Raw genomic sequence first — 109,392 nt, forward strand, 5'->3', positions numbered from 1 at the left:
CATTTGCAAGGCCCTTGAAACTGTTGGCTCAAGCAAGTGCTCCTTATGTTAGCTGCTGTTCCTATTTGCACAGTATACTTAGACACAAGTGAAGCTATTAGATAGCAAGATACTCTAGGTTTATGGCTACTGTCTAGACTGTAGACCAAACCTAAGTTAATTCTGTTGAAAATTGAATTGTTCATTCTGAAGACACGGTCCAGATTTCAGGGTCTCCTCCAAGGAGCTGAATCCAATATAAGAGCACAAGAGTCCTTATTGCAAGCTCAAGCCTGGACTCAAGACCGACACTGACACAGCAGGTCTGAATTGAGAGGCCTGACTTCCTGTTGTACACGGTTTCTATAGGGTTAGCTCACAGGGTTGATGTATTATTAATTGATTGGCTAGTGCTAGGGGATATGTGCCGAGCTGCAGGGCAGCTGAAGGGCACCTGGCCAGGGTATCTCAATGGTAATCACAGGATGTTTCGATGGTTATTTTATCCTGGGGCCTCAAATCACTGGGATGTAGGCTGTAACTTATTACTTTCTTTGAAACTGCTATCTCTGCTGGTTTAGAGTTAGTTCAGAGTGACCTTCCGGTGGGGCCTGCTAAAAAATACCTTTTTGCTGAAGTTCATACAACTTCAGTATTAACTTAGGCTTCCCAGTGGTACACTGACACAGCCTCTGCTTAGCAAGTGCTGGGTCTTAGGTTTGATCCCCAGCACCAGGCACACATACACACACAAATACTTCTTGGAAATGTCCTTTTCAGACAACCTTCCCATAAGTATCACGTTTAGACTCCTACTGGCCTTTGGTAAAGTCATGATTGGCATTTACTAACATCTGACCAAATCTGAGCCCCAGTACCTGACACCTATAATCCTGGCTACTTAGTATGTGGAGCTGAGAGGATCAAGGTTCAAAGCCAATCAAGGCAGGGAAATCCATCAGACTTTTTCTGCAGTAAACCACATAAAAAAAATCAAAAGTAGACCTGTGCTTAAGTGATAGAGCATCAGCCTTGCACAAAATAGCTAAGCAACAGCACACAATCTGTGAGTTCAAACCCAGTATCATCACACACACACACACACACACACACACACACACACACACACACACACACACACATACTCTCGCACACAGGCACCACAAACCACCAGTTTATTCACACAATATTGCATAGAATGCATGCAATTGATAGAATAAGATTTGATTCATGTGCTAATTCCAAGAACTAGACATACTTTGATTACTGTGCTGTTAACACAGTCTTCTTATGTTACTTCTCTCCCATGGTCTTGCCTGTCTGGCCAGCTGCAAAGAGCCAAAGTTGGCAGTTGGAATGGGAGCTCCTGTCACAGGTATTGGGGTTGGAGAGAGGCCAAAGTCAGAGGAGCTGGATAGCAGGAGGACTAGTGGTAGGCAATTATAGTAGTGAGGAGTGTTGTGCTTTATTTAATTTTTGTTATGTTTTGGGGTGTGTGTGTGTGTGTGTGTGTGTGTGTGTGTGTGTGTGTGTTTGTATTTGCCTGTGAGACTGTCCTGGGACTTGAACTCAGGGCGCGGGCATTAAACTTATACTTTTTTTGGTTCAAGTTTTGTTCTTTGTGCCTAGAGCCACAAATCCACTTGTAGATTTTTGGTTGTTTCTTGGAGATAAGAGTCTCACTGACACAGTACCAGCTTTCAATCACAGTCCTCATATCTCAGCCTCCTGAGTAGCTAGGATTAGTGACAAGAGACACAACGACCTGGCTGTCTGAAGTTTTAACAAGGACTACCTCGTGTAGTTTTCCTCAGAAAGACTACAATGTGGCAACGGGGAAATCCATATTGGACATTTGGAAACTGAGGCTCAGAGGAGGGAAGTTCCAACCCAGGGGGCACTGCCACATAGGCACTCACAGCTTTGCTTCTCTGAAGTCCTGTCTCTGTGGCTTCCTGACCAGGCTCTTGATTGAGCTATGGGTTTCTGTTGCTGCACACCCTCTTGTGGGGTGTCCCCTGAACACTGAGGACACTGGGGTGGGATCATCCTCTGGGATGTTCCTCATGAGCCCCACTCTGTGTGCAATGTCAGCCAAGGCCACCACCTTCTTCATGCCAGAAGTACCTACTCCCACGTGCAGTAGCCAAAATGTACTGTCTAGAAGCCCCCCTGCTTCTGCAGTCAGGGCAGTCCGCTGCCCTGGCATTGGGTGAACACCACACATTAGCCTACCTTCCTGGGGTGGCCACACAACAGCCCAGGGGAGAAAGAGGTGCTCTCCCTTCTACTCATCCATGCTACACTGACAATATTTGCTCTCCCAGGTGCCAGGGATCAATAATCCTAACTACACAGGGGGCTGAGATCTGAGGATTGTGTTTGGAAGCTGATTCAGGTAGAAACACCAGTCCACGAGACTTATATGTCATCAACCACAAAAAACCACATTTAGAACTGTGGCACAAGTACTAAAGCACACTCCCCTTGAAAGATAAAGCAAAAGAACAATGCCAAAGGCCCGAGTTCAAGCCTCAGTATTAGCAAAAGCATAAATAGGGAGAGAGCAAGACAAGTACTATGTGTCTTGCCTATAATCCTAGTTACTTTTGCAACTTAACACCTTTGTATCTCAGCTTTATAAAAGCAATAAAAATTTTTATAAATGCTCTCTAAAAGGATGATGGAGAGGAGGGTAGTGACAGGAGGCAGAGGTCAGCTGTGTGTGGGTCTGGCAGATCCCTGTGCGGTGCTCAGGTGCTGTGTTTTCTTTGCCCAAAGTAGAGGGGGACCCCCTTAGCATAGGGCAAAATGGTAGGTATTGAAGGTCTGTCTTTGGAAGATTCTAGAGACACTGCAGGGAGCATGTGTGTGATTCTTGGGATTGGATGTGGTGGCTGCTGTCCCTCTCTGTTCCAGAGCCTGTGGGCCAATAAGTGTCCTAGCCTCCATGTGGTCTCAGTTGTCCCCAGTGCCACTCAGTCACAAACTCTAAATCCAAGTGAACAGGGAACAGATTTACTAGATCCAAAGCAGATCTTGGTATGTAAGATGCAACCTTGTAGATGTTTTTGCCAGGCTTTGTGAATTCACGGAATGGCCTCCTATCTGGATCTGAACTCTTCTGTGCTGCATTCTTTTACAATCACCTTTGGGCACCAGGAGGAAATAAAGACTCCCTGAGAAGCATCCTGTGTGGAAACAACAGCCTTAAGATGCGTCTTAGCAGCTGAAAACCAATGGCCCAAATCTCAGGAGATAATTTGGTCCCTGTTTTGTTCCTGTAATCAAGTGATAACAACTTCTCTGGAATTCTTCTAGGGACAATGTCTGAGCTCACTAGTGGTCAACCAGGCCACCGTGGGATTTGGGACTATTTTTTGTATGCAAGCTCTTCTCCCTGCCTTCCCCTAAGCCTCTCTATTTAACCTAAAATCCATATCTGTACCTCTGAAGACAGCTGAAGAAGTAGTGCTATCTTCCTAAGCCTGCTATAAACTAAATATCCTTTATCCACACTTCACCATATCACTTTATTTGGCTTCTCTAGGAGAGTGGCTGGACCTATTGTGCGTAGGGCGCCTTGATTTGATGGCTGGAGTCTAAAGTCCCAGGTTCAGGTACAATAATGGTGCAGACAGTTTCAGACTGGGTTTCTGATTTCAAACCTGGGCCCATATGGTTCTTCCTTTCATTAATCCAGAAGATAACAAGGGGGGCCGGGAGTTTGGCCTAGTGGTTAAAGTGCTTGCCTTGCATGCATGAAGACCCTGGTTCGATTCTTCGGTACCACATACATTAAAAAAAGCCAGAAGTAGTGCTGAGGCTCAAGTGGTAGAGCTCTAGCCTTGAGAAAGTCCAAGGACAGTGCTCAGGCCCTGAGCTCAAGCCCAGGACTGGCAAAAAAAAAAAGAAGATAACAAGGACTTTCAATTAGTCCAGCACAAGATGGCTCACGCCTGTAATTTAGCTACACAGGAAGCTGAGATGTGAGAATCAAGATCCAGAGCCAGCCTGGGCAATCAAATCCAAGAGAACCTTATCTCCAGTCTTCCAGGAAAAAAGACAGAAGTGGAGCTTTGGCTTATCAGTTTTCTGCTTCAAGTAGAAATAGTTAAGGGAGAGCATAAGGCTTTGCTTAAAACCCTAATACGAACACACACAGTCATGAACATATGCACATATGGAGGCACACACACACACACACACACAGACATACACACACACATACCACACACAAAGATTTCATGAAAAATAATAGCAAACTGATCACCAGGAAAAAGAGACAAGAGGCTGTTTTTTTTTTCCTTTCCTCTTTCTCTCTCTTTTTTTTTCTCGTATGTCAGCATGCTTGACCTCAAGGCCTGGGCCCTCTGTCTAAGCTTTTCATTCAAGGCAGGCATCCCACCACTTTGAGTCATAATGCTACTTCCAATTTTCCAGTCTTTAATTGGATGTTAGAAACTGAAAGGCTTTCCAGCTTGAGCAGACTTGGAACTGCAGTCCTCAGTCTCCTGTGCAGCTGAGATAACAGGCGTGAACTACTGGCCTCTCACATTTTTTATTCCCCTTTCTTTTCATCCGGTGTTCTCATTCTATATCCTTGGAAGAATGGGGGGAGGAATGGTGGGAGAAATGCAGCAGTGGTATTCTCTGGATATTATATTGAAAATAATCTCTAAAACTTGTAGGTGGGAGCTGGGCACCAGTGGTTCTAAACTATAATCCTGGCTTCTCAGGAGGCTGAGATCTGAGGATCAGGATTCAAAGCCATCACTGGCAAGAAAGTCTGTGAACTCTTATCTCCAATAACAACTCAGGAAATTTGGAAGTGATGCTGTGGCTCAAGTGTAGAATACTAGCCTTGAGCACAGAGAGGCTCAGGGACAAAGCTCAGACCCTGAGGGCAAGCCTCAGGACTGGCAAAAACCAAAAACTTGTGGGTGGGGATAGAGGAAAAAACTGGGAGATAGTGAGGAAATGGATGCCACTGTTTCAACATCAATATACACATGACCTGACTCTTGACATAATCCCTCTGCATATCATCTTTGTATAATCAGTAAGAAAAATGAAAGAAAGTAAATTGAATTTAAAAAATTTATAGCTGTTCAATTGCCTATAACGTGTAGCTTTATGACCTCTCTGCATTCCCTCCCCCATCACCCAGCTTCCTTCAGTAGAAGTGGATTTTCTTTTCCCTTCCCCCTCCAGAGCTTTAAAATCTGCCAGAATCCTTGGGCCCCATTGTTTCTAGTCCAAGTCTCTGTCTCCTGAGAGGCCTGGGTCTGGCTAGCTCAGAGATACCTGTGCTCACAAATGGCTCTGGGCCAGAGCACCCAGAGTTCCCTGGGCCAACCTATTCTTGTTTATTAACCCAGGGAAGCTGTGTTTAATGTTTGCCGTTATGGTCTTGTGGTCTAGGTCTCTCCTAGGCCCTGGATTGGAGGAGGGCTCTCTGAGCACCAAGCAACAGGGCAAAGTTGGGAGCAACTGAAGCTAAGAAATAATGGGTAAGGTACCATCTTCTCAACACCATACCCTAAAGCTACTACAAGCAAACTGGACTACTAGTGGCTGAGCAGTAAAGGAAGGAACCCAGAAACAACAGTAAGGTAGATATTACAGGCAATTAAAAGGCTGTTTTGTATTCTATTTTATTTTTTGCCCAAGGCCTGGTATTTGAACTCAGGGCCTCATGTTCTCCCTTACCTATTTACACTCAAGGCTGGCACTCTACACCCTGACCCACAGCAATTTCCTGCTTTGTTTCTGGTCAATTGGATATCAGAGTCTCAGAGGCTTTTTTGCTTGGCCTGCCTCAAATTGCAATCCCAGTCTTCAGCCTACTGAGTAGCTACGACTACAGGCACGAGCAACCATCTTCTGATGATTTTCTGTTTTTGTTTCTGTTTTTTTATGGGCCTTTCTCTTGAGAAGGGGACATAATTCACCAACAGTTTATTGATTTAATATAGCTTAGCAGAATTAACCCAGTTCCTGTATTCTAGTCCTAACTTGCCTAATTTTAGCCTGCCTATCCAGTGCACATGCTGGACCCACCACTCTGACATCTCTTAGTTTCTAAGTCAAACAGGGCCTGCCAATCAGTTGGTAGATGCAGTTCCCAGTCCTGTCATGGTGTGAGCTCTGGGGCCCCAGCAGTCCTCATCAGTCCTCGCGGCTCAAGAGTAGCTCCAGTAGAGCAAAGATCCTCAAATCACAGTCTTGGTTAAGGCCAGAAGAATTGCTGACCCTCATTTTTGGTCTTTTGGTTATATTGGGCATTGGCTATTCCTCTCTGGCCCAAACTCCTTCTTGTTTATTTTGCTTGGTTAGGGCCCAGAAAAGTCTCTTTTCAATTAGTTGTGCCCAGGGGTGTGCTGGGTTCTTACCTTTTCTCCTATGGCAAAGTGTCTGGTTCTTAGCCATTTGCAATTACTCTATTCCATGTACCTGGATGCTGGCCATATCCATCATTACTGCCACATGCCCTGTTCTAGTGGGTTTATCTCTTATGGCTATATGCCTTTAGATACAAGTTGGTTTAACAATATACTTCTAGAAGTAGTTTAGCTATATTTCATCCCATTGTTTTTCATTCTAATCATATTCATTATATTAGTATTTTCATATCATATTCATCTAGTATTTTCATATTATCTTCATTATTCTAGTATTTTCCCATCCTATTCATTATGTTAGTATTTTCACATTATTACCCCCTGTTCTACCTTCATATCTTTATGGTCAAAACAGCCTTGAACGCAAGGCCTGTACCCTGTTCCTGAGCTTTTTCGAACAAGGCTTGTGCTGTACTACTTTCTGTCACAGCACCACTTACTGTTTTCTGATGGGTAATCGGAGAGATGAGTTTTTATTGACATAATTGCCAAGATTGACTTGGAATTCTAGTGCTCAGATCTCAGCTTTTCAAGAAGCAAGGATTGCAGGTGCATTTGCTGCCTGTTTATTAATTGTAATCTTCAGACATCCAAGCCTATACATCTGGTATTTTAGCCTTTTTTAGGGGAAATCTAGGACTCACCTGGGGGCATGAGTGAGCACATGGTGATGGCCAAAATCGGGACAGGAGTCCAAGGTGACCAGAGGGGTCCAGCCAGGTTAGTAGTCAGGCACAGACAAATTGGTCCTCTATGCAGAGGAGGTGCCATGCTTCCTGGGCCACATGTTCTGGACATCTGAGACATCACAGGAATCCAGCATGCTCCTGGCCACTGTGTGTGTGTGTGTGTGTGTGTGTGTGTGTGTGTGTGTGTGTGTGTGTGTGTGATTATTGGTCCTTAAACTCAGGGCCTGTGACCTAGTCTTTGGAGAAAAATTAAGAAAGATGAGGAAGGAAAGCAGGCAAGCCGGAGCTCAGGTGGTAGAGCAGTACCCTGGCTACCACCACCACCACTCCGGGGCCAGGGCCAGGGGGACCCATGTGGGGTCTGTGGCTCACATAGGACAAGGAAGGTCATAGGCCTGAGGGGCCCTGAGGAACTGAACTTTGCCTGGTCCTACCTTGTGTAGAAGGGAGCAGCGTGACAGGGAAGACAGGGCATCCTCCCAAAGCTCCCAAGCGCATCCACTACCCAGAAAGCAGAGCAAGGAGGTTTCCAGTCAAGGAACCCAAGGCCTCATCTCCCACCCTGCCCTGTGCTGAGTGGGTGTGCCCCAGAGCGTAGAATCAGTAAGGCCCAACATGTAGTTTGGAATGAACAGATAGGTCTTTCCCAATGCAGAGTAAGTTCTGTTGGTCGGCACCCCAAATCACCATACGGCAGGAATTCCCAAATTGTTCAATTGCAATGAGATATTGTGCATGGATATATGATGGTAAGAAGCAGTGCTATGGGCTGAGGCAGAGATGTGTGGTAAAGACCACCCAGCATACACAGGCCCTGGTATGTCCTCAGCACTGCCAAAAATGGAACTATGTAACCCCTCTATACATTACCCGATGATAAAAATGAAAATAAAACGGAACTAAAAAACCAAAGGCAAACTGTATGTTAATTTCGGCACTTACTATTTTGTTAAGTATATTTGAAGTTACTGAACATGTTCATTCATGTGTTCTTCCATCCATCCATCCCACATAACCATTCCTCCACCTATCCTTCCATGTCACTCAACCATTCATCCATCTCTCCAACATCCATCTTTCTACACATTCGTTTGTCAAAGACATGTCACAAATACATAAGAGATAATAAGAGCTACCCAGGTAGATGCAGAAAAGGGAACAATCTGTGTTATTTAACATGATAGCCACCAGACACAGATATCTGTGTCATAGTACATTTCAATTGCTTCAGATGCGATCAAATGAAAAGTTACCAGTAGCCACATTCCTAAAACCCAAAGTCACATGAGACTTCTAGGGTGTACAGTACAGAACATTTCTGCTGTCACAGAAGGTCACCTAAAAACTGGACAAAATACGAACTTATTCAATTTAGACTACTGGAAATAATCTCAAAAATTATCTAATAGTTACATTACTATCGCCAGTAACCCTTCTATTAATTACAATAAAAAATAACCGTCACTAAGTCCCAAATGATGTTCTAAAGAACCATTAGTAAAATTGTATTATTACGTGATGTTTAAGGTAGTTTCCTCTAAATATCAGATTGTCATATTACAGACTCATTCAGACTGTTGAAAATCAAATGAATATTATACTTGTATGCATTTTTCAAAATGGTAATTCTCCACTTGTTCAAATCAGTTGAATTTACTGAGCTAGGGAATAGTGGGAACATGAGTGGAAATGGTGGTTGTCTTGATAATTGCATCGCTAAAATAGTAGACCTGAGTGAGAAAACTGTATTTGAAAAGTAAAAGTCTGTCATATGGTTCTGGAGGCTGCAGAGTCACAGCCCAAGACTGTGTATCCAATGAGGACAGATGCATATCCCACGTGGGTAGTGGATAGAGAGGCAGTGAGGAAGGGAAGGAACCCAACTTATATTTTTAGGAGGAACTCATTCTTAAGGTCCTTCAGCTGTAGCACTGGCATTTGCTCATTCTTTAAAGGACCAGCTGCCTAGGGTAGTTTACCAATTTATGCCTAGCATATGTGGACTCAAATGTGTTCAGAAAAGGGCTTGGCATTGAGGTAGAAATACACGAAGACACGACAGGAAACTACCTGTTATTCACACATACTGCAGGCGAGTGATAACCTTACAAAACAGAGGACATCAGAAAGGTTTTCTGTAAGCAGAGGAGAATTAACGCTCAATAAACCCTGTCCTGAAATAGCTAATAATTTATAAAACCAAGAGAAAGGGGTCCGGAAGTTTGGCCTAGTGGTAGAGTGCTTGCCCGCCACGCACCAAGACCTGGGTTTGATTCATAGGTACCACATACATAGTAAAAGCCAGAAGTGGTATTGTGGCTTAAGTGGTGGAGAGACGGCCTTGAGAAAGCCATCATGTTCAAGCCCCATGACTGGCAAAACACAAAAACAAAAACAAAAAACAAAACAGCAAAGCCAAACAAAATAAACAAACACAAATCCTAAGAGTAGGAATCAATTTGTTTATAAGTGACTAAAATGTTTCAAAAATTAGAGCTAAAAGGAGCAAATTATGTAGTACTCATATAAATGATATAAATCATAGAGAAGGTTGATAAGAATTACTAATGTTACCCATGTGTTAACCTCCTGTGTCTTATCTGAGTAGTCCTAACTGTAAGTGATACATTTTCCTTTGACATTGGGGTGAACTTAATAAAAGAAAGAAATCACATGCTGATAGACCTGGATGCCAGTAGCTCATAGGTATAATCCTAGATACACAGGAGACTCAGAGGTTTAGGGTTCATAGCTACCCGAGACAGGTAAATACTTAACCAGTAAAAAGCAAGAAAGTGGAGGCTAAAGTGTAGTGATACAAAACCAGTCCTAATCAAATGCCAAGCATTTGAGCCTCAGATTCTAGCCTTACTATACACAGACACACACATACAGACATTACCAGATTCCCCACACTACTAAGCCTAATTAGCTTTATATCATATTCATACTGTATATGCTATATGTACTGGGCTTCATTGGATTGCCTCCATTTTGATGAAGCTCTGTATTAAGTGTAAAATAAATGTATGCCATCATCAATTAAAATGAGATACCCAAATCACTACACTTCTAGTAGGAGAGATAAAATTTAAAAAGCCAAAACCACATGGGATCACCAAGGAATAGAGCAATTGGAACATCATACATCACTTTGGATGTAATGTTGGGAAAATCTGACATTTTCATAAAATTAGCATTTATGTGTTATGAGCTAGTAATGATTTTCCAGAATATTTCCCTGAGAAAATGCAAGTATTATTCTAAACCAAGACTTCTATGGAATGTGTAGCCCAGGCTCAGTGGCTCACACCTCTAATTCTAGCTACTCAGGAGGCTGGAATTGAGAGTATCTCTGTCCAGGGCCAGACCAAGCCAAGTGCTTGCAAGCCCTCATCTCAACAATTAATAGCTGGGCACGGTGACTCATGCCTGTCATCCCAGTTCTGGAAGAAGCCAAAGTAGGGGGCTAGAGGTCCAGGATGGCCTGGTATAAAGGAAGGACCTATCTGAAAAATAACCAAAGCTAGTCAGAAGTATGTTTCAACTGGTTAAAAATTAATCAACCCTAAACCTTCCCTGGCAAGCACAAGCCTCTGAGTTCACTCACTCTAAGCATACCAAAACGAAGACACAACCGTAAACAGGAAAAAGAGAGAATATCTGTAACAGTTGTAAGTTTCACAGCCCAAAAGTACAAACACACCTGATGTCAATGAATAGAATGAATGAATAAAATGTAATGAGGTACTATTCCAAAAGACAAAAAGAATACAAAGGGTTCATGTAATAGTTTAAATGTATTTTTTTCAGAATGAAAGAAGTTTCATATGGAACAGTGCTTTGTGCATTGTTACATTTATATGAAGTTCTAGAAAAAGGAATAAAACTAAACTATGGTAGGAAAGAGTAAGTATAGCTCAGTTATGGTGAAGCTTATCTGTCAGCAGCTCCTAGGAGGATGAGACAGAAGGATCTGGAATTCAAGGCCAACCAGGCTATCCCTCAGACCTGGTCTCAAAAGAAAAAAGATGAAACAGAGAGTAGGGGAGGGGAAGAGGAAGGAAGGTGAACAGGAGGGAAGGAAAGAAGAAAGAGAGGTAGTGAGACATGGAGGAAGGAAGGAAGGAAGGAAGCAAGTTAGTTGGGTATGTTGGCACATTCTTTTAATCTCAGCCCCTTTTGAGGTAGATGGATTGTGAAGAAAATGCTAATATTTACCTCATTGAGGAATTAAAAAACAAAAGTACAGAAAAAGTATTCAATCTACATGAATGAAAATAATGATACTTTCAAAACTGAATATAATTCAAAGAATGGAGAGTTGGTATGAGAGCAGAAATGGAATTAAAGTGTGCATGTCTGATGCTCAATTTATCTCTATTTTATTTTCTTTGAACAGTAGGTAGACAAATGAAATTGGGAAGAGCATTCCCAAAAGATCATCCTGAACTTCAGAAAAGTTTTCTAAGCCAGGCAGAGTGGCTCATGGCTGGAATACTAGCTAGTCAGGAGGCTGAGATCTGAGGATCTGGTTCAAAGCCAGCCTGGGACAAAAGGACCTAAGACTCTATCTCAAATTACCTTCTAGATAAGGGGAAGTGAGGCTTGGCCCAAGGGTAGGGCAGTAGCCTTGAGCTGAAGAGCTCAGGGGCAGTGCCCAAGCCAACTTCAAGCCCCATGACCCACAATGAAAAACAAAAAGAAGAAAATAAATTTTTTTAATGAGGAAATGTTAGAATTTCTAAATTTTTGCAGAAAGCATGTATTTTAAAATCTAATATATTATATATATATTGTTCTATCGTTCACTGAAACTTCAGTTGTATTTTGTACTTTATTTTCTACTGCTACATGTATTTAATTGCACCAGTTATTTTAAGACAGGGTTTTGGTTTTTGCCCAAGGTGTATGTGGACAATGACTCTCCTATTTCATACTCTGCCACAGATGATAGGAGCATGGCGCCATGGCTGGATTTCTCATGGACAATGCCCAGGGCCTGAGTTCAAGTCTCAGCACTGGCACACATGCACAAGTATTAGGACAATATAAATATGTGATAGGCAGTCAGTAGTGTATTGGAATGGGCTGGGTAAATCTGTGAAAGCTTTTTAGTGCTTGATAAATGTCTTACTAGGTCAACACATGGTGTTCCAATGCTAGATGTTTTGAGTCCATTTTCCACTCATGAAACAAAAACCTGAGAATGAACGTCTAAATCAAGAGAGGTTTAAGCAGGGCATTATTGGCTCTGACTTGTAATTCTAGCTGCCCAGAAGGCTGAAATCTGAGGATTGCAGTGCAAATTGAACTTGGTTTGCAAAGGGTATGAAGCTCTTATCTTCAGTTAACAAGAAGATGGAAAGAACCAAAAAGAACAGAAATCCTGGGCAAGTTTGAGAGATCAGTGCTGCAGCTTCAAGAGCTATTTCGTTGCAACCAGCTGGTTTTCACCCATCTTCTTCCAGATGGTTTACCAGAGTTCGGCTGGCTCTTGCTCCACTGACCTTCCCTCAGAGCTCAGTGAGGATGCCCCTACCAGCTGGGCTGGCAGCCTGCAGGTGGACTGCAGTCCATCCAAGCCCCGCCCGCGGCCCCACCCACCCGCGCTTAGACCCGCCCCTCCTGCCCTGAGGACCATGGGAGCTGCTTGCCTGGAATCCCTGTGGAAAGCACAGTTGGAGGCCAACGGACAGGGGCTCTTGGTAGACCTACTGGAGTTTGTCGTACATTGACTTTACCTTAAAATAGTACTGCAGTTATAATTTAGATGTTTATTTATATATAGTTTACTTATCATTAAGAAGTTGTTCGTTTATTTCGTGGGGAGTGGGTCCTGAACTGGGGTGGGGAAAGGTCTGGGTTTCTTGCTCACGGTTAGTGCTATACCATTTGAGCCACACTACTTAGGGCTTTCTGGTGGTAAATTGGAGATAAGAGTCTCCTGGACTTCCATGTCTAGGTTGGCTCCAAACGGTCATCCTGAGATCTCAGCCTGCTGAGTAGCTACGGTGAAAGATGTTTGACACTAACAACCAACTAAAAGTTTTCTTAATAATGGTATTGTCATTTTCTATATATTCCAGTTTCATTCAAATAATAACTTACAAAAATTTGTTAGGACTTACAGAGAATATTGATTTGGCAATTGTAAGTTAACTTGATGAAGAGGTCACCACTGAAATTTATATATCACCTTTTTCTCTCATAAAAGTTTAAAATTTCTGGATAAGATGAAAATTTAGGGCTGGGAGTTTGGCCTAGTGGTAGAGTGCTTGCCTAGCATGCAGGAAGACCGGGTTCAATTCCACGGTACCACATACATAGAAAAAACCCGGAAGTGGTACTCAGGCTCAAGTGGTAGAGCTTTAGCCTTGAGAAAGTCCAAGAACAGTGCTCAGACCCTCAGCTCAAGCCCAGGAATGGCAAAAAAAATTAAGATGAAAATTTATCCAAGTTTTCAAGATAGTCAAGTCTTGTTTGTTACACTTTTAGGTACAGAATATTAGCATTTGCAACTAAGCTGTGTCCTTGGGCACCTCATTCTTGTAATTCTAGCTAGTCAGTAGACTAAGAGCTGAGGATGTTGGTTTGAAGCCAGGCCACGCAGGAACGTCCATAGTTAATCAGTAAAAAGTGAAAAGTGGAGGAGAGTGGTTCAAATGGTAGAGCACAACCTTTAAGTTAAAAGCTACAAGGCAGCACTTAGAGACTGAGGTTGTGTCTGTGCCAGTACATTCCCCAAAAAGGCCACCATAAAATACAAATTGTATGGCATCTGCTTATTATAGGAATGTCATACTCATGATCCTTCTGCCTCCAGAGTAGCTGAGATTAAAAGCATGTACCATCATACTCCGTATCTCCTTCTTGTTGTTCCTTCCTTCCATTTACTGTGCTTCTTCTTTTAGGACAAGGTCTGAGACAAGGAGAGCCTAGTTGGCCTTGAATTCCAGATCTTTCTGTCTCAGCCCTCTGGGAGCTGTTATTACACATAAGCTTCACCATAGCTGACATATTACTGTTTCCTACCATAGTATAGTTTTTCTAATTTTTTAGATACACTGCAAAAACGTAACATTTCATGTAAAATTTGTTTCGTTCTGAGATACTTACATTTATTACATAAGCACTCTGCATTATTTTCTTGGTTTTTATTTTTTTCCTTGTTACACTTAGTGAAGTTTGAACTCAGAGGCTTGTGCTTGCCAGGTAGTTTGGGGTTGATTTTATTTTAACCATTGAGCCATACCCCTTGTTAGCTTTGTGCTTGTGATTGTCTGAATAGGGCCTTCCTTTATCCCAGGCCATTCTGGACCTCTATCCCCCTATGTAAACTTCTCACAGAACTGGGATGACAGCATGAATCACCACGTCCAGCTTTTTATTGTTGAGATGAGGGATTGTGAGTACTTGGCTTAGTCTGGTCCTGGAAAATGATATTAATTCCAGTATCCTGAGTCGCTAGAATTAGAGGTGTGAGCCACTGTGCCTGGGCTACACCTTCTATGGACGTCTTTATTCAGATGCATTTATTTTTCTCAGGGAGATAGCTGGGATATAAGTGCTATCTCATAAAACATAAATGTAAATTTTATGAAAATGTCAGATTTTTTCCCCAACATTGTATCCAAAATAATGTAGAAGTGTTAAAATTGCTCTGTATCCTTGATGATCCCATGTGTTTTGGGCTTCTTAAATTTAATTTCTCAGGCTAAAAGTGTAGTGGTTTGGGCCTTTCATTTTAATTGTTGATGATGTACATTTATTCTACACTTCCTCCGGGGCTTCATCAAAATTCAAGTCATATGAAGCCCTGTATATATAGTAATTATATTATGAATATTACATGGAGCTATTGGGTTAGTAGTTTGGTCATAAAATCTGAAACCAAAAAGTATGAAATAGTCACAACTGGTCAATCCAGAGAACAGAATGCTTTCCTAGGTAGTAGCAGGGAATTAGTCTGTCCAAAAGATTGTAAATGATATAGTATTTGAATTAAGGATTACTCCTTGACTAAAGAATGTAGTTTCATCATGTACATAGTGTGTATGAAGCCTTTGCCTTCAGGTCTCAGCGTCAGAGCCAAAAAGAAAAATAGCATTTTTATTCCAATAATACGTTTACATTGCCATTTTTTCCACAGGTGCAGATGGTGCACAACATGCCCTTGGCACCAGAGATGTAATCACACCATCTAATATATTTATGAACATTACTGGAACTATGATACTGAGGTAAAAAGCTCAGTCTAGTTGTTTTTTTTCTGTGTTGATCTTTTGCTCAATGGCAAGACATATGTATAAAGATTTTCTTTGAGCTAGGCACCAGGGACTCATGCCTGAAATCCTAGCTACTCAGGAAACTGAGATCTGAGGACCAGATTGAAGCCAGTAGTAGCAGCAAAGAATCAGAAGTGGAGCTATGACTCAAGTGGTAGAACATTAGCCTTGAATGAAAAACGGGAAAGGGTAACATTTAGACCCTATTTTTAAGCACTAGTACTGTGTTAGAAAACAAAAGCAGGCAAGTTTGCATTTCAATGTAATCTGCTTTTTCGCCTTTCTTAAGTAAGCAGATTTAAAAAATAGAAAAGTGTTATTAGTGAAGAGACTAATTCTCAGCAGTGCTATTAATTGAAACAAAAGGAAAGATCATGAGAAAGAACATGTCTAGGAATGTAGGGTTCTGTACTTTCTTCAGCAATAGATATTTGAATACCCTAAGTAAAAAGACTGTGATTAACTCAACATACTTGAGACTAGTTTTAAAGACTCTGGGTTAGAAATATCAAGTATTTATGTTTTCTTTTAATTGTTACACAGCATTTCACAGAAAAATTCTGAAGCAATGAATAGTGATGAATATAAAGATAAAAACTAGTCATAGAAACTGTCACCATACAAAAAGTTTCAAAATTATCTCCTAGACTTCCATAACCGGTTAGATTGCTGATGTCTTTGAATATTAATATGTTCAGATAATTCCCCCTTGAATACAAGTACCTATGTGTAGATATGATTATACAATCTATCATCTGTAAGTCTGTCTTTTCTATCTGTCATTTATGTACTTCCTGGTATTAGCATTGGGGCTTGAACTCAGGACTTGTCCTCCTGTTTTGCTTTTATTCCCAATCAATTCCTGGTTGAACTATGCACCCTAGCTATCACTCTGTGTGTCAGGAAGTTGTGACTGGACATAGGTGTTTGGATTCCTGGTCAATGGCTCTACATCTTAAAAAGACATACTGGCCATACAAGTCGTGTATCAGCCCCTGTATTCATGATCTTTCATGTCATATACATGTTTCTCACATTTTCCTGTCCCATTCCTGCTAAGAGAGGAAGTTCAAGCATCTTGTCAGAATGTGATCCCCACATCTCCCACTGGCTCATTGTTCATCCCATTATTCTGCAGACTCCTTGCTTAGTTCTTTTGAAGAAGTGTGCTGCTCAGTCCTCTGAGGCTGAAGAGCTAAGGATACAAACTCCAGTGAAGGCACGAGGGCAAGGTAAGTAGTCCAATTTACTTCTAAAAAGTCATTTAACGGAAATTTTTCAACAGATTTACTGTTATGTTAACTGGTCAATCAAAATGATAGCTAATAAAAGAAAGCTTAGAAGTAGATCCACAGAACAATTAAAGTAATACCCTGCATTTGCCTTTATCATTACAGGTCAAAAGTGACCTTGTGAATTGATCATTTTTTAAGTCATCAAGCTCTCTGAATAGGATCCACTCCTGCCCCTGGCCCTACTGTTTACTTTTTTTTTTGCCAGTGCTGGGCTTGAGCTCATGGCCTAAGCACCGTCCTTGGATTTTCTCAAGGCTAGAACTGTACCACTTGAGTCTCAGCACCATTTCTGGCTTTGATCTATGTATGTGTTACTGAGGAATCGAACCAGCTAGGCAAGGTAGGCAAGCACTCTACCACTATGCCAAACTCCTCGCCCCCCTACTGTTTCTTTTTATCCTGTTGCTTCAATTGCACCCAATAAATTAGCCACCAAAATGGTTCCATGCACTTATCTTGGGTAAGCTTTTGTATATATTCAAGTGATGAAGATCTTGGTCACTGAAGTAATTCCTGCTAGGCCCGGTAGCATGGCCTAGTGGTAGCCTTGTTGCCTCACTTGCATGATATCTTGGGTTCGATTCCTCAGGACCCCATGCACAAAAAAGGCTGGAAGTACTGCTGTGGCTCAAGTGGTATTGTTCTAGCCTTGAGAAAGCCAATGGTCAGAGTTCAGGCCCGGAATTCAAGTCCCAGGACTGGCAAAAAAAAAAAAAGAATTTAGCTCTTGGTTACTTTGAGTACTTGAGGATTTGCACTTTTGCTTCTTTAAGGATCAAATTTTCTTTTGCTCTGAATACCATGATTTATCTGATTTTAGTAGGTGAGACTGATAAAAGATAATGGTTTTCTTGGCAGGACATGACTCAGTCTAATGTAGCAGAAGGGCAAGACATGTGTGAGAGAACATAACCTTTTGTGTGTTCATTATTTACATTGTATCTTCTCCTATAAGGGGTCTTTGTATTTTCAATAATACAGCCAAAGGAATTTATCTCGCAGGTTACTCTAAACAATCAGTGGGACAAAGCATTAAGTGCTCTATAATTCATTTCATAAGTATGAATATTGGGACACTCCTTAGAAATGTCAATATCTTATATTCAATATGATACTTAGAGTTATACTCTAAATGGATGATTATGATTTATGCTTCTGATAATAAATATGCCTCATGTAGCTGGGCACGGTGTCTCATGCCTATAATCCTACCTAGTCAGGAGGCTGAGATCTGAGGATCAAGGTTCAAAGCCAGCCCTGGCCCTAATGTCCATAAGACACTTATCTCCAATTAACCACCAGACAACTGGAAGTGGTGTTGTGGTTCAAGGGGTAGGGCAGTAGCCTTGAGCTGAGGAGCTCAAGGAAACACCCAGGCCCAGAATTCAGGTCCTATAACCAACAAAAATAAAATAAATAAATAAATATGGCTCATGTGATAAAAGTTTAAATCCCAATCGAAGACTAAGCATTCTGAATTATGAATCCTATTTTGTTACTAACTCTTAGCTTCTTTTTGAAGAGAGAGAATTCTCAGAGGCTTCAAATTCATAATTTCATATTAAAATCATTAGTGCCAAAGATTTGGGCAGAAATATATCGTGTGCTGTGCTGTGAACTTCAGTATGTGGATTGAGCGAGTGAAGAATCTGACATAATCTAACTAGTTGTGTCTGAGAGGTGTTTGAGAAGGTGTTTAATATCATAAAAAAACAGAATATTTCATTTTAATGAATTGGATCAGAAAATAAAATCAAATGTTTGTTTATTGGCTAATTTAAATATAGCTCAGCATAGATTCACATCGGATACACAAATAAAAGAACCAATATGCACGATAACCAAATGGAAGAAAGCCAGGAACCCATATATACAATAGGAACTTAGAATCATGGCTTCATGCCATGTTAAAATTGTGTTATATATTCAAAACTGAATCAGTTTCCTTTTCTCAATATTAACCTATGGAGACACCATCGGTGAACAAACTATGCATGTTTGCATTGTATTGACATGGTGGACAAGGTATCTGTCAGCAAAGAATTTTAGCTCTAGCACCCCTTCCAATGAAGATGTTGAGAAAGATTTAAATTTCCTTTGTTCCTGAGATGGAAGCCAGAAGGAGGAAAAGTCCCTATTCAGACAACGGATTTCCTAATGAGACCTTGATCCTCCATGGAAAGAAAGCTGAGAGACAAGTGAATCTCTAGGAGGATCATCATCCATGGAGATGAGCAGAGCATGCCTAGGTTCATCATTTTACCCTGACAGTCAGGGGTTGAGCAGTTGTCAGCTAGAAAGATACCCATTATCCTGGTGTTTACGTTGTAATCAATTGGAAAGAAATTTTGCCAAAAGCCCAAGACTCATTTTTCACAATTAAGAAATAACTGTTCTTATGCCAGACTCAAAGGAACATAGGCTCAATGGTTTTCCTCATTTGTCATAATCAGTAGAAACCTTGGGCTCCCCTAGCAGAGATTTACAACAGAACAAACCGAGATCCATAAGGCCATATAGTATGATACTAAATGAAAGGACCTCCTGGATATAGAAACAAAAGGCATATAATGAGTGATTGATGTCCTTAACGTGCTATGTTATCTCTCATCCCTTTTGCTGTTCCAGGCTTATCTCATAGTGTTACAGTTTTTCACCTTGTTGTCTGATATATTGTACATATGCTTATTTGGTCATTTGAAATAGAGTAGGGAAGGGGGAAAACAAGATGAGGGGCGGGGTGGGGGGGGAGGGAAATGGGAACCAAGACATGAGAAAGGGTATCAATGTTTGTGAAGTAATGCACCTTCTATCTGGTGAATATAATGTAACATTTCTAATAATTACAATAAAAATATATGGAAAAAAAAGAAATAGCTCTTCTTACCAGATACTTCTCCTTTAGATAATCAAGAACCTGGGATTTGGTAGGTCCATGTTCAAAGCCAACCCATCACGAAAATCTGGGAGACTCCCTGTTCACAATAAGTAGCATTAAAGGAGGCAGGCAGTGTGCCTTATGAGATGAGGTCGAAGCCAGACATGGTGTAGAAAGTTGAGCAAGACTTAAGAGAAGCCCTGAGTTTAAAAGTTGACATGGTCAGAATCTGAAATCTAGAGAGAGAGAGAGAGAGAGAGAGAGAGAGAGAGAGAGAGAGAGAGAGAGAGAGAGAGAGAGAGAGAGAGAGAAGAGAGAGAGAGAGAGAGACAGTGAGCACACAAGCAGCAAGTAATTGTCCTTTTAATTTCTTTAAGCTTATTATACCTTTTTTCTTCCTAAGGGAAAGTTTACATTGTGGTAAAACTTTCAGTATTCAAAATTAACACACTGACTAAAATTCCATTGAGTTTTCTTGTCAGTGAAAGCTTTTTCTTAATGCATAGATCAATATGCTCTTGTGTCCTTGTGCATCTAGGAAAATACGATTTCTTTTTCCATTGCTGTTGATCCTAGGCCTTTAATTGAGGGCCTGGGCACTGAGATGTTTTTCTTTTTTTCTTCTTTCTTTTTTTCTGTGCCAGTTCCAAGGCTTGTACTCATACCTGGGGCCCCGAACTCAGGCCCCAGGACTAGCAAAAAACAAAAAAAGCAAGAAAGAAAGAGGCATTGTTCTTGCGTTTTCACAGGCTAGTTCTCTACCACTTAAGGCACAGCACCACTTTCAGCTTTTTCTATGTACGTGAAACCTAGGAATTGAACCCAGGGTTTCGTGCACGCTGGGCAAACACTCTACCACTAGGCCATGCTTCCGGCCCACTGAGGTGTTTTTGCTCTTGGTTACCACTCACCCATTTGAGCCACAGCTCCACTACTGAATATTTGAAGGTTTATTAGAGATAAGACTGTTAGACTTTGATTCCTAAGCAGATTTCAAATATGGATTCTGAGATCTCAGCCTCCTGAGAAATTAAGATTACACATGCGGGCCAGTAGAGCCGAGCTGACCATTACTTTTTTTTTTTTTTACTTAATTCAGTATTACGATCTTTCTTATGATACAAATATCATCTTTTGATACATAAGCAAATTCTCTCCTGGAAAGTGTTTCTGTATTCTATTACTATCCTAGTGAAAATATTAGTACTTTAAAAAATATGTATTTGATACCCCATCCTCCAAAGCTTATGGGATATGCAAGGTTGCTTTCTGTGTTATTGAGTTAATTGCTTGCTGAAATATTCTCACCAGCCATACTTCTGTATATCTGTAAGGTTTTTCTATAGTCACATGCTTCAATGACATGAAAAATGACCTGACAACAACCATGGCCGCAACAACAGTGCCTTCACACGAAAATCACAAGAAAAGAGCTCAGTGATAAAGACACTGAAAACAACAAAGTTAATTTTTATGAATTCAAACATTTTTACTTAATTAATTTTGAATACTAATTAAGGAATAGCCATGAATTATAGCTGAAATAGAATCTTTACATCTTTATCTTATGCATTTGCTTTTTACTTTTTCCTTTAAGAAGAAGAAAGAACTCCAGGTCTGGTAATGAATAATTATCTCATTTGTATATTTGATGTATGGGATTGAATGTATTTTCTGAAATACATATACATTTTCAAATACTGTTATTTAAGTTATAGATCACACACCAAATAAATGGAGCAGATGATTCTAATGTCTTCTCTCAGTTGTCTGAATTGGTCTCAGAAGAGTCTGCCTTGCCTCATTATGAGCATTTCACCATGTAAAATACCACTGAATACCTCTAAGGTTTTTTGTCTTCCCCCAGTCCTAGGGCTTGAACTGAGACTCAAGCTGTGTCCCTGAGCCTTCTTTGCTCAAAGATAGGGATCTACCCCTTGAGGCACAGCCCATAGCTGTCTTTCTCTGAGTATTTTACAGGAGATGAGAGTCTTATGGACTTTCCTGCAGCAGCACCCTTGTCCTCTGTGCTCTCCCATTCTCACTGAGGGTCATACCGCTTCCACCTACAATACTGCAAGAACCATAGGTGCCTTTCACATTCACAACAACTCCAGAGACCATGGTCAGTTTTGTAAATGCTAATCCCATATTTAGTTCACACCAGGTCTTTTCAAGCAATGGTTCTCATGGCCACAATGTTATAGCTCTCACTTCTCTAGATTTCTCATATATCTTCTCATATCCTCAAAGGGGGATTCTTGTAGCAGAGCTTTCAGTATTCTCAAGGTTTTTTAGGTGTTACTGATGCATGATGAACTATAAATGGCATAAAATTTACAATTTAGTGCTTTCACCTATGTATTCTGTGTATGTTGAATCATGGCTGATAAAGGAGTGAACACACATCAGTCACAAAAGTCTCTTCCTGCTCATTTATGTGGCTTTCTTGTGAACTTTCCAAAAGCCAGGCATGGTAACCCATTTTTGTAATCTCAGTGTCTGTGGCTAAGTCCAGATTTGAAGTTCCAGACCAGCTGGGACTACATAGTGGGAACCAGTGTCAAAAATTAGCAGGCATGGGCAGGAGTGGAAGAAAGGAAAGATACAAGGAAGGGAAGTTCCAAAAGCTTTGTAACTTCTCATTGCCTTTAGCCATTAATTGAAGCTTCCTTTCTGTTTTCACAAGCACACTGTAGTGTAGGATTTGTTGTGAGTTTTAGCATTCTAGTTTGTCCATACCTTGAATGCACATTGGTGTCCTTTTACTATATCACTGAAGACTGCTGATGTTTGCTGTCCTGGAAGGGGTGATTTGTGATTGTGTATATTCATTGGAGATCTGCCTTTCCATACTTTGCATCTACAAGAGTTCAGATTACCATAAGTCTAATAACTTTCTTTTTGGAGTGGATACTTTCTGGCATTAATATGATCAGTGTGTGTGTGTGTGTGTGTGTGTGTGTGTGTGTGTGTGTGTGTGTGTGTGTGTATAGATGTGTGTAGTAAGGCTTGAAATCCAATACACAAATCTTGCTTGTTTTTTACTTATGGCCGGCTCTGTTCCACTTGAGCCTCCACTTTCTGGGTTTTGGATGACCCATTGAAGATAAATGTCTCCTATATTTACCTGCCCGTGGTAGCTATGAACCAACATCCTCTGAGCCTCCTGAGTAAACAGGATTATAAGAGATCAACTACTGACATCCATATCTATTGGCATGTGACTTTGATCTTTATTCACTTATAAGAAATGTCAGAGGAAATCAAATGACTTATCATTAGGATTACTCTGAGAAAACACTGATGTTTAACACATGGGTTAACATTCGCTATGCTCATCAACCTCCTGTATGACTTCAATCTTTTATATCTGTAATGTGCAATTAGATTTCTTGAGCCCTGTTTTTGGCAATAATTAGGTCACTTACAAAAAAGTTGGTTCTTCCTCTCTTGGTTTTATAAATTGTAGGATATTTCAGGACAGGATTTGTTGAGGGTTAATTTTGCCCTGCTGAAGCAAGGCATTTCTGATGTCCTCTGTTCTGTAAAGACATCACTTCCTGGCAGTGTGTGAACAATAGGTAGTTTCCTGTCATCTCTTCATGTGTTTTATTCCTCAATGTCAGGCCCCTTTCTGAACACACGTGATCCACTGCTCTGTCACATATGCAAGGGGGTCCTGTGTAGCTCTCCTGGATTCCCCTCATACCTCTCTGTACTCTCCAGTGTGCTGTCATGTGACAGTCAAGCTCCTAGCTTCCTTCAGCCTGTTTTCCTCACCATTGCATCTTGGGAACTTGGAGTATGCCCCACCTAGCTTTCTTCTTTTTGTGCCTTGGTCTGTACCCTCTCACAGAAGGCCCTAGGCACTGGGAACATTTTCTTTACTGTCTCTCAAGGACACCAGTCTTTAATAGTTTAGCAGTGCATTCACTGACTTCATTCTCTCAAATATGTTGTCTTCAAAGTGCTTTAGTGTGGTTTGCTTGAATCTTTTTGGATTGGCTTCATACAGAAACAAAGCTCAGTTCAGCTTACTGCACCTTAGGTAGAAACAGACTGCCATGAAGCATCAGTAAATATTGTAGATTGATTGGATAAATATCAGCTCACAGTCTCTCCTCCTGTTTCCTTTTTTAGGAAAGCTAGTTTCTTCTGGAAATTACTTCTGTGCTTAGTGAAGGTCAATTCCTAGTGCAAGGAGAAAATGCATCTTATTCCAACATTTAGTAAAATGACAGTGATCATTTTACTGCCTTTCCACTGCCCTAGGCTCTAAGCTAACCTAGAACAGGGATGTAACTCATTTACCTGCAAAGCTTCATGCAGTGGTTTCATGGGATAGAGTCTCTTTATGCACTTGGACAGAGAGTGAATGAGAAAATGTGGATACATGTGTTCCTTTATGGTTAAAAAACTGAGATAGCTTTTTTCCTGTTTTATTTCAGGTTGTCTGTTTCACCCAGAATGCACTGCATTCATGTAATGATTTTCACAATTTTAAAAAAAGACAGTGTAAAATACATATGAGAATATGTTTGGAAAATATGTTGAGATACGGATAAAAAGAGCACTAAAATAGCAAAGAATGTGTTATCAAGGTTACAATGTGAAGAAGAGCAGGAAGGAGAATTTTGTCATTTTGAGGTATATGCCAGTCTGTATGGAAATTCTTCAACAGCATTTAGATATATACATACAACTTCATAGCTTTGACTCCCCTCTCCGTTGCTTAAAGGTGTGTTTTTGTTGTGTGGACAGTTTGGGACAAGTTATTTTACCAATGATACATGTAATAATTAAAGGCAAATTTCTTAACTCACAATTATAATGACTTCCTAAAACTAGAATATCCTGAGATCTCATTGTAAGGCAAAATTTTTGAATATAGTATTTGTTGATGCTGCTAGAAATATTTTGTTCTTTTTTTTGCCAGTCCTGGGCTTGAGCTCAGGGCCTGCGCACTGTCCTTGGACTTTCTCAAGGCTAGAGCTCTACCCCTTGGGCCTCAGCACCACTTCTGGCTTTTTTCTATGTATGTGGTACCAAGGAATTGAATCCGGGTCTTCATGCATGCTAGGCAAGCACTTTAACCACTAGGCCAAACTCCTGGCCCCTAGAAATATTTTGTATGTGATAATTTTATATGTTCCTATTCACTTACTTTCAATAACTATTTCTATGTATAGGATTGTAAAATTTAACATGAGTAGCTAACAAAGTTTTTGATCAGTTCCTCCAAAATACTGATAAAAAGTTTCTGTGCATTCACAATTCCTCAGCATTCAGCCATGTTGTCATACTTTTCCATTATTGCTGACAGTAAATGCATGCAAAGGCATTTTTCATTTATTCTTTTGTCCTGGTCCTCAGAAATTCAAGTTCCAAATTACATAAGTTTTAATGGCATTGTAAAAGTACATTGTGTATCAGTGTTGCATCACTTGGATACACTCACCACTGTAGGCCATCTGGACTGTTCCCATAACTGGGCTATTATGAATATTACAGAAATGAACATAGAGACACAACTGTATTTACAGTGTTCTGGCTTGTGTTTTTCTGCATAGATGCCCTGGAATGATATGGCTAGGTCACAGTTAAGGGATTTTTTGAGGAACCTCTAGACTGCTGTCCAAAGTGGTTGTATTAGTTTACAGTGAAATAGGATTCCTTTTCCCTCAAATCCCCACAGCATTTGTTGTTCTAATTCCTAATGTTGGGCAATGTAATTGGAATAAGATGGAATCTCAGAGACATTTTGATTTGCATTTCCTTTATGGCTAGGGACGGTGGATTGCACATCCTCTGTTTCTTTGTCATTCTTACCTCTTCCTCTGAGAAGTGTCTGCTCACTGTTTCTCATTCATTCACATAACTTGGAAAAGAAAGGAATGGTACAGACAACAGCTGCACTGCTATGACTTTGAAAATAGTTTCGTGGTCCCTACATATCTTTATACACATGTGTATTTATATGCAGATATCTAACTTTTGATGGAAGACTTCACAAGTATGGTTCATTTTTGTTTTGTTTTATTCATGGACCTTGAACTCGTGGCCTGGGCGTTGTCTCAGTTCATCAGCTCAAGGATAGTACTCTATTGCTTTGAACCTCAGCATCAGTTTAAGTTTTCTGATGGTTTACTGGAGAAAAGAGTCTCTGAGATTTCTTTTCTGGGTTGCCTTGAACTGTGATCCTCAGAGCTTAGGCTCCTGAGTAGAAAAGAGTGCAGTCATGAGCCATCAGTGCCCGGCTGTTCATTTTCGTCTGTGCTAAATGATTAAACTATACACAGTCAAGGACCATGTGAATTCATAGACTTAGTTTTTCATTGATGTTAGCAATAGTGCACCTAATACCAACTTTACATACTGTAAATGCAAAGGATATTTCCTGCTTTTGTCTAGAAATGAAGTTTCTTCTAGCAAAAGTTAAAATGTAAACTCTCCAAAACAAAGCTTTTATGCAAGATTGAGATATATTACTTTCCTAGCTAACCTAATTCAGTGTTCATTGTGCTTTTGTTGTTTCATATATTTTGCATTTCATGTGCTAATAGGAGTTCAATATGATATAACATCTAAATTTCTTCTTCTAAGTCTTCTCTATTTCTTGTTTGCTCTAGTGTTGGCTGTCTGTTCTGCCGCTCTGATGGATAAAAGCATCTGCAGGTGGAATGCAGGACTCCATCCAAAGTGATGCTTAGTATTTCAAGCTGCAGAGTCCTGGGTTATGAGGGATTGACGCAAGGTCAAATAGCTCTTCCTCATCTGAAATCTTTGTCATACCCTGGGACTTATTGTGAGTGGCATACACAGACTGTGATCATCTGACTAAGCATTGTGGTTGCAAGTACTTGACCTCACAACGGAAAATGTCTTTGACTTTGTCTACTATTTCTGTTTCATTTCAAAATTGAACATAATTGCATCCCTGAGCAAAATATGGACAGGCTTTCGAGTATACTATGTATTGTTATACTCCAGAATGGCTTAACACTCAGAGGACAAGTACATGGATATGCCAGGTGTTTGGCTAGGAAGTTCAAGTATGATAATATTTGTTAGTATATTGTCATCATTTTCAACATTGCAAATACATAAAACGTTAATTTGGACAATATCAGAGAAATCACACTTTTTGTCTACAGTGCTGTGTATTGAAAGCATGGCCTTGTGCATGCTAGGCATGTGGTCTGCCAGTTGAGCTACATCTCCAGCTTATGTTTCCCCTCTACCACTTCACTCTGGTGATGAGATAGGAATACAGAGCCTTGAACTTTCCAGTTAAGTTTCAAAATTGAACACGAGAACATAGTGATACCAATATTCTGTCTTGTATACTGGTATTGTCACAATATTCTAAAGCACTCACATGACAAGGAGATAAACTCAGCAGGTGCTTACATCCAGACAGGCACTGAGGATATTACTCCTTTGAGACCCGTATCCCCCAGTGCTGTGATGTAAATTGTTAGTTCAGAGGCTCTTACTTGGTGATTATTTGTTCTTGTACTGTAGAAAAGGCATACAACCCCTCGAATTGGGTTTCATACACAGGTGGTTTGATGAGGATTTTTTAAGAATTCTCTTCTCTGCTCAGTAGAAGAAGAACTGCATCTCCTCACTGGTGTCTCAGTCATTCACCCAACTTGTCAAAGGGCAGAATGGCACAGACAAAAGTGCACTGCTGTGACCTTCAAACTAGCTCCTCACAAACTTGGTGCTTGTTTTCAGTACATCTTTATACACATTCTATCTATATTCAGGTATCTGAACATTTTTGGCTGACCCATCTGATTGTATGTGTACTCTGCTCCTTATTATCAGCACTGAATTGTTGAATTCTACACAGTCAAATACTATGTGAATTTCTACACCTACTTGTCCTTCCCAAATACCTATAATTCACCAAAAACTGACTCTACAAGGCTGTATTTCCTACCTTTTCCTAGAAATGTTTTCTTGTTCCATTTAAGTGTTCACCTCTGCTAAACAAATCTTTTATGAAAGGATGACCAAGAGTCCATGCCTTATGAATATACACCAGTGTTCCCTGTGGTTTTGTGGGTTATTTTCTAGTTCACTTGCTATGTGGGATACAAAGCTCATTTATCATCTACATCTCTGCTTCCATGGCGCTTCTGTTCCTCCCTGCTGGCACCACTGTTGGCTATCTGTCCAGCCTATCTGATTGATAAAGGATCTGCAGAACTCCCATCCAATCTGGTGGTGGGCCTTTCAATATAACAGAGGTGTGGATTACAGAAAACTGATTCAGGCTCTATTAGCTACTCTGTATGTGAAGTCTGTTTCCATTCCCTTCAGTAATAGTGAGCTGCATACATGCACTCTGGCCATCTGCATTTGACCTTGTAGCTCTTCCTACTTGACTTCCAAAGAGAAGAGGAGAAATTGTCTTTCCACATAGTCTACTTTTGCTGATTTTCAAAACGCAATGTAAGGATGTACTATTACTGATAGCCTGTCATGTGTACTGTTTAACACTCATGTGAAAACTACATGCACTCACTTAGCATTGATAGCCGGCCATGACTGGACAGCTTACCATTTTGGTCGTTGACACCTTCACTGTGAAGGCATATGAGTCTGACACAGATCAGATTTGAAGACTTTATAGAATTCAGCTGTGAATCCATCTGGCCCTGGGTTTTTCTTAGGTGGAAGGTCTTTTATTGCCATTTCTATTTCAGTGCTTGAAATAGGCCTGTTTAGTTGGGTTACTTCTTGGTTCAGTGTGGGTATGTTAATATTGGCTAGGAATTCATCCATTTCTTCTAGATTCTCAAATTTGTTGGTGTAAAGGTTTGAGAAGTATTCCCTCATATTACTCTGGATCTTGATAATTTCTGTTGTGATATTACCATTTTCGTCTCTGATTTTGTTTATTTCGGTATGCTTCCTCCTCCTCCTCCTCCTTCTTCTTCTTTTTTTTTTGCCAGTCCTGGGCATGAGCTTAGGGCCTGAGCACTGTCCTTGCACTTTCTCAAGGCTAGAGCTCTACCACTTGAGCCTCAGCACCACTTCCAGCTTTTTTTCTGTGTATGTGGTTCTGAGGAATTGAACCTGGGTCTTGCATGCTAGGCAAGCACTCTACCACAGGCCAAACTCCTTGTCCCTCCCTTCTTTGTTGGTAAGAGTTGCTATGTCAATTTTGTTAATTCTTTCAAAGAAACAATACCTTGATTTGTTGATTCTTTCTATAGTTTTTTTTGGATTCCAAATCATTTAATTCTGCTTTGAGTTTAATAATTTGCTTCCTTCTACTGGGATTAGGGTTGGTTTGTTGCTCTTTTTACAGGAGCTTAAGGTGAGACATTAAATTGTTGGTTTGTGATTTTTCCAGTTTGTTATTGTAAGCACTCAGAGCTATAAATTTTTCTCTGAGTACTGCCTATGCCGTGTCCCAAAGGAGCTGGTGTTTTGTGGTATTTCATAAACTGTTGGATTTCTGTTCTGATCTCCTCAATGACCCATTGGAGTTTCAACAATGTGTTGTTCAATATCCATGTGTTACAGAGTTTTCGTTGGTGGAGATGTGTGTTCAGTTCCAATTTGATGCATTGTGGTCTCAGAGAGTGCAGGGAATGATTTCAGTGTTTCTGAATCTGTCCAGGTTTGTTTTATGGCCTAAAATGTGGTCTGTTTTGGAAAATGTTCCATGTGCTGCTGAGAAAAACATATATTGTGTTGTTGCTGGGTGGAATAATCTGCAGATGTCTGTTAGATCTAGTTGGTCTATATAGTTGTTCAATTATAAGGTTTCTCTGTTGAGTTTTTGCCTTATTGATTTGTCCAAAGGTGAGAGTGGTGTGTTAAAGTCACGAACAATCACTGTGTTTCGATGTATGTATGGTTTCAGTGAAAGTAAAGTTTGCTTGATGAAGTTCAGAGCTCCTGGATTCGGTGTGTAGATATTTACGATGCTTATGTCCTCCTGGAGGAAAGATCCCTTTAGTAGTATGTAGTAACCTTCTTTGTCTTTTCTCACTAATTTTAGGTTGAAATCTATTTTATCTGATATGAGGCTGGCAACTCCAACCTGTTTATGGGGGCCGTTAGCTTGATAGAGCTTATTCCAACCTCTCATTTTCAAAAGGTGTTTGTTTTTTGGGGTAAGATATGTCTCTTGTAGACAGCAGAATGATGGATCTTGCTTTTTGATCCAACTAGACATACTACGCCATTTATTGGAGAGTTAAGTAGATTGACATTGAGAGTTAGGATTGAGAGATAATAATTAGTTCCTATCATTTTTAAAAGATTTCATTAGGGTCTGTGTCTTGACAGTTCTTGTGGTACTTAGATGATATGATATTTAGGTGCCATTTTTTCTCTGTATTGCATTTGTGTTGGTTTTCCATGTGTAGAACATCTTTGAGAATTTTCTGTAATGTTGGTTTGGTTGCTACATAATGTTGCAGCTTTTCCCTGGAATGGAATGTTTTTACTGTTCCCTCAGTTATGAATGAGAGCTTTGCTGGGTACAGTATTCCTGATTGGTAGTTATTTGACTTAAGGGCATGACATATATGCTTCCGATCTCTTCTTGCTTGCATGGTCTCTGCTGAGAAATCTGGGGTTATTCTGATTGGTTTGCCTTTATAGGTGATTGATCCCTTCTCCCTGGCTGCCTTTAGGATCCTTTCTTTGGTCTCTATTGATCCAGTTCAAATTATAATACGGCTGTGAGGTGTTCTTTTCTGGTCAGGTTTGGTTGGGGTTTTAAAGTTTCTTGTATCTGGATGGACCTGCCCATCTGGATATTTGGGAAATTCTCTGAGATGATTCCCTGAAGTATATTTCCAATACCATTGACCTCTTTCTCCAGGCCCTCCTCAATACCAATACTCAAATACACTACCTGCTTATCAACTTAGGTCAGTTATCCTTACGCTATACCTTTTCGTCATTACTATAATAATCTTATGCTACTTCATTAGTCCTTTTGTACCTCCCCTGTTCTCTCTCATACTATTTTTCTATCTCTGGTCCTCTGTTCATCTTTCAACTCTTATAATGCATGGATCTACATTTGATGTTGTTGAGTAATACTGTATATCTAGGTGTTCAATTATACTCTAGGTCCAGAAGAACTTAAATACAATAGAGATTGGATTGAGAGGCTTATTGTTTTGGTCATAAATTGCTTATCAGTGGTTGTATTAGACTGGTCTGTAAGTGCACAAAAAGAGAGTGATAATACCAATCAAAAATTGTGAACATCTAGTGTCTGCCAGCTAAAGAAGCCTAGGTTGGTTATATCTGAAAAAATATAATGTTGTTCTGTATTAATCTTGCTCCCATTTTCAAATGGGCAGAAGAAGAAACTCAAGAAAAATGTCAAATCAAGGAATAACAACCCCCACCCAATATAAACAGACAATGGAACAGTCACTGTCAAACCTGGAGGAGAGTCTTCCAAGTCCTATACACATGCAATTGATATACGTCATTAATGAAAAGTGTGAAAATATAAAGAAAAAGCTAAGGGAGGAAGCCATACCTAAACAAGAGAAAACCATAAACAAGGTGATATATGAAAAAGGGGAAGACATAAAGGAGGCCATAATAAAGGTTTTTCAAAGAAAAATGGATGAATTCATAGAATCCACAAACAAAAAGGTGACTGAACTCCAGGAAATGTCCAAAGAGAATAAAGCTACTGAGCTAACCACTCAAATGGAAATCAAAGAGTTAAAGAAATCCATATATGATCTGAAAGAAGTGATGCAAGGCATCAAAACCGAGCAATTAGAAGCAAGGGAGATAAAGAATAAAGTAGATAGCTTTGATAGCAGGTTAGACAATGCAGACGAGAGAATATGCGGGACTGAAGAAAATTTAGTTGTTATAGAGAAAGAACAGAAAATGAGTCAATCCAAATCTAGGAAATATGAGAGAGTGCTTCAGAAGGTCCAAGATACAATTAGGAACTCTAATTTAAGGCTAATTGGTATTGTCCTTCCATTATGCAGCACTTACATTGGATGGAGTAAATGACAGTCGTCATAATTTGAGAGTTTTCTTAACTGGCATTTCCCAGTTAAACACATTCTTCACTATTTCAAAGTAGCCAACATAGCGACTCTGTAAAGCAACAAAAGCCTTTATTTTAGTGGGGATGACAGATGTAAATTCAGTATCCTAATCTCTTTCTCTATTTTTTAGCTTGTTAACAGCATTAAGAAATGAAGGCAACATTTAGAATGAGTCAGTACATTATCAACATTCTTATGTATTTTCCTCATTGTGGCTAATTACATACCATGGAAAAAGAGACCAGCTGAGGTTTGCAGACAGTAACATGGAAAGAACAAGCCCTTGCTTCTAGGCTTGCTTATGACCATGAGAACAGTGAAGGTGCTGAAACAGCGATGACACAATCTGTTGTCATGCACTAGAGAAAGGACTGTGGTTTGGGAGATAGTTCCTCATCAGGAGGAATGACATCTCCACATAGCTGCACTAGATGATGCTGTACCATTAGTGAGGGGTCCTCTACAGAGAAGAGATTCTTTATCTGCTTTTTTCTCCAACATGGTTTTTTTGTTGTTGTTGTTGTTGTTTTTTTTGTTGGTTTTTTTTTGGTAAGGGAACCTTTCAATACAGTTTGGCTCCCAGCAAGTTGCTCAAAAAGGATTTCTTAGAATTCTCTTTGAGAAACTCCAGATGTCTGGTGATGAACCAACTGAGAAGAGCTGATAAAGTGAACTGCCACATTTCCAATTAGCAAAAGCACTTGTACTGCATGAGAGAGGCTGATGTCTGTAATCCAGGCTACTCAGGAGTCAGAAGCTGAGAGGAATGAAGAATAATGCCAGCCAGGGCTGAAAACTTTGAGATAATCCATTTCTATATACTTAGCCAGAAGTTGAGCTAGAGATGTAGCCCACCTGGTAAAGTGCCACTTATGAAGAGGTCAAGCCTATTGAGCAACAGGCCACTGAGTTTAAGCCCCAGGATGGGCAAACAATGAAAGGGCAATAGCGAGAAAGATGCCTGAAAATGCAATAGGGCAATGACAGATGCAATTGGGCAGTGCTGTACCACTTCACATCTCCCACTCAGGCTGTTTTGGTTCTTAGTTAGAGCTAAGAAGGAAAGGATTTCCTGCCAAGGCTGGCTTTGAAACACCATTCTCAAATTGCAGCCCGTATCTAGAAATACAGACGGGTGCCAGTCTTCAATGTCAGGTAGATGTTTTGTAGTTGTTGGATTTTTTTTTAGAGTGCATATGTTGGGTGTCATGCCAAACTGCTTGTGAGATAAAAGGATCTGATGAATAGCATTTCCTTCAAAGTAATCCTGGTTGAGGAAAGAAGAGTAGGAAGGGTGACCCAGGGTTTGAGAAGAGTGGGGAAGGAATAAACAAAGCATGACTGTAGGAAGGGCTGAACCATTCACTGTATGGTTCCATCTTTGTGTGTTAGAGTTTGGATACGAAATGTGCATTTAAAATGCTCATAGTTGGAAGGCTTGATCCCCAATATACCAGCAGTGTTCAGAGGTGGGCATTGCGAAGTAATTATATTATGAGGCTTTTGACTTTATCCACAGAATCATTCATTGAGTGCTTCCTAAATTTAAAGCATTAGTAGGAGGTGGGGAAAATGTTAGGAGTTGGGGCCTCATGAAACCAAAGAAGTCACTGACCCTTCCTTCTCCTCAGCTTCCTGGGCACCTTGAGGTGAGCAGTCTTCCCCACAATACCCGCCTCCTTGACATGATTTTTCCGTGACAGTGCAGGCCCAAAGAAATGGGATCACATGGCCATGATGTAAAGCCTGAAACTGTGAGGCCAAATTAATCTTTCCCCACTTGAAGTTCTTTGGTAAAGTATTTTTTTATACTTATCAACACTCCAATCCGATATAATTGGGATTTTTCATATTTTCATAATAAAGTATTATCAGAGGAAAATAGGACAACAGTAGATAGTTTAAAGAACGTTAAGAACATGGAATGAGAGTAAGTATATGATAATGTCTGCTGGAACAATATTCGTAAAATTCTTATTTTCCCCGGTCATTCTGTTTTCTTCTGTGTGTCTTTATCTCTCATTCTTGGTCTTAGGATCTCTCATTCTTTCTCTTCTCTGAACTCCTCTTTCCCCTACACAGGGGTCATTACGAAACCATACTGGCAATGTTTTATAGACCTTGAATTGCTCATTGCCTTAGTGAAAGTTGCTGAACAATCCAATCCCTCCTTCTAGGGAAATCTATGGCTAGTAGATCATCTACCAGCCAGAGATCATCTTCAGGCATCAGAAAACCTCAGATATTTGACCTTCCTTTTGGGAAGGGCACTCAATCCAAAGCTGTCGGGAATAAAGAATACGAAATGGAATGTGTGATGCTCTGATGAGAACCAAGCCAATAGCCTATGAGGCTACAGATGTGGGCCTCCAAAGATCAGGAAATGGTTAGGAGTCACAAGTCCTCTGCCATCATTGATTGTTAAAGAAGGGTTACAGATGCGACCAGGCTAAATGTGCCACTAACATCTCCCCGTAAATAACTTTTTGTGAAAAGAGAAAACTTACTTGGGAAGGAGTTTCTAGTCTTTGAAATTTATTGCTGAAACTCTTACCAGTTCTTTGTTCTCCAAAGTAATTCAGGCTATCCTACAGAAAAGGGGTTAATTAAATCACAGTGCATATCTGGCCTGGAACTTTCTTAGTTCTCAGATTTTCAAGTAGCTAAGATTACAGGCATGCCTCCACAATGCCCACCTTTCCTAGGTTCTCCTAACAGCTGTCTAGATTTTTTTATGGTGGTGTGATTTTCTTTTTTTAATTTTTATTGTAATTAATAAAAGGGTGACATGATATTTGTCAGATAGAAGGTGCATTGATTCACATATATTGATACCCTTTCACATGTCTTGGTACCCATCACCCTCCCCCCACCTACCACCCACCCCCGTCTTGGTTTTCCCCCCTTCCCTATCAAATTTCAAATAACCAAATACAAATAAATTCAATATATCAGATAACAAAGTGAGATACTGTAACAATATGAGATACCCAAGAGACAACAAAGGAGATGAAAGATAACATAGTACATTAAGGACAACAATCATTCATTATATGGCTTTTGTTTCAGTATCCTGGAGGTCCTTTCAATTAGCTTCATACTTTATGGCCTTATATATCAAGGTTTTGCTCTATTGCAGATCTCTGCTAGTAGAGCCCAAGGTTTCTACTGGTTATGACAAATGAGGGAAACCATTGAGCCTAAGTTCCTTTGAGTTTGGCTTACTTCACTTAATATGATTTTTTCTAAGTCTTTCCATTTCCTAACAAATGGGTCGATGTCACTTTTTCTGACAGCAGCATAGAATTCCATTGTGTACAAATACCACATCTTGTTGATCCATTCATAAACTGAGGGACACCTAGGTTGGTTCCATATCTTGCTAAGGTGAATAATGCTGCAATGAACATTGCTGTGCTAGTGGATTTAGTATGCCCTAGATTTTGGATGGTTGGGTAAATGCCAAGTAGTGGAATTGCTGTGTCAGAGGGGAGTTCTATGTTTATCCTTTTGAGGCACTGCCATACTGCTTTCCATACTGGTTGAACAAGTTTGCACTCCCACCAACAGTGTAGTAGTGATCCCTCCTGGCCACATCCCCTCCAGCATCTGTTAGTATTCGTTTTTCCTGATCCTGGCCATTCTAATTGGAGTGAGGTGGAATCTTAGAGTTGTTTTGATTTCCATTTCTTCTATGACCAGAAATGTTGAGCATTTCTTCATGTGTCTATAGGCCATTTTTGTTTCTTTGTCAGAGAAGACTCTAAGTCTTTGGCCCATTTTTTAATGGGATGGTTGTTACTTTTAGTTTTGGAGTGATTCAATTTTTTGAGTTGTTGATATATTTTAGATATGAGGCCCTTGTCCTTTGTTGGGTTGGTGAAGATCTTCTCCCACTCTGTAGGCTTCCTATTTAATTTACTAGCTATGTCCGTTGCCATACAATAGCTCTGCAGTTTGACGCAGTCCCACTTATCCAGTCTTTCTCTGATTTGTTGTGATTCTTGGTCCTTATTAAGAAAGTTTCGACCTGTGCCAAGGAGGCCTAGTGTATCTCCTAATGTATAGAGGGGTTACAGTTAGATTTTTTAAGGTAATGGGTATATTATTTCTCAAACTGTGATACCCCTTCTCATGATTTTGTCCCCCTTTCACTGTCCCCTGCTTTCCCAATCGTGATTTTTAGGTACATTTTTATTGCATTTCATTGTCAGAATAAACTTTAATGACGTTTTCAGGGACTGAGCATTTAGACAGCACCATTAACCTCTGCTTAGTTGTACCTATGTAGTATGATAGAATAAGCAGTCTAGAAGATCAAATAATCACTCTGTTAGAAGGTTAAAGGTAAAGAATATGAAGCATGAGCTGATTTTAGATTACTTGGGATGAAAAAGTCTTTAAGGACAAGAATCTGTCCCTAAAGTCCTTCTTGTCTTTTTGGCTCTTTGGTCCACTGGTCTGCTGCGTTCCTCTCCGGGAACTTTGTGCTGGTGATGTTAAAAATCCTTTTAGAACAATGGAAAGGCGATAATAATTCCTAAGAGAAAATTTAAACTTCGTTCCTGACGTTCATATCAGTAGCCATACACCTCTGACACATATCTCATTTCTTCCAGGCGAACGGTCTTATGACCCCAGGTATTTTCATCACCGAGTGCATAGAATTAAGATCGATGATCACAATGTCTCCACTCTTGAGTAAGTCTGATGCAACACTGATGGTCAGAAAAGCACCAAATTCACTGGGCTTGAAATTTGGGAATGAATTTTAATTAACTAAAAATCTTTGTTAAAGCAGAGAGATGGTTTCATTCTCTAAAGAAGTCATTGCCTGGTTATCCAAGGATCCTCACAACATCATCGTAATTCACTGCAAAGTTGGAAAAGGTAATGATTCTTTCCTTTCTGTCTCCTTTGTAAAAAGATAGTTGAAAATAAATATTGAAGGACTGTAGGAAGATACCTACTGCTATTCCTCAGGTAAGGAATTCCTATAGATTCATCACTGCTAACATATTAAGATTGTGTTTAAAGGATGAAAGAAGCAAAGAATAGTACAAGGAAAATAGAGAAGGGGAGGGAAGAACAAATGAAAAATCCTGGCTAGGAATCCTAATACTATGTTAAAGAGAAGTGGAGAGATTGGGCATCCTTGTCTCCTTCCTGAATTTAGTGAAAATGGCTTTAGCTTTCCACCACTAAGTATAATGTTAGCTGTGGGTTTGTCATACACAGCCTGTATTATATTCAGGATTGTTCCATAGATTCCTAGTTTCTCCAGAGCTTTCAGCATAAAGGGGTGTTACATCTTGTCAAATTTCTTTTCTGCATCTGTTGAGATAATCATGTGATTCTTGTCCTTGCTCCTGTTGATGTGTTGAATCTTATTGACTTCTATCTATTGAACCAGCTTTGCAACCCTGTGATGAATACTGTTTGGTCATAGTGTATAATTTTTTTCATAGTGTATAATTTTTTGAGGAGTTGCTGAAGATGGTTGGCCAGTATTTGTTGAGCAGTTTTGCATCAATATTCATCAAAGAGATGAGTCTATAGTTCTCTTTCTTTGATGAGTCCCTATCTGGTTTTGGTTATGGTAGCTTTGTAGAATGAGTTTGGTAGAAGAGTGTTCACTTTCAATTTCATTGAAGAGCTTGAGAAGTATTGGTGTGGGCTCTCCTCTGATGGCCTCATAGGATTTAGCTGTGAATTTATCTGGCCCTGGACTTTCCTTGGATGGGAGGTCTTTTATTGCCATTTATATTTCAGGACTTGAAATAGGTCTGTTTAGATGGATTAGTTCTTCTTGGTTCTGCTTGGTTGTTATGTTAGTATTGGCTAGAAATTCATCCATCTCTTCTAGATCCTCAAATTTGTTAGCATAGAGTTGGAAACGTATTCCTTTATGATGTTCTGTATCTTGGTAATTTCTGCTGTGATATTTCCATACCTGTCCATGTTTTTGGGGGGGAGTGTGGGGAAGGGATGCGCTCTCTTCTTCTTTTTTTTGGTAAGGTTTTCTAAGGACCTATTCTTTTTTTTCAAAGAACCAACTCCTTGTTTTGATGATTCTTCCCATGGTTTTTTTGGACTCCAATTTATTTAATTCTGCTTTGACTTCAATAATTTGCTTCTTTCTACTGGAATTTGGATTTGTTCTTTTTTTCCATATATTTTTATTGCAATTGTGATTAATACAAGTGTTACATTATATTCACCAGATAGAAGGTGCATTACTCCACAAACATTGATACCCTTTCTCGTGTCTTGGTCTCCATTTCCCTTCGCACTCCCACCAGTCATGTTGTTCTTTATCTAAGAGCTTAATGTGAACCATTAAATCATTAGTTTGCGATTTTTCCAATTTGTTAATGTAGGCACTCAGAGCTATAAATTTTCCTCTGAGTACTCCCTTTGCTCTGTCCCAAAGGTACTGGTAGTTTATGTGCTCCTTTTTGTAAATTTCCATACACTGTTGAATTTCTGTTCTGAAATCCATGACACAGTCATGATTCAACAATGTGTTTTTCAATCTCCATGAGTTACAAGGCTTTCTTTGGTGGAGATTGGTGTTCAGTTCCAATTTGATGCCCTTGTGGTCTGAGAGAATGCAGGGAATAATTTCAGTGTTTCTGAATCTGCACAGGTGTGCTTTATGCCCTAAAATATTTTCTATTTATAAAAATTTCCAGGTGTTGCTGAAAAATTGTATATTCTCTTGTCTGTTAAATCTAGTGGGTCTATATTGTTTGCAATTCAGATGATTATCTAGTTTTCTGTGAAGAAGCATTTTGCTTTCATGTAATGTCATGTATTTATTGTTTTACTTTACTGCCTGTATTTTTGTACTTCTATTCACAAATTATTTGCCCAAAGAAGTGTTACAACAGTTCCATTTTGTTTTGTTGATTTTGGGAGGTTTTTTTGGATTCTTAATTCATTTGATTCTGCTTTAATTTTAATAATTTGTTTCCTTCTACTAGATTTTGCAGGTTTAGTACTCTTTTTCCAGCATCTTAAGTTGTACCATTAAATTGTTGGTTTAAGATTTTTCCATAGTAGACCATATGAACACACACACACACACACACACACACACACACACACACACACACAAAGCTCACCACATCCAAAATCACAAACAAGATATTCTATAAAATGAGAAGTTACCTTGTAACTTATGAGACCTATAAAACTTACAAGTAAATCCACAATTCGTGTTTTGAAGAAGACACTCCATACTGATTTCTGTAGTGGATATACTAATTTCAAACCCAAACAACAGGGTCTGGACTTTGGCCTAGTGGAGGAGTGCTTGCCTAGCATGCATGGAGACTCGGGTTTGATTTCTTGGTACCACTACTTAGAAAAAGCCAGAAGTGGTGCTGAGGCTCAAGTGGTAGAATTCTAGCCTTGAGAAAACTCCAGGGACAGTCCTCCGGCCCTGAGCTTAAGCCCAGGAATGGCAAAAAAAAAAAAAAACCCAACCAACAGTATGCTAATATAGTTCATTCTCATCTTTCTGCTCCGTCTTTCCAGCCTTTGCTGTTGTTTTCTTATGACTTCCATTCTGTCTTGGTCTGATGAAATCAGCGTGGATTCTATTTGTATTTTCTTTATGATTAAAGAAGTTGAACATTTATGTATCAATTAGCCATTTGCATATCTTCTGAGAGCTAGGCCTCAACATGAATTACTTCTCACTTGGCATTTAAAATACTTTGTGTTTGACTATATGAAAGCTTCACCCAGGCATATACTCACATATACTCACGATGAGATCCATCCTCACTGGGGAGGCAACGTCCTCAGTCCAAAATCTGTGACTCAAATTGGCAAGCTGGAAAATGCAAAGGCTAAGGAACTGGTTACTAAGCTGGGTTATGTGTGCAATATTGATTTCTCTGTACATGAAGATAATAAAACTGTTCTTCTTCCAGTTGAAAAAATGTTTAAAGAATAGATGAAATTGTGTCCTTTTCAGGTGAAAGGATATGATAAAAATTAGATTATAAGGATGAATAGAGAAAGAGAAAAGAACATATTTTCAAACTTAAATTTTGTAGGACAAAACTAAGATATAAGTGGAAGGTATCAGAAGAGATTTAGAGGATGAGTGATTTGAAGCAGGAAGAAGTCAAGGATTTGCTATAATTGTCAAACTATTTGCTACAAAACACTATCACACACACACACACACACACACACACAGGCAGAGGCAAAGAGAGAGGGAGAAGAGAGAAAAGCAGGCATGCAAGCTGAGGTAGAAAGTAAGCAAGAACACTACAGCAAAATACTTAGAATTATATAATCTGAGGAATAGGAATATGCGTATTCATTATGCTGTCTCTCTACATTCTTATGTTTGCAAATGTTCACAATCAATTCAAATAATACAATTACATAGGGACTACAAGTCTAGTTGGTAATGTGGGTTCCTGCTTGCATTTGCACTCAGCACCTGGCACGTGCTTGGCCAGCATTCTCCCACTTCAGGTATATGCTCAGTTCTGTTTTGCTTCAATGCTTTTTGTAGATAAAGTATATTACATTTTCCTGTGCTGGTATCAGTCTGAAACCCTCTTCTATGTCTCCCACACAATGAGGGTTGCAGTTGTGAAGCACTGGCCCACCTTGCTCATTGAGCATGGGGTCCAGCTTATTTTGCCTAAGCTGGTTGGAATCATAACCATCCTGATCTTCCCACCCGGGAATCTGGAATTATACATGAGGACGAGAGTGCATGGCCCTATTTATTCTTTTTGTTACATTAATGAAAAATAAAGTCTTAATATTTCTCAATTGGAAATTTTGAGACAGCAACACTTCAGAAGAAACAGTACCAATACCAAATGAGTATTTGTGAGTGTATTTTTACACTGGAAGAAAGATTTCTTGAACTCATTTCTGCTGTGTTCTAGGATGAACAGGAACAATGATATCTATTCTACTTCTTGCCACTGGCACATTTTTAACCGCAAAGGTAGGAAAATGGTTTTGATACTTAGTCTTTTATATGTATTGAATTTACTAGTTCTGAAGCATTCATGGTAAAATATTAAGGAAATGCTTAGCTCATGGTGATTAAGTGAAAGTGAAAGCCTGGATTAATGCAGCCTTGTTTAATGTGCAGTTATTTACTGGACTTGTATCCTTGTAACCTTGTTCTGGGCCAAGCCTATACTGACAGCACTGTGACACAAGTGCGAGGGAATGCCCAAATTCAGAATTACTAAGAAGAACAACATTTTAAGGTATATTTTTTACCATCTGTAAGTAGTTGCAATTCAAAACGCAGTTTGAGAATTCAGTGCATTGTGAGTAAGGTCACGCATTCATCATTCTCCTCCCTCTATCTCAACCCAGTACTTCCTTCCTACCATTTCTTTGATGTTGTAGGATATACACATGACTTTGTAATTCCGTATTTAAGAAATAAGAATCAACATTTTCTAAAAAGCTGTATCCTCATTAACTGACTTATGTAATTGTAGCCTCTCTGTACAACACCTTTATAATGAGTTTCAAAAAATATTTTTTATTGTAATTAATAGGAGGGTTACATTACTTTCACCAGATGGAAGGTGCATTACTTCACATATATTGATACCCTATCTCAAGTCTTGGTCCCCATTTCCCTCCCCCCACTCCCACCCTCATCTTGTTTTTGCCCCTTTCCTATCCAATTTCAAATAACCAAATACGCATATATACAATATATCAGATAACAAAGTGAAATACTGTAAAAATATGAGATAACCGAGAGACAGCAAAAGAAATGGGAGATAACATAGTACATTAAGGACAACAATCACTCATTTTAAGGGTTTTATTTCTATTTCCTAGACAACCTTTCATTTAGCGACATACTGTATGACCTTATGTATCTAGGTTTTGCTCTATTGCAAATATCTGCTGGGAGAGCCCAATGTTTCTACTGATTGTGACAAATGGGGGAAACCATTGAGCATATGTTCCTTTGAGTCTGACTTACTTCACTTAATATGATTTTTTCTAAGTCTTTCCATTTCCTTCCAGATGGAGAGATGTCATTCTTTCTGACAGCAACATACAATTCCATTGTGTAAAAATACCGCATCTTGTTGATCCACTCATCAATTGAAGGGTATCAGAGTTGGTTCCATATCTTTGCTATGGTAAATAGTGCTGCAATGAACATCATTGTGCTAGTGGCTTTAGTATGTCCTTGTTTCTGGACAGTTGGGTAAATGCCAAGTAGTGGAATTGCTGGGTCATAGGGGAACTCTATGTTTAGTCTTTTGAGGAGCTGCCATGCTGCTTTCCATACTGGTTGAACGAGTTTTCACTCCCTCCAAGTGTGTAATAGTCGTCCCTCCTGGCCACATCACCTCCAGCATCTGAATATATATATATATATATATATATATATATATATATATAAGAAATTAGGCACAATAAAAATGTGTGATGGAAAAATATAGTCTTTTCAATAATTGGTATCAGGACTTCCATATGTAGAAAATTAAAATTGGATCCTTGTTTATCACCATGCACCAATATCAACTCAAATGAATTTAAAGATCTCAAAGTCAGGCCTGAAACATTGAAACTATTGCAAGTTGGAGTAGGAGAAATAATAGAACTGATAGGCATAGGCAGGAACTTTTTAGAAATAGTGGCAAGGCCACAGAAAGTAGGAGAGACTTGACAAATGTGATTATATCAAAATAAAAATTTTCTGCACAGAAAAGAACTTAGGTGCTAAACTAAAAAGACAGCCAACAGACTGGTAGATCTTTACCAACAATACATCTGACAAAGTCCTAATATCCAAAATATACAAGAAGCTCAAAAATTAACATCTCCCCAAAACTAATGAGCTAATCAATAATTTGGCAAAGGAGCTAGAAAGACCTTTCAAAAAATAATAAAATAATTTTTAAAAGAATCAAAGGAAATGTGGGCATTGGAGACTCGTGCCTGTAATCGTAGGTACTTAAAAAGCTAGGAACTAAGAAAGTTCATAAGTAGCTCTGTCCAAAGAGGACAGATAAGCACTGTGATTGTATTAACCCCTTTTCTGTAGGACAGCCTGAATGACTTTGGAGAACGAAAAACTGATACGAGTTTCAGCAATAAAATTCAAGGAGTGGAAATGCCTGCCCAAGTAAGTTTCTCTTGTCATAAAAAGTTATTTATGGGGAGATGTTAGTGGCACATTTAGCCTGGTCGCATCTGTAACCCTTCTTTAACAATCAATGATGGCAGAGGACTTGTGACTCCTAACCATTTCCTGATGTTTAGAGGCCCACATCTGTAGCCTCATAGGCTAATTGGCTTGGTTCTCATCAGAGCATCACACATTCCATTTTGTATTCTTTATTCCCTACAGCTTCTGGAATTGAGTCCCCTCCCCAAAAGGAAGGTCAAATATCTGAGGTTTTCTGATGCCTGAACATGATCTCTGGCTAGTAGATGATCTACTAGCCATTGATTTCTCTAGAAAGAGAGATTGGATCTTTCACCAGTTTTTGCTAAGGCAATGAGCAATTCAATGTCTTTAGAACACTGCCAGGATGGTTTGCTGGTGAGCCCAGTGTAGGGGAAAAAAGAGTTAAGAGAAGAGAAAGAATGAGAGATCCTCAGACCAAGAATGAGAGATAAAGGCACACAGAGATAGTGGGAGTATTAAAGAAAAAAAACAAAATGAACTGGGAAAATAAGTATTTTACGAATCTTGTTCCAGCAGACATTATCATATACTTTCTCTAATTTCATATTCTTAACATTTTTTAAACTATCTACTGTTGTCCTATTTTCCTCTGATAATACTTTACTACGAGAATATGAAAAATCCCAATTATATTGGATTCGAGTGTTGGTCACTATAAAAAAAATACCTGACCAAAGAACTTAAAGTGGGGAAAGATTCATTTGGGCTCACAGTTTCAGACTTTACTTTATGGCCACTTGATCCCATTGCTTTGGACCTACACTGACACTGAACAATCATGTCAAGGAGGCGGGTACTGTGGAGAAGGATTGCTCACCTCAAGGTTCCCAGGAAGCTGAGGAGAAGGAAGGGTTAGCGACATGATCCATCCTTCCAGTGACTTCTTTCATTTCATGAGGCCCCAACTCCCAACATTTTCCTCACCTCATACTAATGCTTTAAATTTAGGAAGCACTCAATGAATGAATCTGTGGATAAAGTCAAAAGCCTCATAATATAATTACTTCCCAATGCCCACTTCTGAACACTGCTGGTATATTGGGGATCAAGCCTTTCACCTATGAGCCTTTTAAGTGCACATTTCGTATCCAAACTCTAACACACAAAGATGGAACCGTACAGTGTATTCTGCAATCACCAGCCCAACCTACAGTAATGCTTTGTTTATTCCTTCCCCACTCTTCTCAAACCCTGGGTCACCCTTCCTACTCTTCTTTCCTCAACCAGGATTACTTTGAAGGAAATGCTATTCATCAGATCCTTTTATCTCACAAGCAGTTTGGCATGACACCCAACATATGCACTCTAAAAAAAAAAATCCAACAATTTCAAAACATCTACCTGACACTGAAGACTGGCACCTGTCTGTATTTCTAGATACTGGCTGCGATTTGAGAATGGTGTTTCAAAGCCAGCCCTGGCAGGAAATCCTTTCCTTCTTAGCTCTAACTAAGAACCAAAACAGACTGAGTTGGAGATGTGAAGTGGTACAGCACTGCCCTATTGCATCTTTCATTGCCCTATTGCATTTTCAGGCATCTTTCTCGCTATTGCCCTTTCATTGTTTGCCCATCCTGGGGCTTAAACTCAGTGGCCTGGTGCTCAATAGGCTTGAACTCTTCATAAGTGGCCCTTTACCAGGTGAGCTAGATCTCTAGCTCAACTTCTGGCTAAGTATATAGAGATGGATTATCTCAAAGTTTTCAGCCCTGGCTGGCATTATTCTTCATTCCTCTCAGCTTCTGCCTCCTGAGTAGCCTGGATTACAGACATCAGCCACTCGCATGCAGTACAAGTGCTTTTGCTAATTGTAAATGTGGCAGTTCACTTTATCAGCTCTTCTCAGTTGGTTCATCACCAGACATCTGGAGTTTCTCAAAGAGAATTCTAAGAAATCCTTTTTGAGCAACTTGCTGGGAGCCAAAGAGTATTGAAAGGTTCCCTTACCAAAAAAAAACAAACAAACAAACAAAACCATGTTGGAGAAAAAGGCAGATAAAGAATCTCTTCTCTGTAGAGGACCCCTCACTAATGGTACAGAATCATCTAGTGCAGCTATGTGGAGATGTCATTCCTCCTGATGAGGAACTATCTCCCAAACCACAGTACTTTCTCCATGACAACAGATTCTGTCATCGCTGTTTCAGCACCTTCACTGTTCTCATGGTCATAAGCAAGCCTAGAAACAAGGGCCTGTACTTTCCATGTTACTGTCTGCAAGTCTCAGGTGGGCTCATTTTCCATGGTAGGTAACTAGTCACATGGAGGCAGATAAATAAGAATGTTGATAATGTACTGACTCATTCTAAATGTTGTCTTCATTTCTTCCTGCTGTTAACAAGCTGAAAAAGGGAAAGAGATTAGGATACTGACTGTACTGTTAGGGTACGTGATCAAAGGAATGAGTCTGACACAAAAGCAGAAGTTGGAAGTTAAGTTAAACAGAGTTTTATTCCGCTCCTAGCATCGAGATTCATACTGACCAGTCAGGGACGCCTCTAAAATGTGAGAGAGCAACCCCGCCTAATCTTACAAGCTCCTTTTATAGGCCCCAGCCATGTGGTTGGGCTGGCCATACACAGGTGGCCAATGGAATTCAGCATGGTTGATTGATGGCTGGGGCAACTACTGACACCTTTGCTGTTTGAAGTGACCTCTCATCTTAGTGGGCTTCTGGTGCACTGCTCTGAGGACAAAGGAAAGGGAGGGAATTCCCTGGCAGGCCACGGGGGGTGGGGTGGGGAGGAATTCTGGTAACTTCACCTGGTTTAACTGCTCATGTAATCTGAGCTGTTACAGGGATTCTGCAGCCCTGGCCTTAGGTCAAGTCCTCCTTTGTCATAAAGATGGGAAATGCCTATAGGGGATGGATTTTGGGGAAGAAACAGGTCCCATCATTTACATCTGGCATTCCCACTAAAGTGGAGGCTTTTGTTGCTTTACAGAGTCGCTATGTCGGCTACTTTGACATAGTGAAGAATGTGTTGAACTGGGAAATGCCAGTTAAGAAAACTTTCAAAATTAGGAAGATTGTCATTTACTCCATCCAAGGTAAGTGCTTTAAAAAGGAAGGAGAAGACAAGAGGATGTGCGCCCCACTATTTGGGAGGGTTTTGCTTATGTTACGCAAATAATCCTATATCACAGCTAAGTGTCAATGCATGTGACCTTCTCCCTCTTGAGCTGCCATGTCAACTCTCCTTAGATGCCTCTCTTATTCCCTTACCCATTTCCACTTGAGGGGAATGTTCTACCCCTTGCCTTCTGTTCTTGATGTTCTTGTCTCAACCTAGGATAGATTTTTTTCCATAGGAGATGAGAAGATTCAAGAACCCAGTAGAGTCCTTCTTTCTCAGACTCATTTCTCCTTCATGGTTCATCTCAGCATTGCTGGCCCTGCTTCATTTTCTTGGCCAGTCCTTCCAGCGGCCCTTTCTTCTCAGAACTATAGTCTTTCTTTTCTCTCTTTCCTCCTCCTCTAAGCATCTCCTCACTATCTTCTCCATCAGGATGCCTTATTTTATTTGTTGCCACCTTTGGCCAGGTCATATGCAAGCATTCAGCTGGGGTTGTGAGCAGAAAAGACAAATAAGTGCTTAGATTTAAAAAAAAACAACTGCAATGCAGGGGTTCTCAAGGCTCTTTACCTAAAAGCCTCCTTACTGAGAAGGCTGACATGTGGAGGACCACAGTTCGAAGACAACCAGGACACTGAGTCTCCAATTGCAACCAAAAATGCAAAATGGGGGGATGCCTCAAGTGATAGGGTGTCAGCTAGACAAGCTGAGCAGGCTCAAGACCCAGACTTCAAACTCTGCTACTTGCAAATACAAAAGTTGGACTCTGTTGCAGGCCAGGTTTAGGTAGTACAGACAAGGTTCCTAGAAGGCAGCACTTGGACTCCCCTGACTGCCCTTGTTTGACACTCACACCTGAATCTCCATGGACATAGAACAGGTTTGGAGAACTTGTTCTTCTACTAGACTCCTCTAGAAACTGCCAAGTTGGTGCTGTTTCCAAGAAATCAGATTGTCTAGTTTAGACTTCCCAATATTGCTGGAAAGACTGGCACAGACCACCCAGTTCTCCAAAGTTTTCCCCTGGGTTCTCCATCTCAGTCTTCCCACAACTGGGACTACAGGCTTGGGCCGCTCTACTCTTTTCCTAGATGAAGTCTCTCTTTATCCAGGCTGGCCTAGAAAAATAGTGAAAGAGGTTATTTATTTAGAAACCTAAACACGTAGAAGAAGGTGAGACAGAGAATTTTCACTTCATTTTGTCTGCATTTTGTCGGTGGGTGCATGGGGGGATCATGGGTTTCCAGCCCAACCTGTGAGTGGTACCTGAACTCTTCAGCTCAAGGCTACGACCCTACCCCTGTTCCTGGGTGTTTTCCCTAAGCTCTGCAGTACCCTTGAGCCAAGCCCCACTTCCTGTTTTCTGGAGGTTAGATGGAGATAAGAGTCTCAGGTCCTTTTGTGCCCAGGCTGGCTTTGAACCTTGATCCTCAGATCTCAGACACTGAGGAGCTATGGTTACTATGGAAGCCACTGAGCCCAGCTTTGTCTGTGTTTTTCAAGGATGAAATTCCTTTGTGTGATGTAAATTGTTTAAATGTGAGGAAAATAAAGGCTTAGCACATTGTACTTGTGAATTTCAGTGGCTTATTGTTAGAGGATATCAGTAGAAAGCAGTTGGACAACTGGAACAAGGGAAGGAGAGTGCAGCAAAAGCCATGTTTCCATCAGAAATCTTCCTGATGATAGTGTTTGATCCATGAAATTAAGAGACACCAAAACAAGGCAAGATGAAAACCCAATCAGACATGCTTCATGTTAATGTGAAATAGGCAAGGTTGAAAGGAAAACCTTCATTGTGGTCTCTGAAACCAGATCTTGGAGGAAAGGCTAAAGGAAGGGGGGCCATTTGAACTGAGGAAAAGGTCACACACCCTGGGGTCACGTTGGTTATCCTAGCTACTTAGGAGGCTGAGAACTGAGGATTGTGGTTTGAAGCCAACCCAGATAGAAAACACTTATCCCCAATTAATTATAAATATTCCAAAGTGAAAGAGTGTCCCATCCAGTGGGACATCAACTAGGGCCAAGAACCTAGAGGGAGGAATGAAAGGGACAGGAGACATGAAGAAGGCAGCAAGACAAGCATCCTGATCAAGCTGCCAATTTTATTTTTCACACAAGGGTTTATATGCCTCTTCAGGAGAGGGATTGGGGTATAGGAACTGCTTGGGGGAGGGGGTCCGGTAGTAGGATGTTTGCTTGGGGTAGAGGCCAGGTAGTAGGATGTTTGCATATCAAAGCAAGCAGGCATGTGTTGCTTAGTGACCTACTTACAAGATGCAAGCACATTCTTACAGTAAGAATTCAGGGAGGGGGAGAATGTCCTCGATCTCCTCCTGTCATCTTGAAATAAGTGAGGGGCAAGGATTTAGGCAATATCTGAATTATGGTAGGCATTAACCTGAGAGGGGGGACAGAGGCCATGATTCCTAGAATGGAGGCCATGTTGAGCAAGAAGCAAGACCCACTGGCTCATGTATCTGTCTCTCTGCTGAGGCCAAGTATCTTTTTGCGGGGGAATGGTTTTCATAGATGCCAACCTCCATGCTATTGGGCGTGTCCCTCAGGAGACCCCGAGACTGAGGGCTGTTTAGGCCATCTCCTCGCAGTCTTAGCTGCATCTCATGCAAATGCTTACACCTGTCAACGGTAGATGCATATCCCTCGGGTGGGGATTACGGTTCCTCTGGGGGCCCCATAGTCCTCATAGCCATTTAGCCTCTCCCTCATCTAGGCTGTTCAGCACTGGATGGAAAATTCACCCATCCAGAGTCACCATAATGGCTGGAACCAACTAAGGGACTTTGAGTTTAGCACAGAATGTCCCATCACCAAGAGCTTTTGGTTCCAGTCCTCTCAGGAAACGGCTGTGGGGTGGTGGTAGAATCAGGCAGAACAGAATATGTGGCAGCAATTTCATCTCTCAGTAACTCCAATGGAATGTCACACCTCCTGCTGGGTTGCCTGCAAATTTCTGCACAAATTGGTTAAAGAAGCTAAACCTAAGGCCTGACTTCGGTGAATTCTCCCAATGATTCCCTGGTTGCTTTTCCTGAGCACACTCATTTTGTCAGGCTGACAACCCATTAGTTTTTTTTTAACCTTTTCTTTTTTTTAAAAAAAGAATTTATTAACGTTGATTTTTACATCATCTTTTAAATGACAAGATTAACATACAAGTGTTCAAGGAGGCAATCTCTATTTACAATCATTGGGACTTAGTATTTAGAACTTAATCACAATGAAGCTAAGGCTTGGATGTCATAGAAACACCTTAATTTATGAAATAAAACATTATGTCTATAGAGTCATAGGTTTTTATGTCTATATAGTTACGTTTATATTTCCATTACCATGACCATAGCTTTGGATATGCAGTTATTGAGTCCTCGCTCTTGTACTCTTTGGATTTAATAGCCACCTATTAAGGATACCATGCGCCTTTTGATCATTAGGTCTTGACTTGTCTCACTCAACATGATTCGCTCTAGATTCATCCACTTCCCTGTGAATGTCATTAAACCCATTAGTTTTTAAGACATATAAGGTTGAGAATCCAAAATAATACCAGGGTGACAACTTTTAGTAACCAGATTAAACAAGGATAGGATTCTCTTAAACAGGCACAGAAGACTTGAAGCCATTCCCCACGAGTGCAGTCTCCACTCTTGCACATTTGTTACTATTTTTCCATGCCTCTAATTATCCTGTCTTAATTTTTTAAAAAAATGACTTTTTGATCCCTTCATCTAAAGGGGATTAATGGGTGGAGATTCAGCTTCTGTAATTTCTTCACGCTGACTCAGGGGTGTTGTCTCTATCCTAGCTAGGGACCCTAAAACCAAGAGGCAACCAAGAGGTTGCCAAGATTTCATATCAGGAGTGATATTTTACTTCAAATCGGAGATCATATAAAACATTTAACAACTGCACAAACTTTTTCTTTGGCTACAACAGTGTAGCTTACTTAGCACCCATTTGGAAAGGCATTTTCCTGATTGTCTGGGGAACTTAATCCCTGTGACTCTATGCTTCAGTTGCCAGATCTAAACAGATGAACAGGGACACAAGCCTCAGATCCACAACTTTCCTCAATTTATGGCTGGTGTCAAATCAAAATTTGCTCAGTTAGAACTTTAAACTACCCACTATCACAGATGATTGACAAGTTCCTGCCCAGTTATGAAAGGCATGGGCATTAGTAAAACATGCTTACAAACTAGTCTATGACCTCTCAGCTCTGATTAAATATTGAGTGGCCAAGCACAAGTGACTCTAGGATCTGATACCATCTCTGCCATCCAAGCAGAGGCTTTCTGCATCTGGATGCTTTATTTCTTTTGTCCCAGTGGTGTCCCTCCACACAGGGATGAACATCCCATTGGCATTTCACTTTGTTGGTTGCTGGGCTTGAACTTGTGGCCTGGTCACTGTCCCTCAACTCTCCAGCTCAAGGCTAGCACTCGGCCACTTTGTGCTCTAAAGCAACTTTGCCCCAGCATTCTGCTGGCAGATTAGACACCACAGTCTCACAGGAACATTGCTTTGCCCTGGCTGGCTCGAAACTGCAGCTTTCAGATCAATGAGTCCTACTAAAGGCCCCATTACTCCAATTAAAGCAACAAGGTGGTCAACACAGAAATAGTCTCTAAGGATGATCTTACCTGGAACCTGGTAAGAGCCAAAGTTACATCTGAATAAGGATTGCTGTCCTTCTCCATGGACCAGCTAGAAATTGCTATAAGGAGACTTTAAAAGAGCAGGCTAAATAGCAATTAAGCAATCATTTTGGTAGTCCTAATTTTCCTTTTTTTCTTTCTCTCTATTGAGACAAACATTTAGGACAACTTCACTTTCAAATTTTGTTCAGAAACCAATTTCCAATGTTCTTTAAAACTTTCACTGATATTTGTTGAAACAATTAACACTTTAGCCTTTATTTGCATTTGAAAAATCTTTAAGGGCCCAAGAAATCACCCTTTGCCTCTAAGCCTCCTTTTAGAAGAGTAATTTTTTTTTGCAGTCTAGATTATTGCCTCGAACTCCAACAACAGTTTAAACTCAAATAAGTGTTCCTTAATGCAAGAACTACAAACATTCTTAGTACACCAAAAGTCTAAGTCTGGACTTAGTTTCCTTCTTTTTCTAAAATACGTCTAATGGCAATCCAGTAATATGAAACCAAATTATAAACTTCTAAACATTCCTTTAAAAACTCTTTTCCCTAATTTAATACATTTTAGGGGCTGGTTAAGAAACACTAATCACATCACCTCTGACATTGATAATCAAATTCTGATACAGCTCTATGCATTACAATATCAGATTTTTAAATGCAGATTTCATTTAGAAAATACTTTTTCTACTTTAGAAAAATACTTTTTACCAGTTCCTCATTAAAACAATGCAATAATCCTTTGAGACATTGTAAAACATTCAGACCTAATAATTTTCTTGAAGTTTAGACTTAGATTTACCCAATTGCCTTTGTGTTTCAAATATGAGCTCATCCATTGTGTTATACAGGATGCTGACAGTTTAACCTTGAACATGTTCGTTCATACCTATTCACACACACGTTCATACTCAAAGATCTTAAAAACACACAAAATTAATATCGGGCACACATTTTCCGGAAGTTTAGTGACAAGAGATTTTTTGCTAATCTTATTCTTGTGTGTGACAACCAAGTTTTAAAACAAAGCTTTTTAACAAAGCAACTAGCTGAAATTTATTTTTTCAGAGCTAGTTCCTGATATTACATAATACCTTTTACAGATGAAAGTTTGGTGGGAGTCTTAAACTTAGGAGAACTAAGACTGAAGTTTGTGTCCTGCCACCAACTGTCTCCAGACTGTCACTTCAGCAGGTTGTGGGAAAAAGGAAACTAGAGGAAGTCTGCAGCTGCTTTGTCTGGCCTCTACTCACCTCACCTGCAGCCGACTTGGAGGGGCCATACCAGGCCCGAGTGGGGCCAAAACTTTTACTTCCCAGAAATATTCAAATAGATAACAAGTACACACAGAAAATCCATAGGATCCATATTTAGAACTGGTACCAAATTTAAAGACAAAACTGGACAAGGAAAAATATCCAAGGAAAAATATGTAACACGAACAAGACAGAGAAGCAGAGACTTTTAATAGATTCCTAAACATTTGATGGCATGCATGGTCTTAAACTACCAGAGTGATGGAAAGACGGTGGGGCCCTGAAATCGGGAATTCAGAGGGCGCACCTCCCCTATGGAAATTTCCATTCCTCGGTAGCTGGCCGGCAGAGGCCATCCTAACCTACTCTCAAACAGAACCAGACATTGACTTACAACAGAAAATGAGGCTCAATCGGATACATTTAACACAACAACATGAACTCAGATGAACATTCTCACCAAACAACTTATTTAGACATGTCTTGCCAGTGAGACTCTCAGGCATGCCCTGTTACAAGAAATCCAGAAGGTGGTCAAGGCGTCCCTTGACCACCCAGGCCTTAGAGAGCTTGCTGCGTCCAACTTTTTGGCCTACCATGCACTTTTCAGACAGACATACAGGGTGGTCAGCTGAATCTTATTTACCTTCGGAGGCCTTTGCTTTAAACCTAGGCATCTTTTCCAAAAATGGTTGTTAAAGGAAAACCACTGTTTCTAGAAAAATGCAATATTTTATCTCAATAGCGTAAGTATACAAATTATTAGGAATTGATGAAAGACTTGGGAGCCCTGGTTGGGTGGCTCCCATGGGTGTATTTACTGCAGGGAGATCATGAAGAAACTTGTATTTGAAACTTGTATTTGCCTGATTCTTATTAATTTTAGTAGCTCCAATTGTTTTTCCCACCAATAGGCCACTGCTCCCCATGCGATAAGACTGTGGTGGCCACTAGAATTGGGGGAGCAGTTCTATGCTAATTTTTCATAACTAATGCAGTCATCATAGAATGTCACAACATCTGTATTTCGTCTCTCCTTAAAGATTATGGGGCAGGTCCTCTTTAAGAGCCACAAATGAATGGCTCTGGCCAGGACAGGGGGCGTGCCAATTGCTAAGATGCAGCTAAGCCAGCTAGCCCAGGAGCTGGGGACTGCAGCAGTTTTTAGGAGCTGGGAACTTAAGGCCTGAGAGGCAGGCGATTGTAGCTCCTCAGGGACAGGGTATTTTAGGTGGACTTTTGTCTGGCCTGAAACAGGGTGGTCGGCCGACTCTTACTTAGCTCCGGAGGCCTTTGCTTTAAACCTGGTTGTCTTTTCCAAAAAAGGTTGTTCCTCAGTATTGAATGAGTATCTATAGACATAAATTCCCAATGGGTACTTAGTGGTATAGACGCAATTTCCCAAAGGGTGCTTAGTGGGTTACATCTGTCTGCCAGATAACATTCAAAAAATGCCTTTAAATATTTCCTTTTAACCCGGTTCCTTGTGTTTTGAGGGCCTCTTTTAAACCTGAGATGAACAATTCCTGTGATAATGATGCCTGTCCCATGGCCAGTCACTTACCTTGTGCTGTCTTCACTCCTCAGCGTTGACCGAAACTGATGTTGCAGATGGGTAGCTCCGAGCCGGTCACACAATCACTTGGATCCAAGTTTTCCTGGAAGACAGCGTTCCTCAGCCTCGAGGGCTCCCAGGCCCCACATTGGGCGCCATTTGTCCCTTCCAGCGGGACGTCAACTAGGGCCCAAGAACCTAGAGGGAGGAATGAAAGGGACAGGAAACACGAAGAAGGCAGCAAGACAAGCATCCTGATCAAGCTGCAAATTTTTTTTTCACACAAGGGTTTATATGCCTCTTCAGGAAAGGCAGGAGGGGATTGGGGTATAGGAACTGCTCAGGGGAGGGGGTCCGGTAGTAGGATGTTTGCTTGGGGTACAGGCCAGGTGGTAGGATGTTTGCATATCAGCGAAAGCACACATTTGTTGCTTAGTGACCTAATTACAAGATGTGGGCACATTCTTACAGTAAGAATTCAGGGAGGGGTAGAATGTCCCCGACAAAAGAGCTCTAGTTCTGGGTGGGTAAGAAAAAGAGTCTGAGTGTTCAAGTCCTACCTAAGTGAAGTGAGGTCCAGAGAGACAATATATGTAGGTATTCTCTAATATGTCTAAGCTAATTTATAAATAGAAAAGTAAAGACATATGAGGTTGTGTACTAGATTACACAAATGTATTAAAGGAAGGAAGATATTTCTATGAGAGAACTCAAATGGTTTATTTCTTTAGAAAAATGAACTCACAGTCCACTAAAACAAATACCAGGAAACTGGTACTTGAAAAGCATGGTATTTGCAAAGAGGAGGAATTTAGATTAATGTGGAGAGAATAGGGGAAACAGCCATAATATTTCACAACATATATCCTATGAACCTATGGAAATGGAGAAGATAGGTTGGGGGTTGATATATCCATCAAGATACATTGTACTTATAAACTGATTGTTTAATGTAAATCTATTTGTGTAACCACTTAAAGATACTAAAAGTATAAGTTAAAATGGCATAGAACTATTGTTCTCAAATGTACACAATCTGGATTGTTTGGGTATACCTGACCAATATTATCCTTGATATTGATTTAAACATTTGACTTAGAGAAAATTAAATTTAGATTATTATTATAGAATTCTAAAGGTAGCATTTCATAAGCAAGAAATTCTGGAAGCTCCTAATTTTTTTTTCCTGGAATGGTGATGTAGTAAGAATTTATCTTGTAGAAGGTTAAGATATAATGATTTTTCTCTTTCTCTGTAATATTGTGAACTGCTTTAGGAGCCAGAAACCATTTGTAAAGGACAAATTCTATGCAAGATCAAATGATTAACTAAACCCACAACCTTAGCTGGCCAATATTTTCTCTCTTTATTCTCCATTGAGTTAACTGGCAAGACATTTTGCTCTGTACTCTAACAAACATACAAGTTTTCTTTTTCACTTTTATGCAGGAGTAGGAGAAGGTAATGGAGCAGACCTGAAAATTGAAATAATAATGCAGCACAAGACTGTATTTACTTGTACTCGCCAAACCTGCACGGTGAGCCAAAGCTCATAAATGAGAATTCTCATGTTTGTTTCAAAGCTCCCAGTCAAGCGGCATGATGGTCTTCCCCAAAGTAACACTCACCAAAAGAGACAGCTCTTGCCCTCTGTCACCATTCCAGTTGGCATTGCTTAGTTCAGATGCAAAGCAGAGCCTTGTTCCAAACAGTTTCTGAAAGATATTGTCAAACTGGGCTTCAGTTTAGTGCTGCTTCGAATTCACTTGTGCCCACAAATGCTAAGAATGTCCCCAGGAAATACTCGAGGCTTTAAATGCATACATCATATCAGTATTTGCCATATGATCTTCCTTTTGATCATTTTGATCATTTATTACAAAGCTCTGATTCTCAAATGCAGTGTTTTTGAAGGTCACCTTGGCACTTGTGGAAGTGGAAAGTCATAGGTTCAAAGAGTGATGCAGAATCTGTTCACTCAGCAATGGGCTCATTGACTGTCATTGAGATGTTTTGTTGGATGTCACCTTGAGAGCAGTAGAGACAGCATATGGACTGAGGAGATGCCTCTTTACCCACAGCCATTTCTGAAATGTTCAAGAAATTCTCAAGACTGTACACCTTTTCTGGGAGAAACTGGCTAATTTCCTTTTTAACCCCAAAGGATCTTTTAGAATGATTCCCAGGTTCCTGTTGTAACTTCTGTACATGCACACAAGTGTAGTGTGTGTTCCTCTGTGTGTGCTTTTTGTGAGACTTTGTGCTCAAGACTTGTGCTCTAGTATTTGACCCGCTACTTAATTTCTGGTTTTCAGATACTTAACTGGAAATAAAAATCTATAGACTCTATCCTAGGCTGGCTTTGAATCATGATCCTCAGATCCCTAGCTACTCAGGCTCCTAAGCAACTGGCATTGCAAACATGAGCCACTGGTGTCTGGTTCCATAGGAACTGTTAAAAATGCAGTTTGTTTGTGGTTGGCTTCAGGTAGTGGAGACTATTCACCCAAAACCATTCGTGTTTCCTTCTTTTGTTACCTGTAGGTGTACTCTGTTTTTGGTTATGTTTACCAGTTATCCTTCCATCAACTAGAATGTGTTTCTTCGGGCCCTGAGCAGATATGAAGGAGCCCCGCTGGGGGAAGACACCCCATCTGCCACAAATGCATTTGCCACCACTCATCCCTTTACTCCTGACTGATCAGGGAAGCTTTTCCTATGCTTGGTCAATGCAGGCAGCATTCTCCAACATGGGCTTTACAATTTGGAATTGCTGTTGATTATTTGCCTAGTCCCTAAACTCATTTAAATCAGCAGCCCTTGCTGAGTAAGCCTTTGAAATGTCTCTTCTCTCATTTTTAATTCCCACTACTGCTGCTTAGTCCATAGACTTACTTGCTTGTTTCTGGGTTTATAAAATAGTCTGAATAAAGCAACCTGCAGACTATTGCAAAATGTATCCTAAAATACTGCTCTCACTGTGAGCAGAAGGCACAGTGTGCCTTGGTTAGAGCCAGTAACCATCTCCTCCTCCTCAAATTCTTATCTATGAAATTGGAGTATATCTCAAGTGTTGTGAGGTTTAGGTAATATATTTGAATTTAATCTATGTTATCAAATCAGTGTAAAAAGTGATCATTTTGAAACCACTTTGTCACATAGGACATTGCTCCCATTAATTCTTAGCCCATGTTCATTCTTATTTTTCTGGATTTAAGCTCTGAAGATATAACAACCCTAGTGTAGCCAAGCTATTTCCATCAATATCTGGACCTACAAACTCCCATTAGAGAAGACTGACTCATCTCTCTGGCTCTTGGAATAAAATTCTCAATTTCATTGATATTTTTGCGGGTTTCTCTTCTCAGGCCTATATTATACCTCCTTTATTAAAATCCTCCAATGACCAACTGAAATTCTACTTTCTAGAAGATGCTTTCTTATTCAAACTTTCTGCTGTATACTGCCCTCCCATGTTACACACTTGCACACTTCCTTATAAAGCTTGAAAACAATATATTATTTTCATATTGTTCTGTATGTAGAAAACTTCCTGAAAACTTGAAAATCATGTGAGAGTCTTCTGTGGGTATGTTTCTTTATTTTTTTTATTTTTTATATTATACATATACATATATATATATATATTTTTTCATGTGTATACACAGATAGTTTTCTCTCTGTAAAGTATTAAAAAATTGATCAACTTTCAATCTATAAAAAATACCTACTCTACATGATAGAAAAATCTCTCCAAGTTTACATTGATTTACACCCAAGGCTTTCCCCAAAATGTACAATACAAGGCGACATCTTAAACTGTAGTGTAGAAGGTGGGCCAGGGAAGGTGGAGGGGATGGAGGGCAGCATGTGTGGGCACAAGCACACATACACTCACACTCGTGTGCACACTCATGCTCGCTTGCACACACGGCACACAGTGGACAGACAGTCTTTGCAGCGGGATTCCAGCCCAACAGAGGGCACTGAGAGGCTGCTAGCCAGTGCCCTGGCCCAGGCAGGCTGAGCCGCTAGTGGGTGGCACCACTCTGTGGTAGTGCAGGTGTGGGGTGGTAAGGGCGCCTCTGCTCCTGGTCTGTGCACAGTCTCCCAGCCTGTCTTCCAGAGACCTGGACTCTAGCCTGAGATGTGTGAACTTCCCTCAGGGCAGTGATCTGGGGACAACAGAGTCTAGGTGACCAAAGAAAGTCACATCTCTGCAAAGAAGCAGCACCTGTAGCTAGAGGCAGAGGAGTTGGTATGTCTGCCCATCCGGGAAGTGAGTTCTGTGTATCATCTCAAGTCCTGTGCTCAGAGCAAAGGCTCCTGATGGTCTCCCGGCCTAGGCCCCAGCGGGAGGGGCAGAACCTGAGGGTACAGAGCGAGGTTCATACCACTGGAGTGCCTGCATGGCTTTGGGGCCCTGGTCCACTGAAGGCCACCTGGTGACAGCCCGAGCAGCTCCCAGCCCAACCTCACATGGACCAGCCTCACCTGCTGTCCTGCACACACCGTCGCATCTCATGTGAGGGTCCAGGGCTCACACACCAGACATGGGTGGCACCTGTCAGGACGCCTGAGTAGAAAGCTGCAGACTCTTCCCGTAGGGCTGCACGGCAGGAAGAGGGTCTGCCATAAAGGAGGCACAGGGTAGCTCACCCCAGCCTGAGAGACTGTCCCCCATGTCTACACACAGGTTTAAGAGCCCATCAACTGTGGAAAAGACACAGGTGATTGTTGGCTAGGTGACGGGGTGAGGGGCTCTGGCTCCCCAAAGGTCAAAGCCAATAGCAGGCCTACCTTCACTCCTTGACTGCTATGTGGGCTTCCCTTCCTGCATTCTCGCTGCCCTCTACCTTCTGTAGCAAATCTTCACCTGCCCATCCCCTCCATGTGAGGGCCCTGTGTACCCCAGGCTTAGCTGGCTATGGGACCTGGTGGCCTTCGTGACGTGAGGTGAGGCAGGGCCACTCCAGTGTACTCATGGAGTCCTGGACCAGCCTAGGGCATTGCTGTCTACTTGACCTCCAGGATGGATGGGTTGGTCTCCATGATGGCCACAATGATCCTGTCAATGTAGTCCTGCAGGCGGAAGTTGATCTCTTCCTGCTTCTAGATTGCTTCCATGAGCTCATCTCGGGAGACTGAGCTGATCTCTGCAGCCAGGGACTCGGAGAAGGCTGTGGAGAAGAGGCTCTTGGCTCCCTGGATGCTGCGGGTGATGACCTGTCCATTCAGCTCATCATTTTGTTCCTTCAGGTTGCGGTTGTCCTGCTTGAGCCTTCGGACCTCCTGCTCCAGCTCACTCTCTCGGGCACGGCTGTTGTATTCCTGCAGACCCTGGCTACTGCTGCGGCCTCGTTTTTGCTCTGCCTCCAGCCTGAGGAGTTGCAGATGGTCCAGCTGCTTACGGAGGTCCTCAATAAGCTCCTGTGTTGCCTCCTTGTCCCTCTGGAACTGGTGCCTCTCATGGCTCAGCCTGTCTCCCATCTTCCTCTTGTTTTCTTGCTCTTCATTAAGACGCAGTGTCAACTCTTCAATCTCATCCAGCAACTTCTGTTTTTCCTCCTCTAAGCGCTCGATGTTGGCCTTCAGACAGGGTGTGCAGGACCGTAGCTCACTGTTCTCCTCATCCAGCTGCTGGAGCCTAGCCTGCAGGTTTTCAATCTCGATGCTCTTCTCCCGTTCCATCTTGCACAAGAGCTCCTTCTGCTTCCTCCCCTCTTCCAGGACCATCTCACTGGCTCTCAACTCCTGCTCCTTCAGCTGTTCCTCTAGAGCGTTGGCTCTGTGCACCAGCTGGAGGTTCTCCTGTCTCAGCCGGCCATGTTGCTCCCCAGCAGCCATGCTGTCCTTCTCTAGCTCTGACACTCTCCTCTCCAAGAAGACAACCTCCTTGTCAGCAATGTCTTCCTCTAGACACTCCATGGGATCTGGGGGAGGGTCCTCCAGGGCCTCCATGGTCAGAGCCCCTGACTGGTGCAGGTACCTTGCCACCTTCCTGCTGGAGAGCCGCTTGGTTGGGCTGGGAGTGAGGAAAGAAGGGTCACTGCAATCCAGTTCCCCGTTGCACATGGTCCCTGGGGACAGCTCTGCCTCACTGCCCTCACCATAGTCCTCGAAATGCTCCTCACCGCCAATCACCATAACAGCCTGGCCACAAGAGTGAGATCTGCCAGGGAGCAGCAGCAGCGCACTGTGGTCAGGCTCCTCTGTGGTATCCAGGCACTCTGAGGGCACAGCTGAGCCGCCTGCACTGTCAGCATCCCCCTCAGGCTGTAGCTCAGGATGTACCAGGGTGCTGGTGTCCTCATCTGTAAAAGTCTCACATTCGCTGTAGGTGCTCTCAGAGCCCATATATGCACTGTCTGTCACCTCGTTGGCCTCATAGGTGCCGAAGTCGTCAAACTCGTCAGCACAGGGGGTGAGGTCCTTATCGTGGGCAGGCACCACACTGTACAGCTGGCCATCAGGATCTCCATTTCTGATGGCCATGATCCCTTGGTGAAAGTCTTCAAAAGTGATCACACCAAGTCCACTTGGATCCAAGTACTGTGTTAAGTCCTTTACCAGGTGGTATAGTAGATGATACATCAAGTGAATGTGACAGATAATGTTTCAGTAGCATGCCTGTCTGTTCCGCCTCGTAGACCGTGGCGAACTGGATGAAATCCTCAATGCGTCAAACACGGCGTGGAGGCGAGCGCCGTCCTCCTGGCCCGCGGCCGGCTCGCTGGACAGCGGCAAGGCCGGGCCCCCGTTCGAGAGTAGCCGCCCGCACGTCGCGCCCGAGGCGCCCGGGTACAGCCCACGCGCATGCCCGCAGTCCTCGGGCTCCTCGGACCAGCGGTACTGCGCGTCCAGTTCCTCCGGACCGCGGCGCAGCGGGCCAACAAGTCCGGCGAGACGGGCTCTTCCGGCCAGCGCCACAGCTCAACCGAGTCCTCCAGCCAGCTGGACGGCGCGTCCGGCTCCTCGCGCTCTCGGGGCCAGGCGTCGGGCACGTCCGGCTCCTCATGCTTTCGGGGCCAGGCGTCGGGCTCCTCGGATTCCTCGGGTTCTTGGGGCCAGGCGTCAGGCACGTCCGGCTCCTCATGCTCTCGGGGCCAGGCGTCGGGCTCCTCGGATTCCTCGGGTTCTCGGGGCCAGGCGTCAGGCACGTCCGGCTCCTCATGCTCTCGGGGCCAGGCGTCGGGCTCCTCGGATTCCTCGGGTTCTCGGGGCCAGGCGTCAGGCACGTCTGGCTCCTCATGCGCTCGGGGCCAGGCGTCGGGCTCCTCGGATTCCTCGGGTTCTCGGGGCCAGGCGTCAGGCACGTCTGGCTCCTCATGCTCTCGGGGCCAGGCTTCGGGCTCCTCGGATTCCTCGGGTTCTCGGGGCCAGGCGTCGGGCTCCTCGGGCTCCTCGCGCCAGGGCTCCTCTGGCCCCGAGAACGCGAGGACCCGGGCGCCTGGCCCCGAGAACCCGAGGAGCGCGAGGACCCGGGCGCCTGGCCCCGAGAACCCGAGGAACCCGAAGAGCGGGAGGACCCAGGAACCTGGCCCCGGGAGCCCTCAGAGCCTGAGGAACGCGAGGACCCAGACGCCTGGCCCCGAGAACCCGAGGAGCCCGAGGACCCTGGCGCATGGCCCCAAGAGCCCGAGGAGCCCGAGGACCCGGGCGCCTGGCCCCAAGAGCCCGAGGAGCCCGAGGACCCGGGCGCCTGGCCCCAAGAGCCCGAGGAGCCCGAGGACCCTGGCGCCTGGCCCCAAGAGCGCGAGGAGCCCGAGGAGCCCGACGCCTGGCCCCGAGAACCCGAGGAGCCCGACGCCTGGCCCCGAGAGCGCGGGTATGTTTCTTGAAGCCTAGCATAGCTTTCTTCTTATTCTATGATGGCATATGAATATCAGAGTAATATATGGGATGATTTCATAGTTGTTAATCTCCAAATTTGACCTGTTTGTAGTCATTCCATTCACTTGAATGGCTCATTGACCTCATCAGCAACATAATATTTATCCTGAAAATGGGGTCAATTATTCATTGTTTCTTGAACATCAATATACTGTTTCAGACTGAACTTAAAAGCACATCCTTAAAAGAATATAAAAATCAGATGATTCACGCAGAACAGTAATGTGTATTACATTAGAAACTCCTGGTCATATAGGATGAGACTAAATGAAAGGATCTCTAGGATATTGAAATAAGAGCTTTATCTTGTGTGATTGTGGCTCTTAATGCACTCCGTTATTCCTCCTCTGTTTTGTTGCCCTGTGGTTAATCTCATATTGTTACTGTATCTGAGTTTGTGACCTGGTATGGTGTATATATGTTTATTTGATTATTTAAAATAGGAAAGAGAAGGGGAAACAATATGATTGGGAGAGGGTTTGGGGAGGAAAATGGGGACAAAACCATGAGAGGTTATATCAGTGTGTGAAAAGTAACACACCTACTATCTGGTGAATATAATTGTAACCACTCTATACATTACAATAAACAAAAAGAAACTTGTCAAAAATGAATACTTTGCTGTTCAAGTGTAGTCCTAAGATAGCTATCAAACATTAGGAGCCCAGTACTTTTACCACTTTAGAATAAAATTACTACTACAATCTATATAAAATTACCGAGCAATGAAATTATGAGTATATAATGAATTAAGGATGATTTCATGAGTGAAAAAGAATACTAATCGCTGGCAACACTTAGAGTTCCTAATTCCATGTGTTCATTAACAGGTTGTCCATGATATTGATACAAATAGAGCAATCTTTTTGGTGCCCAACTGTCCCGGACTTATGTGATGATGTAAAAGTAAAATTTTCTTCTTTGGTGAGTCCTCAAGTATCCTGCATGATTGTATGCTCTTTTGTTTGGTCTGGGTTTGCGATTTCCTTTGCTGCAGTTCCCTACAATATAAAGGACAGATAAAAATGCATGTCTCGGGAAGGGGAGGAAAACACAAAACAAAGTCATCAGGATTTCTTGTATATATAAAAAGTATTTCTGAGTACTTTCTTCTGAATTGTAAGCAATTGATATCTGTTACTTACCAAATGAGAAAAGTATAAAAGCAAAGATGCTGAAAAGAAACAGATATTGTTGACTGTCTATGACAGTAATTACAGTTATGTTGTCTATCCTTTAAACACTTCAGGATCAGTGTGTTTACCAAATGTCACAGAGATTTTACTTTCCTGACCATAATTATCTATTGACTTGCTATATTTAATATAACTGTATAATTTTAATTGATCAGCTGTACACGTCATGTCTGAGTGTCATATATTGTTATTTGTAATGATTTTCTATGATATCATCTATTTCTACCCTAACTAAGAATTTCCATGTGTTCTGTATGCCATCCTTCATTATCTGCTTGCTCACTGCTGAGCAGTCTCAGGTACTGAGATGTGAATGTGAATGGTGAAACAAGTGACCACCTGGGAAGTCTCTCCATTTCAATGTTTCCCCTTGGATAACAGAACCACTGTGAATTCTTGCTTAGCTAGTGTCTCTAAACAAACACTGTGGTTTTTTCCCTGGTTCAGGGGATCTTGATGAGAGCTAGTTTTGTGATTATTAAGGGTTATGATGGGATGACATGCTTGTGAAAAATGAGGAAATTATTGATTACTTGTTTGTTTTGTTTTTGGCCATACTTTGGTTTGGATTTTTGCTTGGTTTGCTTGCTTGGCTAAACATCTATCACTCAAGTCATGCCTCCAGCCCTGTTTGTTTGCTGGTTAATGTGGAAACAATATTTTACTTTTTGCCATGGCTGACTTTGATCCTCCAGATCTCAGCTTCTTGTGTAGCTAGCCATCACCAATATTGATGCCTAATTATTCAAACTAGCTGTCAGTTATGGAAATAGATGTGAGTTCTATGTCTTTGGGCTGACTCTCAAGGACTCTGTCTCTGGACAGGACCATACATTCCAGCTTTGTTGTGATGGAGCTCCAGGTGAAATGGCTGTGGATGCTGTACAGTGTGTCTTTCACAGGATGATTGTTTACCCTGGTGGGAAGTAGCTTCATGTCTAAGTTTCCCACTGGTGAGCATGTATCCTCCTCACAGGGAACTTGTTTGTACAACAGATGACCTATAGCTGCTGTCTGACTTGTTGTGTTTTGACTTTCTACCAAATTACTCACTCTAGAAAAACCACAAATAGAGGGCAGGTTGTGTATGCTTATTAGATAAGTCACCATCAAAGCATGAAAACATAACACAGTGAATAAGAGAAGCAGTTTATGACAGAGAAGGGAAAGGCAGCACATCTTGCAGGGCCAGTGGATGGAGGGGAGCCATCCAGGGGAAACTGATACCTGATCAGTGATGGGACATAAGGCAACCTTAGAAGCAAATAACATTCTCTTGGGGGCCAGGTGTGACCTTAGCAGGTTTTCCATGGGAGGTTTCATTGTGGTCCAAGGTGCTGTAACACAAGTAGTCACTGTGACATATCTTCAGAGGTCCCTGGTAGTATGGAGTCACTAGGTCAAGTGCATTGTATCTGCTGTCACATAGACAGGTGATCACTAGAAAATGGGTGCATGAGACAGGTGTCTAGCTCATTCCCACTGAGGAACTGAGAGGTAGCAGAGACTGGAAACTGTTGGGGGTGGCTGTGCCCTGCTTCTGGTATTCCAGCCTAACAGAGTCAAAATGAAAGCAGAGCAAACAGAAAGGATGAAGAATTCACCACAGTATGTTTGGTGTGTGTGTGTGTGTGTGTGTGTGTGTGCGTGCGTGTGTGTGTGTGTGTGTAAACATAGGTCTTTAGTTGATTCTTTAGTGGTGTTCTAATCAGATTGAGAGATCATTGTCTATATTTATCATATAAAAACATCCCTGAAGTTGAATTGGTGCCAAATGGTCATTCTATGGTTAACTTATTGAGAAACCCACAGACGCTTTTCTACCATTGCTTTCCCATTTGGCATTTGTGTCAGCAAGGTCTGAGGACTCCAGTGGTCTGTGGTTTTGCTGAATTTTGTTGGTGATCTTGGTGGGTGAGACATTAGAATTCCAGCTCTGCTCTGATGTGCTTGCCACCTTTGGGGTATACTCTCTGACTAACTGAAGTATATGCTCAAACCCTTGGAGTTTGTTGGATCTGTTTTTGTTTTTCAGACATTAATTTTTGAATTAAAAATGTTCTGAATGCAAGACCCCACCAGATACAAAATATGCCTATGTTTCCCTCTATTTTGGTGCTACATTTTTTTCACTCTGATAATGCCTTTCAATGAAATCCAATTGAACACTTGTTTTCTATTTCATTGTAGTAATTTTGATCCTTTATATTTTTAATGAAAAAGTATTCCCTTCAAGCTTCTGAGTACATTGTAATAGATAGGATGTTGCAATTGATGTCCACAAAAAAGGCATAAGGAAGGAACGTCAATCCCAATGCAATTATTAGTTTTTGGTATCCATTTTATTATACAAATCACCTCTTTCTTTAATCATGTGTTTTTAGAAGCTTCCTAACTATTATGATGACTGTGCATTCTTCATGTGGTTCCATGCATCTCTCGCAGAGAGAAACAGGTAAGGACAGATTGTAAGACAGATTGGCAATTCCTTTGCCTAATATACTAAGCTCATTTTCTACAAAAATAAAGAATTGCTTAAGCAAACATTTCCTATCCCCTACCATAAGGCAATGTGTCAGTGAAGAAGCAGTTAACCAGATCATAGTAATGATCAAGTTCTCTCACGAAGTGTACATCTACCTGGTTCCTGGAATATGGAAAGGTCTAGGTGGATGTCACTTTATTGGGTCATGATTGGTGGGATTAGTCTAGGGAGGCTTTAGCTGGCTTTCTTCTGCTGTAGGCACATTTCCATATAGGACAGAATTTTCAAGCCTGAGAAGTATGAATAATTTCAAAAGCATTGTTTGGTTAACCTCTCTTTTGAAAAGGTTTCCTCATGACGCACTGATGTATTGTTGCTAAGAACCTACTACTTTATCTAGAAACTCATTCCTGAACCTACAAAGACTCAGTTTTCAGGAGTATTGACCTGTGGTGGTAAAAGGAAAAACACTTTCTAGATCATCAAGGCAGAAATGACTGTCGCCATGTCACCATAAAATGGTTAGGATAGATATGAAGAACTTGGAGCTGGCGGGGAGGGCGGGGTGGCTCAGGCCTATTATCCTAGCTACTCAAGAGCTTGAGATCTGAAGATCAAGGCTCAAAGCCACCCTGGGCACTAAAGGACCTGAGACTCTTTTTTTCCATATAATTTTTATTGTAATTGATAGAAGGGTTACATTACATTTGCCAGATGGAAGGTGCATTACTTCACATACATTCATACACTTTCTCATGTCTTGGTCCCCATGTCCCTCCTCCACCAACTTATTTTCCCCTCTTTCCTATCCAATTTCAAATAACCAAATATGCATATATCCAATATATCAGATAACAAAGTGAAAACTTGTAACAATATGAGATAACCAAGGGAAAGCAAAAGAGATGAAAGATAACATAGTACCTTAAGGACAACAATCACTCATTATGTGGCTTTTGTTTCTATATCCTAGAAGGACCTGAGACTCTTATCTCCAAATAACCTCTAGAAAAGGGAAGTAGGGGTTGGGTCAAGGGTAGGGTGTTATTCTTGGGTGTAGAGCTCAGGGACAATGCTCAGGCTGCATGACCCAGAGAAAGAATGAGGCAGGGGGAGAATGAAGACCTTAGGCCATGAGTTTGACCTAGTGGTAGAGTGCTTGTCTAACATGCACAAAGACCCAGGTTTGATTCCTCTGTACCACATACATAGAAAAAGCCAGAAGTGGTGCTGGATAGTATTGGTTACATCCAGTGCCAGACTTCTCTTGAAATCTGAACTGGGCCTGATAATACCTCAAATCTATTAAGACAGCAGCAAGAAAGCCTCATTTCTACAGATTTGTAACTCACACACAATTTGATTTTGGAAAGAGTAAACTCTGCATTTGAAGGAAAAATTCTATCAATTTTCCCACATGTCCAGCTGTCTCTTGAGCAAAGTCCTCGACAAAGGCAGGGTGTTTACTTGTTGCTTCTTGTCAAACTGGTTCTTGCTAAAGGATAGCTTTGTCCTTTCCCCCACCATCACCTCATTGGAGATTATAAGAACATTGGATCCTCTTTTGTAATCATTTCTGGAAAATTGGTATCATTTTTTCCTTGCTTGATAAATCTTTTTTACACTGATGAGATTGGCTTAGACAAAAACACCATTTCACCAATTCAGGGCGATATAGCTGGGCACTGGTGGCTCAGTGACCTGTCTTTCTAGGTACATAGGAGGCTGAGATCTGAGGAGCACAGTTTGAAGCTAGCCTGGGCAGGCATGTCTATGTCATACTTATCTCCAATGAGTCCTTGAAAAATCCAGAAATGCAACTGGAGCTCAAGTAAGAGAGGGTCAGCTTGAGCAGAGAAAGTTTATTGAGAACTCAAGGTCGTGAGTAGAAACCCCACTACTCACATTAGGAAAACAAAACAAATACAAAAAAAAAACCCCAGAACACCATTTAATTACTAGGTTTCACTATACACCCAATTATGTCTTGGTAATTGTTGTGCCAGTCCTGGGGCTTGAACTCATGGCTTGAGCACTGTCCTTTGGCCTTCTCAAGGCTAGAGTCCTACCACTTGATCCACAGCACCACTGTCAGCTTTTCCTATATATGTGGTACTGAGTCATTGAACCTGGGTCTTCATGCATGCTAGGCAAGCACTCTTACACTAGGCCAAACTCCCAGCCCCTTGGTAGCTTTTGTCAATTATAAACACTTAGAATATATGTTTGTTTGTTTATTTGAAGTAGGGAAAGGGGGGAAACAACATGATTGGAAGGGGGTGGGTGGAGGGAAACAGGGAGAAACACATGAGAAGGTGTATTAATGTGTAAGAAGACCTGCACCTCCTACTACCTGACAAATGAAATTTAAAAAGTTTTACAAAGTGGGTGTCAGTAATTCTCTAAGAGGCACGTTGTGATGTCCCCTCCTCCACCTCCCAGTCCTCTCTTTTCCCTCCTTCCCTTCCCTGTTTCAAATAAACAAATAAATGTGTATACAATATACCAGGTAGCAAGTCAGACACAGTAACAACATGAGAAAAACCATAAAGGCAAAAAAACGAAAAGAGAAATAACATAGTACATTAAGATTTATAGTCACATACCGTAAGCCTTATAAGAAAAGGTAATGATTTTTTTTTCCTGTCCTTATACTTTATTTAACATGAGCTGATCTGGACAATCTACATAAAGAAAATACATGGAACATATATCATCCAGGCTTTTCTGTAGATATAGTCTTTGAAGAAGTCTTTCAGTGACCAACACACTATATTCATACCTGTCGTAGTTTAAATTTTCTGTATATTTATTAAATAAATTATATATTGGTAAAAGTAACCCCTCTTCAGAGTGTGTATGTCTGTATGTACTCATCAATGCATATATACATATATACATACATCATAATCTTGAATTGGCTAGTTTATGAATTTACCAATTGTATGTCTCCACAACTACTGGCCTTCTTCTCTCAACTCATTTTCTTTCTTCCCTGTGTATCCATTTTTCAGAATTGCTACAAAAAAGCCAGGAGTGGTGGCTCACTCCTGTAATCCTAGCTACACAAGAGGATGAGATCTGAGGATCTGGGTTCAAAGCCAGCCAGGGTACAAAAGACCATGAAACTCTCATCTCTAGTTAACCACCAGGAACACCGGAAGTGGCCCCTGGCTCAAGGGCCAGGGCAATAGCCTTGAGCTGAAGAGCAAAGGGATAGTGCCCAGGCCCAGAGTTCAAACCCCATGACCAGCAGAAAAAAAAACAAAAGTACTGCTAGAAAAATGTGCATATAATTTACATCATTCTACCTCTAGTAATCTATACTGAAAATAATTTATTTCCAATACATTATATTACAAGCTCTTAAATTTTAAAAAGAGTTTTCAGGTAAGATCGGTATTTAGAATTACTTATGATCCAGCAGTAATCCTCTTGGAAATTTATCCAAAAGACTGAAAGTCAGTGTACAATAAAGTTATATATACCTCCATGTTTATTGATGCACTAATAACTATACAACCATGTTAAGGAAACAGCTCAGATGCCCTACCTCAGATTGATCCAGAGAGAGAGGAATGGTGAGGAATTTTATATCAAAATGGAGCCAGGTAACTTGAGGAGAAATGGAAAAGATTGGGAGAAATTGGGAAAAATGTTTGAAGGTGTGCCATGGATCAACATGCACTGTACTCAAAAAGTGACATGTTCAATTGAAACCACTAATTAAATATAATGTCTCATGCCTGTAATCCTAGCTACTCAGAAGGCTAAGATTTGAGGATTACAGTTCAAAGCTTTCTGGAAAGGAATGTCTGAGATTCAGATGTCCAATTAACCACTTCCCCAAAAAAGTAAGAAGTGGATTAAGTGGTAGAACACTACACTAGAGCCAAAAAGCTCATGACAGTGCCCCGGCCCTGAGTTCAAGCACACAATGGGCACACACCTGGGCATGTCCGCATGGACTGGCTCTCTGTCTCTGTCTGTCTCTGTCTCTGTCTCTCTCTGTCTCTCGCTCTCTCTTGCTCTCTAACCCCTCCACACACATACATATGCACACGTGCACACACAAATTTTAAAAAGGGAAATAGATTTTTCAATATCATAGAAGAGCAAAGTTATTAGTATACTTCGGTAGCTACTTTAGAGAGTTATTCATGATAATTCTAAAAATAGTAACATTTATGGAGCCCAATCATAATAAATCGCACTGCCTAGAAGCTTTTCAATAATAAATTCATTTAGTCCTCATAATTCAAGTACTATCATTACTTCTATTTTCCTGGGAAATTAGAAGTTTGCACGATTAGATATATCAAAAAATTAGTAAAGTAACAAATTCAGGATTTATACCCAACATAGTATTCTATTACCCTGGATAGCACCCCAGTAAGGAAATAGCTTTCTCTATTTTTCCTTATTCACCTTGCATCATAATGATGGACAGGCTGTAGAGAAAAAACCAAGAGAATCAAAATAGGCAAATCAGAAATGATATTATTGAATTGTTCACATAAGTCTCCACTAGAAATATCTTCCTCCATTTCTGCTAAGTATCTTAAGAAATTGTGTATGTGCATGTGTGTGTGTGTGTGTGTGTGTGTGTGTGTGCATGTGTATTTAAATTTGTCTTCTGTTGCTAATTACAGAAAGGAACTTAAATGACATAATTAAATAAAAAAAACATACTTTTATTTCTAACTTGTCATGGACTACAGTATAAAATTAAAATTGTGGACTGGGAAGGTGGCTAGTTGTAGAGTGCTTGCCTAGTATGTAAAGCCCTGGGTTGGAATTCCCAGTATCACACATACATGCAAAAAGCTGGGAAGTTGCAGAGAGCTAACCTTGAGTAAAAGGAAGCTCAGGGACAGTGCTCAGGCACTAAGTTCAAGCTCCAGGACCGGCAAAAAACATTATTTATTTATTCATTGATTTACTTTTGTCTTCCTGCCTCAGGTTTATTGGTAAAATTGACACAGGCCACACCCCACCCTCTAGATGGCAGCCAGGGAGCCACGGCAGTTCACCTGTCATCACACTGGCAGACAAAGGTCTTCTCTGTGGGGCCTTCACAGAGCCCTCCAGCTTAGAGGCTGGAGCCAGCGCACCCTTAGGAGGCTGTGGCCTGAGCACCCTTAGGAGCTGGGGCCTGGGCCTTAGCTGGCATTGCAGCTGGAGTCTGGGCCTTGGATTGTGCCCTAGCCAAGGCCTGGGCCCTGGCCTTGGGCCAGGTGAGCCTAAGACCTTTGAAAATGTAGGAATGGATGTGATTCCCAAGCTTGGAGTGGGCAATGTAGGCAAGTTGCTGGAGCTTGCTGGTAGCCTGCTGTGGAACTTCTGTTTGTTACTTTGGGCTTCTCCAGGGTCTGATGGCCTTGGGCCACGTTCTCATAGCCTTGGCATCGTTGGCCTTCATCTTCTTAAAACCCTTCTTGTTGTGCTTCTTAGAACACGCATGTTCTTCAGGAACTTGGGGTCCTCGCCTTCAGAGATGCGTATCTTTGTGATCTGGGTTTTCTGACGCCATTTCTGTGCCATTTCCTGGACTGTTGTGTGTAGTATGGTTCTTGGATGCGGCCATGTCTATCTGAATTGCCAACCCGCTGGAGCTAATGCACCTGGACTCAGGAGGGAAAATTTGTTGTTTAAAATTAAATTCTGTACAAGTTTCTCATTAGGTGAAATGACAAAAACAGTAATTTATACAGCAGCCCAAAGAACTGAGCTGAGGGACACGAGAATATATCATGATTCCTGGCAGCTGCTCAGCGGGCTCAGCTGTGAAGACCACAGTGGATAGCCAGCCCGGAGAGATGACCCTGAGAGCCTGACTGCCAATAAACCATGAAAGGGCGATAGGAAAGCTGTGACTCACGTCGTATAGCATCAGCATTGAGCAAAAACAGCTAAAGGAAAATACATTCATCCAGTACCAGCACAAACACACACAAAAACTTAAAATTTTCTAGACTGTAGACTAAACCTAAGTTAATTCTGTTGAAAATTGAATTGTTCATTCTGAAGACACAGTCCAGATTTCAGGGTCCCCTCCAAGGAGCTGAATCCAATGTAACAGCACCAGAGTCCTTATTGTAAGCTCAAGCCTGGACTCAAGACCGACACTGACACAGCAGGTCTGAGTCCCGACTTCCTGTTGTACATGGTTTCTATAGGGTTAGCTCACAGGGTTGATGTATTATTAATTGATTGGCTAGTACTCGGGGATATGTGCTGAGCTGCAGGACAGCTGAAGGGCACCTGGCCAGGGTATCTCAATGTAATCACAGGATGTTTCGATGGTAATTTTATCCTGGGGCCTCAAATCACTGGTATGTAGGCTGTAATTTATTACTTTCTTTGAAACTGCTATCTCTGCTGGTTTAGAGTTAGTTCAGAGTGACCTTCCGGTGGGGCCTGCTAAAAAATACCTTTTTGGGGAAGTTCATACAACTTCAGTATTAACTTAGGCTTCCCAGTGGTACACTGACACAGCCTCTGCTTAGCAAGTGCTGGGTCTCAGGTTTGATCCCCAGCACCAGGCACACATACACACACACAAATACTTCTTGGAAATGTCCTTTTCAGACAACCTTCCCATAAGTATCACGTTTAGACTCCTACTGGCCTTTAGTAAAGTCATGATTGGCATTTACTAACATCTGACCAAATCTGAGCCCCAGTACCTGACACCTATAATCCTGGCTACTTAGTATGTGGAGCTGAGAGGGTCAAGGTTCAATGCCAATTAAGGCAGGGAAATCCATCAAACTTTTTTCTCTAGTAAACCACATAAAAAAAAATCAAAAGTAGACCTATGCTTAAGTGATAGAGCATCAGCCTTGCACAAAATGGCTAAGCAACAGCACGTAATCCGTGAGTTCACACCCAGTATCTCACACACACACACACACACACACACACACACACACACACACACACACACACACACAGGCCCGCACTCCTGCACCACAAACCACCAGTTTATTTACACAAAATTGCATAGAATGCATGCAAAGCATAGAATAAGATTTGATTCATGTGCTAATTCCAAGAAGTAGACATACTTTGATTACTGTACTGTTAACACAATCTTCTTACGTTACACGTCTCCCTTGGTCTTGCCTGTCTGGCCAGCTTCAAAGAGCCAAAGTTGGCAGTTGGAATGGGAGCTCCTGTCACAGGTATTGGGGTTGGAGAGAGGCCAAAGTCAGAGGAGCTGGACAGCAGAAGGACTAGTGGTAGGCAATTATACTAGTGGGGAGTGTTGTGCTTTATTTAATTTTTCTTATGTTTTGTGTGTGTGTGTGTGTGTGTGTGTGTGTGTGTGTGTTTGTATTTGCCTGTGAGACTGTCCTGGGACTTGAACTCAGGGTGCGGGCATTAAACTTATACTTTTTTTTGCTTCAAGTTTTGTTCTTTGTGCCTAGAACCACAAATCCACTTGTAGATTTTTGGTTGTTTCTTGGAGATAAGAGTCTCACTGACTCAGTACCAGCTTTCAATCACAGTCGTCATATCTCAGCCTCCTGAGTAGCTAGGATTAGTGGCAAGAGACACAACGACCTGGCTATCTGAAGTTTTTAACAAGGACTACCTCGTGTAGTTTTCCTCAGAAAGATTACAATGTGGCAACTGGGAAATCCATATTGGACATTTGGAAACTGAGGCTCAGAGGAGGGAAGTTCCAACCCAGGGGGCACTGCCACATAGGCACTCACAGCTTTGCTTCTCTGAAGTCCTGTCTGTGGCTGAGATCTGAGGATTGTGGTTGGAAGCTGATTCAGGTAGAAACACCAGTCCACGAGACTTATATGTAATCAACCACAAAAAACCACATGTAGAACTGTGGCACAAGTACTAAAGCACACTCCCCTTGAAAGATAAAGCAAAAGAACAATGCCAAAGGCCTGAGTTCAAGCCTCAGTATTAGCAAAATCATAAATAGGGAGAGAGCAAGACAAGTACTATGTGTCTTGCCTATAATCCTAGCTACTTTTGCAACTTAACACCTTTGTATCTCAGCTTTATAAAAGCAATAAAAATTTTTATAAATGCTCTCTAAAAGGATGATGGAGAGGAGGGTAGTAACAGGAGGCAGAGGACAGCTGTGTGTGGGTCTGGCAGATCCCTGTGCAGTTCTCAGGTGCTGTGTTTTCTTTGCCCAAAGTAGAGGGGGACCCCCTTAGCGTAGGGCAAAATGCTAGGTATTGAAGGTCTTTCTTTGGAAGGTTCTAGAGACACTGCAGGGAGCATGTGTGTGATTCTTGGGATTGGATGTGGTGGCTGCTGTCCCTCTCTGTTCCAGAGCCTGTGGGCCAATAGCTGTCCTAGCCTCCATGTGCTCTCAGTTGTCCTCAGTGCCACTCAGTCACAAACTCTAAATCCAAGTGGACAGGGAACAGATTTACTAGATCCAAAGCAGATCTTGGTATGTAAGATGCAACCTTGTAGATGTTTTTGCCAGGCTTTGTGAATTCACGGAATGGCCTCCTATCTGGATCTGAACTCTTCTGTGCTGCATTCTTTCACAATCACCTTTGGGCACCAGGAGGATATAAAGACTCCCTAAGAAGCATCCTGTGTGGAAACAAACAACAGCCTTAAGATGAGTCTTAGCAGCTGAAAACCAATGGCCCAAATCTCAGGAGATAATTTGGTCCCTGTTCTGTTCCTGTAATAAAGTGATAACAACTTCTCTGGAATTCTTCTAGGGACAATGTCTGAGCTCACTAGTGGTCAACCAGGCCACTGTGGGATTTGGGACTATTTTTTGTATGCAAGCTCTTCTCCCTGCCTTCCCCTAAGCCTCCCTATTTAACCTAAAATCCATATCTGTACCTCTGAAGACAGCTGAAGAAGTAGTGCTATCTTCCTAAGCCTGCTATAAACTTAATATCCTTTACCCACACTTCACCATATCTCTTTATTTGTCTTCTGTAGGTGAGTGGCTGGACCTATTGCAGCTAGGACTCCTTGATTTGGTGGCCGGAGTCTAAAGTCCCAGGTTCAGGTACAATAATGGTGCAGACAGTTTCAGACTGGGTTTCTGATTTCAAATCTTGGCCCATATGGTTCTTCCTCTTGTTAACCAAGAAAATAACAAGGACTTTCAATTACTCCAGCACAAGGTGGCTCATGCCTGTAATTTAGCTACACAGGAAGCTGAGATGTGAGAATCAAGGTCCAGAGCCAGGCTGGACAAATCCAAGAGAACCTTATCTCCAGTCTTCCAGAAAAAGGACAGAAGTGGAGCTTTGGCTTATAAGTTTTCTGCCTCAAGTAGAAATAGTTAAGGGAGAGCATAAGGCTCTGCTTAAAACCCTAGTACGAACACACCCAATCATGAACATGTGCATATGTGGAGGCACACACACACACACACACACACACACACACACACACACCACCCAATGACTTCATAAAAATAATAGCAAATCATATTAAGCGAATAAGCCAGACTCAAAGGAACTTAGGCTCAATGGTTTCCCTCATTAATCATAACCAGTAGAAACCTTGGGCGCTAATAGCAAAGATTTGCAATAGAGCAATAACTTGATACATAAGGCCATACAGTATGAAGCTAATTGAATGGACCTCTAGGATATTGAAACAAAAGCCATATAACAAATGATTGCTGTCCTTAATGTGCTATGTTATGGCTCATCTCTTTTGCTGTTCCTTTGTTATCTCATATTGTCACAATATCTCACTTTGTTATCTGATATATTGGATACATTTGTATTTGTTTACTTGAAATTGGACAGGGAGGGGGGAAAACCAAGAGGGGGAGTGGGGGGGAGGGTAATGGGGACCAAGAACGTGGAAGGGTATCAATGTATGTAAATTAATGCACCTTCTATCTGGCAAATATCACGTAACCCTTCTATTAATTACAATAAAAATATATGAAAAAATAATAGGAAACTGATCACCAGGAAAAAGAAACAATTGGCTGTTTTTTTATTTCCTTTCCTCTCTCTCTCTCTCTCTTTTTTTTTCTCATATGTCAGCATGCTTGACCTCATGGCCTGGGCCCTCTATCTAAGCTTTTCATTCAAGGCAGGCATCCCACTACTTTCAGTCATAATGCTACTTCCAATTTTCCAGTGTTTAATTGGATGTTAGAAACTGAAAGGCTTTCCAGCTCGAGCTGACTTGGAACTGCAATCTTCAGTCTCCTATGCAGCTAAGATAACAGGCGTGAAATACTGGCCTCTCACATTTTTTATTCACATTTCTTTTCATCTAGTGTTTCTCATTCTATATCCTTGGAAGAATGGGGGGAGGAATGGTGGGAGAAATGCAGCAGTGGTATTCTCTGGATATTATATTGAAAATAATCTCTAAAACTTGTAGGTGGAGCTGGGCACTAGTGGTTCTAGCCTGTAATCCTGGCTTCTCTGGAGGCTGAGATCTGAGGATCATGATTCAAAGCCATCACTAGCAAGAAAGTCTGTGAACTCTTATCTCCAATATCAATTCAGGAAAAGCTGGAAGTGATGCTGTGGCTCAAGTGTAGAATACTAGCCTTGAGCACAAAGAGGCTCAGGGACAAAGCTCAGACCCTGAGGGCAAGCCTCAGGACTGGCAAAAACCGAAAACTTGTGGGTGGGGATAGAGATAAAAACTGGGAGATAGTGAGGAAATGGATGCCACTATTTCAACATCAATATGCATATGACCTGACTGTTGACATAATCCCTCTTCATGTAATCTTTCTATAATCAGTAAGAAAAAAGTATGTAAATTGAATTTTAAAAATTTATAGCTGTTTAATTGCCTATAACCTGTAGCTTAATGCCCTCTCTGCTTTCCCTCCCCCATCACTCAGCTTCCTTCAGTAGAAGAGGATTTTCTATTCCCTTCGCCCTCCAGAGCTTTGAAATCTCCCAGAATCCTTGGGGCCCCATTGTTTCTAGTCCAAGTCTCTGTCTCCTGAGAGTCCTGGGTCTGGCTAGCTCAGAGATATCTGTGTTCACAAATGGCTCTGGGCAGAGCACCCAGAGTTCCCTGGGCTTCCCTATTCTTGTTTGTTAACCCAAAGAAGCTGGGTTTAATGTTTGCAGTTATGGTCTTGTGGTCTATGTCCCTGGTAGGCCTTGGATTGGAGGAGGCCTCTCTGAGGACCAGGCACCAGGGAAAATTTCGGAGCATCTGAACCTAAGTGGGTAAGGCACCATCTTCTCAACACCATACCCTAAAGCTACTACAAGCAAACTGGACTCCTAGTGGCTGAGCAGTAAGGAAGGAACCCAAAGACAATAGTAAGGTAGATATTACAGGCAATTAAAAGGCTGTTTTGTATTCTATTTTATTTTTTGCCCAAGGCCTGGTATTTGAACTTCTGATGTTCTTCCTTACCTATTTACATTCAAGGCTGCCATTCTACATCCTGACCCACAACAATTTTCTGCTTTTTTTCTGGTCAAATGGATATCAGACTCTCAGAGGCTTTTTTGCTTGGCCTGCTTCAAATTGCAATCCCAATCTTCAGCCTACTGAGTAGCTACGACAACAGGCATGAGCAACCATCTTCTGATGATTTTCTGTTTTTCTTTCTTTTTTTTTCATGGGCCTTTCTCTTGAGCAGGGGACATTATTCACCAACAGGCAGGTAATATGATGCAACACAGTTTAATGATTTAACATATCTTAGCAGAATTAACACAGTTACTGTATTCGATTCCTAACTTGCCTAACTCTACCCTGCCTATCCAGTGCACATGCTGGACCCACCACTCTGACATCTCTTAGTTTCTAAGTCAAACAGGGCCTGCCAGTCAGTTGGGAGATGCAGTTCCCAGTCCTGTCATGGTGTGAGCTCTGGGGCCACATCAGTCCTCATCAGTCCTCTTGGCTCAGGAGTAGCTCCTGAGTAGGTCCTCAAACCACAGTCTTGGATAAGGCCAGAAGAATTGCTGACCCTCATTTTTGGTCTTTTGCTTATATTGGGCATTGGCTATTTCTCTCTGGTCCAAACTCTTTCTTGTTTATTTTGCTTGATTAGGGCCCAGAAAAGTCTCTTTTCAATTAGTTGTGCCCAGGGTTGTGATGGGTTCTTACCTTTTCTCCTGTGGCAAGGTATCTGGTTCTTAGCCGTTTGCGATTACTTTATCCTGTGTGCCTGGATGCCGGCCGTTTCCATCGTTATTGCCACATGCCCTGGCCATATGCCATATGCCTTTAGATACAAGTTGGCATTAACAATATACTTCTAGAAGTAGTTTAGCTGTATTTCATCCCATTGTTTTTCATTCTAATCATATTCATTATATTAGCATTTTCACATCATATTCATCTAGTTTGTAATATATTCATTATTCTAGTATTTTCCCATCCTATTCATTATGTTAGTATTTTCACATTATTACCCCCTGTTCTACCTTCATATCTTTATGGTCAAAACAGCCTTGAACTCAAGGCCTGGACCCTGTTCCTGAGCTTTTTCAAACATGGCTAGTGCTGTACCACTTTCTGTCACAGCACCACTTACTGTTTTCTGATGGGTAATCAGAGATGAGTTTTTATTGAAATAACTGCCAAGGTTGAGTTGGAATTCCAGTGCTCAGATTTCAGCTTTTCAAGAAGCAAGGATTACAGGTGCATTTACTACCTGTTTATTAATTGTAAGCTTCAGACATCCAAGCCCATACATCTGGTATTTTAGCCTTTTTCTAGGGGAAACCTAGGTCTCACCTGGGGACATGAGCGAACACATTGTGATGGCCAAAATTGACACAGGAGTCCAAGGTGACCAGAGGGGTCCAGCCAGTTTAGGATTCAGGCACAGACAAATTGGTCCTCTATGCAGAGGAGGTGCCATGCTCCCTGGGCCACATGTTCTGAATATCTGAGACATCACAAGAATCCAGAATGCTCCTGGCCACTGTGTGTGTGTGTGTGTGTGTGTGTGTGTGTGTGTGTGTGTGTGTGCATGTGTTTGTAATTATTGGTCCTTAAATTCAGAGCCTGTGACTTAGTCTTTGGAGAAAAAATAAGAAAGATGAGCAAGCAGGAAGGAAGGAAAGCAGGCAAGCGGGTGCTCAAGTGGTAGAGCAGTACCCTGGCTACCACGGCTCCCACTCCGGGGCCAGGGCCAGGGGGACCCATGTGGGGTCTGTGGCTCACATAGGACAAGGAAGGCCATAGGCCTGAGGGGCCCTGAGGAACTGAACCTTGCCTGGTCCTACCATGTGTAGAAGGGAGCAGCGTGACAGGGAAGAAGGGCATCCTCCCAAAGCTCCCAAGCACATCCACTATCCAGAGAGCAGAGCAAGGAAGTTTCCACTCAAGGAACCCAAGGACTCATCTCTCACCCTCCCCTGTGCTGAGTGGGTGTGCCGAGAGCATAGAATCAGTAAGGCCCAACATGTACTTTGGAATGAATAGATAGGTCTTTCCCAATGCAGGGTAAGTTCTGGTGGTCGACACCCCAAATCACCATAAGGCAGGAATTCCCAAATTGTTCAATTGCAATGAGATATTGTGCAAAGATATATGATGGTAAGAGGCAGTGCTGTGGACAGAGACAGAGATGTGTGGTAAAGACCACCTAGCATACACAGGCCCTGGTTATATCCTCAGCACTGCCAAAAATGGAACTATGTAACCCCTCTATACATTACCCAACAATAAAGATTAAAACAAAAACTGAACTAAAAAACCAAAAGCAAATTGTATGTTAATTTTGGCATTTCCTAATTTGTTAAGTATATTTGAGGATAATGAACATGTTCATTCATGTATTCATCCATCCATCCCACATAGCCATCCCTGCACCTATCCTTCCATCTCACTCAACCATTCATCCATCTCTCCAACATCCATCTTTCTACACATTCCTTTGTTGAAGACATGTCACAAATACATAAGAGATAATAAGAGCTACCCGTGTAGATGCAGAAGATGGGTACAATCTGTATTACTTAACATGACAGCCACCAGACACAGATATCTGTGTCATAGTACATTTCAATTGGTTCAGATGCGATCAAATGAAAAGTCACCACTAGCCACATTCCCAGAACCCAAAGTCACATGAGGCTGCAAGGGTGTAAAGTATAGAACATTTCTGCTATCACAGAAGGTCAACTAAAGAATTGGACAAAATATGAACTTATTCAATTTAGACTATTGTAAATAATCTCAAAAATAACTGTTAGTAACATTACTTTCGCCAGTAACCCTTCTATTAATTATAATAAAAAATAACTCTCATTAAGTCCCAAATGATGATATAAAGAAACATTAGTAAAACTGTATTTTTACATGATGTTTAAGGTAGTTTCCTCTAAATATCAGATTGTCATATTACAGACTCATTCAGACAGTTGAAAAATCAAATGAGTACTATACTTGTATGCATTTTTCAAAATGGTAATTCTCCACTTGTTCCAATCAGTTGAATTTACTGAGCTAGGGAATAGTGGGAACATGAGGGGGAATGGTGGTTGTCTTGATATTGCATTGCTATAATAGTAGACCTGAGTGAGAAAACTATATTTGAAAAGTAAAAGTCTGTCATATGGTTCTGGAGGCTGCAGGGTCACAGCCCAAGGCTGTGTATCCAGTGAGGCAGATGCATATCCCACGTGGACAGTGGATGGTGAGGCAGTGAGGAAGGGAAGGAACCCAACTTACATTTTCAGGAGGAACTCATTCTTGAGGTCTTTCAGCTGTAGCACTGGCATTTGCTTATTCTTTAAAGGACCAGCTGCCTAGGGTAGTTTATGCCTAGCAGATGTGGACTCACATGTGTTCAGAAAAGGGCTTGGCATTGAGGTAGAAATACACAAAGACAAGACAGGAAACTACCTGTTATTCACACATACTCCAGGCAAGTGATAACCTTACAAAACAGAGGACATAATAAAGGTTTTCCTTAAGCAGGGGAGAATTAACCCTCAAGAAGCCCTGTCCTGAAATAGCTAACAATTTATAAAACCAAGAGAAAGAGGTCCGGAAGTTTGGCCTAGTGGTAGAGTGCTTGCCTAGAACGCATGAAGGCCTGGGTTTGATTCCTAGGTACCACATACATAGGAAAAGCCAGAAGTGGTACTGTGGCTCAAGTGGTGGAATGATGGCCTTGAGAAAGCCCAAGAACAGTGCTCAGACTCTGAGTTCAAGCCCCATGACTGGCAAAAAACAAACAAAGCCAAACAAAATAAACAAACACAAATCCTAAGAGTAGGAATCAATTTGTTTATAAGTGACTAAAATGTTTCCAAAATTTGTGCTCAAAGAATCAAATTATGTAGTACTCATATAAATGATAGAAATCATACAGAAGGTTGATAAGGATTACTAAAGTTACCCATGTGTTAACCATCTGTGTCTAATCTGAGTAGTCCTAACTGTAAGTGATACATTTTCCTTTGACATTGGGGTGAACTGAATAAAAGAAAGAAATCACATGCTGACAGACCTGGATGCCAGTAGCTCATAGGTATAATCCTAGATACACAGGAGGCTCAGAGAATTAGGGTTCTTACCTACCCGAGACAGGTAAATATGAGAGACCAGTATCATTAGTTAACCAGTAAATAGCAAGAAAGTCGAGGCGCAAGTGTAGTGATACAAAACCAGTCATAATCAAATGCCAAGCATTTGAGCTTCAGATTCTAGCCTTACTATACAAAGACACACACATATAGACATTACCAGATTCCCCACACTACTAAGCCTAATTCGCTTTATATCATATTCATACTGTGTATGCTATATGTACAGGGCTTCATTGGATTGCCTCCATTTTGATGAAGCTCAGTAGTCAGTGTAAAATAAATGTATGCCATCATCAACTAAAATGTGATACCCAAATCACTACACTTCTAGTAGGAGAGATAAAATTTAAAAAGCCAAAAACACATGGGGTCACCAAGGAGAGAGAACAATTGGAACATCATACATTACTTTGGATGTAAGGTTGGAGAAAGTCTGACATTATCATAAAATTAACATTTATGTGTTATGAGCTAGTAATGATTTTCCAGAGTATTTCCCTGAGAAAATGCAAGTATTATTCTAAACCAAGACTTCTATGGAATGTGTAGCCCAGGCTCAGTGGCTCATGCCTCTTATTCTAGCTACTCAGGAGGCTGGAATTGAGAGTATCTCTGTCCAGGGCCAGACCAATCCAAGTGCTTGCAAGCCCTCATCTCAACAATTAATAGCTGGGCACGGTGACTCATGACTGTCATCCCAGTTCTGGAAGAAGCCAAAGTAGGGGGCTAGAGGTCCAGGATGGCCTGGGGTAAAGGAACGACCTATCTGAACAATAACCAAAACTAACCATCTGATCTCATTTGTTTGAAATAGAAAAATAAAATCACATTCTGCATTTTGAGGATAATTTGCTTTTAGCCTTTAGGTTCAAAACTACTAGCCACATGCTGGTAGGTTAGACCTGTTATCCTAGCTACTCAGGAAACTGAGATGTGCATCAATGGTTCAAAGCCACAAGGGCAAGAAAGTCTGAGAGACTCTTATCTGCAATTAACTATCTAAGAGCTGGATGTGGAACAATGGCTAAAGTGATCATCTACTAGCCTTGTGCAAAAAGCTCGTGAACAATGCCCAGGACCTGAGTTCAAGTCTCAGCCCTGGCACACATGCACAAGTATTATGACAAGATAAATAGGTGATAGGCAGTCACTAGTTTATTGGAATTGGCTTGGCAAATCTGTGAAAGCTTTTTAATGCTTGATAAATGTCTTGCTAGGTCAACACATGGTGTTCCAATGCTAGATGTTTTGAGTCCATTTTCCACTCATGAAATAAATACCTGAGAATGAACGTCTAAATCAAGAGAGGTTTAAGCAGGGCATTATTGGCTCTGACTTGTAATTCTAGCTGCCCAGAAGGCTGAAATCTGAGGATTGCAGTGCAAATTGAACTTGGTTTGCAAAGGGTATGAAGCTCTTATCTTCAGTTAACAAGATGATGGAAAGAACCAAAAAGACCAGAAATCCTGGGCAAGTTTGAGAGATCAGTGCTGCAGCTTCAAGAGCTATTTCGTTGCAACCAGCTGGTTTTCACCCATCTTCTTCCAGATGGTTTACCAGAGTTCGGCTGGCTCTTGCTCAACTGACCTTCCCTCAGAGCTCAGTGAGGATGCCCCTACCAGCTGGGCTGGCAGCCTGCAGGTGGACTGCAGTCCATCCAAGCCCCGCCCCGCAGCCCCACCCACCCGCGCTTAGACCCGCCCCTCCTGCCCAGAGGACCATGGGAGCTGCTTGCCTGGAATCCCTGTGGAAAGCACAGTTGGAGGCCAAGGGACAGGGGCTCTTGGTAGACCTACTAAAGGAGCATTTGGAGTTTGCTCGTACATTGACTTAGACTTAAAATATGTACTTTAGAATTTAAACGTTTATTTATATATAGTTTACTTATAACTAACAATTTGTTCATTCATTTTGTGGGTAGTGGGTCCTGAACTGGGTTGGGGAAAGGTCTGGGTTTTCTTGCTCACGGTTAGTGCTATACCATTTGAGCCACACTACTTAGGGCTTTCTGGTGGTAAATTGGAGATAAGAGTCTCATGGACTTCCTTGTCTATGTTGGCTCCATACGGTCATCCTGAGATCTAGGATGAAAGATGTTTGCCACTAACAACCAACTAAAAGTTTTCTTAATAATAATATTGTCATTTTTCATATATTCCAGTTTCACTCAATAACTTACAAAAATTTGTTAGGACTTACAGAGAATATTGATTTGGCAATTGTAAGTTAACTTGTTGAAGAGGTCACCACTGAAATTTATATATCACCTTTTTCTCTCATAAAAGTTTAAAATTGCTGGATAAGATGAAAATTTGGGGCTGGGAGTTTGGCCTAGTGGTAGAGTGCTTGCCTAGCATGCACGAAGACCGGGTTCAATTCCTCGGTACCACATTCATAGAAAAAAGCCTGAAGTGGTGCTGAGGCTCAAGTGGTAGAGCTTTAGCCTTGAGAAAGTCCAAGGACAGTGCTCAGACCCTCAGCTCAAGCCCAGGAATGGCAAAAAAAAATTTTAAAAGATGAAAATTTATCCAAGTTTTCAAGATAGACAAGCCTTGTTTGTTACAGTTTTAGGTATAGAATATTAACATTTCCATCTAAGCTCTGTTCTTGGGCACCTCATTCCTGTAATTCTAGCTAGTCAGTAGACTAAGAGCTGAGGATGGTGGTTTGAAGCCAGGCCACGCAGGAACGTCCATAGTTAACCAGTGAAAAGTGGAGGAGAATGGCTCAAATGGTAGAGCACAACCTTTAAGTTAAAAGCTACAAGGCAGCACTTAGAGACTGAGGTTGTGTCTGTGCCAGTACATTCCCCCAAAAGGCCACCATAAAATACAAATTGCATGGCATCTGCTTACTATAGGAATGTCACACTCATGATCCTTCTGCCTCCAGAGTAGCTGAGATTAAAAGCATGTACCATCATACTCAGTTTCTCCTTCTTGTCCTTCTTCCTTCCTTCCATTTACTGTGCTTCTTCTTTTGGGACAAGGTCTGAGACAAAGAGAGCCTAGTTGGGCTTGAATTCCAGATCTTTCTGTCTCAGCCCTCTGGGAGCTGTTATTACACATAAGCTTCACCATAGCTGACATATTATTGTTTCCTACCATAGTAAAGTTTTTGCATTTTTTAGGAACACTGCAGAATGCACCATTTCATATAAAATTTGTTTGTTCTGAGATACTTACATTAATTACATAAACACTCTGCATTATTTTCTTGGTTTTTATTTTTTTCCTTGTTACACTTAGTGAAGTTTGAACTCAGAGGCTTGTGCTTGCCAGGTAGTTTGGGGTTGATTTTATTTTAACCATTGAGCCATACCTCTTGTTAGCTTTGTGCTGTGATTTTCTGAATAGGGCGTCCTTTATCCCAAGCCGTCCTGGACTTCTATCCCCCTATTTATGCTTCTCACAGAACTGGAATGACAGCATGAATCACCATGTCCAGCTTTTTATTGTTGAGATGAGGGATTGTGAGTACTTGGCTTAGTCTGGCCCTGGACAATGATATTATCAATTCCAGTCTCCTGAGTCACTAGAATTAGAGGTGTGAGCCACTGAGCCTGGGCTACACATTCTATGGAAGTCTTTCTTCAGATGCATTTATTTTTCTGAGGGAAATGTCTGGAATATAAGTGCTAGCTCATAAAACGTAAGTGTAAATTTTATGAAAATGTCAGATTTTTTCCCCAACAATGTATCTAAAATAATGTAGAAGTGTTAAAATTGCTCTGTATCCTTGATGATCCCATGTGTTTTGGGCTTCTTAAATTTAATTTCTCAGGCTAAAAGTGTAGTGGTTTTGGCCTTTCATTTTAATTGTTGATGATGTACATTTATTCTACACTTCCTCCGGGGCTTCATCAAAATTCAAGTCATAAGAAGCCCTGTATATATAGTAATTATATTATGAATATACATGAATATAATATGAATACATGGAGCTATTGGGTTAGTAGTTTGGTCATAAAATCTGAAACCAAAAAGTATGAAATATTCAGAACTGGTAAATCCAGAGAACAGAATGCTTTCCTGGGTAGGAGCAGGGAATTAGTTTGTCCAAAAGATTGTAAATGATATAGTATTTGAATTAAGGATTACTCCTTGACAAAAGAATGTAGCTTCATCATGTACATACTGTGTATGAAGCCTTTGCCTTCAGGTCTCAGCGTCAATTTAAAGACAAAAAGAAAAATAGCATTTTTATACCAATAATACATTTACATTGTCATTTTTTCCACAGGTGCAAATGGTGCACAAAATGCCCTTGGCACCAGAGATCTAATTGCACCATCTAATATATTTATGAACACTACTAGAACTATGTTACTGAGATAAAAACCTCAGTCTAGTTGTTTTTTTTTCTGTGTTGATCTTTTGCTCAATGGCAAGACATATGTATAAAGATTTTCTTTGAGCTAGGCACCAGGGACTCATGCCTGGAATCGTAGCTACTCAGGAAGCTGAGATCTGAGGATCAGATTGAAGCCAGTAGTGGCAGCAAAGAATCAGAAGTGGAGCTATGACTCAAGTGGTAGGACATTAGCCTTGATTGAAAAAAGGGAAAGGATAACATTTAGACCCCATGTTTACGGGCTAGTACTGTGTTAGAAAACAGGAGCAGGCAAGTTTGCATTTCAATGTAATCTGCTTTTTCGCCTTTCTTAAGTAAGCAGATTTAAAAACATAGAAAAGTGTTATTAGTGAAGAGGCTAATTCTCAGCAGTGCTATTAATTGAAACAACAGGAAAGATCAATGTATAGGAATGTAGGGTTATGTACTTTCTTCAGCAATAGATATTTGAATGTCCTAAGTAAAAAAACTGTGATTAACTCAAGATAGTTGAGCCTAGTTTTAGAGACTCTGGGTTAGAAAGGTCAAGTATTTATTTTTTTCTTTTAATTGTTACGTAGTATTTCACAGAAAAATTCTGAAGCAATGAATAGTGATGAATATAAAGATAAAAACTAGTCATAGAAAATGTCACCATACAAAAAGTTTCAAAATTATCTCCTAGACTTCCATAGCCAGTTAGATTGCTGATGTCTTTGAATATTAATATGATCAGATAATTCCTTCCTGAATACAAGTACCTATGTGTAGATATGATTATACAATCTATCATCTATAGGTCTGTCTTTTCTATCTGTCATTTATGTACTTCCTGGTATTGGAATTGGGGCTTGAACTCAGGACTTGTCCTCCTGTTTTGATTTTATTCCCAATAAATTCCTGGTTGAACTATGCACCCTAGCTATCACTCTGTGTGTCAGGAAGTTGTGACGGGACATAGGTGCTTGGATTCCTGGTCAATGGCTCTACATCTTAAAAAGACATACTGGCCATACAAGTCGTGTATCAGCCCCTGTATTCATGATCTTTCATGTCATATACATGTTTCTCACATTTTCCTGTCCCATTCCTGCTAAGAGAGGAAGTTCAAGCATCTTGTCAGAATGTGATCCCCACATCTCCCACTGGCTCATTGTTCATCCCATTATTCTGCAGACTCCTTGCTTAGTTCTTTTGAAGACGTGTGCTGCTCAGTCCTCTGAGGCTGAAGAGCTAAGGACACAAACTCCAGTGAAGGCACGAGGGCAAGGTAAGTAGTCCAATTTACTTCTAAAAAGTCATTTAACGGAAATTTTCTCAACAGATTTACTGTTATGTTAAATGGTCAATCAAAATGATAGCTAATAAAGGTAAGCTTAGAAGTAGATCCAGAGAATAATTAAAGTAGTACACTGCATTTGCCTTTTTCATTACAGTTCAAAAGTGACCTTGTGAATTGATAATTTTTTAAGTCATCAAGCTCTCTGAATAGGATCAGTGGAGCAAGCCACAGAATGGGGCTACGTAATGAGTTTCACTATCCACTCCTGCTCCTGGCCTTACTGTTTACTTTTTTTTTTTTTTACCAGTGCTGGGCTTGAGCTCAGGGCCTAAGCACTGTCCTTGGATTTTCTCAAGGCTAGAACTCTACCACTTGAGTCTCAGCACCATTTCTGGCTTTGATCTATGTATGTGTTACTGAACATTCGAACTAGGGTCTTCACGCAAGCTAGGCAAGCACTCTACCACTATGCCAAACTCATGCCCCCCCCTACTGTTTCTTTTTATCCTGTTGCTTCAATTGCACCAAATAAATTAGCCACCAAAATGGTTCCATGCACTTATCTTGGGTAAGCTTCTGTATATATTCAAGTGATGAAGATCTGGGTCACTGAAGTAATTCCTGCTAGGCCCGGGAGCGTGGCCTAGTGGTAGCCTTGTTGCCTCGCTTGCATGAGGTCTTGGGATAGATTCCTTAGGACCCCATATACAAAAAATGCTGGAAGTGGTGCTGTGGTGGCTCAACTGGTATTGCTCTAGCCTTGAGAAAGCCAAAGGTCAGTGTTCAGGCTCTGAATTCAAGTCCCAGGACTGGCAAAAAAAAAAAAAAGAATTTTGCTCTTGGTTACTTTGAATACTTGAGGATTTGCACTTTTGTTTCTTTAAGGATCAAATTTTCTTTTGCTCTAAATACCATGATTTATCTGATTTTAGTAGGTGAGACTGATAAAAGATAATGGTTTTCTCGGCAGGACATGACTCAGTCTAATGCAGCAGAAGGGCAAGACATGTGTGAGAGAACATAACCTTTTGTGTGTTCATTATTTACATTCTATCTTCTCCTATAAGGGGTCTTTGTATTTTCAATAATATAGCCAAAGGAATTTATCTCGCAGGTTACTCTAAACAATCAGTGGGACAAAGCATTAAGTGCTCTATAATTCATTTCATAAGTATGAATATTGGGACACTCCTTAGAAATGTCAATATCTTATATTCAATATGATACGGATTTCAGACTTGTTTTATGATATTGGTTGTGTGTGTGTGCATGTGTGTGTGTGTGTGTGTGTGTAAGTGAGTGTGCTCACACGCGCAGGTGTGAGCGCTAAATTCGGGGCCTGACTACTGCCCCTGAGCTTTTTCACTCAGGCTGGTGCTCTACCACTTGTGCCACAGCTGCCCTTCCTGCTTTCTGGTGGATAATTGGAGATAAGAGTCTCACTGATGTTCCTGCCTAATCTAGCTTTGAACCAGAAACTACACATGTCATCCTCCGGGGTAGCTAGCATTGCAGGCTGCCTGTGTCCCTGGCAACAAGCTAGATGTTGACTTTTGATTATCAGAGGTTTTTTATTGTGATTAATAAGGGTTACATTATATTCACCAGATAAAAGGTGAATAACTTCACAAACATTGATACTCTTTCTCATGACATGGTCCCCATTTCCCTTCCAACCCCCCCCCATCTTGATTTCCCCTCTTCCCTATCCAATTTCAAATAACCAATTAAGCACATATAAAATATATCAGACAACAAGGTGAAATATTGTAATAATATGAGATAACCAAGGGATGGCAAAAGAGATGAGTTCCTGGTGCAGGTCTGCCAGGTCCAAGCCCCTAGCCCTGCCTCTAGCAATTCATGCAGACCTCTACCTGAGGGTGGGTGGGGCCTCACCTCTTAAGAGTTTTCAGGAATTTCCTATCCTTCACCACAATTCTAAGGTGCTAACTTTGGACAAAGTTTTACAGCTTACTGGTCATAAGCTACATCTATGTCATACTTATAGTTCTCATCCATGACTCTTTTGGAACCCACCAAACTTCAGTGGACTGACTGTTTTTATTCACCTCAAATATCTTTCCTTTTAGATAGAAAACAGTCAAACCTTAATTTCCACCAGGTGTGTGAGGATGTTTGTGGGTGTTGAATGAACCTAGAATTCTAACATATACAGAAACATGTTTCCAGAATGAAGGGTTAAGAAGAAAAAAGGGGTTAGCAAGCAGGAACCAATAATCAGAAAGCCTAAGTTAGAACACTGAACCACTTTGTCTCTTGATGCCAACTTTGAAGGAGAAATGGGAGAAAGAAAGACAAAATTGTAAGGATAAACAGATTCTTTTTCTCAATGATTTACTTATATAGATTATTAGTCCTGTTTCTATATACATAACATGTCAAACTCAACTACCATGAAATTTCTAAAATGGACTCACATTTTTGTTTTGTTTTGTTTTCCTTTTTAGAAAAAAAGAAGGTAAAGATCACATACTTTTCTTCCACTTTCTTCATTTCAATTTTTTTTTTGCCAGTCCTGGCCTTAAGCTCAGGCCTAAGCACTGTCCTTGGATTTTTCTCAAGGCTAGAGCTCTACCACTTGAGCCTAAGCACCACTTCTGGCTTTTTCTACATATGTGGTACCAAGTAATTGAACCCGGGTCTTCGTGCATGCTAGGCAAGCACTCTACCACTAGGCCAAACTCCCGTCCCATTTCAAATTCTTAACTGAAACATTACATGTAACAATAGCTGGTCCTAACTTCTATAAAAGGCTATAACAGTGGCCGGGAGTTTGGCCTAGTGGTAGAGTGCTTGCCTAGCATGCAGGAAGACCCAGGCTGGATTCCGCAGTACTACATTCACAGAAAAAAGCCAGAGGTGGTGATGAAGCTCAAGTGACAGAACTCTAGCCTTGAGAAAGTCCAAGGACAGTGCTCAGTCACTGAGCTCAAGCTCAGAACTGGCAAAAAAAAAAGACTAAATCACATTAAGTTTCTTTGCCAACATAGACAGTTACAACAATTCTTTTATAGTTGCCTTAAACATAGGCATGAGAAAAACTTACTGAAGGAATTGAAAAGGAAAAGGAAAACCATAGAGAAAAGAAATGGATGATAAATGTAACAAATAATTTTGAAACACTCAGATCTGAGAGGCAACTATTTAAAAAGCCCCAAAGGACAGAGTGAACACAATCTATTGTTCTAGTCAGCAAAATAAGACAGAAATCTCACACGTAAGAAATACTGTTTTGCATATGCATTTCAGAAGTTTCTGTTAGGAAGTGAGTGGAAGATAGAGATTTTCTTATTCAGGACTTGAGAGCATAGAATAAAGAAACAGATTTCTTATAATCGATTACTTCAAGCTGAATGTGCATGAGATTATTAACATGTGCAGTAACTGTCGGTGAATGTAAGAGCATGCTCACTCTGGTCTCTCTTTCTTTTTTTTTTTTTTAGTAAGACATGATTTTATTTGTATGCTTGATAATCACACTCTATAGAACAGGTAACAAAAATAAAACAAAAGCTTTGTTCTTAAAATTCTAGGGCTGAAAGTCATTCTTTGGGAAGAGCTTCAGTGATTCCTCTGAGAAAAGAATGAAGTCTGGTGAGTTGAATGACCTCCTTCCCCAAAAAGTTTTTGTTGTTTTTCAACAGGCACACACAGAGAGACACAAAAGGCAATCTAATTCTTTTATATAAATCCCTATCTTCCAGAAACTTATTCCCCCAATTTCATTATCTTTCTGCCTCCCAGTCTTGACTAAAGCATAGGCTAATGTGGTCCTATCTTTACAACCCTTTACTGCTTTATTTATGTATTTATGATTCTTTGCTGCCTTCTAGCCTCAGTGCTGGTAAGAAAGCATCTCACAAATCACGGAGTCCAGGATAAGAGGAGACAATTTAAAACCTCCCAGGAAGATTTTGGGGATATCTGTCTCTCTTGGGGGCTTGGTATTTCAAAGGTCAGTCCTGGGTCTCTCCATTTTGATGACTAATGTTAAATTGTTTTGACTTTTTACAAAAATATTTAGCTATGCTTATTTACATAGTTTCATCCACAGAGCACACAGTAGGCACATATTTGTCGAACAGAATCCTTAGATGGATAAGAAAAAGGGAGACAACCCTCCAAATCTCCTTTCTCCCACATATTAAGAGCCCAATAAGGTTAAAAACTACAACTCAATTTATACAAGCCTCTCTGCATTCCTTTTTTACTTCAAGCTATGTAGCTATGCATTGGTTTCAGAAAGAAAAGGATGACACAACCACACACAATGGGGAAATTCCAGGATCACTAAGAAAACATCATTATCCTAAATCACAAACACTTTCTTTTAATACTGGTTACTACATGGGAGACTGCTTAGAGTGCTGTTGTCTACCCACTTGCACAATTAGTCCCGGAAAGCCATTGCAGAACATGTAGAATCTAAAGATGCCACATCCTGGATTCACAGCTAACCCCTAACAGAAGTCTAAGGACTATGTCAGCACAGAAGCATTAAGTAGTACAAACGTGAGACAAGCGTGCAAGACATATCCCCCCCACCTGATGGTCCTGGGGGTTGGAACCCAAAGAGGCTTATGCTTGCTAAACTGGTCCACTACCACTCACCAGCCCAATTTTATTTTATTTTATTATTTTTATTTTAAGATAGGGTCTACCAATGTGTATAGCCCGGGCTAGCCTTTACCTCTGAACCTTCCTACTTAAGCCTCCGAAGTGCTGGGATTGTATCACCATGCCTGTCTTTGGAAGACATTTTTTTTATTTGTTGATTTTTGGGTTTCTTTTTCCCATCTTGGGGCTTGAACTCAGGACCTGAGCACTGTCCTTGGAGTTTCTCAAGACTAGAGCCCTACCACTTGAGCCACAGCACCACTTCCAGCTTTTCTGTTTTGTATGTGGTACCCAGGAATCCAATCCGGGTCTTCCTGCATGCTAGGCAAGCACTCTACCACTAGGCCAAACGGGCCCTGGAAGATATTTTTTAAAATAACATTTGACATCAAGCATCACGACTGAAACTTCCTAGACCATCAGCAATCATTTGACAACGGTGATAAAAAGAAACTGTGAGTGGGGTTGACAAGTTCTGCGTTCTGCATTTCTTTAACTTGATTTATACTAGGCCCCACCCTTAAAGTTCTCTTCTAATTATCACACAACCCGTTACCTCTCCATTCATTCTGAGTCTCATAAAGTCTTCCTACGGCAGAAAAACAAATACATGTATGTATATACATGGGGATAGTAGAACCTGTTTCAGGATGGCTGGGTTTTGTCCCCAATAGGACCCAACTCCCCCAGGACCCCCAAAAGGCAGCAAAGAGAATGCACTTGGGAGTGGCCCAGGGGCAAAGAAGCAGGTCTTTTTTTGTTTGTTTGTTCATTCTGGCGGCAAGGTCACTCAGGCTCTGACCACATTGGGGTATTCGAAGGTCTCCAGGTGCCTCAGCACCGCCACCTCGCGGATGGTGGAGAGCAGCATGCCCTCCTCGCCCGTCTGCACCCGCACGCGCTTCAGTGCCACGAACCGACCCCCGTTCTTCAGGTCGCGGGCCTTGAACACCTTGCCATAGGCGCCCTCCCCGATCTCCGCCACGCACTCGTACTGCTGGTCCGCTCGACTCATCCCTTCCTTCTCCATGCCGCCCGGCGCTGCATCGCTGGGGCCAGTGGGGGTGCGCTCGCCGGCTGGAGCCTTCGCTCCCTCGGTTCCGCTGGCCTTTGCCCTGCCCGCTCCGGCGCTCCGGTGCCTTGGCTGCCCGGATTCTTGTGGCCGCCGAGACTGGATGGAGCGACCTCCCTGCTGGCTCGCCTGGCTCGACTGTGATGAGGCGGCTGCGAAACTCCGCCTGCGGATTCGCCGCGCTGCTGCTGGCAGAGAGGAGCGAACCGCTGATCCCTCCTCTTCCCTCCCCGAAGCGAAGTGTCTACCCCGACACCAAGGCAATCACATACTCTGCCGGGGCGCGCCTCCCTCAGCAGTCTGAGCACCTGCGGGGCCCAGCGGCTCTGGGCCTCCTGAGGACGGCAGCAAGTGTCAGTCCGTGTCCGCACGTGTCCTGGGCGCCCGGAGCAGGTAAGGAGACTGGGGAGCCGGCGTCCCCGCTCCCTCCCCCGAGGGGGTGGGCACAGAGGCGGAGGGCGGAGGGACAGCAGAGGGCGCCGCCCGAGCTGCACTGGGGGCGGTCTGGGGCCTCGGGGCTCTGGCCGGGGCATGGGGGCCCAAAGTGGGGAGGCTGCCAGGGCGGTCGCCCAGCGCACCGGGGGAGGGGACCCGAAAGCTGACTTCGCTCAGACTTACCCTGCCGCTGGACCCGGGGGGCTCTGGGGCGGCGGGGTGGCCAGCAAGTGTTGGTCTCTCTTTCTAATGTAATCTTTCTCTCTATCCACATTGGCCAAAAGATGAATTACGTAGACATTCTTTATACTTTGTGAACACATCTTGTCTAGACAGCACTCTAGTGGTAGAGTGCTTGCCTAGCATGCATGAAGCCCTGGGTTCAATTCCTCAGTGCAACATACATAGAAAAAGTCAGAAGTGGTACTGTGGCTTAAGTGGCAGATTCCTAGCCCTGACCAAAAACTGTCCAAAGACAGTGCCCAGGTCCTGAGTTCAAGCCCTAGGAATGGCAGACAAAAGAAAAAGGGAAAAAAAGAAAAGTAACTTGTCTATGTTGTTTCCTTGTCAGAGTAACAGTGACTTCATAGAATGAATGACAGAGTTCCTTTCTTTCCATGTAGTGGGACATTATTGATACTTCTTTTAGTCTGGAAGAATTCTATAGTGAATCTCTTCATTCCAGGGCTTTTCATTACCTTGGCACTGTTACTTCTAGCAGTGAGGGGTTCAGGTGGTATCCCTGCAGTTTCAGTTCTCTCAGATCTCACCCATGTAGGGGGAAGGGGGCCTCCTGCTGCCATATGTGTTGCTGATTGCTTTCAGTCCCATCTAGCAGCCAGCACCCAGGGGCAGCAGATAGATCCTGAGTGCTGACTCTCTTCCTTCCAAAGGCTTGGATGATTCTCCTCCAGGGATCCCAGTCCACTGATCAGAAGGCACACCACTGTCCAGCATCTTGGAGCTGCTTTCATTTATCAGCTTTCAGAGGTCCTAGAACCTGGCCCCTGTTTCACTATGGAAACACTTTTCTTTATTGCCTAGGAAACACTTAGCTTTAATTTTTTAATCTATAAGTATACATATATATATATTATATTTTTTTCAGAGCTGAGGACCAAACTTAAGGCCTTATACTTGCTAGGAAAGTGCTCTTCCACAGAGTCAAACTGCCAACTCCTTAAGAGGCTCTTAAGCAGGGGCTTCCAAGCTATTCCCATTGGATCTTTCAGCTCACCCAAGTCAAAACTTGTTCGTGTTTACTACTGGTTCTGGAAGCCATTTCCCCATTGGACAGTACATGTACACTGTGACAGAGTGTGCCAGACTCAGAGCTTCAGAATCGAACCTGGGCCTTGTTGGATGCTAGACAAGCACTCAACCACTGGGCAAAACTCCCAGCTGTAATATTTATTTACTATTTTTTCTTGCCAGTCCTGGTGCTTGAAATCAGGGCCTGGCACTGTCCTTGGGCTATTTCAAGGCCAACAGTCTACCACTTGAACCACAGCACCACTTCTGGCTTTTTCTGTTTATGTGGTAATGAGAAATCAAACCCAGGGCTTCGTGCATGCTAGGCAAGTACTCTGCCACTAGGCCATGCTCCCTTTCTTTCTTCCTTTCTTCAATGCAAATCCTGGGTCTTAGATGCAGGGCAGTGTTCCTTGTTTTTTTTTTCACTCAAAGCTGATTCTCTACTACTTATTCCTCCCACTTCCAGATTTTTGCTGGTCAATTGAAAATCAGAGTCTCACGGACTGGCCTGTTTATCCTGGACTTGTGACATGATCCTCACATGTCAGTCTCCCGAGTAACTAGGATTTTTGGCATGATCTACTAACCCCAGCCCCATGAATCCTTTTAGCCATGTCTTCTTCAGACACTGCTGAGGTCTCTTAAGACTCCTGGAACTGAGATTGCTCCTGTTTTCAATAGCTTCAAGTACTTAAGTCTTGGACAGAAGGCCCTCTTCCAAGATAATGCTTTCTTCAGCTTTCTGCAATATGAGAAGCTAGATTGTCTTATCCTTTGCTGATGTGTCATGTGTCCCATGCTGGGAGAGTCACTACCCTGCTAGATCCAAACACTGTAATTAGGCTCCAAATAGAAGTCACTTCATTAACTAGGTCTGTCACCATATTACCTTGTGATGAGGATGGGGCCTCTAGACTCACTTCCCGTGCAGCCAGGGCTAGAGCTGCAGTCTCTTAGTTTCTATTGTCACATTCCTGTGTACATGCTCTCCCTTGTCCTGTCTGCTTTTCATAGGTCCTGGAGCCCTTGCTTTCCCCTTAGAACTTTTTTTTTTTAATTTTGTCGGTAGTGAAGCTTAACCTGAGCTTTTCCACTCAAGGATATTCTTTAAGTCATAGCTTCCCTTCAGGCATTTTTGGTGATTAATTGGAGATCGAGTCTCACAGAGTTTCTTTCCCTGCCTGACTTGGAACTGTGATCCTCAGATCTCAGCCTCCTGGTAGCTTGGTTATAGCTATGAGGTGGTAGCACCTGGCCTTCTATTTTTAATTGTGTCTCTGTATGATTACACACTGAACACTATTCTTTTACTTTTGACCCTTGAAAGTTCCAAAAGCAAATGCTGAAGTTGTTCCAGATGAAATCCTAGGATCTTTTTTGCCTTTGTAGGTTTCACACATGTATGAGGTTAGAGACAGCCTGCTTCCTCATTTATTAAGGTGGTCCTGATGTGGGGGCCATTTAAGATGACTTTTCAAAACACATATATATGCGAGAGAAACAAATCCACATTACATTTTCTGGATATTAAAAAGATGGCACATGTTTCACAGGACTACAGTCATTTACCACAGTGAGACCAAAGGAGGACTTTTTTAGGAGAGGAACATGACAGAGCAATGCCTCTGTGCATCAGATCATATAAAATAATGCTTATCTAAATGAACTCCAGCATGTGGAAATGGGGATTCTTTTTCTTTCTTGTTGTTTTCTTTTCACCTTCTTTCTTTGTGTATATATGTCTTTACCAGGTTAAGGAGAAACAGAAATGGCCAGGCAAACAGTGAATAAATGTAACAGTGGTATGTTTAACTATAATGAAAATGAACTAAGAACTTGTGGATTGGGATGAAAAGGCAAGGGATAACATTGTCCAAAAAGAAATGTATTTAGTCCTTGACTGATATAACCATGGTCTCCTGTACATCACCTTTACAATAATAACATTTTAAAAAGATGGCATATAGAGCCTGGACTTTAGCTTAGTGGTAGAATGCTTGTCTAGCATGCACAAAGTCTGGGGTTCAATTCCTTGGTATCACTAAATAGAAAAAAAACTTGAAGTGGTGTTGTGGCTGAAGTGGTACAGCTGTAGCCTTGAAAAAGTCCAAGGACAGTGCTCAGGCACTGAGTTCAAACCCCAGGACTGGCCAAATTAAAAAAACGTGGCATATGTCCCGATGCCAATGGCTCAGATCTTTAATTTTAGCCAATCAAGTTAGTAAAGTGTGCATCATTTTCAATTTTATTCATGCATAACTAAAGGTATGTATGGTTTTAACACGTTTTACTTTGTGATTGTGAGTCAGTCCCAGGGAAATTTGTTTATATGTACAAAATTATCTTGACTAGCTAGTCATTCCTGTGTATTTGGTTTTTTTCTTTTATTTATTTATTTTGCCAATCCTTGGCTTGATCTCAGGGCCTGAGCACTGTCCTTGGCTATAGCTCTTCTACCACTTGAGCCTCACCACCATTTCTGGCTTTTTCCTATGTACGTGGTAGTGAGGAATTGAACCTGGGTCTTCGTGCATGCTAGGCAAGCACTCTACCACTAGGCCAAACTCCTGGCCCCTCCTTGTGTATTTTTATATAGTTTCATTCATTAGTGTATTGAACATATTAATCCTTTGTTTTGGCTTGTATTGCACCTAATTTTCTTTTGTCTCCCTTAGTTTACACATATTAAACTCCTCCATGTGTTGGGTAATATTATTACAGACAAGGTTTTATTGGCTACAATACTTTGTGACAAGAGTGTTAGGACATAAGTCTGGAGTTGGGCCAGATGTCCATTAGCTCATTCCTGCAATCCTATCTACTCAAAAGATGGAAATCTAAGGGGTAGAGTTCAAAGCTAGCCTAAGTAGGAAAGTTTATGGGTCTCCTTTCACCACTTAACCAAAACATGACTAGAGGCTGTGCTGTAGCTCATGAGATAGAGCACTCACCTTGAAGAAAAAAGCTACATGACAGTGTGCAGGCTGTGAGTTGAAGCCCTGACAAAAATACACGAGTCTGAAACAAATTATTCAGCCCTTGCTGACCTTGAACTTCAGATTGTGCTACATCATCCTCTCCATGCTTTAAATTTTAGGCCTTTGCCATTATGTAGGGGAAAGTGTTCTACTTTTAGCTTTCCTGTTTCAAGACAATTTAATTAATGTCTCTGATACAAAGAAATGAAGTACATGTTTCCCAATAGATGTCAGATTGTAGACTTGCTCTTACTGTGTGCTATCTACTGTGTCCTGAATGAATTTATGTTTTATCCTAGTAAGGATTCATGTCCCCTCCTTTGATCTATTTTGCCAGTCACTTTGTAGAATATCATCTAAACAAATTCAAAGTTCTTTTGTTCTTCCTCTGTTACATCATATTTTTCCCGTTTAGCTCTTTCTTCCTTTCTCAGGTTTAAGGAGTGCTAGAATTGTGGGTTTGTGGGGAGGAAAAAGTAACAAAGAACTATGTGAGAAGTACCATGTAGAAAAGATGTCTGGTGAGTATTTAATAATTGATATATAGACAACATAAGGTATCTTTTTGAAAAAAAAATAAGATGAGACTCATTTCTGTGACTTTAACTCTTGCTTCGGAATTCTTTGTGGAATATTTTAGGAGACTGTGAACTTTGAGGATGTGGCCATCAATTTTACCCTGGAAGAATGGGCTTTACTGAGTCTTTCTCAAAGGAAGCTCTACCGAGATGTGATGGGGGAAATCATTAGAAATCTGGCCTCTATAGGTAAATATTGCCTTACTTAACCTGTGAGCTGTTCCTGCCCTGAGTGATGCTGCATGATTTGGAATGAAAAACTGAACATGTGGGTGAATAGATGATTATAAATATACTGTGATCACATTATTCATGATGATAGTTGCATTCTTAATATTTTTTATATTGTTGAAAAATCATTGATTTCTATGTTTGCATTTTAGAAAAGAAGAAAGAAAAAGAAAAGACTGAAGTTAACTGCAAAAATCCCAGGGAGGAAGTAAGGTAATTGCACTAACCAGAGATAATACTATGCAGAGTGGCAGGAAATTTTTAAACCAAGCTGCTATACAAATGCACACAGATAGAAATTGATTTTATCTTAGAAAATTTTCCTTTTAAACTGTATACAAATGGAGCTCCAAAACTAGAAAATTCAGGAATCTAAAAAAAATATGCCAATATTGGGAGCATTTGGAGGACATCATGAAAGCTCAGGAGACGCTTTCTAATGGTTTCCTAGTTTGCAAGCAGTTCTCAGTTTCTGTGTGTGTGTGTGTGTGTGTGTGTGTGTGTGTGTGTGTGTGTGTGTGTCACAGAACTCAATTTGTAGAGAGAGTGTCTGAACATGAACAGGGCAGTCAGTGTGAAGAAGCCTTCCAACAGGATGTGGAAAGCATTTTGAATAAGAAGACTCTACCTGGAGTAGCACCCTTTAATACCCATGTGTTTGGAGAAACCATCCTTACTCCTTCCCCCATGGGTATGCCTTTCAGAGCTCACACAGGACAGACAGCCTTTGTGAATCAGGAATGGGAGAAAATCCCCACCACTCATAAAGAATGTGGGAGAGCCTGCAGGAAATCCCATCAGGATCAAACTGGCCATAGAATGCACCATGAGGAAAATCCATTTGCAGCTATGCAATGTGAAAACTCCTGTAGCCATTCTTGTGTTTTTCACAGACATGAAGAAATTGACACTGAAGTTGAACCCTGCTATGAATGTCTGCATTGTAGAAGACCCTTCCCTAACTCCACTACCCTTCAGGAGCACAAAAGAACTGTTCCCACGGAGAAACCCTATAAATGTGAGCAATGTGGGAAAACCTTTCCTTTTTCTAGTTATCTTAAAGCACATGAAAGAACTCACACTGGAGAGAAACCCTATGAATGTAGGCAATGTGGGAAAGCATTTGTTTCTAGCAGCACCCTCGGAAGACATGAAAGAGGTCATACTGGAAAGAAACCCTATAGATGCAAGCTATGTGGGAAAACCTTCCCTTCCTCTCATTACCTTAAAGCACATGAAAGAATTCACACTGGAGAGAAACCCTATGAGTGTAAGCAATGTGGAAAAACATTTGCATTTTCCTGTTCCCTTCGAAGACATGAAAGTCTTCACACTGAAGAGAAGCCCTATAGATGTCTGCAGTGCGGGAAAACATTCATTCTTCCTCGCTACCTTGAAAGACATGAAAGAATTCACACTGGAGAGAAACCCCATGGTTGCAAGCAGTGTGGAAAAACATTTGTTTTTTCTAGTGACCTCGAAAACATGAAAAGTCTCATGCTAGAGGGAAACCCAAACCCCATGGATGTAAGCAATGTGGGAAAACATGCTCTTCCTCTAGATCCCTTAAAGAACATGAAAGAATTCACACTGCAGAGAAATGCTGCACATGTGTGCAGTGTGGGAAAACTTTTGCTTTCTCCTTTCTCCTTCGAAAATACGAGCAAATTCATACTGGAAAGTAACCCTATGAATGTAAGCAGTGTGAGAAAGCATTTGCTCTTCCCTATCATCTTCAAAGACACGAAAGTATACACTCCAGAGAAACCGTATGAATGTAAGCAGTGTGGAAAAACATTTGTTCTTATTGTCTGAGTATGAAAAGTTCCAGAGGTCTAGGCATGAACCTCTGGTTTCTGGCTTGTTTTGCTCTTTTGAGACAGCCTCTCACTGTTAGTGTAGTCCTGGGTAGCTTAGAGCTAGTGATTTTTCTTTAAGAGGAGAAGCTGTTTCCTGTATATCCTTACAGTTGCTATTGCTATTTCAGATCCTGAGATGTGGAGAGCTCTAGGCATAGGTTGCTCTTTTTCGACATTGATAAACCAACCTAGGAATAGTGCCCAGTGAACCTCTGTATCCTGAGATTTGGGAGAGTAGCTGGCTGGCTGTTGAAGTACAGGCATCTGCCAAGTCTCCAGCTAGGGATGGGATTCCTGGGATTTCCAGAAGAAAGTGGACAAATACCAGCAGCCTGCCTGGAAGATACCAGTCTGGCAGCTGAATGAGGGGTGGATGAGGAGGTTCTGGTAGGAATGTACCTCAGTCTTTTATTCACAATGGGTCTCACTAACCCAGGGTGATATGAAACAGCAAAAGAAAGCATTAATTTTGTACTACTGAACATGTAACTTTTCTCTCCGTGTGTGTGTAAGTGTGCATTTGTGTGACTGTTACGTGCACACACACAAGTATGTGTTGAGGCTTGAACTTAGGAATTGGGCACTGCCCCTTAGCTTTTGAACTCAGGGCTGTAATTCTACCTCTTGAGCCACATCTTCAATTCTGGCATATTTTGCTGGTTAAGTAGTGTTGAAACTCAGACTTTTCTCCCCCAGCTGGCTTTGAACCTCAATCTTCAGATCCTGACTATCTGGAATTACATGTGTGAGCCTCAAACCATCGTTTTTGTTTTATGTTTGAATATGCTATACCTAAAACCATAAGAAGGAAAAGCATTGACTGTTTTAAAACATGAACAGGTTGGGAGCTGGTGGCTCATATCTGTAATCCTAGCTATGCAGGAGGCTGAGATCTGAGGATGGAGGTTCAAACCCAGCCCTGGCAGGAATATCCATTGACTGACACTCTTATCTCTAATTAACCAGAAGAAAGAAGAGGAAGAAAAAAGAGAACAATTGGAAAGAAAATCAAGGAGGAAAGAATGAAAGCAAGCAAGTGTGTGCTCAGATAGTAGAGCAGTACCCTGGCTACCATGGTCCCCTGGGACCCATGCAGGCTTGTGCACCTTGGGTGTGATATGGAAGACTATGGGCCATGGGATTCCCTCCCCCCGCCCCCCGTAACTGAACCTGGCTGTTCCTACCTTGCGCTGAAGGGAGCAGCATGACAGAAAATACTGCATCTTCCTAAAGCTCCCAAGTGCATCCACTAACCAGAGAGCAAATCAAGGCAATTTCCAGCCAAGGAACCCAAGGCCTCCTCTCCCACCTTCCCCTGTGCAGAGTGGGCATGTCCGAGAGTGTGGGGGCGGAGGCCAGAGGAAGAGGGTGGGACAGCACAACCCCAATGCCAGTGCCTCCAGCCAGTCTGCTAGGGTCTAGGGGCATCCTCACTGAGGACTGAGCATTGATGGTTTAGCTAGATCCTGCCAACCACTGGATGTCATCCGTGAGAGAGGAGACATGATGAGCTGCTTCCTGTAAATTACCCACAGGGGCAGCGCTAGTCCTCTAGATCACATGTGTATGTGTTTGGGCTTGACCTCAGCGTTAGAGCTCCATCCTTGAGCTTGTTTGGCCCAAAGCTACACCTATCACTTGAGCTATGTACTACTATCAGCACTTTCTGAAAATAAGAGTCTCATGGCCTCTCCTGGCTGTCTGAACCATAGCCCTCAGATCTCAGCCTCTTGAGTAACTATGATTGCAAGACATGAGGGGCCAGTGAGTGCACGTTTTCAAGGTCTGGTGTGTGTGTGTGTGTGTGATCCTGAAAGTTCTTCGTCACTGATGATCATTATGTGGGTGGTGGTGACTTAGGCCCTCTTTTGCACTACGTTCCCACAGGACCCTGTGAACACCTCTGCTGTAACATTTAATGCCCACGTGCCTGGTTTCTCCTCCAGTGAGTGCCTCAGGGACAGCGACAGAAGCATTGTATCCAAAGCATCTAGAAAGGGGTCATATTTTGTGGGTGAATTCAACTCAGGTATTAAATAAGTAAATAAAATTCGTTAGGATTTGATTGATAGCATAATACTCTTCAATGCACTTCCATGAAACTGGAACCTAGTAAAATGAGGGGAGATACATAGGGTTGAGGGAGATGGGGAAGAAGGAGACAATTATCAAGGTGCAGTGTACTCATTAACTCATTGGCTGATTTAAAACCTCTTTGTACAACTAATTAGAAATAATCACAGAAAAAATAATAATCATCACATCGGCTCCTCTCATTCTCCTGAGGTGGAAAGGTAATCAGATGCTTGGCCTTTCAGTTGACAAAAGGGCATGACAGTTCCTTGTTGCCTGCTCCCTGACCTTCCCTGCACGCTTTCTTCTCACTTTGTCCCTCACCTGGTTTGTAGTCCTCTTACCCTGGCTCAGCCTTTCTCCATGCTATGTTTCTGCATCCCTGTTATATTAGTTATCCAACTTTGCCATTAAACACTACCACAGAGATCCTAAACACAGGCATTTATTTCCTCACACTTGTAGCTTCTGTGTAGAAAGCTAGGTTGGGAGGATTGTAGTTCTGGATCATCACAGGCAAAAAAGTTCATGTTAAACTTCATGTTAGCAGAAAACCTGGGCATGGTGGCACCTTCCTATCATCTCAGCTATGGGAGGAAGCAGAATGTAGGATCACTGTCTAGCCACACTAGAGGCAAACATCAAAAATAACCTCAAAATAATCTCAAAATAACGATGCAGAACTAGGGTTTTCTGTATGACCAGGAGAACTGGTAAAAGCAAACTTGAGGCCTCCCTTGTTCATTTTGCCCCAAAAGAGAACTTGGCTGAGTGTTTTTTTCAATAAAGAATTGTTGGAAAAATCTGTTTTTCTGTTTTCCTATCCATCCATCAATGTGTCTACATACATTTCTTGGCTGTGAACATATTTCCCATTAGTGAGAATTAGTGGGTGCCAGTAATGCACACTTGTACCAGGTTTGAAGCCATTCCAGGCAGAAAATTCTGAGATACTCTTACCTCTAAATAAGCAAAATTCCAGGGGTGGCACTGTGGATCATAAAAGCGCAGCAGTTAAAATAGAGACAGGAGAGATGGAGAAAATGAAAAATATTCTACTGAATGTTCAGACCTCATTTTTTCCATCCATGCACAATCAAATTTATACCATGCCATCTTTACCAAAGTGAATGTTGGAGCTTTTATATTTCAGTGAAACAATGAAAATATAAACAGTTTACCAGTAAAACTGTCTATATTTAATGACTTCCGGGCTATATTGAACTCATTTTTATCTTTAAAAAAAATAGACTGGCTGACATGGTAGAATCTCATTGTCACCATGGGTATAGTCACTAAAACTTTTCTTACCATACAGTTTCATCATACAATATACATAGTAGTCTGAATTATTGTGGAAAAATTTACAGATAAAACACTAAAAATAGAATAAGCCGAACATCCATATTTATAACTCATTACGGCCTGTGATGCCATGTAATTGAGACACATCCCTCATCTGTTATGTCATCTTTTTCTTATTTCACTTCAGCCAGGGATTCAAAATGGTTTTAGGACCACAGAAGTGAATATTGCTTTTCCACTCAAAAGTAGAATCAGTAAGGCCCAACATGTGGTTCGTAATGAACAGACAGGCCTTTCCCAAAGAAGAGTAAGTTCTGTTGGTCAGCATCCCAACTCATAAGGGAAGAATTCCCAAATTGTTCAATTGCAATAAGATATTGTGCAATGGCATTTAATAATAAGAAGCTGTGCTGTGGGCTGAGGTCACAGCTGTGTGGTAAAGACTACCTCAGCACCACCAAAAACTGAACTCAAAACCAAAGGCAAATGACATACTAATTTCAGCAGTTAACATTCAAGTATATTTGAGGATATCAGATTGCTATATTACAAACTCATACAGTCTGTTAAAAATCAAATATTATACTTGTATGTATTTTTCAAAATTGTCTCTACTTGTTCCAATCAGTTGCATTTCCTGACCTAGAAAATAGTGGGAGTGTGAGGAAATGGTAGATGTCTTAGTTTTTGTTGCTATAATAAAAGACCTGACTCTGAGAAGTTTATGGTTCTGAAGGCTGCGGGGTCCCAGCCCAAGGCTGTATATCCAATGAGGACAGATGCATATCCCTCGTGGGTAGTGGATGGAGAGGCAGTGAGGAAGGGAAGGAGCCCTTTTAGGAGGAACTCATTCTTAAGGTTCTTCATCTGTAGCACTGACATTTGCTCATTCTTTAAAGGACCAGCTGCCTAGGGTAGTTTATTAATTTATGGCTAGCAGACGTGGATTCACATGTGTTCAGAAAAGGGCTTGGCATTGAGATAGAAATACAGGAAGATGGGACAGGAAACTACCTGTTATTCACACACACTGCAGGCAAATCATGACCTAACAAAACAGAGGACATGAGAAAGGTCTTCCTTCAGCAGTGCAGAATTAACATGCTTCATTAGTGCAGAATTAACAATCAACCGTGGAAATAGCTAACAATTTATAAAACTAAGACAGAGAATCCACTTGTTTGTAAGTAACTCAGGTGTTTCCAAAATTATGGCTCAAAAATTCAAATTATGCAGTACCAATTTATGATAGAAATCAGGCAGAATGTTGATGACAATAACTAAAGTTACCCATGTGTTTACCACCCGTGTCTTATCTGAGTAGTCCCAACTGTAAGTGATATGCTTCCCTGTGACATTTGGAAGAACTTAATAAAGAAAAAAACAGCATGCCAATATATCTTAATAAAGAAATGACATGCCAGTGGCTCATCCCTATAGTCCTAGATACTAAAAGGCTCAGGGGATCAGGGTTTGTAGCCACCTGGGGCAGGTAACAACAAGAGAGCACTATCTTCAGTTAACCAGCAAAAGGCAAGAGAATGGAGGCTTGACTCAAGTGGAACAAGACTAACCATAATCAAAAAGCCATGTTTGAGCCTCAGATTTCAAGTCTTAGCACACACACACACACACACACACACACACACACACACACACACAAACACCATATTAAGAGCTTACCAGTATAACCCTCATCCCCAAACCAGACAGAGATTCATCAAAGAAAGAGAACCACAGACCTATTTCTTTGATGAACATCGATGCAAAACTTCTCAACAAAATACTGGCCAACCGTGTACAACAACTCATCAAAAAAATTATACACTATGATCAAACAGGTTTCATCACAGGGAGGCAAAGCTGGTTCAACATACCCAAATCGATTAATATAATTCAACACAACAGGAGCAGGGACAAAAATCACATGATTGTCTAAAGAGATGCAGAAAAGGCATTTGACAAGATCCAACACCCCTTTACGTTAAAAGCTCTGGAGAAACTAGGAATCCATGGAACATTCCTCAATATAATAAAGGCTGTGCATGACAAACCCACAGCTAGTATTATACTTAACGGCGAAAAGCTAAAGCCATTCCCTCTAAAATTAGGAACGAGACAAGGATGCCCACTCTCGCCACTCCTCTTTAACATAGTATTAGAATTCCTAGCCAGTGCAATAAGGCAAGAAGCAAACATAAAGGGGAGCCAAATACGGAAAGAGGAAGTGAAACTTTCAAGATCTGGTGGGCACTAATTATGGGATTAGCATTTGCAGAACTGACCATGGTCTCCAGAGCTATGGTAAATGTAAGAGGTGTCTAAGGTTCCTGCAGTACTGTATTTGTATGTGGTGTGACCCTCTGTGAGAATGGGAAAGCACAGAGGAGAAGCACTCAATGAAAAATACACAGGAGTGATTTCCCACTGAGAGCGATGCAGTGGGGAGCATCTCTGTATGGCAGACTGTGTAGCCCTCATTCTACTGTAACCTAAGGCATATTCGTGACCCTAATGCAACAATAACACATTGGTATTGTGCAACAATGGTAAGCAGTGGTGGTGTAAGTCATCTAAAAGACCTCAGAATTCAGGTGCTGGTTACTCACAGTCTAATCCTGGTTACTAAGAAGGCTGAGATGTGAGCATTGTGGTTCAAAGACAGACAGCCAAGGCAAAAAAAAAGTCCATAAGTCCCTCACATCCTATAAGATTCTCAGAAAAAGACAGTAATGGGGTTATGGCTTAAGTGGTAGAACCCTAGTGTTAAGCAAAAAGAAGCTCAGGGACAGAGCTCAAGCCTGAGTTCAAGTCCCAGGTCAAAAAAAAAAAAGATGAAAGACCTCTGACATATTTAGTTGTCCAAACTTCATCCTCCTTTCAATGTGGTGGCCCTACCTTCACCCTCCATTTGATGTATATTTTGTATGGAGAAATACTCATAATATGGCAATTCAGACTCTTCCGAGACTGATTCAGACAACTTAGAGGAGACATTAGAATCATCTGTTCCAGTAATTCACCTACCATCTGTCGAATGTAACTGTAACCCCTCAAAACATTATAATAAAAAATAACAAAAAGAATCATCTGTTCCATTTATTTGGTGTGTGGTCTATAAAGTAAAAGTAGTTCAAAATGTGTATGTATTTCTGTAAGTACTTTCAATGCCATATATCAAATATATAAATATGGTAATTATTTATCTTTTTATATTAGCACTGAAGATACTTCTGAAATGAACACATTTCATTAAAGATTAGAGGAAAAATTAAGAAGCAAATATATAAGATAAAGACATGACGATATTACTTTAGCTATATATAATGCTACTATTTCTTTTATACGTTCTAATTTTTCTTTTTTATTGTAATTAATAGAAGGGTTACACTTATATTCCCCAGATAGATGGTGCATTGCTTCACATACATTGATACCCCTTCTCATGTTTTTGTCCCCATTTCCCTCCTCCCACCCACTCCCCTCATCTTGTTTCCCCCTTCCCTTTCCTATTTCAAATAAACAAATAAATGTATATACCATATACCAAATAACAAGGTAAGACACTGTAACAATATGACAAGGGACAACAAAAGAGATGGGAAATAACATAGTACATTTAGAACAGCAATCACATATTATATTTCTCTTGTTTCCATATCCTGGAGGTCCTTTCATTTAGCCTCATCCTATGCAGCCTTTTGTAACTTGGTTTTGAGCTAATTGTAATCCTCTGCTAGGAGAGTCCAAGGTTTGTACTAATTATGACAAATGAGGGAAACCATTCAGCCTATGTTCCTTTGGGTCTGGATTACTTCACTTACTATGATTTTTTCCAAGTCTTTACATTTCCTTACAAATGGGGTGATATCCTTCTTTCTGATGACAATGGCTACTATTTCTAAATTATTTTTTCAATATTCATTAATACTGTTCAGTAAAAAGGACCTTGTTTGAACTGGCTTTATCATTTAGGCAATTTCTTCTTGATAAGCATTGAAAACAAGTGTTGTTGCTGCTATAGTTGTCAGGTCACTGGTCATGTCCTTCAAGCATGTGAGTATGGGAAAACCTTGCAGATACACAGAACTATGGCTGATGGGAATATTTCAGCAAGCAATGAACTCAAGAACATCCCATGAGCTTTGGAAGATAGGGTATCAAATACATAATTTTAAAAGTACTACTATTTCACTGGGATAGAATTAAATATAAAAATTTTCGAGAGGAATTGCTTATATATAAAAAGATGATATTCCCATGATAAGAGAATTCCTAATAGTGATTTAAACAAAAGAAAAGGTTATGCCAGCTGGGCTCTGGTGATTCACACCGTACTCCTAACTACTTAGGAGGCTGAGATCAAAGAATCAAAGTTTGAAACCAGCTTAGGCAGCAAAGTCTGTGAGACTCCTTTCTGCAATGAACCACTTAAAAATCCAGAAATGGAGCTGTGGCTCAAGTGGGAGACTGCTAACCTGGAACAAAATAATCAGTGCCTGGGCCCTAATTCAAGACTCAGGAGCAACCCAAAGGGAAAAACGAGAGCTCTGTCCTAGATACACAAGGACAGAAAAGCATATTAACCTATGCATTAAGGAAAAGCTTTCAGTGAGAAGAGAGTAGTAAATCATATCAGAGAGTTCAATGGAAACTTTGTTCTGTACATTAGATTTAATAGAGCAAGTTTTACCAGAATGTACAACTATCCCCTATGAGAAAAAATTATAATAAGCTTTAAGATATAAAGCAAAAGGGCAATTCTTTGTTTCTTTGGTTTTCAGATTCAGCCGGTTCCAATCATTAAAATGAGGGCCCCTTACTCTTGCTCAGCTTTCTAGACCACTCCAGGGCTCTACCACTTGAGGCACAATGCCTACATCCGTTTTTGCTACTTATTATGGACAGGGAGTCTTCCAGACTGTTGTGATGAATTGGCCTTGAACTTGGACCTTCCAGTTCCCAGCCTCTTGATTAACAAAAGTATAAATTGTGTTTGGTAGGAAGATATTTCTTTATTCCGGTGGTAGGGCTTGAATTCTGGACCTGGATGCTGTCCCTGAGCTCTTCAGCTCAAGGCTAGTGCTCTACCACTTGAACCACAGCACGACTTCCAGAAGATATTTATTTATTATTATTATTATTATTATTATTATTATTATTATTGTAATGTATAGAAGGATTACAGTTACATTCACCAGGTAGTAGGTGTGTTACTCAGAAAATATTTCTTAAATGTGAGAAATATTTCCTTCTGCCATCATTCCTTTCCTATTCATTATGACAACATAGATGCCAAGGAAATGGGTATCTTTCTAGCTGCCTCCTGCTCATTCCCTGACTGGAAGGATAAAATGATGAACCTAGGCACTCTCTGCTCTGCGTCCCTGGAGGCATGTCTGTCAGTATTCTTTCTCTGGAGGAGCCAAAATCTCAATATGAATGTTTCCTCCTACTGGTATTCCTTTCAGCCATCAAGAAAAATCCTTCTCAATTCCTACATTGAAGGGGTTCTGGAGACAATTCTTTGCTGATACAACACTACAATGTAAATATGCATCCTGTTTGTTCACTGATTAACTGTTTCTCCAGTGGTAAATTTTCAGAAGGAGAAATTGATTCAGTGTCTATACATAGCAAATATACAATGTAACACAATTTTATACATAATTTTATAAATAACAGAATTTTAACATGGCATAAATTACCAATTCCTATGTTCATATAGGATATGTGGATTAATGGTTTCCTTCAACTTGGTTATAGTCTCTACAGGGTCTTTTATCTGTGTATACTCACAGCAGAATGTCCAATGTAAATCTATGCTAAGCTGTATTTACATCAGTCTATAAACACTTGATTGTATTTTTTTGATTCCACTCATTAAAATGAAAGATTCTGTTTGTTTTGCAATATTAAACACCCTTTCAATTATCTCCTTCAGACACAAGAAGTTAGGTTATGTCAGACTCTTATCTCCCTCAATCAATACACTGAAGGTAACACTTGGACACTACATGGTATATTTACATCCTTATCTTGGGCATTAATGATATTAATATGAAATTATGAAGTTGGAGCCCTTAGAATTATTTTCATTTGGTAAGAAGCTAAGGGTTAAAAACAAAATAGGATTCTTAATTTCTACTGCTCTGTAAGTCTGATTTGGATTTAAACTTTTATCATGTGAGGCATATCAGAAGCACAAATCATAATCACATTTTGAGTATAAATCCAAAGAAGAACACAAACATGAAACGTCCATATAAAATGTTAATTTGAAAAAAATGAAAAAATATATGTGCAGAAAGACTTAGAGAAGCATGGTTAACACAGGTGCAGTGACTTACATCTATAATCCCAGCTACACAGGAAGCTGAGAAGTGAGTATGGTAGTCCAAGGACATCACAGCAAAATATCACAAGTTTCAGCTCAATAAAAAGCTGGATGCTGTGGCTCAAGTCTGTCATGTGGGCTCTGCGAGAAGCCCAGGGGGCCCATGCCTGGTTCTGAGCCTCCTGTGGGACATGGAAGGCTGTGGGCCTTGAGGGGCCCTGAGGAACTAGACTTGGCCTGATCCTACCGGGCGCTGAAGTGAGCAGCATGGCAGAAAGGTGCTGCATCCTCCTGAAGCTCCCAAGTGGATCCACTACCCAGAGAGCAGAGCAAGGAGGTTTCCAGTCAAGGAACCCAAGGCCTTGTCACCCACTGTCCCCTATGCAGAGTGGGCATGCCCAAGAGCGTGGGGGCGGAGCCCAGAGGAAGGGGGCGGGGACAGCACAGCCCCAATGCCAGGGCCTCTGGCCAGTCAGCTAAGGTCTAGGGGCTTCCTCACTGAGGGCTCAGCATAGGATGGGAGAACTAGATCCTGCCAACCACTGGA

General features: G+C 41.3%; 3 protein-coding genes and 1 pseudogene across 14 annotated transcripts; 2 read left to right on the top strand and 2 right to left on the bottom strand.

Moving 5' to 3' along the window:
* Positions 1-13,043: 13,043 nt before the first annotated feature.
* LOC150039622 (phosphatidylinositol 3,4,5-trisphosphate 3-phosphatase TPTE2-like) lies at positions 13,044-56,965 on the top strand. Of its 8 annotated transcripts, XM_090327723.1 has the most exons (9): positions 13,044-13,135; positions 15,225-15,315; positions 16,499-16,592; positions 36,400-36,491; positions 40,526-40,587; positions 42,673-42,753; positions 45,765-45,870; positions 54,835-54,923; positions 56,604-56,965. In XM_090327723.1, the coding sequence occupies exons 5-9, from the start codon at positions 40,540-40,542 to the stop codon at positions 56,607-56,609; spliced, it is 330 nt and encodes a 109-aa protein (XP_090183849.1). In that variant the 5' UTR covers positions 13,044-13,135; positions 15,225-15,315; positions 16,499-16,592; positions 36,400-36,491; positions 40,526-40,539; the 3' UTR covers positions 56,610-56,965. The 8 variants fall into 8 exon arrangements, 3 of the variants coding, with proteins under 3 accessions (XP_090183849.1, XP_090183848.1, XP_090183850.1); XM_090327722.1 differs by having other exon boundaries at positions 54,835-56,965; XM_090327724.1 differs by lacking the exons at positions 54,835-54,923; positions 56,604-56,965 and adding an exon at positions 53,418-53,666 and having other exon boundaries at positions 13,045-13,135.
* Positions 56,966-57,771: 806 nt separating this feature from the next.
* Positions 57,772-59,950, bottom strand: LOC150039623 (rab11 family-interacting protein 3 pseudogene; annotated as a pseudogene).
* A 29,689-nt stretch (positions 59,951-89,639) lies between these two features.
* LOC150039624 (zinc finger protein 763-like) lies at positions 89,640-102,006 on the top strand. 5 transcript variants are annotated; one of them, XM_090327730.1, is made up of 6 exons: positions 89,645-89,700; positions 89,940-90,061; positions 97,103-97,229; positions 97,424-97,484; positions 98,165-98,289; positions 101,018-102,006. In XM_090327730.1, coding segments are annotated over exons 1-6 (447 nt in total). In that variant the 5' UTR covers positions 89,645-89,690; the 3' UTR covers positions 101,020-102,006. The 5 variants fall into 5 exon arrangements, with proteins under 5 accessions (XP_090183854.1, XP_090183855.1, XP_090183856.1 ...); XM_090327728.1 differs by lacking the exon at positions 89,940-90,061 and having other exon boundaries at positions 89,640-89,700; positions 97,799-98,289; XM_090327729.1 differs by lacking the exons at positions 98,165-98,289; positions 101,018-102,006 and adding an exon at positions 100,097-100,960 and having other exon boundaries at positions 89,641-89,700.
* LOC150039625 (uncharacterized) lies at positions 91,514-92,328 on the bottom strand. Its single transcript, XM_090327731.1, has 2 exons — positions 92,064-92,328; positions 91,514-91,980 (listed from the first exon to the last, which is right to left on the bottom strand). Exons 1-2 carry the CDS (start codon positions 92,326-92,328, stop codon positions 91,514-91,516), a joined length of 732 nt encoding a protein of 243 aa, XP_090183857.1.
* Positions 102,007-109,392: the final 7,386 nt, after the last annotated feature.

This window comes from Megascapheus bottae, unplaced genomic scaffold (genome assembly GCF_031878675.1).
Source record: "Megascapheus bottae isolate mThoBot1 unplaced genomic scaffold, mThoBot2.hap1 HAP1_SCAFFOLD_216, whole genome shotgun sequence".
Taxonomy (NCBI): Eukaryota; Metazoa; Chordata; class Mammalia; order Rodentia; family Geomyidae; genus Megascapheus; species Megascapheus bottae.

Coding starts and splice junctions, on each gene's coding strand:
- LOC150039624 (XM_090327728.1), top strand. CDS start 97,196: ATGGGGGAAATCATTAGAAATCTGGCCTCTATAG. Junction 97,230..97,423: donor TAGAAATCTGGCCTCTATAG/GTAAATATTGCC, acceptor TTTGCATTTTAG/AAAAGAAGAAAGAAAAAGAA. Junction 97,485..97,798: donor AATCCCAGGGAGGAAGTAAG/GTAATTGCACTA, acceptor TGTGTGTCACAG/AACTCAATTTGTAGAGAGAG.
- LOC150039622 (XM_090327722.1), top strand. CDS start 40,540: ATGATATCTATTCTACTTCTTGCCACTGGCACATTTTTAACCGCAAAG. Junction 42,754..45,764: donor GAGTGGAAATGCCTGCCCAA/GTAAGTTTCTCT, acceptor GTTGCTTTACAG/AGTCGCTATGTCGGCTACTT. Junction 45,871..54,834: donor TGTCATTTACTCCATCCAAG/GTAAGTGCTTTA, acceptor ACTTTTATGCAG/GAGTAGGAGAAGGTAATGGA.
- LOC150039625 (XM_090327731.1), bottom strand. CDS start 92,328: ATGCCCCGGCCAGAGCCCCGAGGCCCCAGACCGCCCCCAGTGCAGCTC. Junction 91,981..92,063: donor GGCGCGCCCCGGCAGAGTAT/GTGATTGCCTTG, acceptor CTCTGCCAGCAG/CAGCGCGGCGAATCCGCAGG.